Here is a 141042-nt window from a genome sequence, read left to right as displayed (position 1 = left end):
GCCCTCTAGTCCTGCTATCCTTTCTAAGCGGGAAGAATCTCTCTACCTCTACCCTATCTATCCCCTTCATTATCTTATAAGTCTCTATAAGATCCCCCCTCAGTCTTCTAAACTCCAACAAGTACAGACCCAGCCTATTCAATCTCTCTTCATAGGCCAACCCCCTCATGTCCGGTGTCAGCCTAGTACTACTTTATCACCCTTTCCTTACCTTTTCTCCCCCTTAGCTTCCCCTTTTCTACGTTTTACCTCTGTCCCAACCATTACCCCCTCCCCCAACATCTTAATTTGTCATAACTTACCCTCTGATTTCAGTTTCTCTACCGTTTGGCCATTCACACCCTTTATTCTCTCTGTGGACAGCCATTAGAAATCTTTTCCACTGATTTCTGTGGCTATGACTCATCTTTCATTCCCTCACCCTGCAGTGTAAATATCTCCCATTTTCTATGCCATTAAGCTTTGACAAGGGGTCATCTGGACTCGAAATGTCAGCTGCTCTTCCCTCCTTTACAGGTACTGCCAGACTTGGTGAGATTTTCCAGCATTTTCTCTTTTGGTTTGCCCTGGCTGCTGCTCTGGTCACACGTTCACATCCTGCCAGAGCATTTGGTTTGATTTATTTATTGTCACGTGTTTGTCAACGGTGAAAAGTATTGTTTCTTGCGCTATACAGACAAAGCATATTGTTCATAGAGTACATAGGGAAGAAGGAAAGGAAGGGGTGCAGAATATAATGTTACTGTCATAGCTAAGGTGCAGAGAATGTGTGATAGGACCATGCAAAGTCTGATGGCAGCAGGGAAGAAGCTATTCTTGAGTCGATTGGTACGTGATATCAGACTTTTGCAGGTGAAAGAAAATATATCCCATGGGGTCCTTGCTTATGCTGGCTGTTTTCCTGAGGCAGCAGGAAGTATAGAGTCAGTGGAAGAGAGTCTGGTTAGCATGATTGACAAACCATGGCTATGTTGACAAACCTTCATAGTTTAATGTGGCCTTGGGCAGAGCAGAAGTCATGCCAAGCTATGATACAACCAGAGAGGATGCTTTCTTTGGCGCATCTGTAAAAATTGGTGAGAGGCATAGAGGACACTCCGAATTTTCTTAGCCTCTTGAGAAAGTAGAGGTGTTAGTGGGCTTTCTTAACCAGAGCATCAGTGTTGCGGGTCCAGGATAGATTTATGGTGGTCTGAACACCTAGAAATCTATGGTTGTCAACCATCTACACTTCGTCATTGTTGATGTTGACAGGGACGTGTCCTCCACTATGCTTCCTGAAGTTGATAACTATCTCCTTCGTTTTACTGACATTGAGGGACAGATTATTGTTATTGCACCAATTCTCTATCTCATTCCTGTACTCTGTCTCATTATTATTTGAGATCGACCCACTACAGTGCTGTCGTCAGCAAACTTGAAAATGGAGTTGCAGCAGAATTTGGCCACACAGTCAAAGGTGTGTTAGGAATATAGTAGGGGGCTGATGACACAGCTTTGCAGGGCATCGGTGTTGAGGATAATTCTGGAGCAAGGGTTGTTGCCTATCCTTACTGTCAATGGGTTAGGAAGTCTAGGATTCAGTCGCATAGGAAGGAGCTGAGAGCCAGGTCATAGTGTTCAAGGTTCAGCAGCTGGTGAAATTTAAATTCAATTAAGATTATAGCACCCGACAGTGCGGAAGGAGGCCATTCGACCTATTGAGACTGCACTGAGTGTCTGACAGAGTATCTTAACCAGGCCCTCTCCCAGACCTATTCCCGGAACCCCCCACACTTAACATGGCTAATCTATTCGTTTGAACAATAAAATAAAATGTATTAAACATGGTACATTTGGATTATAACACAATACTCCTTTACTGACCCCTTAGCCAATTACACACAGATTTTAAGGTTAACTTGGATGGCAAAGTATAATCTTAACCAACAACAGTTCTCAGTAACACAGTGTCCCTATAAATAAGAACATAAGAAATAGGAGCAGGAGTAGGCCATCTGGCCCTGCAAGCCTGCCCCGCCATTCAATAAGATCATGGCTGATCTGTCGTGGCTCAGTTCCACATTCCCGTCCTCTCCCCATAACCCTTAATCCCCTCTCTTATCAAAAACCCATCAACCCGCATCTTAAATATATTTAGCAAGGTAGCCTCCACCACTTCAACGGGCAGAGAATTCCAGAGATTCACCACCCTTTGAGTGAAGAAGTTCTTCCTCAACTCCGTTCTAAACCACCCCCCCTTTATCTTGAGGCTGTGCCCCCTAGTCCTACTGTCCTTTCTGAGCGGGAAGAGTCTCTCCACCTCTATCCTATCCATCCCATTCATCATCTTATACGTCTCAATGAGATCTCCCCTCATTCTTCTAAACTCTAACGAGTACAAGCCTAGTTTATTCAGCCTCTCCTCATAGCTCAACCCCCTCAACTCCGGTATCAGCCTAGTAAACCTTCTCTGCACTCCCTCCAAGGCCAAAATATCCTTGCGTAAGTACGGCGCCCAAAACTGCACACAGTACTCCAGCTGCGGCCTCACCAATGCCCTATACAGCCGCAGCAAGACCTCCCTACTTTTATATTCAATCCCCCTCGCTATGAAGGCCAGCATCCCATTCGCCTTCCTGACCACCTGCTGCACCTGCAAGCTGGGTTTTTGCGATTCATGCACAAGGACCCCGAGGTCCCTCTGCACCGTCGCCTGCTGCAGTTTTTCTCCACGTAAGTAATAATCCTTCTTACCATTATTCCTACCAAAGTGGACCACCTCGCACTTGCCAACATTAAATTCCATTTGCCAGTTCCTGGCCCATTCGCCCAGCCTATCTAGATCCTTCTGCAGACTCTCCACACCCTCCGCGCAATTTGCCGTTCCACCAATCTTGGTGTCATCAGCAAATTTCGACACCATACACTCGTTTCCCTCCTCCAGATCAACACAGCAAGAAGTCTCACAGCACCAGATTAAAGTCCAGCAGGTTTATTTGGTATCACGAGCTTTCTCAGCGCTGCCCCTCATTGTGTAAATGCAAGATTTGGTTCACAAATAGGGGCATGTACAGCCACAAACTCAGTTACAAGACAATGGAATGAGAGTCTTAACAGGTAATCAAGTCTTTCACGGCACAGACCATGTGAGTGAAGAGAGGGTTAAGCACAGGTTACAGAGGTGTGAATTGCCTTAAGCCGGGATAGTTAGTGAGATTTTGCAAGCCCAGGCAAGTCATAGAGGTTACAGATAGTGTGACATGAACACAGTATCCTGGATGAGGCTGTCCTTTGTGTGTGTGTGGAACTTGGCTAAGTTTGTGAGTTTAATTGAGTTTGTGTCTGTACATGCCCTGTTTGTGAACCAAATCCTGCACTCAGCTGATGAGGGGCAGTGCTCCAAAACCTCGTGCTACCAAATAAACCTGTTGGATTTAACCTGGTGTTGTCAGACTTCTTAGTGTGCCCACCCCTGTCCAACGCTGGTGTCTCCACATCATGCCTATAAACACACAAGATGGCTGTGGTCTCTGTTCTGAAGTGGACATCTGGATATCTCCTCAGAATTCCCCCTGCCCCCGGATGGTTGTCCAATAAGAGTGGCCAAACTCCACTCCCAAAACCCATGCTTTACAATCTGACCATTATAGTTTCCATCAGTGGTTTGCATTCTGAAGTTCAGACCAGATTTTCCAAATGACTCTCTGAAACATATCCTCATAGTTTATAGGATTATGGATGTGATCTCTTTCTTGGAAATCTTTCTTCACAGTTCCTTGAACCCACTTTCTGTGTTGGTCCTAGCCTGTCCTATGTCTCAAGCAGTCGTAACCATACACAGTGATATTTTTTCACTTAACAGAGAAGACAGAGCAGAGAGAGGAAGTCTTTTTCAAAGTTATTGTTCCAGAAAAGCTTGGGCTTGTCTGCCCAGCATTTGTACACAGCGGCCAAGAGTGTTGGCTGTCGACACATTTTCATCTGATTTGAGCCAAACACTGGTAGTGGTCTTATTGATGAGAGAGGAAACTTTGTGCATCAATTAACTTCCTGGTTGAGCTATGAGGAGAGGCTGAATAAACTAGGCTTGTACTCGTTAGAGTTTAGAAGAATGAGGGGAGATCTCATTGAGACGTATAAGATGATGAATGGGATGGATAGGATAGAGGTGGAGAGACTCTTCCCGCTCAGAAAGGACAGTAGGACTAGGGGGCACAGCCTCAAGATAAAGGGGGGGCGGTTTAGAACGGAGTTGAGGAGGAACTTCTTCACTCAAAGGGTGGTGAACCTCTGGAATTCTCTGCCTGTTGAAGTGGTGGAGGCTACCTCGCTAAATATATTTAAGACGCGGGTTGATAGGTTTTTGATAAGCGAGGGGATTAAGGGTTATGGGGAGAGGGCGGGAATGTGGAACTGACGACAGATCAGCCATGATCTTATTGAATGGCGGGGCAGGCTCGAAGGGCTGGATGGCCTACTCCTGTTCCTATTTCTTATGTTCTGATGAATGTTCCTCTCCTATCTTCTAGTTTCACACAGTCTTGTTTCTTATGTGCGGAATTCAATATTTTGTGCCAGTGTTTGGTCTGGTTTTAAACTTGCATGACATGCTCAATTATCATGCATGGGAGTGAAGTTGTCCTGGCAATAGGAGAGGAGGATGAAAAGGGGTTCCCCCCTACTCCCTTCCTTGTAATATGAAATAAAATGAAAAAGTTCTGGAAACTCTGGGCAAATCAGTTCTTCTTATCATTTAATGAAATGGAGAATTGGAATAAATGAATGCTTCAGCACATTCTTCAACTGCTGCCTGAACTTAGTCTGAGTGATGGCATAAATCGCAGTGTTGGTGCAGCAACTCAGAAGCTGCAGCATGAATGCCAGTTCCTTCACAAAGCCATCAAGAAATACCACCTTGTATTCCAAATTTAACATACATTTCCATGTCAAATAAGACATTAACACTGACCATAACAGGATGAAATTGGCTGAGATAACAAAGAATAAAATGATGGATTTCCTTCAACTTTACATCTCTGCATCTTTGGAGCTCTCCCCACTGCTGTGAATCCAGAGTCTCCTGCAGGCTCAGCTCATCACTAAAATGTGTCTGATGGTGAGAACATTGAGCAGCAAAATCAGAACAAATGGGAACACAGGGTTAGAATATTGTGGACAAACTTGATTTTACCCCAGCTGGGGACACCAGAACAGCGACTAATATTTCACAAAACAAGGGGTCATTCAAGAGCACATACCCACCTAGTAACATAAAATATCAGGAAATATTCTTCAAACAGCTCAGTGCACTCAGTGTTCCCAGAACAACATTCAATGCTTTCTCGCTGCAATATTTATTTTGTAGCTTCTGGCAACAAATGGCCACAAATCGATCAAAGTTGAAAGTGACGGTGAATCAAACAGAACAGTGAGTGGCTGTATAGAGCAAGATGGTATGGATATTACACACGAGGGCATACCACAGAAAATTAAACTTCAGAAACAATCAGAATGTGTCTCATTATCAAGTTGAGGATAATAACCAGTAGGTCCACCATTGACATGGCCACCAGGTAATGAGTGACGCAGCTAGAGAGACCACAGTTTTTGCGGAAGAGGATCAGAATGGTGAGTAAGTTCACTGCAAGGAAGGGAAATAAACAATGAAATCAGACATCAGGCTGTGAACAAAGTAAGTTTGAATGAGGAGGTGTTGTGATTTTCTAATGTGTCAATGCATCCTTGGATGAATTGAACTCAGTGGATCTGGAACAACCAATGGGATGGCCTGTGAGATATAGGAAGGAGCCAATTAATTTGAATCAAAACAAGCTTTTCAATTTTAGCCAATCAGTTTCAACTAGGCATTTTGCTACCAGCAGCCTATCAGATTAGAATATGACATTTTGGTAAACTGAGAACCAAGCCTATTGTGGGGATGTTGGTTTTTTCAAATTCGTTCGTGCTGAAGAAACAAATCTGTGTGTTTCCCAATCAGAATCCACGGATGAACTGGGATGTCCACTGCTTGCTGAAGTCTAGTTCTGAGGTGTTCAAGTCAGGAGACCCTGACCTATACGAGAAAGCCAGATACAATCTGCAGAGAACCATCAAAGATGCCAAGAGACAGTACCAGATCAAGATAGAGTTTCTTTGGCACACAGTCTTCTATGCATTCCCTATAACTATTTGACTCCCTAAATACATGACCTTCTCTGTGTTAAAACCCATCTGTCACTTTACCACCCATTCCACCAACCCATTGATATTGTTTTGTAGATTATAGCTATCCTCTTCACTATCTATTACTCGGCCAATCTTTGTGTCGTCTGCAAATTTGCCAACCATGCCTCCCATGTCTAAGTCATTAATATATAACACAAACAGCAAGGGTCCCAACACCGAGCCCTGCAGAACTTAACCTAACCGAGTGAAAATGATTCATCTCCTTCCCTCACTGCTTCCTTGTCTTCTTCTGGAGTACACTTGCGGTGTCAGTGACCGCGCTGGAAGATCATTAGCTGGAATGGGGGTAGAGTGTGTCCAATCTCCGCTCCACTCCATCCAGCATCCTGGTGAGGGTCCCCACCAGCCACATTCAGCCCATCAATGTCTGCAAGACAGAACAGGCTGCAAGGTGAAGGTGTGTAGCATCACTGGCACCAATACACCCCTCCCCAATGAGCTCAATGTATTAGTTGTCCGCTTTGAGCAAGATGTCAGCAAGAGTTCGCCTTCCACTCCGGAAGCCTCAGCTGAACCGTTATCGGGGTCACCATCACAGACGTCAGATCAGCCTTCTCGAACGTCAACCCACGGAAAGCGACTGGCCCGGATGGGGGTACCCGGACGTGCACTCAAATCCTGCATGAACCAGATGGCTGGGGTATCCCGCAGACATCTTTAACCTCTCCTTACTCCGATCTGAGATCCCTATCTGCGTCAGGAAGAGGACCACGATCCCGGTACCGAAGAAAAACCAGGCAGCGTGTCTCAATGATGGTCAGAAAGTTGGAAAGACAAAGAGCAACTCTTCCTACTGTGCACCAAATTGCCAACTTTGCGCCAAGTTGCCCAAAGTCCTCCCTCACTCTGGCTGTGTCTCACTCCCAACTGCTGGAGCTCCCACTGACTCTCCATCCCAAATGGACCTTCCTGCATTTTACTGATGCTGAGGTTTGTGTGTGTTGGGCAGGGGGGAGGGTGTGTAGGTTTGGGAAGCTAAGCTAAACATTGTCAGAGTTTTTCTGGGACTGCTGAGAGCAACCTCTGCATTTCTAATCCACCAGACCAACTGCCCTCACGCTACCTCCCCCCCCTGCCCTTTAAATACTCGACCCACCCCCGGGGGCAGCCAATCACAGCATCACTTCCACCCCCGCCCTCGCGCTCCGCCCGTTGGAATTTAAATCCTCGCCTTCTCGGCCCGCCCCCCCCCCCCCCCAAATCGGCTCGCGCTGGCCGAGCAGCCAATCAGAACATCGCGTCTCGGCGCCCTCGTGCTTCGCGGCCGTTGGGGATTTGAAACTCTAGCTCCGCCCTCTCCCCTCGCGCTGAATGACTGCCTGATCCTCCAATCAGAGCCGGAGCTTCTTCTCCACGTGCTCCATCCCCTCCCCTCGCCCCGCCCGCTCGTGCTGACTGATCCTCCAATCCGAGCGGGAGTTTTTTTTTCCCGCGCTCCCTCTGGCGGCGGCTCGCGCTTTTGCCGTTGGGGTTTAAAAGGCTGAGCTCGCGAGGCCGCTCCTTCAGTCTCCTCCACTCAGTCTGCAGAGGGGGTCTCAGGGGGCTCATCCAGGCCGCTTCCCAAATCACTCATAAACCCTGAGGGGGGAAAGTGGGAGGCATGCAAACCCAGAGTGTGGAGGGGGGAATTAATGAAACCAATTTCAGCTTCATTTTATTTCAGGGAAACCAGCAGCAAAATAATTGTGGTTAGATTCATGCTGAACAAAGGTGTGTGTGGGGGGGGTTGGTTCAGTTATAACTGAGTTTCTGTTGTGCTGAGAGAGAGCGACGGCGTGAAGAGTAAATGAAGCGCCCAGCAGAGGTTTGCGGTGCTGCTGATCAAATGGAGCTCCTCTTCATCAGATTAAAAAAGCTTTTCAGTTTTAGTTTCGCCAATTTGAGAGCAGTTGGAGCCAGATCACCGAGGAGTGAACAGCTCTCAACTCTGCAACTGCAGGTGGAAGTAAGTGGGTCCTGTGTCGGTACATTCTTTATTAAATCCAAAGAAAATGTGTTTCGGTTAATTTAACATCTCAAGAATTTTCTTTCAGAGAGCTGAAGGATGGTGACGCAGAGGTTGACACTGCTGCCTGACAGTGCCGGGGTGCCTGGTTCGATTCCCGGCTCGGGGTCACTGTCTGTGTGGAGTCTGCACATTCTCCCCGTGTCTGCGTGGGTTTCCTCCGGGTGCACCGGTTTCCTCCCACAGTCTGAAAGACGTGCTGGTTAGGTGGATTGGCCGTGCTAAATTCTCCCTCGGTGTTACCCAAACAGGTGCTGGAGTGTGGTGACCAGGGGAATTTCACAGTGACTTCATTGCAGTGTTAATGTAAGCCTTACTTGTGACACTAATAAATAAACTTTACTGTAAAAAAAGACCATTTTCCAGCCTGTTGGGGGAGATCTTGCCGGTGGAAGATGTCTGCGTATTGAAATCCATCGCTGTCAAATAAAGCTCCCTTCACAAAGAAGGTTTGGTTCACCAGCATAGCTTCTCCCATCTTCTTCTCTGTCACCCTGACAGTGTTGTGAAGCCTTGAGCTTGAACCCCAGTGTTGGTTCCGGCCACTTGGGAATGTGGAGGCTTCACCAACAGAGCATTGTGTCTGAGCGAGCGTGAAGATCAACCATCAAAGGATAGTTCAGATGTCCTTGGGCCATCAGTTCGAAGTGGATGTGCCAGCATTGGACTGGGGTAAACACAGTAAAAAGTCATCTCACAAGCTTTCGAGGGGACTGCCTCTTCGTCAGGTGAATGGAGAGTTCTGGCCTTGGACAGAGCATATAAAGCACAGACAGTTTACATCAGTTCGAAGCCAGGAACTCAGTCCACACTTGGTCTTAGCCAAATTGTTGAGAAGCTGCCCTCCACTCCTCCATGGTTGTACTGAATGGAGGAGCAGGCTCCAGGGGCTGGATTGCCTACTCCTGCTTCTAGTTCTTACGTGCTCGTATCCACCCAGGGTCAGTACTCCACAGCACTGCTCAAAAGGGAGTTCCACACATTTGATCCAGCAACAGTGAAGGAGCAGAGACACAATTCCCAGTCAAAACAGTGTGTCACTTGCAGGTGGTGGTGTCACCCACTCTGTGCCTGCTGCCATGAAGGGTCATCTAGTTAGAACAAAGAACAACCCAGCATGGGAAACAGGCCCTTCGGCCCAACGAGCCCGTGCCGCCGCATCACCCTACACCTATTCTACCCTGCATGTCTATGAATGGAACCTTTAACTTAGCCAGATTCAGGGGAGAATAGTGTCAATAGTCTCGAAACATTGGCTCTATTCTCTCCCATCAGATGCTGTCAAACCTGCTGAGATTTTGAAGCATTTCTTGTTTTTGTTTCAGGTTCCAGCACCCGCAGTATTTTGCTTTTATGTAGTGCTGCTCTTGCACTATGTGGGAGAGGATAGATAAGGAAGGTGCTGTAGCAGAAGTCTGAGTTGCTGCTCTCACTTTCACTCCTCCCACTTCTCCTCCAATGTCTTCCCTTCCCACCCACACTGCAGAGACAGAAGCTGGAGCTGGCAGGTTGCCTGTGCTTTGTACAGACAGACTGCTTTGCTCACTTCACCATAAAACCATAGGACCATAAGACACAGGAACAGAATTAGGCCACTCAGCCCATCGAGTCTCCTCCACCATTCAATCGTGGCTGTTTTTTTTCACTCATCGCCATTCTCCTGCCTTTTCCCCACAATCCCTGATCCCTTTATTGATCAAGGACCTATCTATCTCTGTTTTAAAGACACTCAATGACCTGGCCTCCATAGCCTTCTGTGGCAAAGAGGTCCACACATCCCCCACTCCCTGGCTAAAGAAATTCCTCCTCATCTCTGTTTTAAAGGATCGTCCCTTTAGCCTGAGCTTGTGCCCTCTGGTTTTAGCTTTTCCTATTGCTGGAAACATCCTCTCCACACCCACTCTATCCAGGCCTCGCAGTATCCTGTAAGTTTCAATTAGATCCCCCCCCCTCATCCTTCTAAACTCCAACGAGTACAGACCCAGAGTCCTCAACTGTTCCTCATACAACAAGCTCTTCATTCCAAGGATCATTCTTGTGAACCTCTTCCGGACCCTTTCCAAGGCCATCACATCTTTCTGCAGATATGGAGCCCAAAACAGCTCACAGTACTCCAAATGGGGTCTGACCAGATTGCCCAGGCTGGCAGAACAAAACTGGGAGCGGAGGGCCAGGCTGTTTCCCGTGAGCGATGGAGTGTGCAAGATGAACATTTATTCTTCACATCTACTGAAATTGGAGATGGGTGAATTGTGGGATGTGGGGGTGGGGGTGGGGGGGGGCGGTGGTGGGGGAGGTTTCTGTCGCTCAGTAAGATACCCTGTTGCATGGGGATCAATGATATAGCTGCCTATCTCACACACACTGTTATAATAGATGGAAAGTGTATTATAGAGTGGGAGAAAGAGTGGAGGAGGGAGAAAAGAGGGGAGGACAAAGTTCTTGGAATAGGAGAGAGACAGGAATTAGAGAACACGAGATTAAATGGAGTGGATGTGGGCAGGAATAGAGGAGAGGAGAGTTTATGGAATGGGGGAAAGAGGATAGAAAGAGTTATAAAGTGGAAAAGAAAGGAGGAATTAATGGGGTGACGTATTATCAAGTGGAAGAGAGGTGGAGTCAGAGGAATTGGGGAGAAGGACAAGTATGGAGAGAGAGAAGGTGGGCAGGGCATCCCATGTATTTTAACTGCCACCGCCCACCAAAGACATAAGATGGGAGGGGGGGGGAACACTATAAAATCCAGACCACAATATACTCTGGTGGGACTTCAGTAGCTTGGTAGCAACAACACTGACTGGCATTCTTGTGTATGCTGATGAGTCCATGATGACAAACTTAAGCAACGTGTTTCCCTTTTCAGCAACCCCCACATATCCGGTACAAGGCGCACCCTGCTGATTTGAAAATAGAAAATGCTGGAAAAACTCAGCAGGTCTGGCAGAAAATGTGGACAGAGAGAGAAAAGAGTGAATGTTTCCAGACCAAATGAGTTGAAGAGAGGTATGTGAAATTGTATTGTGATGTGGAGATGCCGGTACTGGACTTGGGTGGGCACAGTAAGAAACCTCACAACACCAGGTAAAAGTCCAGCAGGTTTACTTGGAATCACGAGCTTTTGGGACACCGCTCCTTCCTCAGGTGACTCATATGCTGATGGAGCAGCTGCTGTGAAAGCTTGTTATTCCCAATAAATCTGTTGGACTTTAACCTGGTGTTGTGAGACTTCTTAAATTGTATTGTGACAGTGTATTCTCTCGCTCTCTGATCCTGGGGGTATTTTACCCTATATCTGCTCCGAGGGTATATCTTACACTGTTTGAAATTGGAGATTCCCAAAGGGTTTTCTGCACTTCCATTCTCTCCAGTATCTGGTTTTGGGATGTATTCCTGCAATGATTGAACTGGAAGGGATCCCTTCAAATATGGGACTAGAACACCACCAATATTTGTCATCCATTTCAGCACTTTTTGTATTGTGTTCTCATCCCCTCACAGCTGGGACTGGAGATTTCTTCCAATATCCGTTCCAATATTAGTGGAGAGAATTCCCCCGATATATAGTCCTGGACTGTATTCTCCTGATATCTCATCCTGGAATGTCTTACCACAGTACCTGATCCCGGGGTGCATTCTTACACTTTGATTTGGAGAATTCCCAAGGGGTTGGGTACCCTCCCAACTTCTCCATTCAAATGCAATAAGATCTAGACAATATCCAGGCTTGGGCTGACAAGTGGCAAGTAATATTCACGCCACACAAACACCAGGCAATGACCATCACCAATAAGAGACACTCTAATCATTACCCTTTGACATTCAATGGTGTAACCATCACTGAATCCCCCACTGTCAACATCCTGGGGGTAACCATTGACCAGAAACTCAACTGGACTCACCACATAAACACAGTGGCTACAAGAGCAGGTCAAAGGCTAGGAATACAACGATGAGTAACTCACCTCCTGACTCTGCTAAGTCTGTCCACCATCTACAAGGCACAAATCAAGAGTGATAGAATATTCCCCACTTGCGCCTCCAATAACACTCAAGAAGCTTGACACCATCCAGGACGAAGCAGCCCCGTTTGATTGGCACCACATTCATAAATGTCCACTTCCTCTACCACCAATGCTCAGTAGTAGCAGCAGTATGTGCCATTTACAAGATGCACTGCTGCAATTCACCAAAAACCTTAGACAGAATCTTCCAAACCCATGACCACTTCCATCTAGAAGGACAAACTCATACATGGGGAACACCATCACCTGCAAGTTCACCTCCAAGCCACTCACCTTCCTGACTTAGAAATATATCGGCCGTTCCTTCACAGTCACTGGGTCAAAATCCTGGAATTCCCACCCTAACGGCATTGTGGATCAACCCACAGCACGTGGACTGCAGCGATTCAACGAGGTAGCTCACCACCACCTTCTCAAGGGCAACTAGGGATGGGCAATAAATGCTGGCCAGCCAGCGATGCTCATGTCTCATGAATGAATGAAAATAACCTGGTTTTGTGATGTATTCCTGCAATGACTAAACTGGAAGGGATTCCTTCAAACATGGGACCGGAACACAGTCCAGTATCTTTTTTCTGTTATGTATTTACTGGATGTGAGTGTTGCCTGCTAGACCAATGTTTATCTCTAGTCACCCTCGAGAAGGTGGTGGTGAGCTGCCTTCTTGCCTGCTGCAGCTCCTATTGTGTAGGTACACCCACAGTGCTGTTAGGGAGAGCGTTCTGAGATGTGGCGTTCTGGGACTTTCACCCAGTGGCAGTGAAGGAATGGCGATATATTTCCCCACACTTTCTTCTGGGGTCTTCCCATCACAGGTGGGACTAGAAATTCCTTCCAAAATCTGTTCCAGCATTACTGAGGAGCATTCCTCCAGCATCTTTTCTTGGGGTATATTCCCTAAATAACCAACACCTGATACCACATTACTCTGCTTCCAGATTCCATGGCACTGTGCCTGGATACCCACAGATGGGTGCCCCATCCTCTGCTGCTGGAAGTCAAAGCAAAACTTGTCCGCATGCTGCACAGAGGTGTCACATCATCTGCCATGGAACCAACCCAGTGGTTCTTCAGGCTGGTAACAGACTCCAACTCAAACGGTCAACTCAGGCTGTACGCTAACCTCACACAATGAAGCTAAGCAGTCCGGTCTGAAGGCCACCCAGTAGCATCTGTGGACAACAATTTGGCAAAGCTCCTCACCAGCGCCCTCTTCTCAAACTAATGCTAATGGGAGGTTTTGATAGATACACCTCGACTAGGGCGCCCAGGTTACTAACAACCTTTATCACACCGTTTGGACTCCTTTGTTTTAATTGCCTTGTCCTCAGAGGGGAGAGGTACAGAGGGGCAATTTTTTCACTCAGACTAGTGAGTATCTGGAACAAGCTGCCACAGGCAATAGTAGAGGCGGGTACAATTTTGTCTTTCATAAAGCGTTTTGACCATTGCATGGGTAAGAAGGGTATGGAGGGATATGAGTTAAATACGGGCATTTGGGACTAGCTCAGTGATGAACACTGGGCGGCATGGACAATCTGGGCCAAAAGACCTGTTTCTGTGTGGTAAACCTCTATGACTGTCTAAGACCATGAGACATTGGAGCAGAATTAGGCCACTCGGGCCATCAAGTTTGCTCTGCCATTCAATCATGGCTGATATTTTTCTCATCCTCATTCTCCTGCCTTTTCCCCATAACCCCTGATCCCCTTATTAATCAAGAACCTATCTATCTCTGTCTTAAAGACACTCAATGACCTGGCCCTCCACAGCCTTCTGCGGCAAAGAGTTCCACAGATTCACCCACTCTCTGGCTGAAGAAATTCCTCCCCATCTCTGTTTTAAAGAATCGTCCCTTTAGCCTGAGGTTTGCCCTCTGGTTCTCGTTTTTCCTACTAGTGGAAACATCCTCTCCACGTCCACTCTATCTGGGCCTCTCAGTATCCTTTAAGTTTCAATAAGATCCCTTCCCTCATCCTTCTAAACTCCAACGAGTACAGACCCAGAGTCCTCAACTGTTCCTCATACAATAAGCCCATCATTCCAGGGTTCATTCTTGTGAACCTCCTCTGGAGCCTTTCCAAGGCCAGCACATCCTTCCTTAAATACGGGGACCAAAACTGCTCACAATACTCCAAATGGGGTCTGACCAGAGCCTTATACAGCCTCAGAAGTACATCCCTGCTCTTGTATTCTAGCCCTCTCGAAAGGAATGCCAACATTACATTTGCCTTCCTAACTGCTCACTGAACCTGCACGTTAACTTAACAGAATCTTGAACAATGACTCCCAAACCTCTTTGTATTTCTGATTTCCTCTGCATTTTCCCATTCAGAAAATAGTCAATGCCTCCATTCCTCCTTCCAAACTGATAACCTCACACTTTTCCACAATGTCTTCCATGACTCTCTGACTCTATCTCATTTGCTCTTGAGATGTCTGGTGCCCAGAACTTCACACTTAATAGAATCCCTACAGAGCAGAAGGAGGCCATTCAGCCCATTGAGTCTGCACCAAACACAAACCCACCCAGGTCCTATTCCCATAACCCATGCACTTACCCTAGCTAGTCCCCGTGACACTGAAGGGCAGTTTAGCATGGCCAATCCGCCTCACTTGCATATCTTTGGACACTAAGGGGCAATTTAGCATGGCCAATCCACCTAACCTGCACATCTTTGGACTGTGCGAGGAAAGCAGAGCACCCAGACGAAACCCATGCAGACACCACGGGGAGAGCGTGCAACCTCCACACAAAGTGACCCAACGCGGGGATCGAACCTGGGTCCTGGCGCTGTGAAGCAGCAGTGCTAACCCACTGTGCCACCATGCCGCCCTTGTCTCTGAAATGGAAACATGCTGTTCAGTCATAATGACCATCTTGCTCAAATCTGCCAGAACGATGAGATTTCCAAAGAGCATGAAAAGAGAACATGGAACGTCCCCAACTCTGAGAACTCTACGAGGAAGGTTCATGTCAGTATAGTTCTATGGAGCAGATACACCCATAAAAGAGCATGAACAGCACAGACACCGAATAATAGGGAATGGCATCTTGCATTGTGATCACTGTCTGGCCATTCCGAAGTTCCTGCAGGAAGAGATCGTCCATTTGCTCCATGGAGGCCACAGGGGACAATGTGAAGAGCATGTGCACTGCAGTCTTTGTGGTGGCCAGGCTTTACACGGGCTGTCCGAGATTGGGATCTCTCCACCCTACTTTCAAAATTAACAGCCGGACAACCACAGAGCCCCTGGTAGTAACCGGCTTCCCAGACACAACTCGGCAGAAACTGCATCTCAACCTCTTTGATCGTCGAGCTCAGACATGCCTCATAGCTGTCGATTACTACTCTTGGTGGGGTGGCACGGTGACACAGTGGTTAGCACTGCTGCCTCACAGCACCAGCGACCCAGGTTTGATTCCCAGCTTGAGTCACTGTCTGCACAGACTCTGCACATTCTCCTCGTGTCTGCATGGGTTGCGTCCGGGTGCTCCGGTTTCCTCCCACAGTCCAAAAGACGTGCTGAATAGGTACATTGGTCATGCCAAATTCACTGGGCAGCAAAGTGGTTAGTGCTGCTACCTCACAGCACCTGGGACATGGCTTCGATACCCGTCTTGGGTAACTGTCTCTGCAGAGTCTGCACGTTCTCCCCGTGTCTGCGTGGATTGCCTCTGGGTGCTCTGGTTTCCTCCCACAGTCTGATAGACGTGCTGGTTAGATGCATTGACCTGAACAGGCGCTGGAATGTGGCAACTAGGGGAATTTCACAGTAACTTCATTGCAGTGTTAATGTAAGCCTTACTTGTGACTAATAAATTGACTTTAAAACTTTCAAAATTCTCCCTCAGTGTACCCGAACCATGTGGTGACCAGGGAATTTTCACAATAACGTCATTGCAGTGTTAATGTAAGCCTGCTTGTGAGACTAATAAATAAACTTTTTTAAACTGGTGATTGGAATTGGTCAGACTCCACACCACTACCGCTGAGTTTCTGGTGTAAGAGGTGATCCCTGATTTCAGTGCTGTCTTCAAGACCACAGGCTGCCTGGTACCATTGATCAGAAACTGAACTGGACTAGCCAGAAAACACAGTGGCTCCCAGAGCGGGTCAGAGACTCCTGCAGTGAGTAACTTCTCACAACTCCCCAAAGCCTGTCCGCCATCCACGAAACAAAGTCGGGAGTGTGATGGAACATCCTCCACTTGCCTGGATTAGTGAAATGCCAACACAACTCAAGAAACTCAACACCATCCTAAAAATAGAGGGCATAGGTTTTAAGGTGAGAGGGGAGAGATACAGAAGGATCCGGAGGGGCAATTTTTTCTCACGGACACTCATCATGGTGAGTGTCTGGAACAAGCTGCCAGAGGCAATAGTAAAGGCGGGTACAATTTTGTCCTTTAAAAAGCATTTAGACAGTTACATGTGTAAGCTGGTTGTAGAAGGATATGGGCCAAACGTGGGCACTTGGGATTAGGTTAGTGGGAAAAACTGGGTGGCCTGGACAGGTTGGGCCAAAGGCCCTGTAAACGTCTATGACTATCCAAACAAAGAAGCCCAGTTGGTCAACACCCCATTCAGTCCCTCCACCATCGACGCACAATGGCAGCAGTCTGCAGCTTTTGGAAGATCAAATTTAAGTATGAATTATCCTGTAAATGGCAGAACCCTGAGGGATATTGACATACAGAGGGATCTGGCTGTCCAGGTCCACAGTTCCCTAAAAGTGGCAACATAGGGGGCCAAGGAGATTAAGAAGGCATCTGGCATGCATATCTTCATCAGCAAGGACATTGAGTACAAGAGTTGGGAAATCATGTTGCAGCTACATAAAACTTTGCTCAGGCCGCATTTGGAGTATTGCGTACAGTTCTGGTCACCACACTACCAGAAGGAGGTGGAAGCTTTGGTGAGAGTGCAAAGAAATTGTCTGGTCTCGAGGGTGTCGGGTGTGAGGAGAGATTGGATAACCTAGGATTGTTTTCACTGGAAAGACGGAGGCTGAGGGGAGACCTGATAGAGGTCTACAAAATGATGAGAGGCAGAGACAGGGTGGATACTCGGAGCTTTTCCCAGGGTGGAAGTGTCAACTATAGACTCAAGGTAAAAGGGGAATGTGGTAGGGAGATGTGCGGGGCAAGTTTTTCACACAGAGAGAAGTGGGTGCCTAGATCACGCTGTCAGAGGAGGTGGTGGAAGTAGGGACATTAGCAGCATTTAAGAGGCACCTGCAAGGGTACATGAATAGGGAGGGAATAGAGGGATACAGAATGAGTAAGAGCAGAAGGGGTTTTTTAATTTAGTTAGGGCATCATGATCAACACAGGCTTGGAGGGCCGAAGAGCCTGTTCCTGTGCTGTATTTTACTTTGTTCTACAAGATGCACTGCAGGAACTCACAATGTCGGCTAAGGTAGTACCTTTCAAACCCTGGACCACTACCATCTCGATGGACAAGGGCCACGTGGGCACACCCTCACCTGCAAGTGCCCATCCAAACCACGCTTCATCCTGACTGGGAAATATTTTGCTGTTTCTTCACTGTTGCTGGGTCAAAATCCCGGAACTCTCTCCCTAACAGCACTGTGGGTGTACCTACACCTCATGGACTGTGTGTTATTTACTTTAAACATATTACACTGGACCTCTATTCACTGTGTTCATTTTATTAAAATATGGAGACAGAAAACTCCATGTTGCCATGCATTATGATTTTACATTATTTCACCTCATCTCTCTCTTACTGTCTCTCTCTCTCTCTCTCTCTCTGTCTCTCTCTTTCTCTTCCCCTTTCTCTCTGCCTCTTCATCTCTTTCCCTCCCTCCCTTTCTATCTCCCTCTCTCCCACTTTCTCTCCCTTTGCCCCTCCCCTGCTCTTTCTCCCTCCCTCTCTATCTCCATCTCCCTCCCTCTTTCTCTTCCTCTCTCCATCGCTTCCCCTTTCTCCCTCCCCCTCTATCTCCATCTCTCTCCCTCTGTCTTTCCCGCTCCCACTCTTAACTCCCTGTCTCGTGGTTAGCACTGCTGCCTCACAGCGCCAGGGACCTGGGTTCAATTCCGGCCTCAGGTCACTGTCTGTGTAGAGTTTGTACGTTCTCCCTGTGTCTGTGTGGGTTACCTCCAGGTGCTTCACTTTCCGCTCACAGTCCAAAGATGTGCGGGTTCGATGGATTGGCCATGTTAAATCGAGGCTTAGTGTCAGGGGAATTAACAGGGTAAAAATGTAGGGTTATGGGTATAGGGCCTGGGTGGGATTGTTGTCAGTGTAGGCTCGATGGGCTGAATGGCCTCCTTCTGCATTGTAGGGATGGTATGATTCTCTGAAATAAATTCTGTTAGCTTTGTTTCTGAACTTATTCCAATGAGGGACGGTAATTGAGATGAATGATACACAATAACCACACGTCAATGTTTGATTTTCTTTTAACGTACCACATTGTACCTTTATTGACCATTTCCAATTTATAATATGTATACAAAAAATTTATGTTACCATCCACTGTGGATTTTATATTATTTTATGTCCTCCCTCTCTCTCTCTCTCTCTCTCTGCCTCTGCCCCTCAATGTCTCTCCCGCCTCTCTCCCTTTCCCTGTCTCACTCTCTCTCCCTTTCCCACCCCACCTCCCCTTCCTGTGTCCTCTCTCCCCCCACCCAACACGGTACAGAGCCAGAAGCTAGGATTCCCGGTTTGGCTGCATTTTGTACAAACAGGCTGTCCCGGGGCAATTGGCTGAAATGAGAGAAGCAAAGATCACAAAACAGGAAGCAGGAGGCCAGGCTGTTTGTGGTGAGTGATGGAGTGTGTAAGGTCAACATTCATTCATCTCACAGACTGAATTTGGAGATGGAGGATGTGTGGGTCTGGGAGGGGCTTCTGCTGCTCAGTAACAGATTGATTCCCAGACAACACAATGCTGGAGCTGCCTGTCTCACACACATTGCTGCAACAGATGGAAATAAATTGTAATACAGTGGGAAAGAGAGAGAGAATGGAGAGGAGGGAAAAGAAGGATGTTCTTCTGGAGTGGGAGAGAGAGGCAGGAGTCAGAGGAAAGGAGATTAAATGGAATTGGGGAGAGAGTGAGGGAGGGTGAAATAGAGGGTAAGAGTGTGTTATAAATTGGGAAAGAGGAAGAGAAAGAGGAGGAGGAGAATTAGAGGGATGACAAAGTGATCGAGGATTTAGGGAGAAGAGTAAGTGTGGGGGAGAGAGAGAGAGCACAAAAGGAAGTTGACTGAATGATGATCTGGAGTTTAAGCGTGAGAGAGACAGCACGGTGGCACAGTGGGTTCGCACTGCTGCCTCACAGTACCAGGGACCTGGGTTCAATTCCAGCCTCGTGTCACTGTCTGTGTGGAGTTTGCACATTCTCCCTGTGTCTGCGTGGGTTCCCCCAGGTGCTCCGGTTTCCTCCTACAGTCCAAAGTTGTGCGGGTTATGTTGATTGGCCATACTAAATTGACCCTCGTGTTCAGGGGATTAGCAGGATAAACATGTGGGATTACGGGAATAGGGCCTGGGTGGGACTGTGGTCAGTGCAGACTTGATGGGCCGATTAGCCTCCTTCTGTTCTGTAGGGATGCTGTGAATTTATGAAATAAATTCAAATAGGATCTAATCTCTTGGAAAAGAACCTCACTGGATTATATTAGCATTGATCCACCAATAGATTGTATTATGATTTATTTATCATCCTGTGAATTGTGTTATTAATCATTTCCCAGTACTGTGTGTTGAAATGTTTTCAGGCCAGTTCCATTGAGACGCAGTCCCAATTTACATTCCTGAAGAGAAGTCGAATTTCGTAGATTCATAGAATCCTGCAGAGGGAGGCCATTCGGCCCATTGAGTCAGTACTGACTCACCAATGCTCAGATCCCATCTACAGTTATAAAAAATGTCATGATGAGAATGAAATGACTGGATTGTTATAAAAGCCCGTTTGATTCGCTAATGTCCTTCAGTTCTGATGATCATGTGCCCTCTGAAACACCACTCAGTTGGGTCAAACCATTCCAGAAAAGTCAAATGACAATACAATCCCGGGACAAGCCAATACTGACCAAGGCAGTGGACATTCCTGTGGCACAGCCTGCTGTCCAACCAGTAAAGTCTTCCTCACTCATACAAGTTAGGAGAGCGATCCCAAGTTGAATACTACTTGACACAAGCGGCAGGGTGGCCCAATGGTCAGCACGGCTGCCTCACAGTGCCAGCGATCCAGGTTCGATTCCCGGCTTGGGTAACTGTGCGGAGTTTACACGTTCTCCCCCCGTGTCTGTGTGGGTTTTCTCTGGGTGCTCCGGTTTCCTCCCACAGCCCAAAGATGTGTAGGTTAGGTGGATTGGCCATCCTAAATTGCCCCTTAGTGTCCAAAAATGTGCGGGTTAGGTGGATTGGCCAAGCTAATTGCCCCTTAATATCAGAGAGATTAGCGAGGGTAAATGTATGGGGATAGGGCCTGGGTGGAATTGTGGTCGATGCAGACTCAGTGGGCCAAATAACCTCCTTCTGCACTGTAGATTTGATGAGAAGTACCGAGAGTTGAAAGGAAACAGAGGGCTGGATTATGCAGGGTGGTGGGGGTGCAGACGGATTCCGACAGGGTTGACTTTTACAAACCCTGACTCACAATGACAACACTCTGGGCTGGGCTAAGGGTCAGACTTCAGCCTGTCAGTGGACAGGAAGTCCAATCCTCCAGAGGTACCAAAGGGGAACTGCAAGGAGGCACAGAAAGAAGATCATGGTGACCAGATACAGCTAATTTCCAGGTTTCCAGGGTGGGATTGAATCAAAGAGCCTTCGGAAGGTGGAGAGGGGGGTGGGAGGCTGCACCCAGAGGACGGTGATAGTCTGGAATGCGCTGCCTAGGAGGGTGGTGGAAGCGGGTTGCTCCCCATCCTTTAAAAAGTACCTGGATCAGCACTTGGCACATGATAACATTCAGGGCTGTGGGCCAAGTGCAGGCAGATGAGATTAGGTGAGAGTTGAGGTGTTTCTAATGTGTGGGCGCGTACTCGATGGGCTGAAGGGCCTCTTCAGCTCTGCGTGGTTCTATGATTCTATGATTCATCAACGCCCGACCCCTGCCACTACCACCCACTCTCTCCACCGCCTGAATATCTGGTCCTGGGGTATATTTTCCCAATGGATTTATTTCCATCAAATAAAATACTCTGAGGTTTACAGGGTGGATGCTGAGAAAATGTTTGCCCCGACTGGGAAATCTGGAACCAGAGTGCGGGGGAGGTGGGGGGCAGGGGGGTGGTTGCAGTCTCAGAATCAGAGGTCAGCTCATTAGGATTGAGATGAGGAGAAAGAAGTTTGGGAATGGTCTCTCCCAAAGAGCTGTGGATATCGATGTTCACTATATCCACAAACAGAGATCAATAAATTTTGGGATAGTGAGGGACGTGGTTGGATATTGGGGAAATAACAGGATATGAGGATTGTGCGGGACGGTAGAAGATCAGCCATGATCTTAATGAATGGCAGAGAAAGTCAAATGACGTACTCCAGCTCCTAGTTCTTATGTTCATTTGCTGGAAGGGATGGCACGGTGGCACTGCTGCCTCACAGCATCTCGGGGTCAGTCTTGGGTCACTGTTTCTATGGAGTTTGCGCGTTCTCCCCATGTCTACATGGGTTTCCTTTGGGTGCTCCAGTTTGCTCGCACAGTTCAAAGATATGCGGGTTAGATTGATTGGCTATGCTAAATTGACCATAATGTTGGGGGGTTTAGTAGGGTAGATATGTGCGGTTTTGATTTGATTTATTATTGTCACATCTATTAACACGCAGTTAAAAGTATTGTTTCTTGCGCGCTATAGACAGAGCATGCCATTCATAGAGAAGGAAAGGAGAGGGTGCAGAATGTAGTGTTACTGTCACAGCTAGGGTGTAGAGAAAGATCAATTTAAGTGAGGTAGGTCCATTCAAAAGTCTGACAGCAGCAGGGAAGAAGCTGTTCTTGAGTCGGTTGGTACGTGACCTCGGACTTTTGTATCTTTTTCCCGACAAAGAAGGTGGAAGAGAAAACGTTCGGGGTGTGTGGGGTCCTTAATTATGCTGGCTGCTTTTCCCCAAGGCAGCGGGAAGTGTAGACAGAGTCAATGAATGGGAGGTTGGTTTGCGTGATGGATTGGGCTACGTCCACGACCTTTTGTAGTTCCTTGCGGTCTTGGGCAGAGCAGGAGCCCACACCAAGCTGTGATACAACCAGAAAGAATGCTTTTTGTGGTGCATGTGTAAAAGTTGTGAGAGTCGTAGCAGACATGCCAAATTTCCTTCGTCTTCTGAGAAAGTAGAGGCATTGGTGGACATTCTTAACTATAGTGGCGGCATGGGGTGGGGGAACAGGACAGGTTGTTGTTGATCTGGACACCTAAAAACTTGAAGCCATCGACTCTTTCCATTTTGTCCCTGTTGATGTAGACAGGGGATAGGGCCCGGGTGGGATTGTGGTCAGTGCAGACTCGATGGGCCGAATGGCCTCTTTCTGCACTGGAGGGATTCTATGATTCTATTCTAATCTGGGAAGATTAGACATTAGGAAGAGGGAAACTCCAATATCCAGACCAATAACAATAAATTGCCATTATATAGCTGCTTTGGGGAATTAGAACATCCAACAGCGTCACAGGAGCTCAAACAATATTTGACACCAAGTCACAGAAGGAGATCTGAGGGCACATGGCCAAAAGCTTGACTAAAGTTGTAGATTTTGAGGAACATCTTCATGAGGAAAGTGACACAGAGAGGCAGAGAGGAGTAGAGAGTTCACTCCAACACTTAGAGCTGAAACCACAGCTACTGATAATGGAACAACTAAGATCAGCGATGGACAAGAGACCAGAATTGGAGGAGCACAGATATCTTGCATGTTTGCAGGGTTGGAGGAGGCCTCGGTGAAACTTGCTCACTGCGAAACTTGCTCACTGTGAAACTCGCTCACTGTGAAACTCTATCTGTCAAATTATCCCTGGGACACTCCCCAAACATGAAACTCCCTCCAAGCCATGTGAAAATCCTGAGACCTGCACGTTCCCCTCCAAGTCACACACCATCCTGATGTGGAACTGTATCGGCCGTTCCTTCACTGTCACTGGTCAAATCCTCTAATCCCTCCCAAACAGCACTGTGGGTGTCGCTTCACCACATGGACTGCAGCAGCTTAAGAAACCTGGGCACAACCAACTTATCAAGTGTATTTAGGGATGGGGGCAACAAATGCTGGTGTTGCCAGAGGCATTCACATCCCACGAAAGAATAAAGTAACAACTCCATTCTGAAGCTCCCACCCTATAAAACCCCTGCATGTATACATCCCAGTATCCAGTCGCCTTCTTCCCCCACTCCATCTCATATGGGGATGGAAATAGTTTATAAATAATTCCCCTCACTCTTTCCCACCCTCTTCCTCTCTCTACCTGGCCCTGTGCAGGAACAGAGCTGCATTGTGTACAAACAGACTACCTTTATCCCTCCCTCACCTCGCTTTCCCTCCTCCCTCCCATTCGTACCTGCTTACCTCCCTCCCCTTCCCTCCTTGCTTCCCTCTTCTATCCCTTCCCCCTCCCTCCCTTGCTTTCTCTCACTCCCTACCTCCCCCATCTGTCTCTTTATTTCTCTACCCCTTTCCCACTTTATCCTCTCTTTCTCCTCTCTCCCTCACTGTGTGTTCCCCTTATGGGCACGGTGGCACAGTGGGTCAGCATTGCAGCCTCATAGCGCCAGGGACCCAGATTTGGGTCGTTGCCTGTGTGGAGTTTGCACATTCTCCTTGCGTCTGTGTGGATTTTCTCCAGTTTCCTCCCACCGTCCAAAAATGTGCAGGTTGGGTGGACTAGTCATGCAGAATTGCCCCTTATTGCCCAAAGATGTGTAGGTTTGGTGGATTGGCCAAGCTAAGTTGTCCCTTAATATCCAAAGGTGTGCAGATTAGGGGGATTGGCCATGGTAAATTGGCCCTTAGTATCCAAAGGTGTGCAGGTTAGGTGGATTGGCCATGGTAAATTGTCCCTTCATGTCCAAAGATGTGTAGGTTAGATGGATTGGCCATGCTAAGTTGTCCCCTGGTGTCCAAAGATGAGCAGGTTAGAGGGATTCACGGGGTAAATATGTGGGATTGCAGGAAAAGGGTCCGGATGAGATAGTGTTCAGTACAGACTCGATGGGCCAAATGGTCTCTTTCTGCACAGTAGGGATTCTGTGATTCTTCCCTGCTGCCGCCTGCTTCTCTCTCCCCTCCCTCCCTATCTTTCCCTGGACAGAGGCAGAAGTTTGTACTCAGAGTTTAGTGTACTGTGTGCAAACTTACTGCCTGGCACTGACTGCTCGGAGAGAAGCAATAAACTCAAAACAGGAAGCAGAGGCCCAGTCCGTTATTGGAAGCTGTGGAGTGTGAAAATTATACTGAGGACAGAATGCCTTGGCATTCACTACCTGACAGACAGAGAGAGAGAAAGAGGTGGTCAGTATCGGGAGCTGAGCGAAGTTTCTGCAGGGGGAGCGGAGCCCAGGGATATGCTAAGGGAGCGGTTTATTCCTGTCTCAGACTGGATTTGTGGATGGGTGAATTGTGGGTGAAGAAGAGCAGGGCTTTGGCTGCTAACCTGGGAAACAATGCAGTAGCTGCCTGTCATACTGAGAGAGATGGAGGCCCTGTGATCGCAAAGGGGAGAAGAGAGAGGGAGAGAGAGAGAGGGGGGAGTGTTATAAAGCATGAGAGAGAAATTAGACAGAAGGAGTGTAATGTGGATTGGGAGAGGAAATGAACTGAATAATGATATTATAGAGCGGTAAAGAGAGAGGGAAACTGGAGGTATAAATCCTGTCTCACATTATAATTGATTGGCCAGTTTATTGCATTATAATTTATTCACCAGTATACTGAGTTGTGATTGATCAAGTACTATTCTGTACTGTGATTTATTTATTCACCAGCATTTTGTATTATTTTTCGCCGGGTGCTACGGTTTCCTCCCACAGTCCAAAGACTGTGGATTGGCCGCACTAAATTGCCCCTCAGTTTGTCTGGGTGTGAGTGTGAGGGCGGCTGTGCTTGATGTGGTGAAGTGCCCCCCAAACTATAAGCCCCCAGCGACCGACTAACGTCCTGTTCTGGGAATAATTAGCAACAGAATCAGACGGAAGTCTGACCGATGTACTGTGGGTTGTAGAAAGGTTGAGAGAGAGAGAGATCTTGTATTACGATCCATCCAGGTCTGTATTGTATTGAAATATCCATTGCCCTGTGACCCTGGAGGACGGGTTTATCGTAGAATCCATAAAATACCTACAGTGCAGAAGGAGGCCATTCAGCCCATCTGCACCAACCACAATTCCACCCAGGCCCTATTCCTGTAACCCCACTTATTTACAGTGAGAAGTCTCACAGCACCAGGTTAAAGTCCAACAGGTTTAGTTGGTAGCACGAGCTTTCGAAGCGCTGTCCCTTCTTCAGGTGAGCGGCACTCACTCAGTCACTCACTCCTGTTGGACTTTACCTGGTGCTGTGAGACTTCTTCTTGTGCTCACCCCAGTCCAACGCAGGCATCTCCACATCACTCCTACATATTTACCCTGCCAATCACCCTGACACTAGGGTCAATTTAGCACGGCCAATCAACCTCACCCACACGCATTTGGACTGTGGGAGGAAACCGGAGCACTGGGAGGAAGCACGTGGGGAGAACGTGCAAACTCCACACAGACAGTGACCTGAGGCTGGAATTGAACCCGGGTCCCTGGCACTGTGAGGCAGCAGTGTTAACCACTGTGCCAATGTGTCGCCATTAAATTTTGTTGATTTTTTTGATATAAAAGCAAAACATTGCAGATGTTGGATATCTGAAATAAAAGCAGAAAGTGCTGGAAAAACCCAGCAGACCATTCCAAAGAAGATCCGGATTGGACTTGGAACACTGGCCGGAATTTTACGGCCTTGTTCATCATGGAAGCGTAAAATCCCGCTCGAGGTCGACGGACCTTTCCAAGGTCCACTCCTCACCTGCTCCGATTCCTGTGGCGGGCAGGCCAGTAAAATTCCAGCCATTGGGCAGAGTTTTCCAAAAAAAGGCTGGAATTTTCCAGCTGTTCAGGCCCCGCCCCTTCTGCAAGTAAGGACGGAGAATTTGGCGCTCAGCCAAGTCTTCATTCACTGCAGCGGGACTGGAGAACCCTGCCGGCATGAAAGACTGGAAAATTCCAGCCTCGTCTCATAATGGCGGGAATACCGGAGCAATCCACGTTGGTCTGTCAGGCACGGTCCGGAACGCAATCGTCCCACACTCAGTCAGTTTTTGGGAGAGCAGTGATGTGCTCGCTGTCCTGAAGTGGGTGGGGGAGGTCCCTAAACACACTGGGGGGGGGGGCATAAACACACTGGGGGGGAACCCTAAACACACTGGGGGGGGGACCCTAAACACACTGGGGGGGGACCTTAAACACACTGGGGGGGCCCCTAAACACACTGGAGTGGGGTACCCTAAACATACTGGAGGGGGGGTACACTAAACATACTGGGGGGGGCCCTAAACACGCTGGGGGGCCCTAAATTTGGGTACATTAACAAAATAACTACACTCAGTCTTTCTCAGTTCCATCCATCTCTTCACATCATCATTTGTTTCATTTTTTTATTGATTTTGCTTCAAATCGAAACTTTTACGTCAGTGCAAACACTTTTTAAAAAGCTGCAGGCAGTAACCTGAACAACATTGGTTTTTACAATATTTTCCCCAAGACACAGAGAACCAGCCCTTCCCTCCTTCCCATACTCACACTCCCTCCTAACTCCCCCTCCCCCACTCCCTCTTCCCCCTCCCCCACTCCCTCTTCCCCCTCCCCCACTCCCTCTTCCCCCTCCCCCACTCCCTCTTCCCCCTCCCCCACTCCCTCTTCCCCCTCCCCCACTCCCTCTTCCCCCTCCCCCACTTCCCCCTCCCCCACTTCCCCCTCCCCCACTCCCTCCTCCCCCACTCCCTCCTCCCCCACTCCCTCCTCCCCCACTCCCTCCTCCCCCACTCCCTCCTCCCCCACTCCCTCCTCCCCCACTCCCGCCTCCCCCACTCCCGCCTCCCCCACTCCCGCCTCCCCCACTCCCGCCTCCCCCTCCCCACTCCCGCTTCCCCACTCCCGCCTCCCCCTCCCCCACTCCCGCCTCCCCCTCCCCCACTCCCGCCTCTGCCTCCCCCTCCCCCACTCCCACTCCCCTTCTCTTCCCAACTCTTTCCCCCTCCCATCCCAATCCCCCTTCCCAATCGTTCCCCAGTCCATTTGAAGTTTTATCTCCCGGAATGAGCTGTGGCAGTGCAGTAGCCGAGTATTTTCCAGTGTACAATGGAAAGTTCCATTCCCAAACATCGCAGGGACATTTCTGAGCAATTCACATCTTCTGTAAGTCTGAATGTGAGCTGTGAGCATCTGCTGGTCACTGCTGAACCTGTAATACAGACAGCAGAGTAAAAACCTTGGATTTGCCATACAGACAATACAGACATACAGAAGATAGGTTGAGGGAGCTAGGTCTCTTCTCCCTGGAGAGACGAAGGTTGAGAGGCGACCTGATAGAGGTTTATAAAATGTTGAGAGATATAGGTAGGGTGGATTCTCGGAGGCTATTTCCCAGGGCTGAAATGGTCGCTACGAGAGGACACAGGTTTAAGGTGCTGGGAAACAGGTACAGAGGAGATGTTAGGGGTAAGTTTTTCACTCAGAGGGTGGTGAGTGAGTGGAATTGTCTGCCGTCGGTGGTGGTAGAGGCGAACTCACTGGGGTCTTTTAAAAGACTTCTGGATGAGTATATGGGATCTAATGGGATTGGGAGTTGCAGATAGTTCTATGGCTTGGTAGGTATAGATGTGATCGGCGCAACTTGTGGGCTGAACGGCCTGTTTGTGCTGTAGTGTTCTATGTTCTATGTTCAAACAGTGCACCCAAAAAAGACAGCGAGACTGTCTGTCTACTCAAAAGTGAACAATAAAGGATTGGGGGGGCTGTCCTTATTCTAAGAGATGGACACTAAAGGACGGAGGTCTGTCCTTATTCTGGGAGATGAAACCTGCAGAATAGGTTTATGGTTGTGCTCAGAATGAGTGTGGATAACTCTGTTCTTCTGGTTCAGAGTTGTTGTCTTGTGTTTATTAAGACTACACAGAACCACAGAACAGATAAGCTGTCCTGTTTCTCAGAGGTGGGGACATAAAGAACAGAGAATCTGCCCTTCTCTTTTCCTCTTCATTTACAGGATATGGGTGCTACTGCCTGGGACATCCCTAGTTGCCCTTGAGAAGGTGGTGGTGAGCTGACTTCTTGAACCCACTGCAATCCCTGAGGTGTAGTTACATACATTGTGCTGTTAGGGAGGAACTGCCAGGATTTGGACCCAGCCACAGTGAAGGAATGGCCGGTACGCTTCCAAGTCAGAATGGTCAGTGACTTAGAGTGGAACTTGCATGTGGTGGTGTTTCCACATGTCTGCTGCCCTTGTCCTTCTAGATGGTAAGGGTCAAAGATTTGAAAGGCGCTGCCTAAGGAGCGTTTGTGAGTGTCCGCAGTGCATCTTGTAGATGGTACACACGACTGCCACTGTGCGTTGGTGGTGGTGGAGTGAATGTTGGTGGATGTTGGTACCATTCGTGGATGATGTCGAGCTTCTTGTGTGTGGTTGGAGCTGCACTCATCCAGACATGCGGAGAGTATACCACCATCTGACTTGTGTTTTGTAGATAGTGGACACACTTTGTAGGGGTCAGGAAGTGAATTCTCTCTGCAGGATTTGTAGCGTTTGATCTGCTCTTGTAGCTACAGAATTTATATGGCTGGGTCCAGTTCAGCTTCTGGTCAATGGTAACCCCCCCAGGATGTTAATAGTGGGGGATTCAGCGATGGACACTAAACAACAGGAAACTGGCATTTTGTGGGTGAGCTCGATATTAAAGGACAGGAACTTCAAGGATATGGACAGTAAAGGACAGGGAGTCTGACCACATTCTGGGAGATGGACACTACTGGTGGCACGGTGGCACAGTGGTTAGCACTGCTGCCTCATAAGCACCAGGGACCCGGGTTCGATTCCCAGCCCGGGTCATTGTCTGTGCAGAGTCTGCACGTTCTCCCCATGTCTGCGTGAGTTTTCTGGCTCAAGGAGCTAGATGGCCTACTCCTGCTCCTATTTCTTATCTTATGTTGTGTTCTGACACTAAAGGACTGGGAATCCGTCCTTATTCTGGGACATGGACTCTATCGTACAGGGAATCTGACCTCATCTTGGACATGCACACTAAAAGACAGGGAATCAGACCTCATTGTGGGACATGGATCCTAAAGGACAGGAATCTGACCTTATTCTAGGACATGGACCCTACAGGACAGGGAATCTGACCTTATTCTGGGACATGGATCCTAAAGAACAGGGAATCTGACCTTATTCTGGGACATGGATCCTAAAGGACAGGGAATCTGACCTTATTCTGGGACATGGACACTACAGGACAGGGAATCTGACCTTATTCTGGGACATGGACACTGAAGGACAGGGAATCTGACCTTATTCTGGGACATGGATCCTAAAGGACAGGGAATCTGACATTATTCTGGGATATGGACACTAAAGGACAGGGAATCTGACCTTATTCGGTGACATGGATCCTAAAGGACAGGGAATCTGACCTTATTCTGGGACATGGACACTACAGGACAGGGAATCTGACCTTATTCTGGGACATGGACACTGAAGGACAGGGAATCTGACATGAGTCAGGGAAGTGGACACTAAACAATCATAGCATCCTGACAGTGCAGAAGGAGGCCATTCAGCCCATCAAGCCTGCATCGACACCAATCCCACCCAAATCTGTCTTGTGTCCTCATGGATTTACACTGCTAATCCCCTTGACACTAAAGGGCAATTTATCATGGCCAATCAACCTATCCCACAGATCTTTCGTCTGCAGTAGCAAACCGGAGCATCCGGAGGAAATCCAGGCAGACACGGGGAGAACGTGCAAACTCCACACAGACATTTACCTGAGGCCAGACCTGAACCTGGGTCCCTGGTGCTATGAGGTAGTAGTGTTAACCACTGTGCCACCATGCTGCCCAGGAGTGGACGGTAATCTAACTTTATTCTGAAACATGGACCATAAAGCTCAGGGAATCTGACCTTTTGCTGGGAGTTCTATAGGGAAAGACATGAAAGAATGGGGAATCTGAGCTTATTCTGGGATATGGACACTCAAGGACTGGGAATCTGACCTTATCCTGAGACTTGGACACTAAATGACTCAGAATCTTTCCTTATTCTGGGACATGGACACTAAAGAACTGGGAATCTGACCTTATTCTGGGGCATGGATACTAAAGGACAGGGAATGAGATGTCCTTTTGGGACATGGACACTAAATGACAGAGAAAGTGACTTATTTCCTACTTCTGATGTTCCTATTCCAGACCCAGAACACTAAAGGACTGGGAATCTGACCTCATTCTGGACATGGACATTAAAGGACACAGAATCTTTCATTAGTCTGGGACATGGACACGAAAGGACTGGGAATCTGACCTTTCACTGGGAGTTCTACACTGAAAGACATGAAAGGATAGGGAACCTGAGCTTATTCTGGGACATGGACAAGAAAGGACAGGACATCCGACTTTATCCTGGAATATGGACTCTAATGAACAGGAAATCTGACCGTATTCCTGGATTTGGACACCAGAAGGTAGGAAATCTGATATTATTGTAGGAGATGGACACTAAATGACACAGAATCTGACCTTATTTTGGGATTTGAACACTAAAGGACAGAAAATCTGACCTTATTCTGTAATCGACAGCTTAATGACAGGGAATCTGACCTTCTCCTTCCTTATGGACACTAATAGACAGGGAAACTGGCCTGAATCTGGGACATACACACTAAAGGACAGAGAATCTGCCCTCATTCTGGGATATGGTCTGAAATACTGGAAAACCCACCTTATTCTGGGACATGGACAGTAAAGGACAGGAAACCTGACCTTATTCTGGGACACAGACACTGAAAGACAGGAAATCTGATTTTACTGTGGGACATGGATACAAAAGGACAGGGAATCTCACCTTTGCCAGGGAAATGGACACTAAACAATCATGGCATCCTGACAGTGCATAAGGAGGCCATTCAGCCCATCAAGTCTGCACTGACACCAATCCCACTAAAGCTGACCTTTACACCCACGGATTTCCACTGCTAATCGCCTTGACACTAAGGGGCAATTTGGCACAGGCAATCAACCTAACCCACACATCTTTGGACTGCAGTAGCAAACTGGAGCTCCCAGAGGAAATCCAGGTGGACACTGGGAGAATGTGCAAACTCCGCACGGACAGTTACGTGAGGCTGGACCTGAACACGGGCCACTTTTGCTGTGAGGCAGCAGTGCTAACCACTGTGCCACCATGCTGCCCCAGAGAGGATGGGAATCTGACTTTATTCTGAGACATGGATGCTCAAGAACAGGTAATCTGACCTTATTCTGGGAAATGGACACTAAAGGACCTGGGATCTGTCCTTAAATGGACACTAACGGTCAGGTAATCTGACCTTATTCTGGGAAACGGACAATGAAGGACAGGGAATCTGACCACTCAGGTGAATCAAAACCCCCGGATCAGGTGAAGTGAAAAGCTTAAAATAACAGCAGTTTGTTGCCATTCAACTGTTGGGTGTGTTTGTAACCTAATGGTTGGAATTAGAGAGTTGGATAATAAGATGTGGGAATCAATTGTAGATAAATCCTGTTATCATTGAATTGAAAATTAAATCTGGTCACCTTGACAACAGTAACAAAGGTGCTATAGAGGAAACTGAGAATAAACAGAATGATAAAGGCAGAAACTGTCAGCGCGTTGTCATCTCCCTCCAAGTCTCCCATTTCTTCCTTTCCTTCCTCTCCTGTCACATCTGGAGGTGTCTCTGAAACAAAGAGAAATCGGAGCTGTTAAAGTTCACATCAAGGTCCCCAACATCTCAATAGTTTGAAGATAACACAGCAAAGGAGGAGATGACAGTGGAGCAGTGGGGGCGAGGGAGGTGATGGCCTAGTGGTATTATCGCTCTACTATGAAACCAGAAACTCAGCTAATTGTCTGGGGACGCGAGTTCGAATCCCGCCACGGCAGATGGTGGAATTTCAATTTAATGAAAAAATCTGGAATTAGGAGTTGACCAAAGATCATGAAACCATTGTCGACTGTTGTAAAAAAAAACCATCGGGTTCACTGATATCCTTGAGGGAAGGAAATCTCTGGCCTACATGTGACTCCAGAGCCACAGCAATGTGGTTGACTCTCAACTGCCCTCAGGTAACTCGGGATGGGCAATAAATGCTGGCCAGCCAGCAATTCCCATGTCCCACAAATGAATAAAGAAAAAGCACTGGGAGCAGTGAATCATTACAAACTCTCTCCTTCTCAATCTGTCTCTCTCTCTCTGATTCTGTCACCCTCTTCCCTCTCACACCTTCTTCCCTCTATCCCCAGGAATTCTATTCTCTTGTTTCACTGTCACTCTCACTTTCTCTCTCTCTCTCTATCACTCTCTCTTTGTCTCCAGTAACACCCATTGACCTGCAGGAAGCACTCTGAGATTATCCCCACAACCAGGATGATATTTCTTTCTTTTCGATTTGCTGCCTCTATTTAATATTTCAGTTGATCCAATATTTTCTGAGGCAGCATTAGATGAGCCTGTGCAGTCACCAGATACGACACTGACCTTATCTGCTCAGTGACACAAATTGCTGTGAGAGCTGATGTGAGAGAGTGAGGGACCAAATGGATTCTGAAAGCCTGCAGTTCATGGATCGCTGTGATGGGGTTTTGTGGATAAAATTCCCACCTCTGGCTCAGAGAATTGTGGGTTTGAGTTTCACTCCAGAGACTAGAGTGCATCATTCAGGCAGGCACTCCGATGCAGGACTGAGGAAGTGCTGCAGTGTCGAAGGTGCCACCTTTCAAATCAGACGTTAAGCAATGGCCCTCAGGCTCATGTTAATGTGTAAATGAGCCACAGCACTACTGGAAGAAGAGCAGGAAGTTCCCTGTAGTGTTCTGAGCCGGACAACATTCATCTTTCAACCTAAACACCCAAAACCAGATGATCCAGTCATTCTCACAGTTCTCAATGTGGGAACTGACTGAGAGCAAATTGAATTGGGTAAGCCGAGAAAGACCAAAGCCAACCTGACATTAGTATGGTACAATGATGATGAAGTTGTTTTAAAGTTTATATATTAGTGTCACAAGTAGGCTTATATTATCGCTGCAATGAATTAATGTGAAAATCCCCTAGCTGCCACACTCCAGCATCTGTTCGGGTACACTGAGGGAGAATTCAGCATGGCCACTGCATCTCACTAGCACGCCTTTTGGACTGTGGGAGGAAACCCAAGCACCCTGAGGAAACCCACGCAGACACGGGGAGAACGTGCAGACTCCACACAGACAGTGATTCAAGCTGGTCCCCAGCGCTGTGAGGCAGCAGTGCTAACCACTGTGACGCCCTGTTGTGGGCCAATCATCACAAATCTGCTGGTCGCAAGCACATTGCACTCACCACATCTCATGTCCTCTCAGTTAGGGCAGCATGGTGGCACAGTGGTTAGCACTGGTACCTCACAGCGCCAGGGACCCAGGTTCGATTCCCAGCTTGGGTCACTGTCTGCACGTTCTCCCCGTGTCTGCGTGGGTTTCCTCCCATAGTCCAAAAAATATGCTGGTTAGGTGCATTGACCATGCTAAAGCGTACCCAAACAGGCACCAGAGTGTGGCAACCAGGGCATTTTTACAGTAACTTCATTGCAGTGTTAATGTAAGCCTACTTGTGACACGAATAAATAAACTTTAAGTTTGACTTATTTACTGTTTCTCAAACACACCAACTATGAAGAGTCAAAACTGAAACCTTTTCACATCATGTTTATTGAAACTGGATCAGGACACTTTGCCACGTACAATTAACCCAGAGCAGAAAAATATTGCAAAGGGAACTCAGGACTTTCAGACATTTGGAGAAAAGGACGTTCGGTGTCTGATTCAATCACCAAATAGTTTCTTTAACTCAATTATTGAGCAAAGCCGTTTTCTGTGACCTGTCACCAGAAGAGAGATGTTCTTGTGATCACAACAATCCTCTGGCTGCATTAACCATCCATTTACAAGGATTATATAAATGGCTGATTGAATGGCCAGATGTTATGAGCAGGATTTAAAACTCTCAGTCAGGACAAGTGACACATTGACCAGGGTGGGTTTGCTGTGAGATTTATTAATGCTCCTGAACAGGTCTGATGTGACTGCCTCATGTCCCACCACACAGGAGTAAGTGGTCCCGCTGTTCCACTCGTCCGCAGAGACTGTCAGCTTACTGCTGGACTTCCAGCCGCTGTGACCGTCCTCGCTCACCGGCTGGTTCACGAATCCCGATTTCAGGAGGGTGTGATTGGCCATCCAGGCCAGGTAGATGTCTGCGGGGGAGTATCCGGTCACCAGGCACACCAGGGTCGCAGTCTGGTCCTTCTCCATCTCCTCCGACGAAGGGGGAAGGAGGTAGACTTGAGGCTGAGTCTTAACCTCAACTGGAAACAGAGACAACATAGATTAGACTGAGTCTTTCTCTCTTGTATTTACCCACTGACACAAACCGGGTGAGGAAGACGGGGCGGCACGGTAACACAGTGGGTTTCCATGCTGTAAACCTCTATGACTGTTTGACTAGTTCCATCCACACGTACCTTGGGCTTTCCTGATTGACCTCTTCTCCGGCGTGGGCAAACTCTTGTCCTCCACCCAACACAAATACTCAACCCCGCTTTCCCACTCTGCGGCAGGGACCGTCAATCTGCTGAAGATCATGTCTCTGTCTCCATTCCTCTTGGGACTCTGAGTCTGTACTCCATCTTTTCTCTCAATTCCATCCACCTGCCAGGTCACCCTGGCTCCCTCCAAATCACCATGAAGTATCTCACAAAGAAGAGTGGCTGTCCTGTTCCTCCAGATCTCTTCAAAAGGAGGTTTCCTTAAGGTGACTGCGATCCCAGTGTCCAAACACTGATCTGGGTGAGAAATGACAATGATTATTTCATGATTCCCCAATGGGATGAGGACGTGGCTTTGCAAGGCTGGCGATTCAGGCCTGTCATCACAGATACAGCAGTGGCTCACAGGGCTCTTTCACGGGGTTTGTGCCTGGAGCCACATCTGAGGCAGACAGGGTCAGGACAGTCGGCACGGTGGCACAGTGGTTAACACTGCTTCCTCACAGCGTCAGGGACCCAGGTTCAAATCCAGCCTCAGGTCACTGTCTGTGTGGAGTCTGCATATTCTCCCTGTACCTGCGAGGGTTTCCTCCGGGTGCTCAGGTTTTCTCCCACAGTCCAAAGATGTGCAGGTTAGGTGGATTGGCTGTGCTAAATTGACCTTAGTGTTAGGAGAATCAGCTGGGTAAATAAGTGGGTTACAGGGATAGGGCCTGGGCGGGATTGTGGTTGGTATTGAGTTGATGGGCTGAATGGCCTCAAGGAACAAAAAACAAAGAAAATTACAGCATATGAACAGGCCCTTCAGCCCTTCAAGCCTGCACCGACCACGCTGCCCGACTTAACTAAACCGCCAACCTTTCCGGGGACCATATCCCTCCATTCCCATCCAATTCATCTGTTTGTCAAGATGCCCCTTCAAAGTCACGATGGTATCTGCTTCCACTACCTCCCCCGGCAGTGAGTTCCAGGCACCCACCACCCTCTGTAAAAAATGTGCCTCGTACATCTCCGTTAAACCTATGCCCCCGAGTAATTGACTCTTCTACCCTGGGAAAAAGCTTCTGACTACCCGCTCTGTCTGTGCCTCTCGTAGACTTCTATCAGGTCTTCCCTCAACCTCCGTTGTTCCAGTGAGAACAAACCAAGTTTCTCCAACCTCTCCTCATTGCTAATACCCTCCATACCAGGGCAATGTCCTGGTAAATCTTTTCTGTACCCTCTCCAAAGCCTCCACATCCTTCTGGTAATGTGGCAACCAGAATTGAACACTATATTGCAAGTGCCTCCTTCTGTGCTGTAGGGATTCTAACCGATAATCTTTCCTGAAACGAACATTTACAAACCAGTTGGGTTTTTAATGACAAGAGAACAGCTTCTGGTTCACTGATGCCAGCGTTTAATTTCCAATTTTTACTTTCTAAAACCAAATTCAAATTCTCAAGCTGTGCTGGATTTGAACTCAGTTCTCTGGATCATTAATTGGCCGTGTCAGCCTTGCCTCGTTCGCCGGGCTGCCTCCTCTCCATTGCTGCATGTTCAAGTCACACATCAGATACTTGAGTTCATGAGCAAGAATGGCCAACCAGTACTGAGGGAACTCTGCACTGTTTCCAGTGCCATCTTTCAGAAAGAGACCTGAAACCAAGGCCCCTTCTCAGGCTGAAGAAACAGATCCTATTGTCAGGGTTTTGAAGAAGAGGAAAGTCGTCAATATTTAGCAGATTATCTGAATCACCATATTGGCATGTCAGCTCCAAATCTCACCAACTTCTACAGATGCACCATTGAAAGCATTCTTTCTGGTTGTATCACAGCTTGGTATGGGCTCCTGCTCTGCCCAAGACCGCAAGGAACTACAAAAGGGTTCTGAATCTAGCCCAATCCATCACGCAAACCAGCTTCCCATCCATTGATTCTGTCTACACTTCCCCCTGCCTCGGCAAAGCAGCCAGCATAATTAAGGACCTCACGCACCCCGGACGTTCTCTCTTCCATCTTTATGAACGGTATGTTTTGTCTGTGTCATGTGCAAGGAACAATACTTTTCACTGTGTATCAAGGTATGTGAGAAGAATAAATCAAATCAAATTAGTTGACATTTTCCTTGCATTGAAGCTATGTCTACACCTGATGGAAAGTATTTTACTGGCTGTGAAACACATTGGAAAATCCTGAGGATGTGAAAGGTACAACATTAACGTGATTGTATCTTTCTGTGTTCAGGCCTCTGGATTACTGGCCCACTCAAACACCCACTGCATAAACACGCGGACATTGTCCGTGTTAAACTTCCTGACCCTCACAGAGTTTACAGCCTCAGGGATTAACAGTGTTAATTTTGGAGTTGAGGCCCCAGGGTCATACCTTGGATGTTCTTCACTGACTTGTTGCTGTTGAAGTGGGACGGTGGGTGAGACACAGCGCAGGTGAAGGCTGAGCCTTTCCTCCACTCCTCTGGACTCACAGTCAGGTAGTGCCTGACACTGAATGTCCCTGCCTGCTCCAGAGCGGTGAGCCCAGCACGAGTCTTGGAGGAGATCAGAACACCATCTTTCTCCCAGGTGACGTTCACGAAGTCCGGGTAGAATCCAGTGATCAAACACTCGAGTGTGGCTGTGTTCTTACTCGTCATCTCTTCTTCTGTTGGGGGCAGCAGTCTAACTGTGGGACTTTTTGGTTTCACTGGAAGAAATGGATAAACACGGGAAGTGTTTAAATTTTCCCCCTCAAGCTTACCAAAGTCAGGACATTAATTTCTGATTGTTTGCCCACCTTTTGCTCTGCTTATCCGTTTTGACACCGGTGCAGACGAGGCAGCACCATGCACGGAGCACACAAACTCCACCCCGCTGTCCCACTCTGCACTGGTTCGAAGTTGGCTGACGATAATGTGCAGGCTCCCTTCCCTTGTGGGCGGATGAGTCAAAACTCTGTCACTTCGACTCTTGTCGCTCACTTCCCAGAGGATTTGGATTGGGCTCGGATCAGAACAGACCACTGAGCACTCCAGGGTAGCCATCTTGTTCATCCAAACCTCTCTGATGGAAGGATTTTGGATCAAGACAGACATTTCTGGGAATGGGAAAGGGGAAAAGTTCAGAGAAATCGAAACAAAAACAGAAAATGTTGGAGAAACTCAGCAGGTCTGATAGCATCCGTGGAGAGATGGGGCTTCCGATTCCAAACACAAAGCGACTTGGGAGTCCTTGTTCAAGATTCTCTCGAGGTTAATGTGCAAGTTCAGTCGGCAGTTAGGAAGACAAATACAATGTTAGCATTCATGTCGAGAGGGCGAGAATACAAGGACAGGGATGTACTGTTGAGGGTATATAAGGCTCTGGTCAGACCCCATTCGGGGCATTGTGTGCATTTTGGGCCCCGTATCTCAGGAAGGATGTGCTGGCCTTGGAAAGGGTCCAGAGGAGGTTCACAAGAATGATCCCTGGAATGAAGAGCTTGTCGTATGAGGAACCTGGATCACCTCAGGCTTAGAATCCTCATCCTAATGTTCCATTGGCCTCACCTCTCCTGATCTCAGTAATCTTCTCCATTCCAACAGCCGTCCAGAAACTCTGTGTAACTCTAGTCTCTGGTATATCCTTCGCTCGCTTTCCACCCAGCATCAGTGGACGTGCCTTCAACCATCTGGGCCCCAATCTCTGCAACTCACTGCCCAAACCTCAGCGACTTGTCTCCTCTCTCCCCTCGTTTGAGACTCTCCTTAAAGCCTCTCTCTCATTCGGCCAAGCTCTCAGTATATCACAATATCTTCTCCTTCTGGCTCAGTGTCAGATCCCCTTTGGTTTTGTTCCTGTCAGACCGTTTGGAATGGTTTGCTGCATTGATGGCACTATATCAATGCACATTGCCATTGACGGTAATTCCTTGTGAAAGAAGATGGTTAGTTTGCATTGGGAGAACAACCCCCAGGAATCAGAGGAAGTAACACAAGTTCCCTCTTCCTGCAGGTTGGGATTATTTCTGCATAAAATGATCCTTCCCCAGTTCCATTCAGAGTCACTGGCCTGGGAAGATAACGCTTGAATTGTTCCCATTTTCTGTTTTATATTCATCTTTCAATTCATTTGTGGGACATGGGCGTTGCTGGCTGGCCAGCATTTATTGCCCATCCCTAGTTGCCCTTGTTCAGAGGGCAGTTGAGAGTCAACCACATTTCTGTGGCTCTGGAGACACGTGTAGGTCAGACCTGGTAAGGAAGGCAGATTTCCAATGGTTTTGTGGTCATTAGTAGATTCTTAATCCCAGATACTTCTTATTGAATTGAAATTCACCATCTGGAGTGGCAGGATTTGAACGCTGGGTCCCCAGAACGTGAGCTGAGTTTCTGGATTAATAGTCGAGCAGTAATACCATGAGACCATCGTCTCCTCTCAAGGACATTGGCATTTCAGATATCCAGCAGTTTACTGTGTGTGCTGTACAAAGAGCAGAACAGCACAGGAACAGGCCCTTTGGCCCTCCAAGCCTGCACCAATCATGATGCTTGCCTAAACTAAAACCATATGCACGTACAGAGTCCGTATCCTTCCATTCCCATCCTATTCATGTATTCGTCCAGTTGCCCGTTAAATACCACTATGGTACCTGCTCCCATTACCTCCCCGGTCAGCACATTCCAGACAGTCACCATCCTCTGTGTAAAAAAAATTTGTCTTGCAAGCTCCTCTAAACTTTTCCCCACACACCTTAAACCGATGTACCCTCGTACTTGACTTTTCTACCCTAAGGAAAGAACATCTGACTATCCACTCTGTCCATGCCACTCATAATCTTGTAAACCTCTATCAGGTCACCACCGCTCAACCTCCGCTGTTCCATTGAGAACAAACCGAGTTTCTCCAACCTCTCCAGAGCAGGCAACGTCCTGGTAAACCTCTTCCATACCCTCTCCAAAGCCTCCACATCCTACACTATATAAAAAACATTTCTTTTATGAATCACAAGTGCTGTGATTCACGCTGATCTCTCCTGATGTAATGTTAACGTTTGCGGAGAGACAAGATGATGATATCTGTGTCTGGATAAAAATCTCTCTTGTACACCAGCCATCACCCCTTGTGGCTGCAGTTTCAGCTCCTGTTCAGCACACAGTGTCTGTCTGACAGGACTGGGTCTTTTATTAGGTTGAGACGTTCCGTTTCTCTCTCTGTCTTTGAAACAAAACATTCACCAATTTCCTTCCATTTTGGGATTGCTGATTCTGTTCATCACTCAGTCGAAGTCCGTTTTCCGAGTTTGTCAGGAAACCTGACAGGGTTTGTGAAAAGTCCCCTTAACCTTGTAAAATAATTATATTATTAGAAACTGGGCATTTAATTCCATTTTCCCACTCTGAGGAAATTGAAACAAAGAGTCGAGAGAGCTAGAATACAAGAGTATAGTGAGCAGTCTTGGGTCCCCGTATCTAAGGAAGGATGTGCTGGCCTTGGAAAAGGTCCAGAGGAGATTCACAAGAATTATCCCTTGTCGGATGAGGAACGGGTTGAGGACTCTGGATCTGTAATCATTGGAGTTTAGAAGGATGAGGCGGGGGATCTCAATAAAACTTACATGACACTGCGAGGCCTGAATAGAATGAGCATGAAGAGAACGTTTCCACTCGTAGGAAAAACTAGAAGCAGAGGGAACAACCTCAGGCTAAAGGGACGGTCCATTAAAACAGAGATGAGGAGGAATTTCTTCAGCCAGAGAGTGGTGGATCTGTGGAAATCTTTGCCGCAGAAGGCTGTGGAGGCCAGGTCATTGAGTGTCTTTAAGACAGAGATAGACAGGTTCTTGGTCAATAAGGTGATCAGGGGTTATGGGGAAAAGGCAGGAGAATGGGGATGAGAAAAATATCAGCCATGATTGAGTGGCGGAGCAGACTCAATGGGCCGAGTGGCCTAATTCTGCTCCTATGGTCTTATGGTCTTCCCCAACTTGGATTCCTGTGAAGACTGAGTTCCTGTTATTGACTGATGTTAGTATCCAGGATTGCAGGAGTGAAGGGAACTGTTTCCATTTCTACAACCCAGAATTTAATCAAAAACTGTGCAGATTGTGCAGGGCACCAGGTAAATCCTAAATCACTGATTTGCCTCAGGGTTAACACCATTGGAGGAGCCAATCACACCATTCTGCTGGATCAACAAGGCCAAACCCACCAGCTCCCGACTCACCGTCTCTCTGAGTGACAAACATGCTTCTAATTCTTGACAGCCTTAGAGAAACAATGGTCAGGCGGTGGGGTCAGGTTCCTATTCAATCTGACCTGGAGCACTTCACAAGAAAATGACCATTTAGATTAGAAACATGGAAGATAGGAGCTGGAAGAGGCCATTCAGCCCTTCAAGCCTGCTCCACTATTCATCACCATCATGGCTGATTGTCCAACTCAATTCTGCTTTCTCCCCAGAACTTTGATCCCATTCACCCCAAGTGCTACATCCAGCTGCCTCTTGAATACATTCAATGTTTTGGCATCAACTGCTTCCTGTGGTAATGAATTCCAGAGGCTCATCACTCTTTGGGTGAAGAAATGTCTCCTCACCTCCGTCCTAAATGGTCTATCCCGAATCCTCAGACTGTGACCCCTGGTTCTGGACACTCCCACCATTGGGAACATCCTCCTTGCATCTACCCTGTCTGGTCCCGTTCAAATTTTATAAGTCTCCATGAGATCCCCTCCCACCCTCATTCATCTGAACTCCAGCGAAAACAATCCTAACCTCGTCACTCTCTCCTCATACATCAGTCCCACCATCCCGGGAATCAGCCTGGTAACCCTTCGCTGCACTCCCTTGAGAGCAAGAACATCCTTCCTCAGAAAAGGAGACCAAAAACTGCACACAATACTCTAGGCGTGGCCTCACCAAGGCCCTGTATAGTTACATAGAACATAGAACACGACAGCACAAACAGGCCCTTCGGCCCACAAGTAGGTATAGATCTGATCGGCACCGATCACATCTATACCTACCAAGCCATAGAACTATCTGTAACTTCCAATGCCATTAGATCCCATATATTCATCCAGAAGTCTTTTAAAAGACCCTAGCGAGTTCGCCTCTACCACCACCGACGGCAGCCGATTCCACTCACTCACCACCCTCTGAGCGAAAAACTTTCCCCTAACATCTCCTCTGTACTTGCTTCCCAGCACCTTAAACCTGTGTCCTCTCGTAGCGACTGTTTCAGCCCTGGGAAATAGCCTCTGAGAATCCACCCTATCTATATCTCTCAACATTTTATAAACCTCTATCAGGTCGCCTCTCAACCTTCGTCTCTCCAGGGAGAAGAGACCTAGCTCCCTCAACCTATCTTCATAAGGCATGCCTCCCAATTCAGGCAACATCCTTGTAAATCTCCTCTGCACCCTCTCAATAGCTTCCACATCCTTCCTGTCGTGAGGCGACCAGAACTGCGCACAGTACTCCAAGTGGGGTCTGACAAGGGTCCTATAAAGTTGCAGCATTACCTCCCGACTCCTAAATTCAATCCCTTGATTAATGAAGGCCAGTACACCATCCGCCTTCTTGACCACATCCTCCACCTGCGAGGCCGATTTAAGAGTCCTATGGACCCGGACCCCAAGATCCTTCTGCTCTTCAACCCAGCTAAGACTCCTACCCTTGATATTGTACTCCTGCATCCCGTTGGTCCTGCCAAAATGGACCACTACTTATTTATCCGTGTTGAAGTCCATCTGCCACTTCTCCGCCCAGTCTTGCATCCTATCTATGTCACGCTGCAACTTCTGACATCCCTTCAGACTGTCCACAACACCACCAACCTTCGAATCGTCGGCGAACTTACTAACCCATCTATCCACTTCCTCATTTAGGTCATTTATGAAAATGACAAACAGCAAGGGTCCTAGAACGGATCCCTGGAGCACTCCACTGGTGACCGACCCCCATGCAGAAAAAGACCCATCCACAACCACTCTCTGCCTTCTGCAGGCAAGCCAGTTCTGGATCCACAAGGCCAAAGCCCTTGGATCCCATGCCCTCTCACCTTCTCAAGGAGTCTTGCATGGGGGACCTTATCAAACTCCTTGCTGAAGTCCACGTAAACCACGTCCACCGCTCTTCCTTCGTCAATGTGTTCAGTCACATTTTCAAAGAACTCAACTGGGCTTGTAAGGCATGACCTGCCCTTGACAAAGCCGTGCTGACTATTCCTGATCATTCTAAACTTCTCTAAATGCTCATAAATCTTGTCCCTCAGAATCCTCTCCATCAACTCACCAACCACTGAGGTCAGACTCACCGGTCGGTAATTTCCCAGGCTATTCCTGTTCCGTTTCTTGAAAATAGGAACCACATCCGCAATCCTCCAATCCTCCAGAACCTCTCCCGTCTCCATTGACGATGCAAAGATCATCGCCAGGGGCTCTGCAATCACTTCCCTCACCTCCCACAATAACCTGGGGTACATCCCATCCGGTCCCAGCGAGATATCTATCTTGATAGAATTTAAAAGTTCCAACACATCCTCTCTCTTAATATCCACATACTCAATCTTTTCAGTCTGCCACAAACCCGCAGTGCAACCTCCCAGATCACTTTCCACCATGAATACCGAGGCAAAGTACTCTTTAAGCACCTCTGCCATGTCTTCTGGTTCCACACAGACTTTTCCCCCTTCACCTTTTATAGGTCCTATCCCTTCTTTTCTTATCCTTTTACTCTTCACATATTTGTAGAACGCCTTGGGATTCTCCTTAATTTTACCCGCCAAGGCCTTCTCATGTCCCCTTCTAGCTCTCCTAATTTCCTTTTTAAGCTGCTTTCTACAAGCCTTATACTCCTCTAGATCCTTAACATCTCTTAGCTCTCTGAACCTTTTATATACCTTTCTTTTCTTCCTGACCAGGTTCACCACAACCTTCATGCACCACGGCTCCCGCGACCTACCAAAACCTCCTTGTCTCATCGGAACGTTGCCGTGCAGAGCTCCAGTCAAACATTCCTTGAAAATCCGCCACCTTCCTTCAGTACTTTTCCCCAAGAAAACCTCCTTCCAGTTTATTCGTCCAATTGTCTGCCTGATGTCATCATATTTCCCCTTACTCCAGACAAACACCTTCCTAGCCTGCCTGATCCTATCTCTTTCCAATGCTCTCGTGAAGGAGATAGAATTATGAACTCCATCCCCGAGACGCAATAGCACATCCCTGTTCCTGTACTCGAAGTATCTTGCAATGAAGGCCAACATACCATTTGCCTTCTTTACCCCACTGCTGCACCTATATGCTCACCTTCAGAGACTGGTGCACAAGGACACCCAGGTCCCTCTGCACACTCCCCTCTCCCAATTTACAGCCATTCAGGTAGTAATCTGCCTTCTTGCTTTTGCTTCCAAAGTGAATAACCTCAGACTTGTCCAAATTACACTGCATCTGCCACTGATTAGCTCACTCACCCAACCTGTCCAGATCATGCTAAAGGATTTCTGCATCCTCCTCACAGTTCAGGAGTGGGTTGGGTGGGGAAGGGGAACCCAAACTATGGCAGTTGCTTGTTGCATTGTTGACACTTTCATTCTGACAGACAACACAGGCTGGATCTGAACCTCCTGGATGGTTCTTAATAACATCCAACAGCCAATTCCATTCACAGTCAATCACTTTATTGAACAAGTTTGAGGGTGACAGTTAAATTGGAGCTTGTCACCATTTTCCAGGGTCACATCGAGGTTATTCTTGTGGACAAACTTCGGCACACACCCAGCACAAGTGCAAGGAGGACAAGTGCCAGGAGGATTTCCACCTGGAATTGGAAGAGTTGCAGATTAAGCCTTACACATTCTCACTCCCGCTCCCTTGTGCCAGGAAATTGGGAGAAGCACACGGCCCCGGAACTCAGCTCAGTCCTGCCTTTTCAGAATCCGAAAGGGACCGGATCATGTTGATATTGAAAAGCCCACTTACCTTATCCAGAACGGTCAGAGGAAATTAACCTGAGCTTGGAGGAGGAGGGGTGCAGTCAGAGAGTCATACAGCGCAGAAAAGGCCTTTCAGCCCATCGAGTCTGCACCAATAATACCCACCAGTAAACACACGCTAATCCCATCTTCCAGCACTTGTTCCATATCCTTGAATGTTATGGAGGGGGGTTCTCCCATAGAAAATTACAGCTCAGAAACAGGCCCTTTGGCCCTTCTTGTCTGTGATGAACCATTTTTTGCCTCGTCTTACTGACCTGGACTTGGACCATATCCCTCCACACCCCTCTCATCCATGAACCTGTCCAAGTTTTTCTTAAAAGTGACCCCGCATTTACCACTTTATCCGGCAGCTCGTTCCACACTCCCACCACTCCCTGCGTGAAGAATCCCCCCCTAATATTTCCTTTAAACTTTTCACCTTTCACCCTTAACCCACGCCCTCTGGTTTTTCTCTCCCCTAGCCTCAGTGGAAAAAGCCTGCTTGCATTCACTCTATCTATACCCGTCAAAATCTTATACACCTCTATCAAATCTCCCCTCATTCTTCTACGCTCCAGGGAATAAAGTCCTAACCTATTCAATCTCTCTCTGTAACTCAGCTTCTCAAGTCCCGGCAACATCCTTGTGAACCTTCTCTGCACTCTTTCAACCTGATTTACATCCTTCCTGTAACCAGGTGACCAAAACTATATACAATATTCTAAATTCGGCCTCACCAATGCCTTATACAACCTTACCATAACGCTCCAACTTTTATACTCGATACTCCGATTTATAAAGGCCAATGTACCAAAAGCACTCATTACAACCCTATCCACCTGTGACGTCACTTTTAGGGAATTCTGTACCTGTATTCCCAGATCCCCCTGTTCAACTGCACTCTTCAGAGTCCGACCATTTACCCTGTACGTTCTACTTTGGTTTGTCCTTCCAAAGTACAATACTTGTACTTACACTTGTCTGCGTTAAATTCCATTTGCCATTTTTCAGCCCATTTTTCTCGTTGGTCCAAATTCCTCTGCAAGCTTTGAAAACCTTCCTCACTGTCCACTACACCTCCAATCTTTCTATCATCAGCAAATTTGCTGATCCAATTTACCACGTTATCATCCAGATCATTGGCATAGATGACAAACAACAGTGGACCCAACACCGATCCCTGCAGCACACCACTCGTCACAGGCCTTCACTCAGAGGAGCAATCCTCCACAACCACTCTCTGGCTTCTTCCATTCAGCCAGTGTCTAATCCAATTTACTACCTCCCCATGTATACCTAGCGACTGAACCTTCCTAACTAACCTCCCATGAGGGACCTTGTCAAAGGCCTTGCTGAAGTCCTTGTAGACAACATCCACCGCCTTCCCTTCATCCACTTTCCTGGTGACCTCCTCAAAAACTCGAATAGATTAGTCAAACATGACCTACCACGCACAAAGCCATGTTGACTCTCCCTAATAAGTCCCTGTCTATCCAAATATTTGGAGATCCTATCCCTTATCACACCTTCCAATAACTTGCCCACCACAGACGTCACACTTACTGGCCTACAATTTCCAAGATTTCTTTTGGAACCTGTTTTAAACAACGGAACAACATGAGCCACCCTCCAATCATCCGCCACCTCCCCGGTGAATACTGACATTTTAAATATGTCTGCCAGGGCCCCTGCAAGTTGAAAACAAGCCTCCCTCAAGGTCCGTGGGAATACCCTGTCCAGTCCTGGGGATTCATCCACTCTGATTTGCCTCAGGACAGCCAGCACCTCCTCCCCTGTGATCTGTAGAGGTTCCAGGACCTCCCGGCCTGTTTGCCCTATTTCCGTAGACTCCATGTCCATTTCCACAGTAAATACGGATGTAAAAAACCCATTTAGTCTCTCCCCCATCTCTTTTGGTTCCATACACAGTCTACCACTCTGGTCTTCCCTCACTATCTTTTTCTCCTTACATACCTATAGAAGCTCTTTGGATTTTCCTTCACTCTGTCTGCCAAAGCAACCTCATATTTTCTTTTAGCTTTCCTGATTTCCCTCTTAAGTGGCTTCTTGCACTTTTTATACTCCTTGAGCATCTGATTTGTACATAACATACAACTGTCTGTTCCTCTTAATCAGTGTTACAATCTCCCTCGAGAACCAAGGTTCCTGATTCCTATTTACTTTGCCTTTAATCCTGACAGGAACATACAAACTCTGCACTCTCAAAATGTCTCCTTTGAAGGCCCCCCACTTTCCATTTACATCCTTCCCAGAGAACAGCCTGTGCCAATCCACACTTCCCAGATCCCTTCTCATTTCATCAAATTTGGCCTTTTTCCAGTTCAGGACTTCAACCCGAGGACCAGATCTATCCTTGTCCCCTTGTGCCCGCCACGGGAATCCTGGTGAGCAGGGGTTGGGGAGGAAGGGGTGGAACACGCGAAGGTCTATTGACTCACGGGGTGGAGGGGAGGGGTGTTCTCTGGTTTTGAGGCAAGCGTGGCTGGCAAATCCCACCCATGATGTTTCAAGTGCCCATCCAAATATTTTTGAAAGGTTGTAAGGTTTCCAGCCTCCACTACCTTCCCAGGCAGTGAATTCCAGATTCCCACCACCTCCTGTGTGATTTTCTTTTCTCAAATCCCTCTGAATCTCCTAACCTTTACTCTAAAACTCTGCTCCTTCCTGATTGAGGGATGAGGGGTTTGCCGTACGAAGAGAGATTGAACAGTTTAGGCCTCTACTCTCTGGAATTTAGAAGGATGAGGGAAGATTAAATTGAGGTGTACAAGATGAGAAAAGGTATGAATAAAGTAGACGTGGAGAGGATGCTTCCTCTTGTGGGACATTCTGGGACGAGAGGTCAGAGTCTTAGGAGCAGGGGTAGCAAATTTAAAACAGAGTTGAGGAGAAACTGCTTCTCCCAAAGGGTTGTGAATTTGTGGAATTCGCTACCCCAAAGTGTGGTGGATACTGGAACACTGAGTCAATTTAAGGAGGGGTTAGACTGATTTTTAATTGGTGTTGTCTTGAAGGGTTACAGGGAGAATATGGGAATGATTGACTCCTCAACCCACTCAAACACCCACTTCATAAGCACGTGAACATTGTCCGTGTTAAACTTCCTAATCCTCACAGAGTTTACAGCGTCAGGGATTAACAATGTGAATTTTGGAGTTGAGGCTCCAGGGTCATACCTTGGATGTTCTTCACTGTCTTGCTGCTGTTGAAGTGGGACGGTGGGTGAGACACAGTGCAGGTGAAGGCTGAGCCTTTCCTCCACTCCCCTGTACTCACAGTCAGGTAGTGCCTGACACTGAATGTCCCTGCCTGCTCCAGAGCGGTGAGCCCAGCACGAGTCTTGGAGGAGATCAGAACACCATCTTTCTCCCAGGTGACATTCACGAAGTCCGGGTAGAATCCAGTGATCAAACACTCGAGTGTGGCTGTGTTCTTACTCTTCATCTCTTCTTCTGTTGGGGGCAGCAGTCTAACTGTGGGACTTTTTGGCTTCACTGGAACAAATGGGTAGACAAAGGAAGTGTTAAACATTTCCCCTTCAAGCTTACCAAAGTCAGGAGATTAATTTCTGATTGTTTGCCCACCTTTTTCTCTGCTTATCCGTTTCGACACCGGTGCAGACGAGGCAGCACCATGCACGGAGCACACAAACTCCACCCCGCTTTCCCACTCCTCTGCACTGGTTCGAAGTTGGCTGACGATAACATGCAGGCTCCCTTCTCTTGTGGGCGGATGAGTCAAAACTCCGTCACTTCTACTCTTGTCGCTCACTTCCCAGAGGATTTGGATTGGGCTCGGATCAGAACAGACCACTGAGCACTCCAGGGTAGCCGTCTTGTTCATCCAAACCTCTCTGATGGAAGGATTTCGGATCAAGACAGTCATTTCTGGGAATGGGAAAGGGGAAAAGTTCAGAGAAATCGAAACAAAAACAGAAAATGTTGGAGAAACTCAACAAGTCTGATAGCATCCGTGGAGAGATGGGGCTTCCGATTCCAAACACAAAGAGACTCGAGAGTCCTTGTTCAAGATTCTCTCGAGGTTAATGTGCAAGTTCAGTCGGCAGTTAGGAAGTCAAATGCAATGTTAGCATTCGTGTCGAGAGGGCAAGAATACAAGGGCAGGGATGTACTGTTGAGGGTGTGTAAGGCTCTGGTCAGATCCCATTTGGAATATTGTGTGCATTTTGGGCCCCGTATCTCAGGAAGGATGTGCTGGCCTTGGAAAGGGTCCAGAGGAGATTCACAAGAATGATCCCTGGAATGAAGAGCTTGTCGTATGAGGAACCTGGATCACCTCAGGCTTAGAATCCTCATCCTAATGTTCCATTGGCCTCACCTCTCCTGATCTCAGTAATCTTCTCCATTCCTACAGCCATCCAGAAACTCTGTATAACTCTAGTCTCTGGTACATCCTTCGCTCACTTTCCACCCAGCATCGGTGGATGTGCCTTCAACCATCTGGGCCCCAATCTCTCCCACTTATCTCCAGAGTTGAGGAGAAACTACTTCTCCCAAAGGGTTGTGAATCTGGAATTCGCTACCCCAAAGTGTGGTGGATACTGGAACAGTGAGTCAATTTAAGGAGGGGTTAGACTGATTTTTAACTGGTAATGAGTTGAAGGGTTACGGGGAGAATACAGGAATGATTAACTCTCAACCCAGGAGAACAGCTGCTCCCTACTCACCCTACCTAAACCCCTCATAATCTGATACACCTCAATCCCCCTCAGCCTTCTCTGGTCTAAAGAAAGTGATCCAAGCTTATCCAGTCTCTCCTTATGGCTCAAATACTCCACTCCCAGGCAGCACCCTGGTGAACCTCCTCTGCACCCTCTCCAGTGCGATCACATCCTTCCTATAGTGAGGTGGCCAGAACGGCACCCAGTACTCCAGCTGTGGCCTCACCAACGCTCTGTACAGCTCCAACATGACCTCCTTGCTCTTCTACTGTTTACCATGTCTGATAAAAGCAAGTGATGGAGGGTGGGGGAGTTCTATCGAAAAGGAAAATGTGGGGAATGAGTTGATGAGCAGTCAGTTGGGTGATTTCTGGAGCAGGCTCAGGAAACAGTGAGGCCAATCCCGGCCATTCCTTCAAACGCAAAACTGGAAAGATTTCCTGGATAAAGCAGTGTTTGGGAGGCAGTAGAAAAGGAAACATTGGGAGCTGATTTGAACTGTGGATGGGATTCGATGTGTTGGGTATCAGATGGGACGTATCAGCTGGACCACTTCACACCCAGCCCCATCTTCATTTGGAGTCACGGAGAGTCCCATTGGATAAGGGTGGGAAACAGACAGTGACCCAATTCCAGCAGTTTCCCTCTGCTTCCTGCATTCCATTCAAATTACTCCCCTTAAGTGTCAAAACACCAAACACTGAACATTTTACCCCCTCACTGCAGGCTTGTTATTGGGGACAATGATTCTGAACTGAGGGAGAGTCTTTGCCCATGAAGTGAACACGAGTCTGAATTACTGACAGGATATTCCTTTCCTCTCTCAGACACCACTTACTTTCTCGGTATCTGAAGTTGATCACCTGATTGAAGTTCGAAGGTGCGTGGGTCACTTGACAAACGTAGCCATCTCCGTTCTTCCAATCCGCCACAGTGACTGTCAGGTAAGAGACTGTTTCGAATGTATTGTCAGGTCTCTGTTTGGAAGGGAGAAGAACACCTGTTTGTTCCAACTGGCCTTTCTTCCAGGAAACCTGGATGCTGTTGGGAGTAAATCCAGATATCACACAGCCCAGGACAGCAGTGGTTTGATTGTAGATAATCTGCGCAGTTGGGATAAGGGGGATGACGTTCGGACCTGTAACACATTTCAGCATCTTTCAGATTACGCAATAGTTTTGCTCCAGTAAAGACGACAAAGAACAAAGAACAACACGGCACAGGAAACAGGCCCTTCGGCCCAACAAGCCACGCCACCATTTTAACATTCAGTGAATGCCTCATCTACCTTCTTCTACCTGTGACTTTTCTCTATGCCAGATTTGGGGAGGTCTAACTTAGGGATAATTTAGGGACGAGACATATTCTATCCTGTAACATCCAGAGTAACCATCACCATGCCAAGCTCTCATTCGTCCATTTGACTGGGTTCTCCTGAAATATTCACTTAATCTTTCAGTTCTCGATTCTGACAAACAGCCAGAATCCTTCAGTGTTTTAGCTCCTGAGTGACTTGCTGTACAAGGTGAGCTTTCTCCTGCTGGTGTCTGATAACCTCACAGTGCCAAGAATCAGTCTGAGATTGTCATAGAGGCATAGAGATTTAACGCATAGAAACAGGCCCTTCGGCCCAACTTGCTCATGCCACCCTTTTTTTTTAACCCCTAAGCTAGTCCCAATTGTCTGTATTTGGCCCATTTCCCTCTGTACACATCTTACCCATGTAACTGTCCAAACGCTTTTTAAAAGACAAAATTGTACCCCCCTCTGCTACTACCTATGGCAGCTCGTTCCAGACACTCACCACCCTCTGTGTGAAAAAATTGCCCCTCTGGACCCTTTTGTATCTCTCCAGTCTCACCTTAAACCTCTGCCCTCTAGTTTCAGACTCCGCTACCTTTGGGAAAAGATATTGACTATCTAGCTTATCTGTGCCTTCATTATTTCATAGACCTCTATAAGATTACCCCTCAGCCTCCTACGCTCCAGAGAAAAAAGTCCCAGTCTATCCAGCCTCTCCTTATAACTCAATCCATCAAGTCCCGGTAGCATCCTCGTAAATCTTTTTTGCACTTTCTCTAGTTTAATAATATCCTTTTTATAGTCGGGTGGCCAGAACTGTGCTGGATAGCACTCCATGAAGTTGTTGCTGAGATTTTGGCCATTTTAGATAGAATTTACAATTCTCCACTTGGGACAAGTTTAGCCACAACTCTGCAGTCTGCCTCCCCCCAATAACATATAACTCCCTTGTTAGTCAGAATCTATCTGTCTCTCTGCCTTAATAATAGTGACTGACCCAGTCTCCACTGCTGTTGCGTTTCAAGGATTCACAGCCCTCTTAAGGGTATTGATAGGCAGAGGGATCTGGGTGTACAGGTATACAGGTCACTGGAAGTGGCAACGTAGGTAGAGAAGGTTGTCAAGTAGGCATACGGCATGCTTGCCTTCATCAGCCGGAGCACTGAGTTTAAAAATTGGCAAGTCATTTTGCAGCTTTATAGAACCTTAATTGGGCCGCCCTTGGAATATGGTGTTCAATTCTGGTCACCACACTACCAGAAGGATGTGGAGGCTTTGGAGAGGGTACAGAAAAGATTTACCAGGATGTTGCCTGGTATGGAGGGCATTAGCTATGAGGAGAGGTTGGAGAAACTTGGTTTGTTCTCACTGGAACGACGGAGGTTGAGGGGGGGCATAGACAGAGTGGATAGTCAGAAGCTTTTTCCCAGGGTGGAAGAGTCAATTACTCGGGGGTACAGGTTTAAGGTGTGAGGGGCAAGGTTTAAATGAGATCTATGGGCAAATTCTTTACACAGAGGGTGGTGGGTGCCTGGAACTCATTGCAGAGGAGGTGGTGGAAACAGAAATGATAGTGAGTTTTACGGGGCATCTGGACAAATACATGAATATGATGGGAATGAAGGGATATGGTCCCCGGAAGGGAAGGGGGTTTTAGTTCAGTCAGGCAGCATTGGCGGTGCAGGCTTGGAGGGCTGAAGGACCTGTTCCTGTGCTGTAATTTTCTTTGTTCTTTGGTCTTTGTTCTCTGTGAGAAAAGATTTCTTCTCAACCCCATCTTAAGAAGCACAGCGCCACAGTGGGTTCGCACTGCTGCCTCACAGACTCTAGGTCTGCACTCGTTGGAGTTTAGAAGGATTGGGGGGGATGTTTTCACTAGCTGGAAAAGCTAGAACCAGAGAGCATAACCTCAGGCTAAAGGGACGATCCTTTAAAACAGAGATGAGGAGGGATTTCTTCAGCCAGAGACTGGTGAATCTTTGGAACTCTTTGCCTCAGAAGGCTGTGGAGGCCAGGTCATTGAGTGTCTTTAAGACAGAGATGGATAGGTTCATGATTAATAAGGGGATCAAGGATTATGCAGAAAAGGCAGGAGAATAGGGATGAGAAAAATATCAGCCATGATTGAATGACTGAGGAGACTTGATGGGCTGAGTGGCCGAAATCTGCTCCGACGTCTTATGGTTTATGGGGTAAAATATTTGGTATTGTGCAACAACCTCTTACATTGGCTGCTGAAGCTTTCTTGTCCAATTTCACCTCTTCCACATCAACAAAGGGCTCGAGTACAACAGCTGGGATGTACTTCTGAAGCTGTAAAAGGCTCTGGTCAGACCCCATTTGGAGTATTGTGAGCAGTTTTGGGCCCCATGGCTAAGAAAGGATATGCTGGCCTTGGAAAGGTTCACAAGAATGATCCCTGGAATGAAGAGCTTGTCGTATGAGGAACGATTGAGGACTCTGGGTCTGAACGCTTTGGGGTTGAGAAAGATGAGGGGGGATCTTCTTGAAACTTACAAGATACTGCGAGGCCTGGATAGAGTGGACGTGGAGAGGATGTTTCCACTGGTAGGAAAAACTGGAAGCAGAGGACACAACCTCAGGGTAAAGGGACGATCCTTTAAAACACAGATGAGGAGGAATTTCTTCAGCCAGAGAGTGGGGAATCTGTGGAACTCTTTGTCGCAGAGGAGGCCGGGTCATTGAGTGTCTTTAAGACAGAGATAGATAGGTTCCTGATTAACAAGGGGATCAGGGATTATGGGGAAAAGGCAGGAGAATGGGGATGAGAAAAATATCAGCCATGATTGAATGGCGGAGCAGACTCGATGGGCCGAGTGGCCTAATTCTGCTTCTATGTCGTATGGTCTAACAATGCAGTTTTAGATGGAAAATAACATCTTGTACTAACTTTTAGGTCTTTTGTATTGCCGTTCCACCATTGCGTTGGAATCGTGGCCCGCCTTGCAGTGGTAGACACTATCGGTATTCCAATCTGACGCAGAGACTTTGAGAACACTGCTCATCGTGTATTTCATGTCTTTTCCCTGGACTGGTGGAAACTTCTTGATTCCAGTCGTAATGACCTGATTGTTCCTGGACCATGTCTGAGTGATGTCCTTGGGTTGAAAGTCCTTGACCAGGCAGACGAGGCTGATCTCATCTTGGTTTGAGTTCACGCCACAGGAAGGGTTGGGAATGTAGACCGATGGTGCAGCCTGGGTAACTGAAATATAAATAATTGCACACGGATAAGCTCAGTAAATAAATATATACAAACATGCAGCAGGAGTCAGCTGTTCAGTCAGCTTCCAGCTTGCTCTGCCATTTGATGGCAGCTTATCTGATTGTGGCCGCACTCTACTTTCCCGTCTATCCCTGTAGCATAGAAGATAGCAGCAGAGGAGGCCCTTCGAACCTGCTCCGCCATTCATCACCATCTTGGCTGATTATCCAGTTCAATAGCCTAATCCTGCTTTCTCCCCATAACCTTCAATCCCTTTTACCCCAAGTGCTGTATCCAGCTGCTTCTTGAATACATTCAATGTTTTGGCATCAACTACTTGCTGTGGGAATGAATTCCAGAGGGTGAAGAAATATCTCCTCATCTCCGTCCTAAATGGTCTATCCCGAATCCTCAGACTGTGACCCCTAGTTCAGGACTCCCCCATCATCAGGAACATCCTCCCTGCATCTATCCTTTCAAAACCTGTTGGAATTTTATAAGTTTCTATAAGATCCCCTCTCATTCATCTGAACTCCAGCGAAAACTTTCTCAGAAGACTAAAGAAATTTGGTATGTCAGCTATGATTTTCACCAACTTCTACAGATGCACCATTGAAAGCATTCTTTCTGGTTGTATCACAGCTTAGTATGGGCTCCTGCTCTGGGCAAGACCGCAAGGAAGTACAAAGGTCATGACTGTAGCCCAATCCATCACGCAAACCAGCCTCCCATCCATTGACTCTGTCTACACTTCCCGCTGCCTCGCATTAAGTTGATCTTTCTCTATACCCTAGATATGACTGTAACACTACATTCTGCACCCTCTCCTTTCCTTCTCTATGAACGGTATGCTTTGTATAGTGCACAAGAAACAATGCTTTTCACTCTATGTGAATAAATGTGACAATAATAAATCAAAATCTAGCTGTGACTGGAACACTACATTCTGCACTTTCTCGTTTCCTTCTTTATGAACGGTATGCTTTGTATTGCATGCAAGAAATAATATTTTTCATTGCATGTTAATACATGTGACAATAATAAATCAAATCAATCAGGTGAAAAACAATCCTAACCTAGTCAATCTCTCCTCCTACATCAGTCCCACCATCCCCAGAATCAGCCTCTCAACCTTTGACTCCCTTATTGACCAAGAATCTATCTAAATCATCCTGGAAAATATTCAATGACCGTGCCCCACTGCAGTCCTGGGAAGTGAATTCCACATATCCGACCCACTGAGAGAAAGAATTTGCCCCCAACCTTCAGGTTATTTTTAAATGTGTCCTCTGGTCCTAGTCTCTCCAACAAGAGGTACAGGCTGACACTCCAATGTAGTGCTGAGGTTGCGATGTACTGTGTGAAGTGCCGTACTGCACACGAGAGGTTAAATCGAGGCACCTCCCCCGCATGGCCACTTTCACAGGAGAGCAAGGATCTTCTCCCCAGCGCCATGGCCAAAGTTCATCTCAAATCCAATATCACTAAATCTGATTGTCTGGATCAATATTACATTGTTGTTTGTGGAATCTTGCTGTGCACAGTTTGGCTGCTGTGTTTCCCTGCAACTGTCTCCAATTCAGAAACATCCTGATCTTACTGAATGGCAGAGCAGGCTCACGGGGCCAGATGGCCTACTCCTGGTCCGAGGTCTTCTGTTCTTCTGTTCGTATTTTCGTATTATTGTGTAAATTAAAGTCTCTTTACGAAACAACAGCAAAACATAGAATTGCAGTATCACCACCGAAAGGTGTAATGGTAATGTCAATGCAACAATAATTCAGAGCTCGGGCTAATGTTCTGGGGACATGGGTTCAAATTCCAGCGTGATCAGTGGTTAAATTTAAATTCAATTTCCAAATCTGGATGAGAAAGTTAGTCACAGTAATTGCAACCATGAAACTGTCATTGACATCTGGTTCACTAATGTCCCTGAGGGAAGGAAATCTGTCTTCCTTACCTGGTCTGGCCTACATGTGACTCCAGAGTCACAGCAATGTGGCTGGCTTTACTTATTCATTTGTGGGACATAGGCGTTAGTGTCTGGCCAGCATTTACTGCCCCTCTATTAGCCCGACGGCAGTTGAGAGTCAACCACATTGCTGTGGCTCTGGAGTCACATGTCGGCCAGACTGTACAAGGACCCAGATTTCCTTCCTTAAAGGACATTATTGAACGAGATGGGTTTTTCTGACAATCGACAGTGGTTTCATGGTCATCAGTAAATTCTTAATTCCAGATATTTCATTGAATTCAAATTCCACCATCTGCCGTGGTGGGGTTCGAACTCAGGTCCCCAGAACATTAGCTGGGTTTCTAGATTAACGATAGCAATAAGATCACTGGACATCACATTCCCGACTCTTACCTGTCCTCTGAAATGGCCAAGCAAGACACTGAGTTCAAGGACAACTAAGGATGGACAACAAATGCTGTCTTTCCCAGTGATGCCTACACCCCATGAAATACAGCTAAGCCCGTAGGCCTACTCCTGCTCCTAGTTCTTATGTTCTTATTTCAAACCCACTCACCCCCCTTGTTAGAACATAGAACATTACAGCGCAGTACAGGCCCTTCGGCCCTCAATGTTGCGCCAACCAGTGGAACCAATCTAATGACCCTCTAACCTAAACTATTCCAATGGTATCCATATGTCTATTCAATGACCATTTGAATGCTCTTAAAGTTGGCAAGTCCACAACTGCTGCAGGCAGGGCATTCCACGCCCTTACTACCCTCTGAGTAAAGAACCTACCTCTGACGTCTGTCCTCTATCTCTCACCCCTCAATTTAAAGCTATGTCCCCACGTGTTAGCCATCACCGTCCGAGGAAAAAGACTCTCTCTGTCCACCCTATCTAATTCTCTGATCATCTTGTATGCCTCAATTAAGTCACCTCTTAACCGTCTTCTCTCTAATAATAACAACCTCAAGTCCCTCAGCCTTTCCTCATGAGACCTTCCCACCATACTAGGCAATATCCTGGTAAATCTCCTCTGCACAAATCTCCTCTGCACCCCTTTCCAATGCTTCCACATCTTTCTTATAATGCGGCGACCAGAACTGTACGCAACACTCCAAGTGCGGCCACACCAGAGTTTTGTACAGTTGTAACATGTTGTATGAACTAATATTGATGGTCATGAATTACAAGTGGTTGTGAAAGAAACTCTTCATTTAACACGTTTCATGTCCTCACAATGTCCCCGAGCATTTTGCAGCACTTTGGTAGGTTAGGAGAGTGGGCAAAGAAGTGGCAGATGGAATACAATGTGGAAAAGTGTGAGGTTATGCACTTTCGAAGGAGGATTGGAGGCATAGACTATTTTCTAAATGGGAAAATGTTTAGGAAATCAGAAACACAAAGGCACTTGGGAGTCCTTGTTCAAGATTCTTTCAAAGTTAACATGCAAGATCAGCCGGCAGTTAGGAAGGCAAATACAATGTTAGCATTCCTGTCAAGAGGGCAAGAATATAAAAGCAGGGACGAAATTCTGAGGCTGTATAACGCTCCAGTCAGACCCCATATGGAGTATTGTGAGCAGTTTTAGGCCCCGTACCTAAGGAAGGATGTACTGACCTTGGAAAGGGTCTGGAGGAAGTTCACAAGAATGATCCCTGGAATGAACAGCTTTTCGTATGAGGAACGGTTGAGGACCCTGGGTCTGTACTCGTTGGAGTTTAGAAGGATGAAGGGGGGAATCTAATTGAAACATACAGGATACTGCAAGGCCTGGATAGAGTGGACACTGGGAGAATGTCTTCACGAGGGAACAACCTCAGGTTAAAGGGACAATCCTTTAAAACGGAGATGAGGAGAAATTTCTTCAGCCAGAGAGTGGTGAATTTGTGGAACTCTTTGCCACAGAAGGCTGTGGAGGCCAGGTCATTGAGTGTCTTTAAGACAGAGATAGATAGGTTCTTGATTAATAAGGGGAGCAGGAGTTATGGGGACAAGGCAAGAGAATGGGAATGAGAAAAATATCAGCCATGAATGAATGGGGAGCAGACTTGATGGGCCGAGTGGCCTAATTCTGCTCCTATGTCTTCTGGTCTTCTAAGATATGGGGTAGGAAAGTGTTAAATTAAAAGCGAAGGAATTTAGACTGGCTAAGAGGAGTGGGCGAGAAGAGGATTGGGAGAGGTTTAAATGTCAACAAAGATTGACAAAGAAGTTGATAAAGGAGGGTAGGAGAAACTATGAAGCTGGGCTAGCACTTAATATAAAAAAGGATAGCAAGAGTTTTTATAAATATATAAAAAGGAAGAGGCTGGCTAGGGTGAACGTTGGTCCTTTAGAGGATGAGAAAGGGGACCTAGTGGTAGGAGATGGGGATATGGCTAAGGTATTGAATAACTTTTTTGTTTCTGTCTTCACGGAGGAGGACGTGAATAATTTGCCGGCTGTTAGCGATGGAAAGGTGGTAGGACTGGAGGGTCTTAATGACATTACTGTTACTAGAGAGGTGGTGCTCGACAGACTGGAGGGGCTGCTTGTGGACAAGTCCCCAGGACCGGATGGAATGCATCCGAGGGCCCTGAAAGAAATGGCGGAGGTGATAGTGGATGCCTTGGTGGTTATTTTCCAGACGTCGCTGGATTCCGGGGAAGTGCCGGAAGATTGGAAAACGGCTAATGTTACACCATTGTTTAAGAAGGGTGCCAGGCAAAAGGCGGGGAATTATAGGCCGGTTAGTTTAACGTCTGTGGTAGGTAAAATGTTAGAATCCGTCATTAAGGAGGAAATTGCGAGGCATCTTGAAGGGAATTGCTTGATAGAGCAGACGCAGCACGGTTTCATTAAAGGGAAGTCGTGTCTGACAAATTTATTGGAGTTCTATGAGGATGTGTCTAGGGCGGTGGATAGAGGAGAGCCGGTGGATGTGGTCTTTCTGGATTTTCAGAAGGCGTTTGACAAAGTACCTCATAAGAGGTTATTGCAGAAGGTCAGGGTACTTGGAGTTGGGGGTAGGGTGTTAGCGTGGATAGAGGATTGGTTGTCAAATAGGAGGCAGAGAGTGGGGGTCAACGGGTGCTATTCGGATTGGCGGATGGTGACGAGTGGAGTGCCCCAGGGGTCGGTGCTAGGGCCTCAGCTTTTTACCATTTATATAGATGATCTGGAGGAGGGAACCGAGTGTAGGGTGTCGAAATTTGCGGATGACACCAAGATTGGGGGAACGGCAAATTGTGCGGAGGGTGTGGAGAGTCTGCAGAAGGATCTAGATAGGCTGGGCGAATGGGCCAGGAAATGGCAAATGGAATTTAATGTTGGCAAGTGTGAGGTGGTCCACTTTGGTAGGAATAATGGTAGGAAGGACTATTACTTACGTGGCGAAAAACTGCAGCAGGCGACGGTGCAGAGGGACCTCGGGGTCCTTGTGCATGAGTCGCAAAAACCCAGCTTGCAGGTGCAGCAGGTGGTCAGGAAGGCGAATGGGATGCTGGCCTTCATAGCGAGGGGGATTGAATATAAAAGTAGGGAGGTCTTGCTGCAGCTGTATAGGGCATTGGTGAGGCCGCAGCTGGAGTACTGTGTGTAGTTTTGGGCGCCGCACCTGCGCAAAGATATTTTGGCCTTGGAAGGAGTGCAGAGGAGGTTTACTAGGCTGATACCGGAGTTGAGGAGGTTGAGCTATGAGGAGAGGCTAAATAAACTAGGCTTGTACTCGTTGGAGTTGAGAAGAATGAGGGGAGATCTCATTGAGACGTATAAGATTATGAATGGGATGGATAGGATAGAGGTGGAGAGACTCTTCCCACTCAAAAAAGACAGCAGGACTAGGGGGCACAGCCTCAAGATAAAGGGGAGGCGTTTTAGAACGGAGTTGAGGAGGAACTTCTTCACTCAAAGGGTGGTGAATCTCTGGAATTCTCTACCCGTTGAAGTGGTGGAGGTTGCCTCGCTAAATATTTTCAAGAAGCGGGTTGATGGGTTTTTGATAAGAGAGGGGATTAAGGGTTATGGGGAGAGGGCCGGAAAGTGGAACTGAGCCAGGACAGATCAGCCATGATCTTATTGAATGGCAGGGCAGGCTCGAAGGGCCAGATGGCCTACTCCTGCTCCTATTTCTTATGTTCTTATTATGTTCTTATGTGGACAAGTCCCCAGGACCGGATGGAATGCATCCAAGGGTTCTGAAAGAAATGGCAGAGGTGATAGTGGATGCCTTGGTTATTATTTTCCAAACCTCGCTGGATTCCGGGGAAGTGCCGGAAGATTGGAAAACGGCTAATGTTACGCCATTGTTTAAGAAGGGTGGCAGGCAAAAGGCAGGGAATTATAGGCCGGTTAGTTTAACATCTGTTGTAGGTAAAATGTTCGAATCCGTGATCAAGGAGAAAATAGCGAGGCATCTTGAGGAGAATTGTTTGATAGAGCAGACGCAACATGGTTTCGTTAAGGGGAAGTCATGTCTGACAAATTTATTGGAGTTCTATGAGGATGTGTCTAGGGCAGTGGATAGAGGAGAGCCGGTGGATGTGGTGTTTCTTGATTTTCAGAAGGCGTTTGACAAGGTGCCTCACAAGAGTGCAGAGGAGGTTTACTAGGCTGATGCCGGAGTTGAGGAGGTTGAGCTATGAGGAGAGACTGAATAAACTAGGCTTGTACTCGTTAGAGTTTAGAAGAATGAGGGGAGATCTCATTGAGACGTATAAGATGATGAATGGGATGGATAGGATAGAGGTGGAGAGACTCTTCCCGCTCAGAAAGGATAGTAGGACTAGGGGGCACAGCCTCAAGATAAAGGGGGGGCGGTTTAGAACGGAGTTGAGGAGGAACTTCTTCACTCAAAGGGTGGTGAATCTCTGGAATTCTCTGCCCGTTGAAGTGGTGGAGGCTACCTCGCTAAATATTTTTAAGACGCGGGTTACATAAGAACATAAGAAATAGGAGCAGGAGTAGGCCAACTAGCCCCTCGAGCCTGCCCCGCCATTCAATAAGATCATGGCTGATCTGTCGTGGCTCAGTTCCACATTCCCGCCCTCTCCCCATAACCCTTAATCCCTTCTCTTATCAAAAACCCATCAACCCGCGTCTTAAAAATATTTAGCGAGGTAGCCTCCACCACTTCAACGGGCAGAGCATTCCAGAGATTCACCACCCTTTGAGTGAAGAAGTGCCTCCTCAACTCTGTTCTAAACCGCTCCCCCTTTATCTTGAGGCTGTGCCCCCTCGTCCTACTATCCTTTCTGAGTGGGAAGAGTCTCTCCACCTCTATCCTATCCATCCCATTCATCATCTTATACGTCTCAATGAGATCTCCCCTCATTCTTCTCAACTCTAACGAGTACAAGCCTAATTTATTCAGCCTCTCCTCATAGCTCAACTCCCTCAACTCTGGCATCAGCCTAGTAAACCTCCTCTGCACTCCCTCCAAGGCCAAAATATTCTTGCGTAAGTACGGCGCCCAAAACTGCACACAGTACTCCAGCTGCGGCCTCACCAATGCCCTATACAGTCGCAGCAAGACCTCCCTACTTTTATATTCTATCCCCCTCGCGATGAAGGCCAGCATCCCATTCGCCTTCCTGACCACCTGCTGCACCTGCAAGCTGGGTTTTTGCGACTCATGCACAAGGACCCCGAGGTCCCTCTGCACCGTCGCCTGCTGCAGTTTTTCTCCACGAAAGTGACAATCCTTCCTACCATTATTCCTACCAAAGTGGACCACCTCGCACTTGCCAACATTAAATTCCATTTGCCATTTCCTGGCCCCTTCGCCCAGCCTATCTAGATCCTTCTGTAGACTCTCCCCACCCTCCGCACAATTTGCCTTTCCACCAATTTTGGTGTCATCAGCAAATTTCGACACCCTCCACTCGGTTCCCTCCTCCAGATCATCTATATAAATGGTAAATAGCTGAGGCCCCAGCACCGACCCCTGGGGCACTCCACTCGTCACCGTCTGCTAATCCGAACAGCACCCATTGACCCCCACTCTCTGCCTCCTATTTGACAACCAATCCTCTATCCACGCTAACACCCTACCCCCAACTCCATGTCCCCTGACCTCCTGCAATAACCTCTTGTGAGGTACCTTGTCAAACGCCTTCTGAAAATCCAGAAAGACCACATCCACCGGCTCTCCTCTATCCACCGCCCTAGACACATCCTCATAGAACTCCAGTAAATTTGTCAGACACGACTTCCCTTTAACAAAACCATGCTGCGTCTGCTCTATCAAGCAGTTCCCCTCAAGATGCCTCGCTATTTCCTCCTTGATGATGGATTCCAACATTTTACCTGCAACAGACGTTAAACTAACAGGCCTATAATTCCCCGCCTTTTGCCTGGCACCCTTCTTAAACAACGGCGTAACATTAGCCGTTTTCCAATCGTCCGGCACTTCCCCGGAATCCAGCGACGTCTGGAAAATAACCACCAAGGCATCCACTATCACCTCCGCCATTTCTTTCAGGACCCTCGGATGCATTCCATCCAGTCCTCGGGACTTGTCCACAATCAGCCCCTCCAGTCTGTCGAGCACTACCTCTCTAGTAACAGTAATGTCATCGAGACCCTCCAGTCCTACCACCTTTCCATCTCTAACATCCGGCAAATTATTCACGTCCTCCTCCGTGAAGACCGAAACAAAAAAGTTATTCAAGACCTCAGCCATATCCCCATCCCCTACCACTAAGTCCCCCTTCTCATCCTCTAAGGGACCAACGTTCACCCTAGCCAGCCTCTTCCTTTTTATATATTTATAAAAACTCTTGCTGTCCTTTTTTATATTAAGATGGGTTTTTGATAAGAGAGGGGATTAAGGGTTATGGGGAGAGGGCGGGAATGTGGAACTGAGCCACGACAGATCAGCCATGATCTTATTGAATGGCGGGGCAGGCTCGAAGGGCTAGTTGGCCTACTCCTGCTCCTATTTCTTATGTTCTTATGTTCTTAAGAGGTTATTACAGAAGGTCGGGGGCATGGAGTTGGGGGTAGGGTGTTAGCGTGGATAGAGGATTGGCTGTCAAATAGGAGGCAGAGAGTGGGGGTCAATGGATGCTATTCGGATTGGCGGTTGGTGACGAGTGGAGTGCCCCAGGGGTCGGTGCTGGGGCCTCAGCTATTTACCAATTATATAGATGATCTGGAGGAGGGGGCTGAGTGTATGGTGTCGAAATTTGCTGATGACACCAAGATTGGTGGAACGGCAAATTGTGCGGAGGGTGTGGAGAGTCTGCAGAAAGATCTAGATAGGCTGGGCGAATGGGCCAGGAACTGGCAAATGGAATTTAATGTTGGCAAATGTGAGGTTGTCCACTTTGGTAGGAATAATGGTAGGAAGGACTATTACTTACATGGCGAAAAACTGCAGCAGGCGGCGGTGCAGAGGGACTTCGGGGTCCTTGTGCATGAGTCGCAAAAACCCAGCCTGCAGGTGCAGCAGGTGGTCAGGAAGGCTAATGGGATGCTGGCCTTCATAGCGAGGGGGATTGAATATAAAAGTAGGGAGGCCTTGCTGCAGATGTACAGGGCACTGGTGAGGCCGCACCTGGAGTACTGTGTACAGTTTTGGTCGCCGCACTTACGCAAGGATATTTTGGCTTTAGAGGGAGTGCAGAGGAGGTTTACTAGGCTGATTCTGGAGTTGAGGGGGTTGAACTATGAGGAGAGGCTGAATAAACTAGGCTTGCACTCGTTAGAGTTTAGAAGAATGAGGGGAGATCTCATTGAGACGTATAAGATGTTGAATGGGATGGATAGGATAGAGGTGGAGAGGCTCTTCCTGCTCAGAAAGGACAGTAGGACTGTACATAGAGTGAGGTAACCGTACATAAACACAGTTACAGTGTGGGACTGTGCACAGTGTGAGGGAACTGTACAGAAACACACTTACAGTGTGGGACTGTACACAGAGTGAGGGAACTGTACACAAACACAGAGAGAGTGTGGGACTGTACACAGAGTGAGGGAACTGTACACAAACACAGAGAGAGTGTGGCACTGTACACAGAGTGAGGGAACTGTACACAAACACAGTGACAGTGTGGGACTGTACACAGAGTGAGGGAACTGTACACAAACACAGTTATAGTGTGGGACTGTACACAGAGTGAGGGACCTGTACACAAACACAGTGACAGAGTGAGGGAACTGTCCACAAACACACTTACAGTGTGGGGCTGTACACAGAGTGAGGGAACTGTACACAAACACAGTTACAGTGTGGGACTGTACACCGAGTGAGAGACCTGTACACAAACACATTGAGAGTGTGAGACTGTACACAGAGTGAGGGAACTGTACACAAACACTGTGACAGAGTGAGGGAAGTGTACACACACACAGTTACAGTGTGGGGCTGTATACAGACTGAGGGAACTGTACACAAACACAGTGACAGTGTGGGACTGTACACAGAGTGAGGGAGCTGTACACAAACACAGTTACAGTGTGGGGCTGTACACAGAGTGAGGGAACTGTACACAAACACACTTACAATGTGGGGCTGTACACAGAGGAGGGAACTGTACAGAAACACAGTTACAGTGTGGAACTGTGCACAGAGTGTGGGAACTGTACAGAAACACAGTTACAGTGTGGGACTGTACATAGAGTGAGGGAAGTGTATACAAACAGACTGACAGGGTGGGACTGTGCACAGAGTGAGGGAAGTGTACGCAAACACAGTGACAGAATGAGGGAACTGTACACAAACCCAGTTACAGTGTGGGGCTGTACACAGAGTGAGGGAACTGTCCTGAAACACAGTTACAGTGTGGGACTGTACACAGAGTGAGGGAACTGTACACAAACACAGTTACAGTGTGGGACTGTACACAGTGAGGGAACTGTACACACAGTTACAGTGTGGGACTGTACACAGAGTGAGAACTGTACACAAACACAGTCACAGTGTGGAACTGTACAAAGAGAGTGAGGGAACTGTACAGAAATACAGTTACAGTGAGGGAACTGTACACAAACACAGTTACAGTGTGGGACTGTACACAGAGTGAGGGAACTGTACACAAACACAGTGACAGTGTGGGACTGTACACAGAATGAGGGAACTGTACACAAACACAATTGCAGTGTGGGACTGTGCACAGAGTGAGGGAACTGTACAGAAACACAGTTACAGTGTGGGACTGCACGCAGAGTGAGGGAACTGTACTGAAACACAGTTCGAGCGTGGGACTGTACACAGAGTGAGGGAAGTGTACACAAACACAGTTACAGTGTGGGACTGTACACAGAGTGAGGGAACTGTGCACAAACACAGTTACAGTGTGGGACTGTACACAGAGTGAGGGAACTGTGCACAAACACAGTGACAATGTGGGGCTGTACACAAAGTGAGCAAGTGAGGGAACTGTACACAAACACAGTTACAGTGTGGGAGTACACAGAGTGAGAGAACTGTACACAAACACAGTGACAGTGTGGAACTGTCCGCAGAGTGAGGGAACTGTACACAAACACAGTGACAGTGCGGGACTGTACACAGAGTGAGGTATCTGTACATAAACACAGTTACAATGTAGGGCTGTACACAGAGCGAGGGAACTGTACAGAAACACAGTTACAGTGTGGGACTGTACACAGAGTGAGGGAACTGTACATAAACACAGTGACAGTGTGGGACAGTACACTGAGTGAGGGAACTGTACACAAATTCAGTTACAGTGTGGGACTGTACACAGAGTGAGGGAACTGTACTTAAACACAGTTACAGTGTTGGACTGTACACAGAGTGAGGGAACTGTACACAAACACAGTTACAGTGTGGGGCTGTACACAGAGTGAGATAACTGTACACAAACACAGTTACACTGTCGGGCTGTACACAGAGTGTGGGAATTGTACACAAACACCGTTACGGTGTGGGACTGTACACAGAGAGTGAGGGAACTGTACACAAACAGTTTCAGTGTGGAACTGTACACAAAGTGAGGGAACAGTACAGAAACAGAGTTACAGTGTGGGACTGTACATAGAGTGAGGGAACTGTACACAAACACAGTTATGGTGTGGGACTGTACACAGAGTGAGGGAACTGTACTTAAACACAGTTACAGAGTGTGGGACTGTACACAGAGTGAGGGAACTGTACAGAAACACAGTTACAGTGTGGGGCTGTACACAGAGTGAGGGAACTGTACACAAATACAGTTACAGTGTGGGGCTGTACACAGAGTGAGGGAACTGTACACAAACACAGTTACAGTATGGGGCTGTACACAGAGTGAGGGAACTGTACACAAACACAGTGAGATTGTGGGACTGTACACAGAGTGAGGGAACTGTACAGAAATGGTTGAAATGTCTGACTCTACACAGGGTGAAGGAGCACGGTTAGTACGTGACAGTGTTGAGACAGGGCTGATAGTAAATCCAGAGCTGCCCAAAGAGAAGATTGAAATAGCTGCCAAAACAATTATTTCAATTTGTATATTATGGGGCAGCTTCCTGAAATCAGGATCTGATTTCCCATTAATTGTGAAGATTTTATATTTAACTAAACATTGATTAAAGCAGAAACAAAATTACACTTAAACACAACAGTAGATTCACACAGTTAGCACTGCTTTTTACTAGTTCCAGAAAGATCTTGGGTGTATCGAGACACAAAGATAACCTTCCATTTTCTGATGGTAACAGTCCTTTTGGATATTTCAATCTGTGGAATTCCAGTCAGTTCACCACACAATGCCCTGTGGTTCTTGATGTTTACTCTGACTGTTACAGCAAACTGTTTTCCCAGGTCTGATCCTGTCTGCACAATGTCTTTGAGCTATTACCGTCTACCACACCATCTGCTTGGGGATATTATCCCACACTGTCTTCTTGGAGATCTAAGTAACTAACACCCTTACACAGCCTTCAGTATTTTCTTCAATGTGATCCTTCCCTTTGGTCTCCCTATTCTGTATTTTTTCATGCAGTCTCTCAGAAGTTTCCCTTTGCCCAGGACTGACTCATTTCCATAAGTCTGTAGTTCATACATTTTAAACAGTAAACTTACCCTACCTTTGTCTCACTTTCTTAAAATTTTACAACCTTGATTTGATTTGATTTATTATTGTCACATGTTGGGATGCAGTGAAAAGTATTGTTTCTTGTGCGCTATACAGACAAAGCATACTGTTCATAGAGAAGGAAAGGAGAGAGTGCACAATGTCGTGTTATAGTCAAAGCTAGGGTGCAGAGAAAGATCAACTTAATGTGAAGTAGGTCCATTCAAAAGTCTGACAGCAGCAGGGAAGAAGCTGTTCTTGAATCGGTCGGTACGTGACCTCAGAGTTTTTATCTTTTTCCCAGTGGAAGAGAGAATGCCCAGGGTGTGTGGGGGTCCTTAATTATGCTGGTTGCTTTTCCCCAAGGCAGCGGGAAGTGTAGACAGAGTCAATGGATGGGAGGCTGGTTTGTGTGATGGATTGGGCTACATTCACTACCCTTTTGTAGTTCTTTGCGGTCTTGGGCAGAGCAGGAGCCCATACCAAGCTGTGATACAACCAGAAAGAATGCTTTCTATGGTGCATCTGTAAAAGTTGGTGAGAGTCGTAGCAGACATGACAAATTTCCTTAGTCTTCTGAGAAAGTAGAGGCATTGGTGGGGCTTTCTTAACGATAGTGTTGGCATGGGGGGGACCAGGGCAGGTTGTTGTATCTGTTCCAAACTATTTATTCTGTTGCCTGATATTCATTAACATATCAACAGCATTTCTTACTGATGTTTAGATCCTTACAGTCTCTCTTAATGCAATTACACCAATCACACCCCACTAACCTGTTTTCCAATCTGTGAGAAATACGACAGTGTTATTACCAAAAGAAAAATATTATAACTCCTCATTTTCCTGACAGCAGTTCCAATGTGCATCTGTTTTCAGGTTGTGTAAATGAACCTTTATTTGTCTTCTTGAGTGGCAGGCAGTAGTTCGGGTGCAACGACTGAAGAGGATTTATTAAATAATAATAGCAGTATTATAGCAGGACGAAGTAGAAAGGATCGAGAGCTTCATGTTTTTAAGTGTCCAGATCACCAACAACCTGCCCTGGTCCCCCCCAACGCCGACACTATAGTTAAGAAAGCCCTACCAACACCTCTACTTTCTCAGAAAACTAAGGAAATTTGGTATGTCAGCTACGACTCTCACCAACTTTTACAGATGCCCCATAGAAAGCATTCTTTCTGGTTGTATCACAGCTTGGTCTGGGTTCCTGCTCTGCCCAAGATCGAAAAAAATTACAAAAGGGTCGTGAATGTAGCCCAATCCATCACGTAAACCAGCCTCCCAGCCATTGACTCTGTCTACACTTCCCACTGCCTCAGGGAAAAGCAGCTGGCACAATTCAGGACCCCACGCACCCCGGACACTCTCTCTTCCACCTTCTTCCGTCGGGAAAAAGATACAAAAGTCTGAGCTCACATATCAATAACAGCTTCTTCCCTGGTGCTGTCGGACTTTTAAATAGACCTACCTCGCATTAAGTTGAGCTTCCTCTGCACCCTAGCTATGACTGTAACACTACATTCTGCACTCTCTCCTTTCCTTCTGTATGAACGGTATGCTTCGTCTGCATAGCACACGAGAAACAATACTTTTCACTGTATGTTAAGACATGACAGTAATAAATCAAATCAAAGTTATCGCCTGAATTTTAATAAATTAAATTAATTAATTTTACCAAACTTAAGCTCTTACATTTTAAAAAGGAAATTTACCCTATTTTTACCTCATGTGCTGACAATTTTACAACTGGGATATGTTCCTGTTTGAACTGAAGCAACCCAGTTCCAAACTATTTATTCTATTGCCTGATGTAAATTCTAATGAAATTCCCCTGGTACACTCTGTTCATTAACACATCAATGCTGTTTCTTACTCATGGTTAGACGCTTACAGTCTCTCTTAATTCAATTACACCAATCACACACTCACTAGCCTATTTTCCAATCTGTGAGAAATACGACAGTGTTATTACCAAAAGAAAAATATTAGAATTCTTCATTTTCCTGACAAGTGTATGCATTTTGGAAGGAGAAATGGAGACATAGACTATTTCTAAATGAGGAAATGCTTTGGAAATCAGAAACACAAAGGGACTTGGAATCCTTGTTCAAGATTCTCTTAAGGTTAACGTGCAGGTTCAGTTGGCAGTGAGAATGACAAATGTAACGTTTGCATTCATGTCGAGAGGGCTAGAATACAAGAGCATGGATGGACTTCTGAGGCTGTAGAAGGCTCTGGTCAGACCCCATTTGGAGTATTGTGAGCAGTTTTGGGCCCCATATCTAAGGAAGGATGTGCTGGCCTTGGAAAAGGTCCAGAGGAGGCTCACAAGAATGATCCCTAGAATGAAGAGCTTTTTGTATGAGGAACGGGTTGAGGACTCTGGGTCTGTACTCGGTGGAGTTTAGAAGGATGAGGGGAGGGGGGATCTTATTGAATCTTACAGCAAGGCCCTGGATAGAGTGGACGTGGAGAGGATGTTTCCACTAGTAGGAAAAACTCGAACCAGAGGGCACAACCTCAAGGTAAAGGGATGATCCTTTAAAACAGAGATGAGGGATTTCTTCAGCCAGAGAGTGGGGAATGTGTGGAACTCTTTGCTGCAGAAGGCTGTGGGGGGCCGGGTCATTGAGTGTCTTTAAGACAGAGATGGATGGGTTCTTGATTAATAAGGGGATCAGGGATTATGGGGAAAAGGCAGGAGAATGGGGATGAGTAAAATATCAGCCATGATTGAATGGTGGAGCAGACTCGATGGGCCGAGTGGCCTAATTCTGCTCCTATGTCTTATGGATAACGGTTACAATGTGGCTCTGTTTTAAGTTTGTGTAAATGAACCTTCATTTGGCGTTTGAGTGGCAGACAGTAGTTTGTGTGCAACGACTGAAGGGATTTATGAAGTAATCATAGCAGTACTCAATAAACAGGCATTAGTTCAGGAGTCACACACAGCCTTTCCTTTCCAGAGTAACTCAGACACAGATCAAAGCTCATACTCGTCTGGCCTGACCTCTCTCCGCTGTTTTCCTCCTCCTCCTCGCTTCCACCATGCATGTTCACATGTTATTACACACGTAACAAATTACAGTTCTACACAGATGCTGTCAGACTTGCTGAGTTTTTTCCAGCATTGTCTGTTCTATTACAAGTTACAACAGCACACTTACACCAGTGCAGTATCTGTATTCAATACATGTGCACGGTGGCACAGAGGTTAGCACTGCTGCCTGACAGTGCGAGGGACCCTGGTTCAATTCCAGACTCAGTTCACTGCCTGTGCTAGGATGCTACCGGGACTTGGTGGTTTATATTAATGACTTGGATGAGAGCATAGGAGGCATGGTTAGTAAGTTTGCAGATGACACCAAGATTGATGGCACAGTGGACAGTGAAGAAAGTTATCTCCAATTGCAACGGGGTCCTGATCAGTTGACCCAGTGGGCTGACGAATGGCAGATGGAGTTTAATTTACATGAATGTGAGGTGATGTATTTTGGTCGATTGAACCAGGGCAGGACTTACTCAGTTAATGGTTGGGGAGAGTTACAGAACAAAGAGAACTCGAGGGACAGGTTCATAGCTCCTTGAAAGTGGAGTCACAGGTGGACAGAGTGGTGAAGAAGGCATTCAACATGCTTGGTTTCATCGGTCAGAACATTGAATACAGGAGTTGGGGACGTCTTGTTGAAGTTGTACAAGACATTGGTAAGGCCACACTTGGAATACTGTGTACAGCTCTGGTCACCCTATTTTAGAAAGGATATTATTAAACTAGAAAGAGTGCAGAAAAGATTTACTAGGATGTTATCGGGGACTTGATGGATTGAGTTATAAGGAGAGGCTGGATAGAGTGGGACTTTTTTCTCTGGAGCGTAGGAGGCTGAGGGGTGACGTTATAGAGATCTATAACATAATAAGGGGCATAGATATAGTAGATAATCAATATCTTTTTGAATGTCTGGAATGAGCTGCCAGAGGTAGTAGTAGAGGCGGGTACAATTTTGTCTTTAAAAAATGTTTAGACAGTCACATGGATAAGATGGCTATAGAGGGATATGGGTCAAACACAGGCAATTGGGACTAACTTAGGGGTTTAAAAAAGGGACAGCATGGACAAGTTGGGCCGAAGGGCCTGTTTCCATGCTGTAAAATTCTATGACTCTACGAGTCTGCACATTCTCCCTGCCGTGTCTGTGTGGGTTTCCTCTGCTGCTCCAGTTTCCTCCCACACTCTAAAGCTGTGCAGGTTTGGCGGATTAGCCGTGCTAAATTGCCCCTTGGTGTGTCAGGGGGTCTAGCTCAGGTAAATGCATGGGGTTATGTGTGGGATTGCAGTCAGTGCAGACTCAATGGGCCAAATGGCCTCCTTCTGGATAGCAATGCCTTGGGGAGTGGCCAGTTAGCAACTGTGTTCTTAGACTTGGATACAAATTCGACCCAGACCCTATCCCAGTAACGCCATGTATTTACCCTTCTGGAGAACATGCCCCTGTCTACATCAACAGGGATAAAGTAGAAAGAATCGAGAACTTCAAGTTTTTAGGTGTCCGGATCATCAACAAACTGTCCTCGTCCCCCCGATGCTGACACTATAGTTAAGAAAGCCCCACCAACACCTCTACTTCCTCAGAAGACTAAGGAAATTTGGCATGTCCGCTACGACTCTCACCAACTTTTACAGATGCCCCATAAAAAGACCATAAGAGATATGAGCAGAATTAGGCCACTCGGCCCGTTGAAGGGCGGAGCAGACTCAATCATGGCTGATTTTTTCTCATCCCCATTCTCCTGCCTTTTCCCCATAACCCCTGATCCCCTTATTAATCAAGAGCCTACCTATCTCTGTCTTAAAGACACTCAATGACCCAACCTCCACAGATGGCCCATAGAAAGCATTCTTTCTGGTTGGATCACAGCTCGGTCTGGGCTCCTGCTCTGCCCAAGACCGCAAGGAACTACAAAAGGGTGGTGAATGTAGCCCCGATCCATCACACAAACCAGCCTCCCATCCATTGACTCCGTCTACACTTCCCGCTGCCTCGGGGAAAAGCAGCCGGCATAATTAAGGACCCCCCCCCCCAACACACCCTGGACATTCTCTCTTCCACCTTCTTCCGTCGGGGAAAAAGATACAAAAGTCTGAGGTCCCGTACCGACCGACTCAAGAACAGCTTCTTCCCTGCTGCTGTCAGACTTTTGAATGGACCTACCTCGCATTAAGCTGATCTTTCTCTGCACCCTCGCTGTGACTGTAACACTACATTCTGCACTCTCTCCTTCTCTATGAAAGGTATGCTTTGCCTTTATAGTGCACAAGAAACAATACTTTTCACTGGAGCGAAAGATCAGGTTAACGCAAGATACGTCCATTCAAAAGGAGGGAGAGAGATAGAGGAGAAAGGGAGGGAGGGCAGTGTAGGGGAGGGGGAGGGCGGTGTAGGGGAGAGGGAGCACAGTGTAGGGGAGGGGGAGGGGGGGAGGTGTTGGAGAGGGGGATGTTGAGGTGAGGCCGGGTCCACTGGGTGTGAATGAATTTTTTCTCTGAGGTGTGAAGTGATACAACACTGCTCTCTGCTGGTGGACAGTCGCTCCTACAGCACAGTCCATGGATCCCCATCCACAGGACCTGCAGCTTGTAGTGGACACAGTAAAAAGTCTGACAACACCAGGTTTTAGTCCAACCTATTTATTTGGGTTCATGTCGCACATGTAGTGGAGCCCATCAACCAGAGGGTAGCATTGTGTGTAATTCATCAAACCCACTCCTGATAGAACAACACGTATTGTAGCAACAGCACAGAGAGAGACACACAGACAGACAGACAGACACACACACACACACACACACACACGCACACACACAGACAGACACACACACAACCAGAGGGTAGCATTGTGTGTAATTCATCAAACCCACCCCTGATAGAACAACACGTATTGTAGCAACAGCACAGAGAGAGACACACAGACAGATAGGCACACACACACACAACCAGAGGGTAGCATTGTGTGTAATTCATGAAACCCACCCCTGATAGAACAGCACGTATTGTAGCAACAGCACAGAGAGAGAGGGACACACAGACAGACAGACACACACACACACACACACAGACACACACACAGACAAAAACATACACAAAGACAAGCCTGCACACACAGACAGATAGACACACACACACAGATATACACATATACACACACAGGTGTGCACACATACAAACAGATACACAAAAGACACACACATATCGATACAAAGATGCAAGACACACACACTGACACTTCGGCAGGTACACAGACAAACACACGGATGCATACACATCTTTTATCGCTGATCAAAGAGACATGCTGAAGCTTCTCATTTTGCAATCATCAGGGCAGCTTGCAGGATAATCCAGCAGATACAGAGAGGCAGGAGAAACAGAGAGAGTGACAGAGAAACAGGGAAAGTGAGAGACAGAAAGAGTTAGGAACAGCTAAGAGAGAGCAGAAATGAGACCGTTAGGTATTTATAATATTCCTTTACGTCCTCTGTATGTAAACAAGCTTTTCACAGTCAGTGAGTTTCTGTGTTTAACACATCCCTTGCCCTTTCCCTCTCTCTGGGTTTAGATTCTGTTGAAGAGTTTCCAGGCTCTCAAACCTGTCCGTCTCTCTTTGTAAATTCACCAACACCCACTGCAGCTCCTCTCTGTCTGATGGTCTTACACTGCCATCCTGTGGCAGCAGCTAATTATTACAGAGAGCCAGTGCTTGTGGTCTGGCTGCTGCCAGAGCCAGTGATTAAACACAGAGGGTTCTCACTGACTTGGCTGAAGTAGTGGGAGCACAGTCCCCTCCAAAGGGGGAACTACCCGTACAAACAACAGCTGCAGTGTGGACAATCCACAATAGGCACTGCAGCAACAACTCACCAAGGTTAGTTGGACAAGACCTTCCAAAACCACCCAAGACTACAAGAATCATCAAGGTTTCCAGCGCAGAAACAGGCCATTCGGCCCAACTTATCCATGCTGCTCTTTGTTTAAACCCCTAAGCTAATCCCAATTGCCCGCATTTGACCCACATCCTTCTATACCCATTTTACCCATGTAACTGTCTAAACCCTTTTTAAAAAGACAAAATTGTACCTGCCTCTACTACTGCCTCTGGCAGCTCATTCCAAACACTCACCCCCATCGTTGTGAAAAAATCGCCCCTCTGGACACTTTTGTATCTCTCCCCTCTCACCTTAAACCTATGTCCTCGAGTTTTAGAGTCCCCTACCTTTGGGAAAAGATATTGACTATCTAGCTGATCTGTACCCCTCATTATTAACAAGCTGCCAGAGATTGTAGTAGAGGCGGGTACAATTTTGTCTTTTAAAAAGCGTTTAGACAGTTACATGGGTAAGATGGGTATCGCGGGACATGGGCCAAATGTGGACAATTGGGACTAGCTTCGGTGTTTTAAAAAAAGGGCAGTGTGAACAAGTTGGACTGAAGGGCCTTTTTTTTACTGTAAACCTCTATGACTTAATGACTCTATGACTCTCTCTGACATAAAAGACAAAGATGGCTAAGGATGTGAATACTGAGAATGTAAATTCAGTGACTGAATTCAACCTTTATGGATTACACAAAGCCCTGAGAGCAAGACAATGGAATGGTGTTCCCTTTTTTTCAACCAGGGACACATCAAAGGAAGAAGAAATACGAACTGAACTGTCATCTCCTGTGGAGATAATATCAGCAGGGATCATATCCTGTTAGTTATGTCCCAGACCTGTTTGTAGGTTCTCTCCTTCCAGGAGTACACAGGACTATCATTCACCTACTCATTTAATTTCTTTTAAGCATTCCAGTTTAATGTGACAACAAGGACAGGAGTCAACTCCTAATTCTGTCAACAATTAACCTTTATTTAACACTTTAGCTTCCAACTCAAACTTAAAACAGTTATACAGTCATAGGGGTTTAACCATGGAAACAGGCCAACTTGTCCATGCCGCCCTTTTTTTTAAACCACTAAGCTAGTCCCAATTGCCTGTGTTTGGCCCATATCCCTCTATACCCATTGTACCCATGGAACTGTCTAAACGCTTTTTAACAGACAAAATTGTACCTGTCTCTACCTCTGGCAACTCATTGGAAACCATGATTGAACAGGGATATCTACTGCTTGCTGAAGTCCAGGTCTCAGGTGTTCAAGTCAGGCGACACTGACCTATACAAGAAAGCCAGATACAATCTAAGGAGATCCATCAAAATATGCCAAAAGACAGTCCCGGACCAAGCTGGAGTCCCAGGCTAGCCACACCGAACCATGAAGGAAATTGTCATTGACTTCAGGAAGCATAAAGAAGAGTATGCCCCTGTCTACATCAATGGGGACGAAGTAGAAAGGATTGAGACATTCAGGTTTTCAGGTGTCCAGATCACAAACGACCTGTTCTGGTCCCCCCATGCTGACACTATAGTTAAGAAAGCCCCGCTAACGCCTCTACTTTCTCAGAAGACTAAGGAAATTTGGCATGTCCGCTACGACTCTCAGCAACCTTTACAGATGCCCCATAGAAAGCATTCTTTCTGGTTGGATCACAGCTTAGTCTGGGCTCCTGCTCTGCCCAAGACCGCAAGAAACTACAAAAGGGTGGTGAATGTTGCTCAATCCATGATGCAAACCAGTCTCCCACCCATTGACTTTGCCTACACTTCCTGCTGCCTCAAAAAGCAGCCAGCATAATTAAGGACCCCCCACGCACCCCGGACATTCTCTCTTCCACCTTCTTTCGTTGGGAAAAAGATACAAAGTTCTGAGGTCACGCACCAGCCCACTCAAACAGTCTCTTCCCTGCTGCCATCAGACTTTTGAATGGACTTACCTCGCATTAAGTTGATCTTTCTCTACACCCTACAACTGTAACACTACATTCTGCACCCTCTCCTCTATGAAAGATATGCTTGTCTATATAGCACGCAAGAAACGATACTTTTCACTGTATGTTAATATATGTGACAATAATAAATCAAATCAAATCTTTTCTGCACTCTTTCCAGTTTAACAATATCCTTTCTATAATAGGGTGACCAGAACTTTACACAGTATTCCAAGTGTGGCCTTACCAATGTCTTGTACAACTTCAACAAGACGTCTCAACTCCTGTATTCAATGTTCTGACCGATGAAACCAAGCATGCTGAACGCCTTCTTGCATAGAACATAGAACATTTCAGCCCTTGATGTTGCGCCGACAACGACCCTGTCCATCTCTTAGCCCACTATCAAGGAGCTATGAACCTGTATTCCGCAATTTCTTTGTTCTGTAACTTTTCCCAACACCCTATCATTAACTAAGCCCTGCCCTTGTTTGATCTACCAAAATGCATCACCTCACATTTATCTAAACTCCATCTGCCATTCATCAGCTCACTGGCCCAAGTGTTCAAGATCCGATTGCAATCCTAGATAACCTCCTTCACTGTCACTATGCCACCAATCTTGGTGTCATCTGCTAACTTATTAGCCATGCCTCCTATATTTTCATCCAAATCATTAATATAAATGACAAATAACAGTGGATCCAGCACCGATCCCTGAGACACATCGCTGGTCACAGGCCTCTACAACCACCCTGTGTATTCTGCCACCAAGCCAATTTTGTATCCATTTGGTTACCTCACTCTGGATCAGGTGAGATTTAATCTGATGAACAACCTGCCATGTGGACTCAATGGTGAATCTGCGAAAGTGACAAATTCCCTCCCAGTGCGAAGCTGGGCACTCACGTGGGGAAGACCACGTGGCCCACTGCCCACGTCGCGCTCTGTTTCCTTCATGGGTTGGGCGTGCCGCTGATGACACGTGAGACCAGCGGGTCGTGCCTGCGTGCTGGCTGCTGGCCACCCTTCGGTCTCCCGCTATACGCATGCGCGGCATCTTCGCCACTTCGCGGAGGCATCTGGGTAAGGAGTCACCAAATCCCCAAAACACCAGAAAAATTGAAATCCCGGCTGGATTATTGTGAGATTTTGGGCAGCAATATCTATATCTGAAATATCCGGCATTTTAATGTGGTGTGGTCGGTAAAGATACCTCTGAAACTAATTGTGAGTCAAAGTACAGCAGTTTATTCAAAAGCTTTTGGGAGATACACCTGGCACCTAACAGCGGTTCCCCAGGCGTCTCCCCGAACACAAGTTAAGAGCGTATATTTATACCCGCCCCCCCCCCCCGCTCTCATTCTCAGCAGGTTCCCAGGCTGTGGGTTGTCCTCCATCATGGGAACATGGCTGACTCGGCATTTCTTCATGGTTATCTCAAGGTCGTGATTGACGTGTGTGATTAGCCCTTAGCTAACATACAGGCCGACAAGACAAGTTAAACTTAACGGGCCGGTATAACTATGCTCACAAGTTGTATAATATGTGTATATGTGTAGTATGTTGGGACATGACACATAAGCAGTATATAACGAATATATATATATGAATATATTTAGGACATGCAAGCTTCACTATGTTAGGCGGAAGTCCACAAAATTAAAGACACAACTTAACTACAAGCTGGGTCAGCTACATTTCTGAGTGGGCTTATCATAAACTTGTGTACAAGAGCAAGAGCAGCTGCACCCTCCCTGTCTGGGTCACCTGAAACTTGTGTACAACAGCAAGGGCAGCTACAGTCTGGGCACACGAAAACAAAGTTACATTTGTCTGAGATATACGAAAACAGGCTGCATATAGACTACTGGATTTTTTTTTCCATTCTCCCAAGTATTACAAAGTTCATTAACTCATTCCCTACTGCATCCCCCCCCGTTGGTCACGGGCCATTCAGACGTGGCCCCAAAACCAATTCAGAACCAATTGTTCCTGGCATAAGGGCCTAACTCCTTTGTCAGGAGGTCCAGTCCCTCAGCTCATACACTTGCACCCGGTGATGAGAATGAAACGACTGGATTGTTATAAAAACCCATCTGATTTGCTAATGTCCTTCAATTCTGATGATCATGTGCCCTCTGAAAAACCACTCAGTTGGGTCAAACCATTCCAGAGAAGTCAAATGAGAATACAGTCCCCAGACAAGCCAATACTGACCGAGGCACTGGACACTGCTGAGGCACAGCCTGCTGTCTAACCAGTAAAGTCTTCCTCACTCACACAAGTTGGGAGAGCGATCCCAAGTTGAATACTACTTGACAGAAGCGGTAGAGTGGCCCAGTGGTCAGCACGGCTGCCTCACAGTGCCAGCGATCCGGGTTTGATTCCTGGCTTGGGTAACTGTGGAGTTTACACGTTCTCCCCCCGTGTCTGCGTGGGTTTTCTCTGGGTGCTCCGGTTTCCTCCCACAGCCCAAAGATGTGTAGGTTAGGTGGATTGGCCATCCTAAATTGCCCCTTAGTGTCCAAAAATGTGCCGGTTAGGTGGATTGGCCAAGCTAATTGCCCCTGAATATCAGAGAGATTAGCAAGGGTAAATGTATGGGGATAGGCCTGGGTGGAATTGTGGTCGATGCAGACTCAGTGAGCCAAATGACCTCCTTCTGCACTGTAGATTTGATGAGAAGTACCGAGAGTTGAAAGGAAACAGAGGGCTGGATTATGCAGGGTGGTGGGGGTGCAGACTGATTCCGACAGGATTGACTTTTACAAACCCTGACTCACAATGACAACACTCTGGGCTGGGCTGAGGGTCAGACTTCAGCCTCTCAGTGGACAGGAAGTCCAATTCTCCAGAGCTACCAATGGGGAACTGCAAGGAGGCACAGAAAGAAGATCAAGGTGACCAGATACAGCTAATTTCCAGGTTTCCAGGGTGGGAATGAACCAAATTGCCCCTTAATATCCAAAGGTGTGCAGATTAGGTGGATTGGCCATGGTAAATTGTCCCTTAGTGTCCAAAGATGTGCAGGTTAGGTTAGGTGTCCCTTAGTATCCAAAGATGTGCAGGTTAGGTGGATCGGCCATGCTAAATTGTCCCTTAATATCCAAAGGTGTGCAGGTTAGGTGGATTGGCCATGGTAAATTGTCCCTTACTATCCAAAGATGTGCAGATCAGGTGGATTGGCCATGGTAAATTGTCCCTTCATGTCCAAAGATGTGTAGGTTAGATGGATTGGCCATGCTAAGTTGTCCCCTGGTGTCCAAAGATGAGCAGGTTAGCCGGATTCACGGGGTAAATATGTGGGATTGCGGGAAAAGAGTCGACAGCTTCAAGTTTTTAGGTGTCCAGATCACCAACAACCTGTCCTGGTCCCCCACATGCCAACACTATAGTTAAGAAAGTCCACCAACGCCTCTACTTTCTCAGAAGACGAAGGAAATTTGACATGTCAGCTGTGACTCTCAACAAGTTTTACAAATACAAGAGAAAACATTCTTTCTGGTTGTATCACAGCTTGGTATGGGCTCCTGCTCTGCCCAAGACCACAAAGAACTACAAAAGGGTCGTGAATGTAGCCCAATCCATCATGCTGAATTGTCCCTTAATATCCAAAGGTGTGCAGGTTAGGTGGATTGGCCATGCTAAATTGTCCCTTAATATCCAAAGATGTGCAGGTTAGGTGGATTGGCCATGGTAAATTGTCCCTTCATGTCCAAAGATGTGTAGGTTAGATGGATTGGCCATGCTAAGTTGTCCCCTGGTGTCCAAAGATGAGCAGGTTAGAGGGATTCACGGGGTAAATATGTGGGATTGCAGGAAAAGGGTCCGGATGAGATAGTGTTCAGTACAGACTCGATGGGCCAAATGGTCTCTTTCTGCACAGTAGGGATTCTGTGATTCTTCCCTGCTGCCGCCTGCTTCTCTCTCCCCTCCCTCCCTATCTTTCCCTGGACAGAGGCAGAAGTTTGTACTCAGAGTTTAGTGCACTGTTTACAAACTGACTGCCTGGCACTGACTGCTCGGAGAGAAGCAATAAACTCAAAACAGGAAGCAGAGGCCCAGTCCGTTATTGGAAGCTGTGGAGTGTGAAAATTATACTGAGGACAGAATGCCTTGGCATTCACTACCTGACAGACAGAGAGAGAGAAAGAGGTGGTCAGTATCGGGAGCTGAGCGAAGTTTCTGCAGGGGAAGCGGAGCCCAGGGACATGGTAAGGGAGTGGTTTATTCCTGTCTCAGACTGGATTTGTGGATGGGTGAATTGTGGGTGAGGAAAGGCAGGGCTTTGGCTGCTAACCTGGGAAACAGTGCAGTAGCTGCCTGTCACACTGAGAGAGATGGAGGCCCTGTGATCGCAAAGGGGAGAAGAGAGAGAGAGAGAGAGGGGGGAGTGTTATAAAGCATGAGAGAGAAATTAGACAGAAGGAGTGTAATGTGGATTGGGAGAGGAAATGAACTGAATAATGATATTATAGAGCGGTAAAGAGAGAGGGAAACTGGAGGTATAAATCCTGTCTCACATTATAATTGATTGGCCAGTTTATTGCATTATAATTTATTCACCAGTATATTGAGTTGTGATTGATCAAGTACTATTCTGTACTGTGATTTATTTATTCACCAGCATTTTGTATTATTTTTCGCCGGGTGCTACGGTTTCCTCCCACAATCCAAAGACTGTGGATTGGCTGCACTAAATTGCCCCTCAGTTTGTCTGGGTGTGAGTGTGAGGGTGGCTGTGCTTGATGTGGTGAGGTGCCCCCCAAACTATAAGCCCCCGGCGACCGACTAACGTCCTGTTCTGGGAATAATTAGCAACAGAATCAGACGGAAGTCTGACCGATGTACTGTCGATTGCAGAAAGGTTGAGAGAGAGAGAGAGATCTTGTATTACGATCCATCCAGGTCTATATTGTATTGAAATTTATCCAGGTAAATTCCATTGCCCTGTGACCCTGGAGGACGGGTTAATCATAGAATCCATAAAATACCTACAGTGCAGATGGAGGCCATTCAGCCCATCTGCACCAACCACAATTCCACCCAGGCCCTATTCCTGTAACCCCACTTATTTACAGTAAGAAGTCTCACAGCACCAGGTTAAAGTCCAACAGGTTTAGTTGGTAGCACGAGCTTTCGAAGCGCTGTTCCTTCTTCAGGTGAGCGACACTCACTCAGTCACTCACTCCTGTTGGACTTTAACCTGGTGCTGTGAGACTTCTTCTTGTGCTCACCCCAGTCCAACGCAGGCATCTCCACATCACTCCTACATATTTACCCTGCCAATCACCCTGACACTAGGGTCAATTTAGCACGGCCAATCAACCTAACCCACACGCGTTTGGACTGTGGGAGGAAACTGGAGCACCGCGAGGAAACACGTGGGGAGAACGTGCAAACTCCACACAGACAGCGACCCGAGGCTGGAATTGAACCCGGGTCCCTGGCACTGTGAGGCAGCAGTGTTAACCACTGTGCCAATGTGTCGCCATTAGATTTTGTTGATTTTTTTGATATAAAAGCAAAACGTTGCAGATGTTGTATATCTGAAATAAAAGCAGAAAGTGCTGGAAAAACCCAGCAGACCATTCCAAAGAAGATCCAGATTGGACTTGGAACACTGGCCAGGATTTTACGGCCTTGTTCATCATGGAAGCGTAAAATCCCGCTCGAGGTCAACGGACCTTTCCATGGTCCACGCCTCACCTGCTCCGATTCCTGTGGCGGGCAGGCCAGTAAAATTCCAGCCATTGGGCAGAGTTTTCCAACAAAAAAGGCTGGAATTTTCCAGCTGTTCAGGTCCCAACCTTTCTGCAAGTGAGGACAGAGAATTTGGCGCTCAGCCAAGACTTCAATCACTGCAGCGGGACTGGAGAACCCTGCCAGCATGAAAGGCTGGAAAATTCCAGCCTTGTCTCATAATGGAGGGAATACCGGAGCAATCCACGTTGGTCTGTCAGGCACGGTCCGGAACGCAATCGTCCCATACTCAGTCAGTTTTTGGGAGAGCAGTGATGTGCTCGCTGTCCTGACGTGGGTGGGGGAGGTCCCTAAACACACTGGGGGGGGGGGGCATAAACACACTGCGGGGGGACCCTAAACACACTGGGGAGACCCTAAACACACTGTGGGGGGGGACCCTAAACACACTGGGGGGGACCCTAAACACACTGGGGGGGACCCTAAACACACTGGGGAGACCCTAAACACACTTGGGGGGGGACCCTAAACACACTGGGGGGGACCCTAAACACACTGGGAGGGACCCTAAACACACTTGGGGGGGGGGACCCTAAACACACTGGGGGGGGACACACTAAACATGCTGAGTCTCCCTAAACACACTGGGGGGGTGACCGTAAACACACTGGGGGGGGCCCTAAACACACTGAGGGGGGCCCTAAACACACTGAGCGGGGGGATCCTAAACACACTGGGGGGGCCCTAAACACACTGGGGGGGGGGGCCCTAAACACACTGGGGGGGACCCTAAACACACTGAGGGGGGACCCTAAACACACTGGGGGGGGACCCTAAACACACTGGGGGGGGCCGTAAACATGGGTATATTAACCCAATAACGACACTCAATCTTTCTCAGTTCCATCCATCACTTCACATCATCATTTATTTCATTTTTTTATTGATTTTGCTTCAAATCGAAACTTTTACATCAGTGCAAACACTTTTTAAAAAGCTGCAGGCAGTAATCTGAACAACATTGGTTTTTACAATATTTTCCCCAAGACACAGAGAACCAGCCCTTCCCTCCTTCCCATACTCACACTCCCTCCTAACTCCCCCTCCCCCACTCCCTCTTCCCCCTCCCCCACTCCCTCTTCCCCCTCCCCCACTCCCTCTTCCCCCTCCCCCACTCCCTCTTCACCCTCCCCCACTCCCTCTTCCCCCTCCCCCACTCCCTCTTCCCCCTCCCCCACTCCCTCTTCCCCTTCCCCCACTCCCTCTTCCCCCTCCCCTTCTCTTCCCAACTCTTTCCCCCTCCCATCCCAATCCCCCTTCCCAATCGTTCCCCAGTCCATTTGAAGTTTTATCTCCCGGAATGAGCTGTGGCAGTGCAGTAGCTGAGTATTTTCCAGTGTACAATGGAAAGTTCCATTCCCAAACATCGCAGGGACATTTCTGAGCAATTCACATCTTCTGTAAGTCTGAATGTGAGCTGTGAGCATCTGCTGGTCACTGCTGAACCTGTAATACAGACAGCAGAGTAAAAACCTTGGATTTGCCATACAGACAATACAGACATACAGAAGATAGGTTGAGGGAGCTAGGTCTCTTCTCCTTGGAGAGACGAAGGTTGAGAGGTGACCTGATAGAGGTTTATAAAATGTTGAGAGATATAGATAGGGTGGATTCTCGGAGGCTATTTCCCAGGGCTGAAATGGTCGCTACGAGAGGACACAGGTTTAAGGTGCTGGGAAGCAGGTACAGAGGAGATGTTAGGGGTAAGTTTTTCACTCAGAGGGTGGTGAGTGAGTGGAATTGGCTGCTGTCGGTGGTGGTAGAGGCGAACTCGCTGGGGTCTTTTAAAAGACTTCTGGATGAGTATATGGGATCTAATGGGATTGGGAGTTACAGATAGTTCTATGGCTTAGTAGGTATAGATGTGATCGGCACAACTTGTGGGCTGAACGGCCTGTTTGTGCTGTAGTGTTCTATGTTCTATGTTCAGACAGTGCACCCAAAAAAGACAGCGAGACTGTCTGTCTACTCAAAAGTGAACAATAAAGGATAAGTGGGGGCTGTCCTTATTCTGAGAGATGGACACTAAAGGACGGAGGTCTGTCCTTATTATGGGAGATGAAACCTGTAGAATAGGTTTATGGTTGTGCTCAGAATGAGTGTGGATAACTCTGTTCTTCTGGTTCAGAGTTGTTGTCTTGTGTTTATTAAGACTACACAGAACCAACAGAACAGGTAAGCTGTCCTGTTTCTCAGAGATGGGGACATAAAGAACAGAGAATCTGTCCTTCTCTTTTCCTCTTCATTTACAGGATATGGGTGTTACTGCCTGGGACATCCCTAGTTGCCCTTGAGAAGGTGGTGGTGAGCTGACTTCTTGAACCCACTACAATCCCTGAGGTATAGTTACATACATTGTGCTGTTAGGGAGGAACTGCCAGGATTTGGACCCAGCCACAGTGAAGGAATGGCCAATACACTTCCAAGTCAGAATGGTCAGTGACTTAGAGTGGAACTTGCATGTGGTGGTGTTTCCACATGTCTGCTGCCCTTGTCTTCCTAGATGGTAGGAGTCAAAGGTTTGGAAGTTGCTGCCTAAGGAGCCTTTGTGAGTGTCCGCAGTGCATCTTGTAGATGGTACACATGACTGCCACTGTGCGTTGGTGGTGGTGGAGTGAATGTTGGTGGATGTTGGTACCATTCGTGGATGGTGTCGAGCTTCTTGAGTGTGGTTGGAGCTGCACTCATCCAGACATGCGGAGAGTATACCACCATCTGACTTGTGTTTTGTAGATGGTGGACACACTTTGTAGGGGTCAGGAAGTGAATTCTCTCTGCAGGATTCCTAGCGTTTGATCTGCTCTTGTAGCTACAGAATTTATATGGCTGGGTCCAGTTCAGCTTCTGGTCAATGGTAACCCCCCCAGGATGTTAATAGTGGGGGATTCAGCGATGGACACTAAACAACAGGAAACTGACCTTTTGTGGGTGAGCTCGATATTAAAGGACAGGAACTTCAAGGGTATGGACAATAAAGGACAGGGAGTCTGACCACATTCTGGCAGATGGACACTACTGGGTGGCACGGCGGCACAGTGGTTAGCACTGCTGCCTCACAAGCACCAGGGACCCGGGTTCGATTCCCAGCCCGGGTCATTGTCTGTGCAGAGTCTACACATTCTCCCCATGTCTGCGTGGGTTTTCTGGCTCAAGGGGCTAGATGGCCTTCTCCTGCTCCTATTTCTTATGTTGTGTTCTGACACTAAAGTACTTGGAATCTGTCCTTATTTCTAGGACATGGACACGAAAGGACAAGGAATTTGACATTATTTCTGGGATATGGATACTAAAGGACTGGGAATCTGTCCTTATTCTGGGACATGGACACTAAGGGACTGGGAATCCATCCTTACTCTGGGACATGGACACTAAAGGACTGGGAATCCGTCCTTATTCTGGGACATGGACTCTATCGTACAGGGAATCTGACCTCATCTCGGACATGGACACTAAAAGACAGGGAATCAGACCTCATTGTGGGACATGGATCCTAAAGGACAGGAATCTGACCTTATTCTGGGACATGGACCCTACAGGACAGGGAATCTGACCTTATTCTGGGACATGGACACTAAAGGACAGGGAATCTGACCTTATTCTGGGACATGGACACTGAAGGACAGGGAATCTGACCTTATTCTGGGAAATGGACACTACAGGACAGGGAATCTGACCTTATTCTGGGACATGGATCCTAAAGGACAGGGAATCTGACATTATTCTGGGATATGGACACTAAAGGACATGGAATCTGACCTTATTCGGTGACATGGATCCTAAAGGACAGAGAATCTGACCTTATTCTGGGACATGGACACTACAGGACAGGGAATCTGACCTTATTCTGGGACATGGACACTGAAGGACAGGGAATCTGACCTTATTCTGGGACATGGATCCTAAAGGACAGGGAATCTGACATTATTCTGGGATATGGACACTAAAGGACAGGGAATCTGACCTTATTCGGTGACATGGATCCTAAAGGACAGGGAATCTGACCTTATTCTGGGACATGGACACTACAGGACAGGGAATCTGACCTTATTCTGGGACATGGACACTACAGGACAGGGAATCTGACATGAGTCAGGTGTAGACAGCGGGCAGCGTCTGAGCGGGCAGCGGAGTGAGAGGGAAGCAGAGTGAGCTACTAGGGCTTAATATCAAAAAGGGCTGGAAAGAAAAAAGGCCAGGTGAGTTCGTTTGAAAAACAAAAAAAAACAAAAAAAACAAAAAAAAAAAAAATTTTTTCAAAACTACTACAGTAAATAATGGAGGGGCATGTGATGTGTGGTTTCTGTATGATGTGGGAATTGGTGGACCCTAGGGTTCATCCCAGTGACCATGTCTGCAGTAAGTGCAGGTTGCTGGAGGAGCTCCAGCTCAGGGTAAATGAGCTGGCCTCTGAGCTACAGACACTGAGGCTCATCAGGGGGAGAGAGGGTGCCATTGTCAATGGGGTGCAAGTGACATCCACCCCCCCTAGACTGGCTAACTCTAAGGGTCAGGGACAAGAGGGGGCTACTGGGAAGAGGAAGGGGGGTGAGGAGCGGAGGCCTCAGCCTCTTAATCTGCATAACAGGTTTGAGGTTCTTGCTTCCAAGTTGGACGAGAACGAGGCAGGTGAGGTTGGTGAGCAAGCTGCACACGGTACAGTGCTGCAGCAGGACATAGGCAAAGAGAAAAGGAAAAGGAACGTAGTAGTTATTGGGGATAGTGGGGTGAAGGGTATTGACACTGTCCTTTGTCACAATGACAAAGTGCACAGAAGGGTGTGTTGTCTGCCTGGTGCTCGGGTACGGGATGTCGCAGCTGGGCTGCAGAGGAACCTGGAGTGGGAGGGTGAGAATCCGGTCGTTGTGGTACATGTGGGTGCCGGCGACGTAAGCAAAATGCAGACTGAGGATCTGGGGAGGGAGTATGAAAAGCTTGGAATGGAATTAAAAAGTAGAACCGACAAGGTGGTTATCTCTGGGCTACTGCCTGAACCGTGTGCAGATGGGCGTAGGGTTGACAGGATTAAGGAAGTGAATGGGTGGCTCAGGGATTGGTGTGGGAGGAATGGGTTTGAATTTATGGGGCATTGGCACCAGTATTGGGGTAGGTGGGACCTGTTCGGGAGGGATGGGGTTGGTCTGAACCGTGCTGGGACCAGAGTGCTGGCGAATCGAGTAAAGAGGACTGTAGACAGGGCTTTAAACTAATTAGGGGGGGGGAGGGTGCGAGGGTAGGTGACCTTACGAGGTCTAAAGTTAAGGAGAGTGTACATGGAAGGGAAGAGGCCGAGGATGTCCCAATAATAGAGGGAGTAGGGGGCGTGAGTATAGTTGGTGGCGTTGCGGCAAATAGGGTCCAGGTGAAGGCTGGGATGAAAGCACTTTATCTGAATGCACTATGAATGCACGAAGCATTCGGAATAAAGTGGATGAGCTGATGGCGCAGATCGACACAAATGGATACGATCTGGTGGCCACTACAGAGACGTGGCTGCAGGGTGACAGGGACTGGGAGCTGAATGTACAGGGCTATCAAGTGTTTAGGAAGGATAGGCAGGAGGGAAAAGGGGGGGGCGTAGCTCTGCTGATTAAGGATAGCATCACGGTGGTAGCAAGGGATGATATTGGAGCCAAGGAGCAGAGGGTGGAATCGTTGTGGGTGGAGATTAGGAACAGCAAAGGGAGGAAGACGCTGGTGGGTGTCGTCTATAGGCCCCCAAATAATGATCTGGAGATGGGGCGGGCTGTTAACGCGCAAATAAGTGCGGCGTGCAAGAATGGGACGGCCGTAGTTATGGGGGATTTCAATCTGCATATTGATTGGTCGACCCATGTTGGACGTGGGGGGCTCGAGGAAGAGTTCTTGGAATGCTGCCGGGATAGTTTCCTCGAACAGTGTGTGTTGGAGCCGACGAGGGAGCGAGCTATCTTGGATCTGGTGCTATGTAATGAGGCGGGTAGAATTAGGGACCTTGTGGTGAAGGATCCTCTTGGGGAGAGTGATCATTGTATGGTGGAGTTTCTGGTGCAGATGGAGGAGGAGAAAGTGGGTTCCCGGACACGCGTCCTTTGTTTGAATAGAGGGAAATACGGTAGGATGAGAGAAGAATTGGCGAATGTGGACTGGGAGAGCGCGTTGGAGGGAGGGTCTGTTAAGGAGCAGTGGAGGATCTTTAAGGAGATCTTTCTTGGTGCTCAACGGAAATTTATTCCGATGGTCAAAAAGGATAGTAGGAGGAGAGGTAATAAGCCGTGGATAACAAAGGAGGTGAAGGAAAGTGTTAAACTAAAAGCGGAGGAATTTAGAGTAGCTAAGAGTAGTGGGCGAGAAGAGGATTGGGAGAGGTTTAAATGTCAACAAAGATTGACAAAGAAGTTGATAAGGAAGGGTAGGAGAAACTATGAAGCTGGGCTAGCGCTTAATATAAAAAAGGATAGCAAGAGTTTTTATAAATATATAAAAAGGAAGAGGCTGGCTAGGGTGAATGTTGGTCCTTTAGAGGATGAGAAAGGGGACCTAGTGGTAGGGGATGGGGATATGGCTAAGGTCTTGAATAACTTTTTTGTTTCTGTCTTCACGGAGGAGGACGTGAATAATTTGCCGGGTGTTAGCGATAGAAAGGTGGTAGGACTGGAGGGTCTTAATGACATTACTGTTACTAGAAAGGCGGTGCTCGACAGACTGGAGGGGCTGATTGTGGACAAGTCCCCAGGACCGGATGGAATGCATCCGAGGGTTCTGAAAGAAATGGCGGAGGTGATAGTGGATGCCTTGGTGGTTATTTTCCAAACGTCGCTGGATTCCGGGGAAGTGCCGGATGATTGGAAAACGGCTAATGTTACGCCGTTGTTTAAGAAGGGTGCCAGGCAAAAGGCGGGGAATTATAGGCCGGTTAGTTTAACATCTGTGGTAGGTAAAATGTTAGAATCTGTCATTAAGGAGGAAATTGCGAGGCATCTTGAAGGGAATTGCTTGATAGAGCAGACGCAGCACGGTTTCATTAAAGGGAAGTCGTGTCTGACAAATTTACTGGAGTTCTATGAGGATGTGTCTAGGGCGGTGGATAGAGGAGAGCCGGTGGATGTGGTCTTTCTAGATTTTCAGAAAGCGTTTGACAAAGTGCCTCACAAGAGGTTATTGCAGAAGGTTGAGGGACATGGAGTTGGGGGTAGGGTGTTAGCGTGGATAGAAGATTGGTTGTCAAATAGGAGGCAGAGAGTGGGGGTCAACGGGTGCTATTCGGATTGGCGGATGGTGACTAGTGGAGTGCCCCAGGGGTCGGTGCTGGGGCCTCAGCTTTTTACCATTTATATAGATGATCTGGAGGAGGGAACCGAGTGTAGAGTGTCGAAATTTGCTGATGACACCAAGATTGGTGGAACGGTAAATTGTGCGGAGGGTGTGGAGAGTCTGCAGAAGGATCTAGATAGGCTGGGCGAATGGGCCAGGAAATGGCAAATGGAATTTAATGTTGGCAAGTGTGAGGTGGTCCACTTTGGTAGGAAAAATGGTAGGAAGGACTATTACTTATGAGGCGAAAAACTGCAGCAGGCGACGGTGCAGAGGGACCTCGGGGTCCTTGTGCATGAGTCGCAAAAACCCAGCTTGCAGGTGCAGCAGGTGGTCAGGAAGGCGAATGGGATGCTGGCCTTCATAGCGAAGGGGATTGAATATAAAAGTAGGGAGGTCTTGCTGCAGCTGTATAGGGCATTGGTGAGGCCGCAACTGGAGTACTGTGTGCATTTTTGGGCGCCGCACCTGCGCAAAGATATTTTGGCCTTGGAGGGAGTGCAGAGGAGGTTTACTCGGCTGATACCGGAGTTGAGGGGGTTGAGCTATGAGGAGAGGCTGAATAAACTGGGCTTGTACTCGTTAGAGTTTAGAAGAATGAGAGGAGATCTCATTGAGACGTATAAGATGACGAATGGGATGGATAGGATAGAGGTGGAAAGACTCTTCCCGCTTAAAAAAGACAATAGGACTAGGGGGCACAGCCTCAAGATAAAAGGGGGGCGGTTTAGAACGGAGTTGAGGAGGAACTTCTTCACTCAAAGGGTGGTGAATCTCTGGAATTCTCTGCCTGTTGAAGTGGTGGAGGCTGCCTCGCTAAATATTTTTAAGACGCGGGTTGATGGGTTTTTGATAGGAGAGGGGATTAAGGGTTATGGGGAGAGGGCGGGAAAGTGGAACTGAGCAGCGACAGATCAGCCATGATCTTATTGAATGGCGGGGCAGGCTCGAAGGGCTGGATGGCCTACTCCTGCTCCTATTTCTTATGTTCTTATGTTCTTAAGTGGACACTAAACAATCATAGCATCCTGACAGTGCAGAAGGAGGCCATTCAGCCCATCAAGCCTGCATCGACACCAATCCCACCCAAGTCTATCTTGTGTACTCATGGATTTACACTGCTAATCCCCTTGACACTAAAGGGCAATTTATCATGGCCAATCAACCTATCCCACAGATCTTTGGGCTGCAGTAGCAAACCGGAGCACCCGGAGGAAATCCAGGCAGACACAGGGAGAATGTGCAAACTCCACACAGACATTTACCTGAGGCCAGACCTGAACCTGGGTCCCTGGTGCTATGAGGTAGTAGTGTTAACCACTGTGCCACCATGCTGCCCAGGAGTGGACGGTAATCTAACTTTATTCTGAAACATGGACCATAAAGCTCAGGGAATCTGACCTTTTGCTGGGAGTTCTATACGGAAAGACATGAAAGGATAGGGAATCTGAGCTTATTCTGGGATATGGACACTCAAGGACAGGGAATCTGACCTTATCCTGAGACTTGGACACTAAATGACTCAGAATCTTTCCTTATTCTGGGACATGGACACTAAAGAACTGGGAATCTGACCTTATTCTGGGGCATGGATACTAAAGGACAGGGAAACTTTCATTAGTCTGGGACATGGACACTAAAGGACTGGGAATCTGACCTTATTCTGGACATGGATACTAAAGGACAGGGAAACTTTCATTAGTCTGGGACATGGACACTAAAGGACTGGGAATCTGACCTTTCACTGGGAGTTCTACACTGAAAGACATGAAAGGATAGGGAACCTGAGCTTATTCTGGGACATGGACAAGAAAGGACAGGACATCCGACTTTGTCCTGGAATATGGACTCTAATGAACAGGAAATCTGACCGTATTCCTGGATTTGGACGCCAGAAGGTAGGAAATCTGATATTAATGTAGGAGATGGACACTAAATGACACAGAATCTGACCTTATTTTGGGATTTGGGCACTAAAGGACAGAAAATCTGACCTTATTCTGGAATAGACAGCTTAATGACAGGGATCTGACCTTCTCCTTCCTTATGGACACTAATAGACAGGGAAACTGGCCTGAATCTGGGACATACACAGTAAAGGACAGAGAATCTGCCCTCATTCTGGGATATGGTCTGAAATACTGGAAAACCCACCTTATTCTGGGACATGGACAGTAAAGGACAGGAAACCTGACCTTATTCTGGGACACAGACACTGAAAGACAGGAAATCTGATTTTACTGTGGGATATGGATACAAAAGGACAGGGAATCTCACCTTTGCCAGGGAAATGGACACTAAACAATCATAGCATCCTGACAGTGCATAAGGAGGCCATTCAGCCCATCAAGTCTGCACTGACACCAATCCCACTAAAGCCGACCTTACCCACGGATTTCCACTGCTAATCACCTTGACACTCAGGAGCAATTTGGCACAGGCAATCAACCTAACCCACACATCTTTGGACTGCAGTAGCAAACCGGAGCTCCCAGAGGAAATCCAGGTGGACACTGGGAGAATGTGCAAACTCCACACGGACAGTTACGTGAGGCTGGACCTGAACACTGGCCACTTTTGCTGTGAGGCGGCAGCGCTAACCACTGTGCCACCATGCTGCCCCAGAGAGGATGGGAATCTGACTTTATTCTGGGACATGGATGCTCGAGAACAGGTAATCTGACCTTATTCTGGGAAATGGACACTAAATGACCTGGGATCTGTCCTTAAATGGACACTAACGGTCAGGTAATCTGACCTTATTCTGGGAAACGGACAATGAAGGACAGGGAATCTGACCACTTGGGTGAATCAAAACCCCCAGATTAGGTGAAGTGAAAAGCTTAAAATAACAGTAGTTTGTTGCCATTCAACTGTGGGTGTGTTTGTAACCTAATGGTTGGAATTAGAGAGTTGGATAATAAGATGTGGGAATCAATTGTAGATAAATCCTGTTATCATTGAATTGAAAATTAAATCTGGTCACCTTGACGACAGTAACAAAGGTGCTGTAGAGGAAACTGAGAATAAACAGAATGATAAAGGCAGAAACTGTCAGCGCGTTGTCATCTCCCTCCAAGTCTCCCATTTCTTCCTTTCCTTCCTCTCCTGTCACATCTGGAGGTGTCTCTGAAACAAAGAGAAATCGGAGCTGTTAAAGTTCACATCAAGGTCCCCAACATCTCAATAGTTTGAAGATAACACAGCAAAGGAGGAGATGACAGTGGAGCAGTGGGGGCGAGGGAGGTGATGGCCTAGTGGTATTATCGCAAGACGATGAAACCAGAAACTCAGCTAATTGTCTGGGGACGCAGGTTCGAATCCCGCTACGGCAGATGGTGGAATTTCAATTCAATAAAAAAATCTGGAATTAGGAGTCGACCAAAGATCATGAAACCATTGTCGATTGTTGTAAAAAAAAATCGGGTTCACTGATGTCCTTGAGGGAAGGAAATCTCTGGCCTACATGTGACTCCAGAGCCACAGCAATGTGGTTGACTCTCAACTGACCCTCAGTAACTAGGGATGGGCAATAAATGCTGGCCAGCCAGCAATTCCCATGTCCCACAAATGAATAAAGAAAAAGCACTGGGAGCAGTGAATCATTACAAACTCTCTCCTTCTCAACATGTCTCTCTCTCTCTGATTCTGTCACCCTCTTCCCTCTCACACATTCTTCCCTCTATCCCCAGGAATTCTATTCTCTTGTTTCATTGTCACTCTCACTTTCTCTCTGTCTGTCACACTCTCTTTGTCTCCAATAACACCCATTGACCTGCAGGAAGCACTCTGAGATTATCCCCACAACCAGGATGATATTTCTTTCTTTTTGATTTGCTGCTTCTATTTAATATTTCAGTTGACCCAATATTTTCTGAGGCAGCATTAGATGAGCCTGTGCAGTCACCAGATACGACACTGACCTTATCTGCTCAGTAACACAAATTGCTGTGAGTGGTGATGTGAGAGAGTGAGGGACCAAATGGATTCTGAAAGCCTGCAGTTCATGGATCGCTGTGATGGGGTTTTGTGGATAAAATTCCCACCTCTGGCTCAGAGAATTGTGGGTATGAGTTTCACTCCAGAGACTAGAGTGCATCATTCAGGCAGGCACTCCGATGCAGGACTGAGGAAGTGCTGCAGTGTCGAAGGTGCCGCCTTTCAAATCAGACGTTAAGCGATGGCCCTCAGGCTGATGTTAATGTGTAAATGAGCCACAACACTACTGGAAGAAGAGCAGGAAGTTCCCTGCAGTGTTCTGAGCCGGACAACATCCATCCTTCAATCTAAACACCCAAAACCAGATGATCCAGTCATTCTCACAGTTCTCAATGTGGGAACTGACTGAGAGCAAATTGAATTGGGTAAACCGAGAAAGACCAAAGCCAACCTGACATTAGTATGGTACAATGATGATGGAGTTGTTTTAAAGTTTATATATTAGTGTCACAAGTAGGCTTATATTAACGCTGCGATGAAGTTACTGTGAAAATCCCCTAGCTGCCACACTCCAGCATCTGTTCGGGTACACTGAGGGAGAATTCAGCATGGCCAGTGCATGTCACCAGCACGCCTTTTGGACTGTGGGAGGAAACCAGAGCATCCGGAAGAAACCCACGCAGACACGGGGAGAACGTGCAGACTCCGCACAGGCAGTGATCCAAGCTGGGGGTTGAACCCCTTTCCCAGCGCTGCGAGGCAGCAGTGCTAATCACTGTGATGCCCTGTTGTGGGCCAATCATTGCAACTCTGCTGGTTGCAAGCGCATTACACTCATCACATCTCATGTCCTCTAAGTTAGGGTGGCATGGTGGCACAGTGGTTAGCACTGCCAACTCACAGCGCCAGGGACCCAGGTTCGAATCCCAGCTTGGGTCACTGTCTGCACGTTCTCCCCGTGTCTGCATGGGTTTCCTCCCATAGTCCAAAAAATATGCTGGTTAGGTGCATTGACCACGCTAATTTCTCCCCCAGCGTTCCCAAACAGGCACCAGAGTGTGGCAACAAGGGATTTTCACAGTAACTTCATTGCAGTGTTAATGTATGCCTACTTGTGACACGAATAAATAAACTTTAAGTTTGACTCATTTACTGTTTCTCAAACACACCAACAATGAAGAGTCGAAACTGAAACCTTTTCACATCATGTTTATTGAAACTGGATCAGGACGCTTTGCCACGTACAATTAACCCTTTGTGGGATCTCACACAGCTTTCACACTCATCAAATGGAGCAGAAAAATATTGCAAAGGGAACTCAGGACTTTCAGACATTTGGAGAAAAGGACGTTCGGTGTCTGATTCAATCACCAAATAGTTCTTTAACTCAATTATTGAGCAAAGCCGTTTTCTGTGACCTGTCACCAGAAGAGAGATGTTCTTGTGATCACAACAATCCTCTGGCTGCATTAACCATCCATTTACAAGGATTATATAAATGGCTGATTGAATGGCCAGATGTTATGAGCAGGATTTAAAACTCTCAGTCAGGACAAGTGACACATTGACCAGGGTGGGTTTGCTGTGAGATTTATTAATGCTCCTGAACAGGTTTGATGTGACTGACTCATGTCCCACCACACAGGAGTAAGTGGTCCCGCTGTTCCACTCGTCCGCAGAGACTGTCAGCTGACTGCTCGACTTCCAGCCGCTGTGACCGTCCTCGCTCACCGGCTGGTTCACGAATCCCAATTTGAGGAGAGTGTCGTTGGCCATCCAGGCCAGATAGATGTCTGCGGGGGAGAATCCGGTCACCAGGCACACCAGGGTCGCAGTCTGGTCCCTCTCCATCTCATCCGACGAAGGGGGAAGGAGGTAGACTTGAGGCTGAGTCTTAACCTCAACTGGAAACAGAGACAACATAGATTAGACTGAGTCTTTCTCTCTTGTATTTACCCACTGACACAAACCGGGTGAGGAAGACGGGGCAGCACGGTAACACAGCGGGTTTCCATGCTGTAAACCTCTATGACTCTTTGACTAGTTCCATCCACACGTACCTTGGGCTTTCCTGATTGACCTCTTCTCCGGCGTGGGCAAACTCTTGTCCTCCACCCAACACAAATACTCAACCCCGCTTTCCCACTCTGCGGCAGGGACCGTCAGTCTGCTGAAGATCATGTCTCTGTCTCCATTCCTCTTGGGACTCTGAGTCTTCACTCCATCTTTTCTCTCAATTCCATCCACCTGCCAGGTCACCCTGGCTCCCTCCAAATCACCATGAAGTATCTCACAAAGAAGAGTGGCTGTCCTGTTCCTCCAGATCTCTTCAAAAGGAGGTTTCCTTAAGGTGACTGAGATCCCAGTGTCCAAACACTGATCTGGGTGAGAAATGACAATGATTATTTCATGATTCCCCAATGGGATGAGGACGTGGCTTTGCAAGGCTGGCGATTCAGGCCCGTTGTCACAGATACAGCAGTGGCTCACAGGGCTCTTTCACAGGGTTTGTGCCTGGAGCCACATCTGAGGCAGACAGGGTCAGGACAGTCGGCACGGTGGCACAGTGGTTAACACTGCTTCCTCACAGCGTCAGGGACCCAGGTTCAAATCCAGCCTCGGGTCACTGTCTGTGTGGAGTCTGCATGTTCTCCCTGTACCTGCGAGGGTTTCCTCCGGGTGCTCAGGTTTTCTCCCACAGTCCAAAGATGTGCAGGTTAGGTGGATTGGCCGTGCTAAATTGACCTGAGTGTTAGTAGGATCAGCTGGGTAAATAATTGGGTTACAGGGATAGGGCCTGGGCGGGATTGTGGTTGGTATAGAGTCGATGGGCTGAATGGCCTCAAGGAACAAAAAACAAAGAAAATTACAGCACAGGAACAGACCCTTCGGCCCTTCAGCACTTTATGCCTGCACTGACCATGCTGTCCGACTTAACTAAATCTCCAACCTTTCCGGGGACCATATCCCTCCATTCCCATCCTATTCATCTGTTTGTCAAGATGCCCCTTCAAAGTCACGATGGTATCTGCTTCCACTACCTCCCCCGGCAGTGAGTTCCAGGCACCCACCACCCTCTGTGTAAAAAATGTGCCTCGTACATCTCCGTTAAACCTATGCCCCCGAGTAATTGACTCTTCTACCCTGGGAAAAAGCTTCTGACTATCCGCTCTGTCTATGCCTCTTATAATCTTGTAGACTTCTATCAGGTCTTCCCTCAACCTCTGTTGTTCCAGTGAGAACAAACCAAGTTTCTCCAACCTCTCCTCATAGCTAATACCCTCCTTACCAGGGCAACGGCGTGGCAAATCTTTTCTGTACCCTCTCCAAAGCCTCCACATCCTTCTGGTAATGTGGCGACCAGAATTGAACACTATATTGCAAGTGCCTCCTTCTGTGTTGTAGGGATTCTAACCTATAATCTTTCCTGAAAGGAACATTAACAAACCAGCTGGGTTTTTAATGACAAGAGAACAGCTTCTGGTTCACTGATACCAGCGTTTAATTTCCAATTTTTACTTTCTAAAACCAAATTCAAATTCTCAAGCTGTGTTGGATTTGAACTCAGTTCTCTGGATCATTAATTGGCCGTGTCAGCCTTGCCTCGTTAGCCGGGCTGCCTCCTCTCCATTGCTGCATCTTCAAGTCACACATCAGATACTTGAGTTCATGAGCAAGAATGACCAACCAGTACTGAGGGAACTCTGCACTGTTTCCAGTGCTGTCTTTCAGAAAGAGACCTGAAACCAAGGTCCCTTCTCAGGCTGAAGAAACAGATCCTATTGTCAAGGTTTTGAAGAAGAGGAAAGTAGTCAATATTTAGCAGATTATCTGAATCACCATATTGGCATGTCAGCTCTAACTCTCACCAACTTCTACAGATGCCCCATATTTTTTTTGTTTGCATTCTTTCTGGTTGTATCACAGCTTGGTACGGGCTCCTGCTCTGCCCAAGACCGCAAGGAACTACAAAAGGGTTCTGAATCTCGCCCAATCCATCACGCAAACCAGCCTCCCATCCATTGATTCTGTCTACACTTCCCCCTGCCTCGGCAAAGCAGCCAGCGTAATTAAGGACCCCCCCTCGCACCCCGGACGTTCTCTCTTCCATCTTTATGAACGGTATGTTTTGTCTGTGTCGTGTGCAAGGAACAATACTTTTCACTGTGTATCAAGGTATGTGAGAATAATAAATCAAATTAGTTGACATTTTCCTTGCATTGAAGCTGTGTCTACACCTGATGGAAAGTATTTTACTGGCTGTGAAACACATTGGAAAATCCTGAGGATGTGAAAGGTACAATATTAATGTGATTGTATCTTTCTGTGTTCAGGCCTCTGGATTACTGACCCACTCAAACACCCACTGCATAAACACGCGGACATTGTCCGTGTTAAACTTCCTGACCCTCACAGAGTTTACAGCCTCAGGGATTAACAGTGTTAATTTTGGAGTTGGGGCCCCAGGGTCATACCTCGGATGTTCTTCACTGTCTTGCTGCTGTTGAAGTGGGAGGGTGGGTGAGACACAGCGCAGGTGAAGGCTGAGCCTTGCGTCCACTCCTGTGGACTCACAGTCAGGTAGTGCCTGACACTGAGTGTCCCTGCCTGCTCCAGAGCGGTGAGCCCAGCATGAGTCTTGGAGGAGATCAGAACACCATCTTTCTCCCAGGTGACATTCACGAAGTCCGGGTAGAATCCAGTGATCAAACACTCGAGTGTGGTTGTGTTCTTACTCTTCATCTCTTCTTCTGCTGGGGGCAGCAGTCTAACTGTGGGACTTTTTGGGTTCACTGGAACAAATGGGTAAACACGGGAAGCGTTAAAATTTTCCCCCTCAAGCTTACCAAAGTCAAGAGATTAATTTCTGATTGTTTGCCCACCTTTTGCTCTGCTTATCCGTTTTGACACCGGTGCAGACGAGGCAGCACCATGCACGGAGCACACAAACTCCACCCCGCTCTCCCATTCCTCTGCACTGGTTCGAAGTTGGCTGACGATAATGTGCAGGCTCCCTTCCCTTGTGGGCGGATAAGTCAAAACTCCGTCACTTCTCCTCTTGTTGCTCACTTCCCAGAGGATTTGGATTGGGCTCGGATCAGAACAGACCACTGAGCACTCCAGGGTAGCCGTCTTGTTCATCCAAACCTCTCTGATGGAAGGATTTCGGATCAAGACAGTCATTTCTGGGAATGGGAAAGGGGAAAAGTACAGAGAAATCAAAACAAAAACAGAAAATGCTGGAGAAACTCAGCAGGTCTGATAGTGTCCGTGGAGAGATGGGCTTCCGATTCCAAACACAAAGAGACTTGGGAGTCCTTGTTCAAGATTCTCTCGAGGTTAATGTGCAAGTTCAGTCGGCTGTTAGGAAGACAAATGCAATGTTAGCATTCATGTCGAGAGGGTGAGAATATAAGGACAGGGATTTACTGTTGAGGGTGTGTAAGGCTCTGGTCAGATCCCATTCGGAGCATTGTGAGCATTTTGGGTCCTGTATCTCAGGAAGGATGTGCTGGCCTGGAAAGGGTCCAGAGGAGATTCACAAGAATGATCCCCGGAATGAAGAGCTTGTCGTATGAGGAACCTGGATCACCTCAGGCTTAGAATCCTCATCCTATGTTCCATTGGTTTCACCTCTCCTGATCTCAGTAATCTTCTCCATTCCTACAGCCATCCAGAAACTTTGTGTAACTCTAGTCTCTGGTACATCCTTCACTCGCTTTCCACCCAGCATCAGTGGACGTGCCTTCAACCATCTGGGCCCCAATCTCTGCAACTCACTGCCCAAACCTCAGCGACTTGTCACCTCTCTCCCCTCGTTTGAGACTCTCCTTAAAGCCTCTCTCTCTTCGGCCAAGCTTTCAGTATATCACAATATCTTCTCCTTCTGGCTCAGTGTCAGCTCCCCTTTGGTTTTGTTCCTGTCAGGCCCTTTGGAATGGTTTGCTGCATTGACGGCACTATATCAATGCACATTGCCATTGACGGTAATTCCTTGTGAAAAAAGATGGTTAGTTTGCATTGGGAGGACAACCCCCAGAAATCAGAGGAAGTAACACAGGTTACCTCTTCCTGGAGGTTGGGATTATTTCTGCATAACATGTACTTTCCCCAGTTTCATTCAGAGTTACAGGCCTGGGAAGATAACGCTTGAATTGTTCCCATTTTCTGTTTTGTATTCATTTTTCAATTCATTTGTGGGACATGGGCGTTGTTGGCTGGCCAGCATTTATTGCCCATCCCTAGTTGCCCTTGTTCAGAGGGCAGTTGAGAGTCAACCACATTTCTGTGGCTCTGGAGACACGTGTAGGTCAGACCTGGTAAGGAAGGCAGATTTCCTTCCCTAAAGAACATCAGTGAGCCAGATCGGTTTTTCCGACAATTGACAATGGATTTGTGGTCATTAGTAGATTCTTAATTCCAGATACTTCTTATTGAATTGAAATTCACCATCTGGAGTGGCAGGATTTGAACGCTGGGTCCCCAGAACATGAGCTGAGTTTCTGGATTAATAGTCGAGCAGTAATACCATGAGACCATCGTCTCCTCTCAAGGACATTGGCATTTCAGATATCCAGCAGTTTACTGTGTGTGCTGTACAAAGAGCAGAACAGCACAGGAACAGGCCCTTCGGCCCTCCAAGCCTGCACCAATCATGATGCTTGCCTAAACTAAAACCGTATGCACGTACAGAGTCCGTATCCTTCCATTCCCATCCTATTCATGTATTCGTCCAGTTGCCCGTTAAATGCCACCATTGTACCTGCTCCCATTACCTCCCCGGTCAGCACATTCCAGACATTCACCATCCTCTGTGTAAAAAAAAATTTGTCTTGCAAGCTCCTCTAAACTTTTCCCCACACACCTTAAACCGATGTACCCTCGTACTTGACTTTTCTACCCTAAGGAAAGAACATCTGACTATCCACTCTGTCCATGCCACTCATAATCTTGTAAACCTCTATCAGGTCGCCACCCCTCAACCTCCGCTGTTCCATTGAGAACAAACCGAGTTTCTCCAACCTCTCCAGAGCAGGCAACGTCCTGGTAAACCTCTTCCATACCCTCTCCAAAGCCTCCACATCCTACACTATTAAAAATACATTTATTTCATGAATCACAAGTGCTGTGATCCACGCTGATCTCTCCTGATGTAATATTAACGTTTGCGGAGAGACAGGATGATGATATCTGTGTCTGGATAAAAATCTCTCTTGTACACCAGCCATCACCCCTTGCGGCTGCAGTTTCAGCTCCTGTTCAGCACACAGTGTCTGTCTGACAGGACTGGGTCTTATATTTGGTTGAGACGTTCCGTTTCTCTCTCTTGTCTTTGAAACAAAACATTCACCAATTTCCTTCCACTTTGGGATCGCTGATTCTGTTCATCACTCAGTCGAAGTCCATTTTCCGAGTTTGTCAGGAAACCTGACAGGGTTTGTGAAAAGTCCCCTTAACCTTGTAAAATAATTATATTATTAGACACTGGGCATTTAATTCCATTTTCCCACTCTGAGGAAATTGAAACAAAGAGTCGAGAGAGCTAGAATACAAGAGTATAGTGAGCAGTCTTGGGTCCCTGTATCTAAGGAAGGATGTGCTGGCCTTGGAAAAGGTCCAGAGGAGATTCACAAGAATGATCCCTTGACGTATGAGGAACGGGTTGAGGACTCTGGATCTGTAATCATTGGAGTTTAGAAGGATGAGTGGGGGGGATCTTAATAAAACTTACAGGACACTGCGAGGCCTGAATAGAATGGACACAAAGAGAATGTTTCCACTCGTAGGAAAAACTAGAAGCAGAGGGAACAACCTCAGGCTAAAGGGACGGTCCTTTAAAACAGAGATGAGGAGGAATTTCTTCAGCCAGAGAGTGGTGAATCTGTGGAAATCTTTGCTGCAGAAGGCTGTGGAGGCTAGGTCATTGAGTGTCTTTAAGACAGAGATAGACAGGTTCTTGGTCAATAAGGTGATCAGGGGTTATGGGGAAAAGGCAGGAGAATGGGGATGAGAAAAATATCAGCCATGATTGAATGGCAGAGCAGACTCAATGGGCCAAGTGGCCTAATTCTGCTCCTATGGTCTTCTGGTCTTCCCCAACTTGGATTCCTGTGAAGATTGAGTTCCTGTCATTGACTGATATCAGTGTCCAGGATTGCAGGAGTGAAGGGAACTGTTCCCATTTCTACAACCCAGAATTTAATCAAAAACTGTACAGATTGTGCAGGGCACCAGGTAAATCCTAAATCACTGATTTGCCTCAGGGTCAACACCATTGGAGGAGCCAATCACACCATTCTGCTGGATCAACAAGGCCCAACCCACCAGCCCCCGACCTTTCCATCTCTCTGGGTAACAAACATGCTTCTAATTCTCGACAGCCTTAGAGAGACAATGGTCAGGCGGTGGGGTCAGTTTCCTATTCAATCTGACCTGGAGCATTTCACAAGAAAATGACCATTTAGATTAGAAACATGGAAGATAGGAGCTGGAAGAGGCCATTCAACCCTTCAAGCCTGCTCCACTATTCATCACCTTCATGGCTGATTGTCCAACTCAATTCTGCTTTCTCCCCAGAACCTTTGATCCCGTTCACCCCAAGTGCTACATCCAGCTGCCTCTTGAATACATTCGATGTTTTGGCATCAACTGCTTCCTGTGGTAATGAATTCCAGAGGCTCATCACTCTTTGGGTGAAGAAATGTCTTCTCACCTCCATCCTAAATGGTTTATCCCGAATCCTCAGACTGTGACCCCTGGTTCTGGACACTCCCACCATCGGGAATATCCTCCCTGCATCGACCCTGCCTGGTCCTACTCGAATTTTATAAGTCTCCATGAGGTCCCCTCCCGCCCTCATTCATCTGAACTCCAGCGAAAACAATCCTAACCGAGTCACTCTCTCCTCATACAGTAGTCCCACCATCCCGGGAATCAGCCTGGGAACCCTTCGCTGCACTTCCTCGAGAGCAAGAACATCCCTCCTCAGAAAAGGAGACCAAAAACTGCACACAATACTCTCGGTGTGGCCTCACCAAGACCCCTGTATAGTTGCAATAGCACATCCATGTTCCTGTACTCGAAACCTCTTGCAATGACGGCCAACATACCATTTGCCTTCTTTACCCCACTGCTGTACCTGTACGCTCACCTTCAGAGACTGGTTCACAAGGACACCCAGGTCCCTCTGCACACTCCCCTCTCCCAATTTATAGCCATTCAGGTCGTGATCTGCCTTCTTGCTTTTGCTTCCAAAGTGAATAACCTCACACTTATCCAAATTACACTGCATCTGCCACTGATTCACCCACTCACCCAACCTGTCCAGATCATGCTGAAGGATTTCTGCATCCTCCTCACAGTTCAGGAGTGGGTTGGGTGGGGAAGGGGAACCCAAACTATGGCAGTTGCTTGTTGCATTGTTGACACTTTCATTCTGACAGACACCACAGGCTGGATCTGAACCTCCTGGATGGTTCTTAATAACATCCAACAGCCAATTCCATTCACAGTCAATCACTTTATTGAACAAGTTTGAGGGCGACAGTTAAATTGGAGCTTGTCACCATTTTCCAGGGTCACATCGAGGTTATTCTTGTGGACAATCTTCGGCACACACCCAGCACAAGTGCAAGGAGGACAAGTGCCAGGAGGACCTGGAACTGGAAGAGTTGCAGATTAAGCCTTACACATTTTCACTCCCCCTCCCGTGTGCCAGGAAATTGGAAGAAGCACACGGCCCCGGAACTCAGCTCAGTCCTGCCTTTTCAGGATCCGAAAGGGACCGGATCATGTTGATATTGAAAAGCCCACTTACCTTATCCAGAACGGTCAGAGGAAATTAACCTGAGCTTGGAGGAGGAGGGGTGCAGTCAGAGAGTCATACAGCGCAGAAAAGGCCTTTCAGCCCATCGAGTCTGCACCAATAATACCCACCAGTAAACACACGCTAATCCCATCTTCCAGCACTTGTTCCATATCCTTGAATGTTATGGAGGGGGATTCTCCCATAGAAAATTACAGCTCAGAAACAGGCCCTTTGGCCCTTCTTGTCTGTGATGAACCATTTTTTGCCTAGTCCCACTGACCTGGACTTGGACCATATCCCTCCACACCCCTCTCATCCATTAACCCGTCCAAGTTTTTCTTAAAAGTGACCCTGCATTTACCACTTTATCCGGCAGCTCATTCCACACTCCCACCACTCTCTGCGTGAAGAATCCCCCCCAAATATTCCCTTTAAACTTTTCACCTTTTACCCTTAACCCATGCCCTCTGGTTTTTTTTCTCCCCTAGCCTCAGTGGAAAAAGCCTGCTTGCATTCACTCTATCTATACCCGTCAAAATCTTATACACCTCTATCAAATCTCCCCTCATTCTTCTACGCTCCAGGGAATAAAGTCCTAACCTATTCAATCTCTCTCTGTAACTCAGCTTCTCAAGTCCCGGCAACATCCTTGTGAACCTTCTCTGCACTCTTTCAACCTGATTTACATCCTTCCTGTAACCAGGTGACCAAAACTATCTACAATATTCTAAATTCGGCCTCACCAATGCCTTATACAACCTTACCATAACGCTCCAACTTTTATGTTCGATACTCCGATTTATAAAGGCCAATGTGCCAAAAGCACTCATTACAACCCTATCCACCTGTGACGTCACTTTTAGGGAATTCTGTACCTGTATTCCCAGATCCCCCTGTTCAACTGCACTCTTCAGAGTCCGACCATTTACCCTGTACGTTCTACTTTGGTTTGTTCTTCCAAAGTACAATACCCCACACTCGTCTGCGTTAAATTCCATTTGCCATTTTTCAGCCCATTTTTCTCGTTGGTCCAAATCCCTCCGCAAGCTTTGAAAACCTTCCTCACTGTCCACTACACCTCCAATCTTTCTATCATCAGCAAATTTGCTGATCCAATTTACCACGTTATCATCCAGATCATTGATATAGATGACAAACAACAGTGGACCCAACACCAATCCCTGCGGCACACCACTCGTCACAGGCCTTCACTCAGAGGAGCAATCCTCCACAACCACTCTCTGGCTTCTTCCATTCAGCCAGTGTCTAAACCAATTTACTACCTCCCCATGTAGACCTAGCGACTGAACCTTCCTAACTAACCTCCCATGAGGGACCTTGTCAAAGGCCTTGCTGAAGTCCTTGTAGGCAACATCCACCGCCTTCCCTCCATCCACTTTCCTGGTGACCTCCTCAAAAACTCGAATAGATTGGTCAAACATGACCTACCACGCACAAAACCATGTTGACTCTCCCTAATAAGTCCCTGTCTATCCAAATATTTGGAGGTCCTATCCCTTATCACACCTTCTAATAACTTGCCCACCACCGACGTCAAACTTACTGGCCTCTAATTTCTCAGATTTATTTTAGAGCGTGTTTTAAAGAACGGAACAACAAGAGCCACCCTCCAATCATCCGCCACCTCCCCCGTGAATTCTGACATTTTAAATATGTCTGCCAGGACCCCTGCAAGTTCAAAACTAGCCTCCCTCAAGGTCCGTGGGAATACCCTGTCCAGTCCTGGGGATTCATCCACTCTGATTTGCCTCAGGACAGCCAGCACCTCCTCCCCTGTGATCTGTAGCGGTTCCATGACCTCCCGGCCTGTTTGCCCTATTTCCGTAGACTCCATGTCCGTTTCCACAGTGAATACAGATGTAAAAAACCCATTTAGTCTCTCCCCCATCTCTTTTGGTTCCATACATAGTCTACCACTCTGGTCTTCCCTCACTATCTTTTTCTCCTTACATACCTACAGAAGCTCTTTGGATTTTCCCTCACTCTGTCTGCCAAAGCAACCTCATATTTTCTTTTAGCCCTCCTGATTTCCCTCTTAAGTAGCTTCTTGCACTTTTTATAGTCCTTGAGCATCTGATTTGTACATAACATACAATTGTCTCTTCCTCTTAATCAGTGTTACAATCTGCCTCGAGAACCACAGTTCCTGATTCCTATTTACTTTGCCTTTAACCCTGACAGGAACATACAAACTTTGCACTCTAAAAATGTCTCCTTTGAAGGCCTCCCACTTTCTATTTTTTTACTGTATTTACATCCTTCCCAGAGAACAGCCTGTGCCAATCCACACTTCCCAGATCCCTTCTCATTTCATCAAATTTGGCCTTTTTCCAGTTCAGGACTTCAACCCTAGGACCAGATCTATCCTTGTCCCCTCCTGCCCGCCACGGGAATCCTGGTGAGCAGGGGTTGGGGAGGAAGGGGTGGAACATGCGAAGGTCTATTGACTCAGGGGGTGGAGGGGAGGGGTGAAGGGTTATGGGGAGAATGCCATAATGATTGACTCCTCAACCCACTCAAACACCCACTGCGTAAACACACGGACATTGTCCGTGTTAAACTTCCTGATCCTCACAGAGTTTACAGCCTCAGGGATTAACAGTGTTAATTTTGGAGTTGGGGCTCCAGGGTCATACCTTGGATGTTCTTCACTGTCTTGCGACTCTTGAAGTGGGACGGTGGGTGAGACACAGCGCAGGTGAAGGCTGAGCCATTCCTCCACTCCTCTGGACTCACAGTCAGGTAGTGCCTGACACTGAATGTCCCTGCCTGCTCCAGAGCGGTGAGCCCAGCACGAGTCTTGGAGGAGATCAGAACACCATCTTTCTCCCAGGTGACATTCACGAAGTCCGGGTAGAATCCAGTGATCAAACACTCGAGTGTGGCTGTGTTCTTACTCTTCATCTCTTCTTCTGTTGGGGGCAGCAGTCTAACTGTGGGACTTTTTGGGTTCACTGGAACAAATGGGTAAACACGGGAAGCGTTAAAATTTTCCCCCTCAAGCTTACCAAAGTCAGGAGATTAATTTCTGATTGTTTGCCCACCTTTTGCTCTGCTTATCCGTTTTGACACCGGTGCAGACGAGGCAGCACCATGCACGAAGCACACAAACTCCACCCCGCTCTCCCACTCCTCTGCACTGGTTCGAAGTTGGCTGACGATAATGTGCAGGCTCCCTTCCCTTGTGGGCGGATGAGTCAAAACTCCGTCACTTCTACTCTTGTCGCTCACTTCCCAGAAGATTTGGATTGGGCTTGGATCAGAACAGACCACTGAGCACTCCAGGGTAGCCGTCTTGTTCATCCAAACCTCTCTGATGGAAGGATTTCGGATCAAGACAGTCATTTCTGGGAATGGGAAAGGGGAAAAGTTCAGAGAAATCAAAAGAAAAACAGAAAATGCTGGAGAAACTCAACAGGTCTGATAGCATCCATGAAGAGATGGGGCTTCCCATTCCAAACACAAAGAGACTTGGGAGTCCTTGTTCAAGATTCTCTCGAGGTTAATGTGCAAGTTCAGTCGGCAGTTAGGAAGACAAATGCAATGTTAGCATTCATGTCAAGACGGCGAGAATACAAGGGCAGGGATGTACTGTTGAGGGTGTATAAGGCTCTGGTCAGACCCCATTCGGAATATTGTGAGCATTTTGGGTCCTGTATCTGAGGAAGGATGTGCTGACCTTGGAAAGGGTCCAGAGGGGATTCACAAGGATGATCCCTGGAATGAAGAGCTTGTCGTATGAGGAACCTGGATCACCTCAGGCTTAGAATCCTCTTCCTAATGTTCCATTGGCTTCACCTCTCCTGATCTCTGTAATCTTCACATTCCTACAGCCGTCCAGAAACTCTGTATAACTCTAGTCCCTGGTACATCCTTCGCTCGCTTTCCACCCAGCATCGGTGGATGTTCCTTCAACCATCTGGGCCCCAATCTCTGCAACTTACCTCCTAAACCTCAGCGACTTGTCTCCTCTCTCCCCTCGTTTGAGACTCTCCTTAAAGCCTCTCTCTCATTCAGCCAAGCTTTCAGTATATCACAATATCTTCTCCTTCTGGCTCAGTGTCAGCTCCCCTTTGGTTTTGTTCCTGTCAGGCCCTTTGGAATGGTTTGCTGCATTGACGGCGCTAAATCAATGCACATTGCCATTGACGGTAATTCCTTGTGAAAGAAGGTGGTTGGTTTGCATTGGGAGAACAACCCCCCAGGAATCAGAGGAAGTAACACAAGTTCCCTCTTCCTGGAGGTTGGGATTATTTCTGCATAACATGTACTTTCCCCAGTTTCATTCAGAGTTACTGGCCTGGGAAGATAACGCTTGAATTGTTCCCATTTTCTGTTTTGTATTCATTTTTCAATTCATTCGTGGGACATGGGCGTTGCTGGCTGGCCAGTATTTATTGCCCATCCCTAGTTGCCCTTGTTCAGAGGGCAGTTGAGAGTCAACCACGTTGCTGTGGCTCTGAACTCATATAGGTCAGACCAGGTAAGGAAGGCAGATTGCCTTCCCTAAAGGACATCAGTGAACCAGATGAGATCGGAAACCAAGGCTCCTTCTCAGGCTGAAGAAACAGATCCGACTGTCAGGGTTTTGAAGAAGGGGAAAGTGGTCAATATTTCGCCAATTATCTGATCACCATGTTGTGATGTTGGCATGTCCGCTACAACTCTCACCAACATTGACAGATGCATCATAGAAAGCATCCTTTCTGCTTGTAATCACAGCTTGGTATGGGATCCTCCTCTGCCCAAAACCACAAGGAATTACAGGGATTGTGAATCTAACCCAATCCATCACACAAACCAGCCTCCCATTCATTGACTCTGTCTACACTTCCCACTGCCTCTGCAAAGCAGCCAGAATAATTAAGGACCCCCCACGTACCCCGGACATTCTCTCTTCCACCTTCATCCGTTGGGAAGAAGATATAGAAGTCTGAGGTCACGTACCGACCGATTCAAGAACAGCTTCTTCCCTGCTGCTGTCAGACTTTTGAATGGACCTACCTCGCATTAAGTTGATCTTTCTCTACACCCTCGCTGTGACTGTAACACTACATTCTGTACTGTCTCCTTTCCTTCTCTATGAATGGTATGCTTTGTCTGTATAGTGTGCAAGGAAGAATACTTTTCACTATATCCCATGATATGTGACAATAATAAATCAAATCAAACCAAACTGTCTGTGCGGAGTCTGCACATTCTCCTCGTGTCTGCGTGGGTTTCCTCTGGGTGCTCCGGTTTCCTCCCACAGTCCAAAGATGTGCGGGTAAGGTTAATTGGCCATGCTAAAAAATTGCCCCTTCGTATCCTGGGATATGTAGGTTAGAGGGATTAGCGGGTAAATGCGTAGGGATATGGGGATAGGGCCTGGGTGGGATTGTGGTCGGGGCAGACTCGATGGGCCAAAGGGCCTCTTTCTGCACTGTAGGGTTCTATGTTCTATGTTCTAAATTAGTTGACATTTTCCTTGCATTGACCCTGTGTCTACACCTGATGGAAAGTACTTCACAAGTTGCATTTCCACCTGGAACTGGAAGAGTTGCAGATTAAGCCATACACATTTTCACTCCCCCTCCCGTGTTCCGGGAAATTGGGAGAAGCACACAGCCCGAGAAATCAGCTCAGTCCTGCCTTTTCAGGATCCGAAAGGGACCGGATCATGTTGATGTTGACAAGCTGACTCACCTTGTCCAGAATGGTCACAGGAAATTGACCTGAGTTGCGAGGGGGTGGGTGCGGTCTGAGAGTCATACAGCACAGAAAAGGCCTTTCAGCCCATCGAGTCTGCACCAACAATACTCACCAGTAAACACACGCTAATCCCATTTTCCAGCACTTGTCCCATATCCTTGAATGTTATGGAGGGGGATTCTCCCCTCCCGCCCCCACGGGAATCATAGCGAGCAGTGTGGGGGGGGGGGGGCGTGGACCACGCAAAGGTCTATTGACTCGGGGTGGCGGGGGGGGGAGGTGGTCTCTGGATTTGGAGTGAGTGTAGCTGGAAAATCCCACTCATGATGGTTCAAGTGCCATCCAAATATTTTTGAAAGGTTGTAAGGTTTCCAGCCTCCACTACCTTCCCAGGCAGTGAATTCCAAATTCCCATCACCTCCTGTGTGATTTTCTTGTCTCAAATCCCCTCTGAATCTCCTAACCCTCACTCAAAAACTCTGCTCCCTCCTGATTGAGGGATGAGGGGTTTGTCGTACGAAGAGAGATTGAACACTTTAGGCCTCAACTCTCTGGAATTTAGAAGGATGAGGGAAGATCAAATTGAGGTGTACAAGATGATAAAAGGTATGGATAAAGTAGACGTGGAGAGGATGCTTCCTCTTGTGGGACATTCTGGGACGAGAGGTCAGAGTCCAAGGAGAAGGGGTAGCAAATTTAAAACAAGAGTTGAACAAAGAACAAAACAGCCCGGGAAACAGGCCCTTCAGCCCAACGGGCCCGCGCGCCATTTTAACACTACCAGTCCCCCCCTCCATCCATGACCCTTATCTATTGTTTTTTAAGAACATAAGAAATAAGAGCAGGAGTAGGCCAACTAGCCCTTCGAGCCTGCCCCTCCATTCAATAAGATCATGGCTGATCTGTCGTGGCTCAGTTCCACATTCCCGCCCTCTCCCCATAACCCTTAATCCCCTTGCCTATCAAAAACCTATCAACCCGCATCTTAAATATATTTAGCAAGGCAGCCTCCACCACTCCAAGGGGCAGAGAATTCCAGAAATCCACCACCCTTTGAGTGAAGAAGTTCCTCCTCAACTCTGTTGTAAACCGCACCCCCCTTTATCTTGAGGCTGTGCCCCCTAGTCCTACTGTCCTTTCTGAGCGGGAATAGCCTCTCCACCTTTATCCTATCCATCCCATTCATCATCTTATATGTCTCAATGAGATCTCCCCTCATTCTTCTAAACTCTAACGAGTATAAGCCTCGTTTCTTCAGCCTCTCCTCATAGTTCAACCCCCTCAACTCCGGTATCAGCCTAGTAAACCTCCTCTGCGCTCCCTCCAAGGCCAAAATATCCTTGCGTAAGTGCGGCGACCAAAACTGCACACAGCTGCGGTCTCACCAATGCCCTATACAGCTGCAGCAAGACCTCCCTACTTTTATATTCAATCCCCCTCGCTATGAAGGCCAGCATCCCATTCGCCTTCCTGACCACCTGCTGCACCTACAGGCTGGGTTTTTGCGACTCATGCACAAGGACCCCGAGGTCCCTCTGCACCATCGCATGCTGCAGTTTTTCGCCATGTAAGTAATAGTCCTTCCTACCATTATTCCTACCAAAGTGGACCACCTCACACTTGCCAACATTAAATTCCATTTGCCAGTTCCTGGCCCCTTCGCCCAGCCTATCTAGATCCTTCTGCAGACTTTCCATGCCCTCCGCACAATTTGCCGCTCCACCAATCTTGGTGTTCCACCAACCTTGGTGTCATCAGCATTATGGCCATCCACATTGAGGGAATCTTATTACTGCCAATCAGCCTAATCGCACATCTTTGGGGTGTGGGAGGAAACTGGAGCACCCGGAGAAAACCCACGCAAGCTCGGGGAGAATGCGCAAACTCCCACAGACACTGCCCCAAATCCATGTGCCTGCACAGCAATCAGTGATCGTCACTGAGCTGTCGTCTTGCCCAGTATCTGGTCCAGTTTAAGCACAGTTTAAGTTGAGGAGAAACTACTTCTCCCAAAGGGTTGTGAATCTGGAATTCGCTACCCCAAAGTGTGGTGGATACTGGGACAGTGAGTCAATTTAAGGAGGGGTTAGACTGATTTTTAACTGGTAATGAGTTGAAGGGTTACGGGGAGAATACAGGAATGATTAACTCCTCAACCCAGGAGAACAGCTGCTCCCTACTCACCCTATCTAAACTCCTCATAATCTGATACACCTCAATCCCCCTCAGCCTTCTCTGGCCTAAAGAAAGTGATCCAAGCTTATCCAGTCTCTCCTTCTGGCTCAAATACTCCACTCCCAGGCAGCACCCTGGTGAACCTCCTCTGCACCCTCTCCAGTGCGATCACATCCTTCCTATAGTGAGGTGGCCAGAACTACTCCTATTACTCCAGCTGTGGCCTCACCAACGCTCTGTACGGCTCCAACATGACCTCCTTGCTCTTCTACTGTTTACCATGCCTGATAAAAGCAAGTGATGGAGGGTGGGGGAGTTCTATCAAAAAGGAAAATATGGGGAATGAATTGATGAGCAGTCAGTTGGGTGATTTCTGGAGCAGGCTCAGGAAACAGTGAGGCCAATCCCGGCCATTCCTTCAAACGCAAAACTGGAAAGATTTCCTGGATAAAGCAGCGTTTGGGAGGCAGTAGAAAAGGAAACATTGGGAGCTGATTTGAACTGTGGATGGGATTCGATGTGTTGGGTATCAGATGGGACGTATCAGCTGGACCACTTCACACCCAGCCCCATCTTCATTTGGAGTCACGGAGAGTCCCATTGGATAAGGGTGGGAAACAGACAGTGACCCAATTCCAGCAGTTTCCCTCTGCTTCCTGCATTCCATTCAAATTACTCCCCTTAAGTGTCAAAACACCAAACACTGAACATTTTACCCCCTCACTGCAGGCTTGTTACTGGGGACAATGATTCTGAACTGAGGGAGACTCTTTGCCCATGAAGTGAACACGAGTCTGAATTACTGACAGGATATTCCTTTCCTCTCTCAGACACCACTTACCTTCTCGGTATCTGAAGCTGATCACCTGATTGAAGTTCGAAGGTGCGTGGGTCACTTGACAAACGTAGCCATCTCCATTCTTCCAATCTGCCACAGTGACTGTCAGGTAAGAGACTGTTTCGAATGTATTGTCAGGTCTCTGTTCGGAAGGGAGAAGAACACCTGTTTGTTCCAACTGGCCTTTCTTCCAGGAAACCTGGATGCTGTCGGGAGCAAATCCAGATATCACACAGCCCAGGACAGCAGTGGTTTGATTGTAGATAATCTGCGCGGTTGGGATAAGGGGGATGACATTCGGACCTGTAACACATTTCAGCATCTTTCAGATTACGCAATAGTTTTGCTACAGTAAAGACGACAAAGAACAACACAGCACAGGAAACAGGCCCTTCGGCCCAACAAGCCGCGCCACCATTTTAACATTCAGTGAATGCCTCATCTACCTTCTTCTACCTGTGACTTTTCTCTATGCCAGATTTGGGGAGGTCTAATTTAGGGACAATTTAGGGACGAGACGTATTCTATCCTTTAACATCCAGAGTTACCGTCACCATGCCAAGCTCTCATTCGTCCATTTGACTGGGTTCTCCTGAAATATTCGCTTAATCTTTCAGTTCTAGATTCTGACAAAGAGCGAGAATCCTTCAGTGTTTTAGCTCCTGAGTGACTTGCTGTACATGGTTAGCTTTCTCCTGCTGGTGTCTGATAACCTCACAGTGCCAAGAATCAGTCTGAGATTGTCATCGAGGCATAGAGATTTAACGCATAGAAACAGGCCCTTCGGCCCAACTTGCCCATGCCACCCTTTTTTTAACCCCTGAGCAAGTCCCAATTGTCTGTATTTGGCCCATATCCCTCTATACCCATCTCACCCATGTAACTGTCCAAACGCTTTTTAAAAGACAAAATTGTACCCACCTCTACCAGTACCTCTGGCAGCTCGTTCCAGACACTCACCACCCTCTGTGTCAAAGAATTGCCCCTCTGGACCCTTTTGTATCTCTCCAGTCTCACCTTAAACCTCTGCCCTCTAGTTTTAGACTCCCCTACCTTTGGGAAAAGATATTGACTATCGAGCTGATCTGTGCCCCTCATTATTTCATAGACCTCTATAAGATTACCCCTCAGCTTCCTACGCTCCAGAGAAAAAAGTCCCAGTCTATCCAGCCTCTCCTTATAACTCAATCCATCAAGTCCCGGTAGCATCCTAGTAAATCTTTTTTGCACTTTGTTGAGTTTAATCGTATCCTTTTTACAGTCGGGTGGCCAGAACTGTGTTGGATACCACTTCATGAAGTTGTTGCTGAGATTTTGGCCATTTTAGATAGAATTTACAATTCTCCACTTGGGGACAAGTTTAGCCACAAGTCTGCACTCTGCCTCCCCCCGATAATCTATAACTCTCTTGTTAGTAAGAATCTATCCGTCTCGCTGCCTTAATAATATTGACCCAGTTTCTACTGCTGTCGCGTTTCAAGGATTCACCACCTTCTTAAGAATATTAATAGGCAGAGGAATCTGGTGCACAGGTATACAGATCACTGAAAGTGACAATGTAGGTGGAGAAGGTTGTCAAGAAGGCATACGGCATGCTTGCCTTCATCAGCCGGGGCACTGAGTTTAAAAATTGGCAAGTCATTTTGCAGCTTTATAGAACCTTAATTGGGCCGCCCTTGGAATATAGTGTTCAATTCTGGTCGCCACACTACCAGAGGGATGTGGAGGCTTTGGAGAGGGTACAGATAAGATTTACCAGGATGTTGCCTGGTATGGAGGGCATTAGCTATGAGGAGAGGTTGGAGAAACTTGGTTTGTTCTCACTGGAATGACGGAGGTTGAGGGGGGGCATAGACAAAGTGGATAGTCAGAAGCTTTTTCCCAGGGTGGAAGAGTCAATTGCTAGGGGGTACAGGTTTAAGGTGTGAGGGGCAAGGTTTAAATGAGATCTATGGGCAAATTCTTTACACAGAGGGTGGTGGGTGCCTGGAACTCATTGCGAAGGAGGTGGTGGAAACAAATATGATAGTGAGTTTTACGGGGCGTCTGGACAAATACATGAATATGATGGGAATGAAGGGATATGGTCCCCGGAAGGGTAGGGGGTTTTAGTTCAGTCAGGCAGCATGGTCGGTGCAGGCTTGGAGGACTGAAGGACCTGTTCCTGTGCTGTAATTTTCTTTGTTCTTTGGTCTTGTTCTCTGTGAGAAAAGATTTCTTCTCATCCCCATCTGAAGAAGCGCGGCGCCACAGTGGGTTAGCACTGCTGCCTCACAGACTCTAGGTCTGCACTCGTTGGAGTTTAGAAGGATTGGGGGGAATGTTTTCACTAGTTGGAAAAGCTAGAACCAGAAGGCATAACCTCAGGCTAAAGGGACGATCCTTTAAAACAGAGATGAGGAGGAATTTCTTCAGCCAGAGAGTGGGGAATCTGTGGAACTCTTTGCCTCAGAAGGCTATGGAGGGCCAAGTCATTGAGTGTCTTTAAGACAGAGATAGATAGGTTCATGATTAATAAGGGGATCAGCGATTATGGGGAAAAGGCAGGAGAATGGGGATGAGAAAAATATCAGCCATGATTGAATGATCGAGGAGACTTGATGGGCTGAGTGGCCGAAATCTGCTCCGACGTCTTATGGTTTATGGGGTAAAATATTTGGTATTGTGCAACACCCTCTTACATTGGCTGCTGAAGCTTTCTTGTCCAATTTCACCTCTTCCACATCAACAGAGGGCTCGAGTACAACAGCTGGGATGGACTTCTGAAGCTGTATAGACCTCATTTGGAATATTGTGAGCAGTTTTGGGCCCCATAGCTAAGGAAGGATGTGCTGGCCTTGGAAAGGGTCCAGAGGAGGTTCACAAGAATGATCCCTGGAATAAAGAGCTTGTCGTATGAGGAACGATTGAGGCCTCTGGGTCTGTACTCGTTGGAGTTTAGAAAGATGAGGGGGGATCTTATTGAAACTTACAGGATACTGCGAGGCCTGGATAGAGTGGACGTGGAGAGGATGTTTCCACTGATAGGAAAAACTAGAACCAAAGGGCACAACCTCAGGCTAAAGGGACAATGCTTTAAAACAGAGATGAGGAGGAATTTCTTCAGCCAGAGAGTGGGGAATCTGTGGAACTCTTTGTCGCAGAGGAGGCCGGGTCATTGAGTGTCTTTAAGACAGAGATCGATAGATTCTTGATTAACAAGGGGATCAGGGATTATGGGGAAAAGGCAGGAGAATGGGAATGAGAAAAATATCAGCCATGATTGAATGGTGGATCAGACCCGATGGGCCGAGTGGCCTAATTCTGCTTCTATGTCGTATGGTCTAACAATGCAGTTTTAAATGGAAAATAATATCTTGTACTAACTTCTGGGTGTTTTGTATTGCCGTTCCACCATTGCGTTGGAATCGTGGCCCGCCTTGCAGTGGTAGACACTATCGGTATTCCAATCTGACGCAGAGATTTTGAGAACACTGCTCATCGTGTATTTCATGTCTTTTCCCTGGACTGGTGGAAACTTCTTGATTCCAGTCGTAATGACCCGATTGTTCCTGGACCATGTCTGAGTGATGGCCTTGGGTTGAAAGTCCTTGATCAGGCAGACGAGGCTGATCTCATCTTGGTTTGAGTTCACGTCACAGGAAGGGTTGGGAATGTAGACCGATGGTGCAGCCTGGGTAACTGAAATATAAATAATTGCACACGGATAAGCTCAGTAAATAAATATATACAAACATGCAGCAGGAGTCAGCTATTCAGTCAGCTTCCAGCTTGCTCTGCCATTTGATGGCAGCTTATCTGATTGTGGCCGCACTCTACTTTCCCATCTATCCCTGTAGCATAGAAGATAGCAGCAGAGGAGGCCCTTCAAACCTGCTCCGCCATTCATCACCATCTTGGCTGATTATCCAGTTCAATAGCCTAATCCTGCTTTTTCCCCATAACCTTCGATCTCTTTCGCCCCAAGTGCTGTATCCAGCTGCTTCTTGAATACATTCAATGTTTTGGCATCAACTACTTGCTGTGGGAATGAATTCCAGAGGGTGAAGAAATGTCTCCTCATCTCCATCCTAAATGGTCTATCCCGAATCCTCAGACTGTGACCCCTGGTTCAGGACTCCCCCATCATCAGGAACATCCTCCCTGCATCTATCCTTTCAAAACCTGTTGGAATTTTATAAGTTTCTATAAGATCCCCTCTCATTCATCTGAACTCCAGCGAAAACTTTCTCAGAAGACTAAAGAAGTTTGGTATGTCAGCTATGATTTTCACCAACTTCTCCAGGTGCACTATTGAAAGCATTCTTTCTGGTTGTATCACAGCTTAGTATGGGCTCCTGCTCTGGGCAAGACCACAAAGAACTACAAAAGGGTGGTGAATGTAGCCCAATCCATCACGCAAACCAGCCTCCCATCCATTGACTCTGTCTACACTTCCCGCTGTCTCAGCAAAGCAGTCGGCATAATTAAGGACCCCACACACCTCAGATATTCTCTCTTCCACCTTCTTCCCATTGGGGAAAAAGATACAAAAGTCTGAGTTCACGTACCGACCGACTCAAGAACAGCTTCTTCCCTGCTGCTGTCAGACTTCTGAATGGACCTACCTCGCATTAAGTTGATCTTTCTCTGCACCCTCGCTATGACTGTAACACTGCATTCTGCACCCTCTCCTTTCCTTCTCTATGAACGGTATGCTTTGTATAGTGCACAAGAAACAATACTTTTCACTCTATGTGAATAAATGTGACAATAATAAATCAAAATCTAGCTGTGACTGTAACACTACATTCTGCACTTTCTCGTTTCCTTCTTTACGAATGGTATGCTTTGTATCGCATGCAAGAAATAATATTTTTCATTGCATGTTAATACATGTGACAATAATAAACCAAATCAATCAGATCAAAAACAATCCTAACCTAGTCAATCTCTCCTCCTACATCAGTCCCACCATCCCCAGAATCAGCCTCTCAACCTTTGACTCCCTTGTTAACCAAGAACTTATCTAAATCATCCTGGAAAATATTCAATGACCGTGCCCCTCTGCAGTCCTGGGAAGTGAATTCCACATATCCGACCCACTGAGAGAAAGAATTTGCCCCCAACCTTCAGGTTATTTTTAAATGTGTCCTCTGGTCCTAGTCTCTCCAACAAGGGGTACAGGCTGACACTCCAATGTAGTGCTGAGGTTGCGATGTACTGTGTGAAGTGCCGTATTGCACACGAGAGGTTAAATCGAGGCACCTCCCCCGCATGGCCACTTTCACAGGAGAGCAAGGATCTTCTCCCCAGTGCCATGGCCAATGTTCATCTCAAATCCAATATCACTAAATCTGATTGTCTGGATCAATATTACATTGTTGTTTGCGGAATCTTGCTGTGCAGTTTGGCTGCTGTGTTTCCCTGCAACTGTCTCCAATTCAGAAACATCCTGACCTTACTGAATGGCAGAGCAGGCTCACGGGGCCAGATGGCCTACTCCTGGTCCGAGGTCTTATGTTCTTATGTTTGTATTTTCGTATTATTGTGGAAATTAAAGTCTCTTTATGAAACAACAGCAAAACATAGAATTGCAGTATCATCACCAAAAGGTGTAATGGTAATGTCAATGCAACAATAATTCAGAGCTCGGGCTAATGTTCTGGGGACATGGGTTCCAATTCCGGCGTGATCAGTGGTTAAATTTAAATTCAATTTCCAAATCTGGACGAGAAAGTTAGTCTCAGTGATCAGAACCATGAAACTGTCATTGATATCTGGTTCACTAATGTCCCTGAGGGAAGGAAATCTGTCTTCCTTACCTGGTCTGGCCTACATGTGACTCCAGAGTCACAGCAATGTGGTTGGCTTTACTTATTCATTTGTGGGACATAGGCGTTAGTGTCTGGCCAGCATTTACTGCCCCTCTATTAGCCCGACGGCAGTTGAGAGTCAACCACATTGCTGTGGCTCTGGAGTCACATGTAGGCCAGACTGTACAAGGACCCAGATTTCCTTCCTTAAAGGACATTATTGAACGAGATGGGTTTTTCTGACAATCGACAGTGGTTTCAAGGTCATCAGTAAATTCTTAATTCCAGATATTTCATTGAATTCAAATTCCACCATCTGCCGTGGTGGGATTCGAACTCAGGTCCCCAGAACATTAGCTGGGTTTCTAGATTAATGATAGCAATAAGATCACTGGACATCACATCCCTGACTCTTACCTGTCCTCTGAAATGGCCAAGCAAGGCACTCAGTTCAAGGGCAACTAGGGATGGACAACAAATGCTGTCTTTCCCAGTGATGCCTATACCCCATGAAATTCAGCTAAGCCCATAAGCCTACTCCTGCTCCTAGTTCTTATGTTCTTATTTCAAACCCACCTCACCCCCCTTATTAGAACATAGAGCATTACAGCGCAGTACAGGCCCTTCGGCCCTCAATGTTGCGCCAACCAGTGGAACCAATCTAATGACCCTCTAACCTAAACTTTTCCATTGTTATCCATATGTCTATTCAATGACCATTTGAATGCCCTTGAAGTTGGCGAATCCACTACTGCTGCAGGCATGGCATTCCACGCCCTTACTACCCTCTGAGTAAAGAACCTACCTCTGACGTCTGTCCTCTATCTCTCACCCCTCAATTTAAAGCTATGTCCCCTCGTGTTAGCCATCACTGTCCGAGGAAAAAGACTCTCTCTGTCCACCCTATCTAATTCTCTGACCATCTTGTATGCCTCAACTAAGTCACCTCTTAACCTTCTTCTCTCTAATAAAAACAACCTCAAGTCTCTCGGCCTTTCCTCACAAGACCTTCCCACCATACTAGGCAATATCCTGGTAAATCTCTTCTGCACAAATCTCCTCTGCACCCCTTTCCAATGCTTCCACATCTTTCTTATAATGCAGCGACCAGAACTGTACGCAATACTCCAAGTGCGGCCACACCAGAGTTTTGTACAGTTGTAACATGTTGTATGAACTAATATTGATGGTCATGAATTACAAGTGGTTGTGAAAGAAACTCTTCATTTAACACGTTTCATGTCCTCACAATGTCCCCGAGCATTTTGCAGCACTTTGGTAGGTTAGGAGAGTGGGCAAAGAAGTGGCAGATGGAATACAATGTGGAAAAGTGTGAGGTTATGCACTTTCGAAGGAGGATTGGAGGAATAGACTATTTTCTAAATGGGAAAATGTTTAGGAAATCAGAAACACAAAGGCACTTGGGAGTCCTTGTTCAAGATTCTCTTAAGGTTAACATGCAAGATCAATCAGCAGTTAGCATTCCTGTCAAGGGGTCAAGAATATAAAAGCAGGGATGTACTTCTGAGGCTGTACAAGGCTCCAGTCAGACCCCATTTGGAGTATAGTGAGCAGTTTTGGGCCCCGTATCAAAGGAAGGATATGCTGACCTTGGAAAGGGTCTGGAGGAAGTTCACAAGAATGATCCCTGGAATGAACAGCTTGTCGTATGAGGAATAGTTGAGGACTCTGGGTCTGTACTCGTTGGAGTTTAGAAGGATGAAGAGGGGATCTAATTGAAACTTACAGGATACTGTAAGGCCTGGATAGAGTGGAAACTGGGAGAATGTTTCCACGAGGGAACAACCTCAGGTTAAAGGGACAATCCTTTAAAACAGAGATAAGGAGGAATTTCTTCAGTCAGAGAGTGGTGAATTTGTGGAACTCTTTGCCACAGAAGGCTGAGGAGGCCAGGTCATTGAGTGTCTTTAAGACAGAGATAGATAGGTTCTTGATTAAATGGGGAGCAGAAGTTATGGGGACAAGGCAAGAGAATAGGAATGAAAAAAATACCAGCCATGGATGAATGGCAGAGCAGACTCGATGGGCCGAGTGGCTTAATTCTGCTCCTGTGTCTTCTGGTCTGCTAAGATATGGGATACTTGTCTTTATTTGCTGAGGTGTAGAATATAATTAAGGACCCCACGCACCTCGGACATTCTCTCTTCCACCTTCTTCCGTCAAGAAAAAGTACAAAAATCTGAGGTCACGTACTGACCGACTCCAGAACAGCTTCTTCCCTGCTGCTGGCAGACTTCTGCATGGACCTACCTCACATTAAGCTGATCTTCCTCTACACCCTAGCTGTGACTGTAACACTACATTCTGCACCCTCTCCTTTCCTTCTCTATGAATGGTATGCTTTGTACAGCTTGCAAGAAACAATATTTTTCACTGTATGTAAATATATGTGACAATAATAAATCAAATCAAATCACTACATGCATACATACACATTCAATTGATCTTTCTCTAAACCCTAGCTATGACTGTAACACTACATTCTGCAGACTCTCCTTTCCTGCTCAATGTAGGGTAATGCTGTGTCTATATAGTGCACAAGAAACAATGCTTTTCACTGTATCCCAATGTAGGTGACAATCATAACTCAAATCAAATCAAACAGGATTTAGCACAGCATCCTTCCCATTTCCACCTTATCAATACCATTCAGAATCTTATAGACTTCATTCAAGTCACCCCTCACTCTTCTAAACTCCAGTGGAAACAAACCCAGCCTGTCCAATCTTTCCTCATAAGACAACAGCTCAGTCCAGGTATCAGTCTAGTAAATCACCTCTGTACTGCCTCCAACACATTTATGTCTTGCTTAAATAAGGAGACCAAAATCACCGTATTTGAGATACAGTCTCACCAATGCCCTGAATAACAGAAGCGTAACCCTGCCCTCCCACTCCGTTTTATGTTCAGTTCCTGTCGTAATACCAACTAGCATTCCATTAGCCTTCCTAATGACTCGCTATACCTGCCTATTGATTGTTTGTGATTCATGCACTAGAGCACCCAGATCCCTCTGCACCTTGGATTTCTGCAGGCATTCTCCATTTAAGTAATTCTCTGTTTTTTTATTCTTCCTGCCAAGTGAATAGCTTCACATTTCCCCACAGTATACTGCATCTTTGCCCACTCACTCAGCCTATCTACATGATGATCCCACCACACAGCATATATGAGAATAAAACAAAAAGGATATTATTAAACTAGAAAGAGTGCAGAAAAGATTTACTAGGATGCTACCAGGACTTGATGGATTGAGTTATAAGGAGAGACTGGATGGACTGAGACTTCTTTCTCTGGAGCATAGGAGACTTAGGGATGATCTTACGGAGGTCTACAAAATAATGAGGAGCATAGATCAGTTCAGAGAATCAACAGAATCCCTACAGTGCAGAAGGGGACCACGTGGCCCATTGAGTCTGTACCAACCACAATCCCACCCAGGCCCTATTTCCATAACCCCACGCATTTACCCTAGTTAATCCTCCTGACACTAGGGTCAATCTACCATGGCCTATCCACCTAACCCACACATCTTTGGAGTGTGGGAGGAAACTGGAGTACCTGGAGGAAACCCACGCAGACATGGGGAGAATGTGCAACCTCCACACAGACAGTGACCCAAACCGGGAATCGAACCCTGGTCCCTGGTGTTGTGAAGAAGCAGTGCTAACCCACTGTGCCACCGTGCTGCCTGAACCACCGAGTGGTGCACAAGGCAGACTTTCACAGCAAGTTTTTTTCCTGGAATAAGTCACTCGCCTGTTGCCAGAAGTTTATAGCTTGAAGAACGCCACTCTGCATCAAGCGTCACTGATCACGATTCTCTCCCGCTCTGAAACCTGCTATTGGTGTGCGCTGGGAGGATGCTCAACCTGTTGGTCGTGTTATGAATGCAGCTTCCTTGGTCATCAGGCCCTGGGGCAGAAACTCAAACGTGGAGCCTCTCTCTCAGAGCAGGGATACGAACCACTTCACCACAGGATATCCAGACTTACACATGGCAACATTTAATTATTGAGTTACTGTTTTTATTACTCAGTTAATGGGAGGGCATTGGGGAAGAGTTACAGAAAAAAGAGATCTAGGGGTACAGGTTCATAGCTCCTTGAAAGTGGAGTCCCAGGTGGACAGAGTGGTGAAGAAGGCATTCGGCATGCTTGGTTTCATCGGTCAGAACATTGAATACAGGAGTTGGACGTCTTGTTGAAGTTGTACAAGACATTGGTAAGGCCACACTTGGAATACTGTGTACAGTTCTGGTCACCCTATTATAGAAAGGATATTATTAAACTGGAAGGAGTGCAGAAAAGATTTATTAGGTTGCTACTGGGACTTGATGGTTTGAATTATAAGGAGAGGCTGGATTGACTGGGACTTTTCTCACCAACAACCTGTCCTGATTGTTGTCCATGCCGTCACTATAGTTAAGAAAGCCCCACCAATGCCTCTACTTTCTCGGGAGACGAAGGAAATTTGGCATGTCAGCTACGACTCTCACCAACTTTTACAGATGCATCATAGAAAGCATTCTTTCTGGTTGTATCACAGCTTGGTATGGGCTCCTGCTCTGACCAAGACCACAAGGTACTACAAAAGGTCATGAATGTAGCCCAATCCATCATGCAAACCAATCTCCCATCCATTGACTCTGTCCACACTTCCCACTGCCTCGGCAAAGCAGCCAGCATAATTAAGGACCCCCCCACGGACCCCGGACATTCTCTCTTCCACCTTCTTCCATTGGGAAAAAAATACAAAAGTCTGAGGTCACGTACTGACCAACTCAAGAACAGCTTCTTCCCTGCTGCTGTCAGACTTTTGAATGGACCTACCTCGCATTAAGTTGATCTTTCTCTACACCCTCCCTGTGACTGTAACACTACATTCTGCACTCTCTCCTTTCCTTCTCTATGAACAGTATGCTTTGTCTGTGCAGCGCGCAAGAAACAATCTTTTCACTGTATGTTAATATATGTGACAATAATAAATCAAATTAAATCTAATCCAATAATTGTAAATATTAGAAAACTGATGATAAAGAACAGATCCAATGAATTAACAATTAACAGCCCCATTACTGTGTGTGCCCAGGAACAGTTTCTCCCACACAAAAAAACCCTCTCCAGTTCTCGATGTAGGTTCACTCTCAGGGGCAAAAGATGACTTAAACTCTCGATTGGGTGTTTGTAAGTCACAGATAGTTTAACAGTTATTGTCAAAGCACAAATCACATCCTGATTCAATAAGAATTCCACACGCAGTCTGATTCCTGTCTGTCTGGGCAGCTCACTGCTTCATGCTCAGCTTGTTGGAATGAGATATTTTTTATAAACACAAGTCCCTGTTTCTCAATCTGTCTGAACCATTTCCCCTCCACAATCACTAAATTATCAACTGGAACATAGAACTTATTCTTTATACACCGAAAAACTGTTCTAGCAATGTTTAAACTGCAATAAATAACATTTTAAACCACCCTGAAACCAACAATTAAATCATGAGACAATTGTATGAAATATTTGAACTCAGATTAGAACAAAATCCGAACCCATCTGCAAATATCCTAAAATCCAAAATCACCAAACCTGCTCCAACATAATGTCCTGAAAACTATAATCTGAATCAAACAGAACACACTAAACAGATCCGGGAATCGGTATTCCATTCTGAGAATCGATTCTGTGGAGTTAAATCTTAACCCTTGAGAGTAAATCCAGTTATCAGATTTCAGCTCCAATTACTGGGTATGTTCTTGTCTCTACAGAAATCCATCTCTCTCAGAGAGAATCATTTAATTATTCCAAATATCTCACTGATTTCAGATAAATCACACATTACAGCTGAACGATCAAATTCACCAATAACACAAATTAAAGAAAATAAATATTAGACAAGGAAGGAATTGAGAAGTTTGTCTTACCTGAAGTCACTTCCACGAAGGTTCCACTCCCCCAATAATCAAGATAGTCACTGTGCTCTGTCTGCTCATTCACCCAATACAATAACTGAACTTGTCCACAATATGTAATAATCTCAGGGTAATGTAAACTTAAACCATGTTTTAACCCAGAGCAGCAGTTTGCTGGATTTGGCTCTGAAACTCCATCCTAATCCTGTTCCAAATATATAAATAAATGAAATATTTTTGCAGTTTTGCTGTCTGCGAACACCAGCTCCTGCGTTTTACCGAGAAACAGAATCACCTCATTTTTGTCTTTTATTTTCCCAGAAATCCACATTTTCCTTCAACAATCTAAGTCAGTGCAGAGATATTTCACTCTGGGAAACAGGAATGTGGAATCCATGGACACAGACTCTGATACACGCGGTCATTTGTACAGGGGGGGAGTTTGTGTCAAGCTCTCTATCACTGTGAGCGTATCACAGTGCTTCACCCCAGGTCATAAACCACAGGTATAAGATCCAGCCCAAAATAAAATATCCCAGACAGGCAGCCAGAAGATTTATTAACTCTTCAGTCTGTATCCGTGTGTCCCCCACACACCGGGTGTCAAACTCAGGGTCTTTCAGGACTTTACAGGAAGATGAGATGATCTACAAGGAGTTTTCATTGTTCTGCATCCTCTCGCTGTTACTCATTGTTCTTTTTCAATAATATCCTAAAAGAAGTTGTTCACATTCCCAGATTGTTGAATCAGGATGTGATTTATATCCACGGGCCATGAGATAAAGGTCGGTAATATCACCCGAAAACTCCAGTTTAAATAACTTTCCTATGGCAGGTTTTTGAATGGAGGATTCCCCCATCTCTCTCACTGTGCCACCCAGTATAGACACTGTGATACACAGCCGTACATTAACCTCCACTCCTTTCACTGTCACTGAATCCAGTCCCTTCACATTGAATCCACACCCCACACTGTGACAAGTGAGCAATCCTGTTCTCTGATTTACACTGACACTGGTTTGAGCTGTGATGTCTCAGTGGTTCTGTCCCTGGATCAGTGGGTCTAATAATCTGGGGAATGTGCTGATGTTCAACCTCTCCATGGGAGTTTGGGAATTTCTGGGAGACCTGGGAGAAAAGCTGGGATGGGTAAAAGTGACTGTGAGGCTGTCGGATTGTCACACAAAACCCAACTGGTTCAGACCTGGAATTTAGGGAGGAAATCCGCTCTGGTCTCTGGGTGACTCCAGTCCCACACTTAATGAGGGTGACTCTTACCTGCCCTCTGAAGGGGTCAGTGAGGCTCTCATTTACCATCACCTTCTCAGGGTAAAAAGGGACAGGGAATAAGTGTGAGAACTGACAGTGACTCCTTCATCCTGCTGCTGTCACTCACTGAGGTTTCCTCCTTTCCAATAATATCCTCAAAGAAAGTTGTTCACATTCCCAGATTATTGAATCAGGATGTGATTTATATCCACGGGCCATGAGATAAAGGTCGGTAATATCATCCGAAAACTCCAGTTTAAATAAATTTCCTGTGGCAGGTTTTTGAATGGAGGATTCCCCCATCTCTCTCACTGTGCTACCCTGTATAGACACTGTGATACACAGCCATACATTAACCTCCACTCCTTTCACTGTCACTGAATCCAGTCCCTTCACATTGAATCCACACCCCACACTGCGACAAGTGAGCAATCCTGTTCTCTGATTTACACTGACACTGGTTTGAGCTGTGATGTCTCAGTTATGAGAGAGATTTTTTAGATGTGCCCCAAGTTGCTGTGGCTCTCAGGTTTCCCAGCACATCAGCAGCCCAGGAATTCCCAGATAATAGTCATGGAATTCTAGAATCCTGACAGTGCAGGAGGCCATTTGGCCCATCGAGCCTGCACCAACCACAATCCCACCCAGGTCCTATCCCCACAGGTCCACATATTTACCCTGCTAATCTCCCAACAGGGCAAATTAGAACAGCCAATCCACTAACCTGCACATCTTCGGATGTGGAAGGAAACCGGAGCACCTGGAGGAAACCCATGCAGACACGGGGAGAATGTGCAGACTCTGCACAGACAGTGACCAAAGCCAGGAATCAAACCCAGGAATCAAACCCAGGTCTCTGGCGCTGTGAAGCAACAGTGCGAACCCACCATGCCATCCACATCTCCCATTTCCAGGGCCGGCAGATCCCAGCACAATGAGGATGGGAATAAATCTGTGCTGATAATTGAGGGTGAGCGATCATTCCTCCTCTTTCACTCCTTCCACTGACTGCAGATTGTGTAGTTTTTGTACCAGTCCAGCCCTGCTTCCTCTCGCTGTGTTTCTGGCACAGTAATAGATGGCGGTGTCATCCGCTCTCAGACTGGTGATTTCTATGTAAGCGGTGTTGCTGACAGCAGAAGGGGTAAATCGACCTTCAATTCCAGGCGCGAACCGTCCAGGGCTAGAATCATGGTACAGTAACCACTCCAGCCCTTTCCCAGGGACCTGCTTCACCCAGCTTATGTAGGTGCTGTCGATATCGAACCCACTGACTGCACAGGAGAGTCTGACTGTCTCCCCCGGCTTTTTCACAACAGACTCGGGCTGGGTCAGCACGATATCAGACCGGACACCTGTTAATAAAAGAGAGAAAGGAGAGAGTTAACTTTAATAAACCCCGCTGGATAAACAGATGATCAAAGAATCCCTGAATAATCAGACTGTGTGGGGATAAAGCCCCGACACCTCTCACCTGTCACACACAACAGAAGGACACAGAGATAAGGAGCAGTCCCCATCGTCCTGTGTATTCAGACACACACAGACACTCCAGAAACCGGCTGCCTCACAGTCACTTTGTTTGGAGCTGGAGTCAGCGCTGTTTAAATAGGGAAGTGGAGTGAGTGAGGGTCCCACAGCACAAACTACAGCTCCACCCACTGAAACCAGAAGCTTCCTGTCCCCGCCTCCAGCAGAGATTTCAATCCTCAACAAGTTATTTACTGATCCAACAGGCAGCAAATCAGCAGCAATAATAAGATTCAAGATCCAGTCACACTTTCTACTATTTATTTCAAAGTTAAACAGTTTGAGGAGATCAGATAACCTGTGAGGCTGCAGTTATATATCTCTACCTGAGATAGGGACTGAGAGACAGTCAGTGTGCAGATATCTCCCTGAGAGAGAGAGAGGGGACTGAGAGATACCAGTCAGTGTACAGATATCTCCCTGAGAGAGAGAGAGAGGGGACTGAGAGACACCAGTCAGTATTCAGATATCTCCCTGACAGAGAGAGAGGGGACTGAGAGACACCAGTCAGTGTACAGATACCTCCCTGAGAGAGAGAGAGGGGACTGAGAGATACCAGTCAGTGTACAGATATCTCCCTGAGAGAGAGAGAGGGGACTGAGAGACACCAGTCAGTATTCAGATATCTCCCTGACAGAGAGAGAGGGGACTGAGAGACACCAGTCAGTGTACAGATACCTCCCTGAGAGAGAGAGAGGGGACTGAGAGATACCAGTCAGTGTACAGATATCTCCCTGAGAGAGAGAGAGGGGACTGAGAGACACCAGTCAGTGCACAGATACCTCCCTGAGAGAAAGAGAGAGGGGACTGAGAGACACCAGTCAGTGTACAGATATCTCCCTGAGAGAGAGAGGGGACTGAGAGACACCAGTCAGTGTACAGATATCTCCCTGAGAGAGAGAGGGGACTGAGAGACACCAGTCAGTTTACAGATATCTCCCTGAATAAAGGTCTTACATTGGCAGTTTTCCAATCCTCTTGGACCTTTCCAAATTTACGGATTCTTGGAAGACCCCAACCAGTACATCCATTATCTCTGTCGCACTTTCATAGAGTCATAGAGGTTTACAGGATGGACACAGGCCCTTCGGCCCAACTTGTCCATGCTGCCCTTTTTGTTGACTCCCTAAACTGGTCCCAGTGAACCACATTTGCCCCATATCCCTCTATACCCATCGTACCCATGTAACTGTCTAACTGTTTTTTAAAAGACAAAATTGTACCCACCTCTACTACTACCTCTGGGAGCTTGTTGCAGACACTCACCACCCTGTGTGTGAAAAAATTGCCCCTCTGGACACTTTTATATGTCGTCCCTCTCACCTTAAACCTCTGCCCTCTAGTTTTAGACTCCGCTACCTTTGGGAAAAGAGATTGACTATCCAACAGATCTGTGCCCCTCATTATTTTATAGACCTCTATAAGATCACCCCTCAGCCTCCTACGCTCCAGAGAAAAAAGTCCCAGTCTATCCAGCCTCTCCTTATAACTCAATCCATCAAGTCCCGGTAGCATCCTAACAAATCTTTTCTGCACTCTTTTGAGTTTAACAATATCCTTTCTATAATAGGGTGACCAGAATTTCCTTTAATATCCTGCGATGCAACCCATCAGGTCCAGGAAACTTATCAGCCTTGAGCACCATTAGTTTCCTCAGTACTTCGTATCTAGTGATGGTTATTGTAATAATTTCCTGTCCTGTTTTTCCCCTTGAGTATTTAGTATTTTTGAGCTGTGAAGACTGATTGATTTAAAACATTTATTTAACTCCTCTGCCGTTTTCTAGTTCCCCATTATTATTTCCCCAGTTTATTTTTAAAAGACCGATGCTCACTTTGGCCTCTTTCTTCCTTTTTATATATTTAAAGACATTCCGACTGTCCATTTTTATATTATTTGCTAGTTTATTCTGATAGTTTACCTTCTCCCTCTTCATTGTTTTTGGTCATCTTTTGTTGGTTTTTAAAACTTTCCCAATCCTCTGGTTACCGCTAATCTTTGCCACGTTGTGTATTTTTTTAACTTAGGTTTCATACTATCATTAACTTCCTTGGTTAGCAGTGGTTGACTTGTCCCCTCCCTGGAATCCTTCTTCCTCACTGGGATCTGGAAGGCAGTGTGCTCAGGCTGTGAGATTCTGGACAGGTAGGAAGGATTTGATGGGAGTGGCCCTTCTCACCACCAGCCAATAAATACAATCAATGCTGTCTTTACCAGCACCATCCACACCCTGAGAATGAATGAAAAAACAGAGATGGCTGGATGGAAGGTGGATTAGGTACTTTCTTTCCCTGGATCTAGACAATAAACATGACATTTGTCTGGGTATTGGGAAAGATTCCTTTCACCATCGCGTTCAGTCTGAGAGAGGCAGGTCTTTTACGCAGAGTTTTCAGGAACAGAACACAGAAACCAAGAGAGGATTTGGGAAACAGAAGCTCCTCAGAGAGATGGGCAGCCAACTGATGCCAGAAAGACAATCCTGTGCACCACACTTCAGGGAAGATGTGAATACCTTGGGTGGCACGATGGCACTGTGGTTAGCACTGCTGCTTCACAGCGCCAGCGACCCGGGTTCAATTCCCAGCTTGGGTCACTGTCCGTGTGGAGTTTGCACATTCCTCCAAGTCTGCATGGGTTTCCTCCGGGTACTCCGGTTTCCTCCCACAGTTTGAAAGACATGTTGGTTAGGCGCATTGACCCAAACAGGCATCAGACTGCGGCGACTAAGGGTATTTCACAGTAACTTCATTGCAGTGTTAATGTAAGCCTTACTTGTGACTAATAAATAACTAAATTTTACTTCTTAACTTTACCTCAGAAAGGAGACAGAGGGGGATTTTAACAGGATGTTATCAGGGATGACGTGCTTCAGTTATGAGGAGAAGCCTGAAATGTTCGGACTGTTCCTTTTGGAAACACCGGAATTCCCTCCTTGAACCTCTCCACCTCTCTCCCTCCTTTAAGATTCTCTTCTCTTTGACCGAGCATTTGACCATCAGCCCGAATATCTCCTCATGTGGCTTGTGTTAAATTTTGTTTTATCATGCTCCAGTGAAGCATGTGGGATGTTTTACTGTGTTAAAGATGCTCTATAGATACAGGTTGTTGTTGTTGGAACAGAGAAGATTAAGAGGTAACAGAATGGACAGTGTGTGGTTTTGATAGGATAGATAGAGACAAATTATTCCTCTGGTGAGTTGGTCAATAACTTGATTTAAAATCATTGACAAAGGATGGGAAAGGGGGAATGAGGAGAATTGTTTTCACTCAGAGAGTTGTTGGACTCTGGAATGGACTTGTGACAAGATGGAGGAAGCTGATCCGATTTTAAAAAGGAGTTAGACAGATTTCTGAGGAGGAAGAAGTTACAGGATTACAGACAAAAAGCAGGAGTGTGGAACGAAACATGACTGCTCTGTCAAAGAACCAGTACAGACACAGGGGGCTGAATGGCCTTCTTGTGTGCTAGAAGGTTCTAGGATTCTAACTTGAACCAAAGTTCATCTGTGCTCACACTAACCTGTATCAACAGAGTTCATTTCACAAACTCAGTACTTCCCAGAGCACTTTACAGCCTTGAAGTGACTATTGTAATGTAACCAAGAGAGGAGACAATGGCACACAGGAATGTTCCAAAAACAGCAATGTCCCAAACAGGAATGTCCCAAAACAGCAATGTCCCAAAACATCAATGTCCCAAAAACAGCAATGTCCCAAAACAGCAAAATCCCAAAACAGCAACGTCCCAAATAGCAATGTCCCAAAAACAGCAATGTCTCAAAAACAGCAATGTCCCAAAACAGCAAAATCCCAAAACAGCAACGTCCCAAATAGCAATGTCCCAAAAACAGCAATGTCTCAAAAACATCAATGTCCCAAAAACAGCAATGTCCCAAAAACAGCAAAATCCCAAAACAGCAATGTCCCAAAAACAGCAAAATCCCAAAACAGCAACGTCCCAAATAGCAATGTCCCAAAACAGCAATATCTCAAAAACAGCAATGTCCCAAAAACAGCAATGTCCCAAAAACAGCAATGTCCCAAATAGCAATGTCCCAAAAACAGCAATGTCCCAAAAACAGCAATGTCCCAAAAACAGCAATGTCCCAAATAGCAATGTCCCAAAAACAGCAATGTCCCAAAAACAGCAATGTCTCAAAAACAGCAATGTCCCAAAAACAGCAATGTCCCAAAACAGCAATGTCCCAAAAACAGCAAAATCCCAAAACAGCAAAATCCCAAAACAGCAATGTCCCAAAAACAAAGAACCAGTACGAACACACTATCCCCTGCTAACACCCACTCTATTCCCCCCACCAGCATCCACCCTATTTCCCCCACCAATAACACCCACCCTACACCTGGCCCCAACACCCACCCAGCACAGGTCAGTGGGTTGTTACAGAACCGATCCCCTGTCACACTCGAGAGAAGACGGCAGAAAGGCCTTTTTAGACCGAGCCTTTATCAGCGACAAGCAGAACACACACCCAGAACCAAACTCAGCCCCATCAGTAATGATTAATGGAAACTGCACTGGAAATGTTTCACTGTCTGGGCTGCCTCCACACTCAGCAAATTGTTTCTGAGCTGGCAATGTCATCCAGCCTTGAATATCGCCCTCCTGTGTTTGCCCTCCTGTTGCCTCCTTCACTGTTTCCCCCTCAAACCTCACTCAGCCAGGCCGTGTTGTGAAGCCTGGTCCAGGACTCACTGAGTCCACCCTGAGCTCGGCTAATCCGTCACTGATGGGGTTTAAGGAGTGATTTGATTTATTATTGCCACATGTATTGGGATACAGTGAAAAGTATTGTTTCTTGTGCGCTATACAGACAAACCATACTGTTCACAGAGAAGGAAAGGAGAGAGTGCAGAATGTAGTGTTACAGTCACAGCTAGGGTGAAGAGAAAGATCAACTTAATGCAAAAGTCTGACAGCAGCAGGGAAGAAGCTGTTCTTCAGTCGGTCGGTACGTGACCTCAGACTTTTGTATCTTTTACCCTATGGAAGAAGGCGGAAGGGAGAATGTCCAGGGTGTGTGGGGTCCTTAATTATGTTGGCTGCTTTTCCCCAAGGCAGCGGGAAGCGTAGACAGAGTCAATGGATGGGAGGCTGGTTTGTGTGATGGACTGGGCTACATTCACCACCTTTTGTCATTTCTTGCGGTCTTGGGCAGAGCAGGAGCCCAGACCGAGCTGTGATATAACCAGAAAGAATGCTTTCTATGGTGCATCTGTAAAAGTTGGTGAGAGTTGTAGCGGATATGCCAAATTTCCTTAAAGAGGAAAGAGGATCCAGACAGATTCCTAATGGCGATGTGAGGATTAATGAATATACAGGAGAGTTTCTCCAAGTGTATTTTGCAGACAGAGGGCTTTTCTCCACAGATTTTTTCAGGAGCTGAAGTGTACTTAGAGTTCTATTGATAGAGAAGAGTTTACAGAGTATCAGACAAGAGATTAAATGGGTGATAATCCCAGGACAGTGTAGATTGTACATGGGCTGTGGAAGGAGATTAAATGGGTGATAATCCCAGGACAGTGTAGATTGTACATGGGCTGTGGATGGAGATTAAATGGGTGATAATCCCAGGACAGTGTAGATTGTAGATGGGCTGTGGAAGGAGATTAAATGGGTGATAATCCCAGGACAGAGTAGATTGTACATGGGCTGTGGATGGAGATTAAATGGGTGATAATCCCAGGACAGTGTAGATTGTACACGGGCTGTGGAAGGAGATTAAATGGGTGATAATCCCAGGACAGTGTAGATTGTACATGGGCTGTGGATGGAGATTAAATGGGTGATAATCCCAGGACAGTGTAGATTGTACACGGGCTGTGGATGGAGATTAAATGGGTGATAATCCCAGGACAGTGTAGATTGTACATGGGCTGTGGATGGAGATTAAATGGGTGATAATCCCAGGGCAGTGTAGATTGTACATGTGGAAGGAGCCAGATTCATGGGTTGAAATTAAATGGGTGATGATCCCAGGACAGGATAATCCCAGAACTGGCATTTCCAGTTCAATGTTTCTGGGTCACAGGGTGAATTCCCTGTGTTGTTAACCAGTTAATCAGCACCTTCAATCTGAGGTCATCTCAATTTTCCTGATGATCCAAACCAATGTCTTTCTTTAAATACTGACCAAGTTCCTCAAGATTTCAGCTGAAGAATCTCCAGTTTAGAGACAGTTTAATGCTGTTCCTGTCCAAGGGACAGATTGTTCTCCACTCGAGCAGGGAGATTGGGTTTTGAGTCTCTTTTACCTGCACACATTTGGTCCTGTTGGCCTGGTCTCTTTTCGGTAAATTTAAGAATTGTTTATTGGTGTGGGTGACGAAATCAGAACTGTATTTCCATATGTAAAACACTGTGCTTATTCTTTTTAGTAACACTGCTCCCTCTGGGAGGCCCCCTGTTCAGTTTAAGTGGTGCCGCTAACCCCTACAGGAAGGGTAAGGAGAAGGAAGTAGACCTGACGTTGTTGCCAAGTTTCACACGTCTGAAAACCAAGAGTGAAAATATCAAACCTGTTTCTCATAACTCAACAGCTACACATTGAGAGATTCTGCTCAAAGACATTGGAGAATCAGAATGGGAGTAGACCATTCGGCCACTCGATGCTGTTCTGTCATTCAGATCGACCATGGCTGATTGAAATATAGAAACTAGAAGCAGGAGGAGGCCCTTCAGCCCTTCGAGCCTGCTTTACCATTCATTATGATCATTACTGATCATCAAATTCAATATCCTGATCCCCACTTCCTCCCATATCCCTTGATCCCTTTAGTCCCAAGAATTATATCTCATTCCTTCTTGAAATCACACACCGTTTTGGTCGTGAATTCTACACATTCGCCACCCTCTGGGTGAAGATATTTCTCCTCACATCAGTTCTAAAAGCTTTACCCCTTATTCTCAAACTATGAACCCTAGTTCTGGGCACCCCCCCACCACAGGGAACATTCTTTCTGAATCTACCCTGTCTAATCCGGTTAGAAGTTTATAAGTTTCTGTGAGATCCCCTCTCACTCTTCTAAACTCCAGTGAATATAATTCTAACTGTTTTCGTCTCTCCTCATATGACAGACCTGCCATCCCAGGAATCAGCCTGGTAAACTTTCGCTGCACTCCCTCTATAGCAAGGACATCCTTCCTCAATAAGGACACCAAAACTACACACAGTACTCCAGCTGTGGCCTCACCGATGCCCTATACAATTATATCTGTACCTTGACTCCATTTAACTGCCTTGTTTATGGATCCTTCAATTCTTGTACTTTAACCAAATCCTGTCAGTCACAATATTGAATTTTTCAGTTGACCTTCCAGCCTCAATATCATTTCAGGTTTGAGATTTCCAGATGTTCACTGTGCTTTGTGTGAAGAAATACTTCCTGAAATCACCTCTCAACCACCTGGCTCAGAGTTTTGGGTTCTGTCCACTTATTCTCGACAGCCCCCAGCAAGGAGATAGTTTCTTTCGATATAGCCCAGCAAATCTTTTTAATGAAGAACAGCTCCTTCCCTGCTGCTGTCAGACTTTTGAATGGACCTACCTCGCATTAAGTTGATCTTTCTCTACACCCTCGCTGTGACTGTAACACTACATTCTGCACCCTCTCCTTTCCTTCTCTATGAACGGTATGCTTTGTCTGCAGAGCGCGCTAGATTCAATACTTTTCACTGTTAATACATGTGACAACAATAAATCAAATCAAATCAAATTAAAAAAATGTGAGGTTATCTGTTTTGGTAGGAAAAATACAAAGGCAGGTTGTTATCGAATTGGAGAGAGGCTGCGTAGTATCTCGTTTCAGGGGGATCTGGGTGTCCTTGTGCACGAATCGCAGAAAAGTAGTGTGGAGGTACAGCAGATAATGAGGTTTCTGGAAGCTTAAAGGAGAACATGGCCCTGTCTACGTCAACGGGATGAAGTAGAAAGGGTCGGGAGCTTCAAGCTTTTAGGTACAAGCTTTACTCTGTATCTAACCCCGTGATGTACCTGTCCTGGGATGGGGGACAGTGTAGAGGGAGCTTTACTCTGTATCTAACCCCGTGCTGTACCTGTCCTGGGAGTGTTTGATGGGGGGACAGAGTAGAGGGAGCTTTACTCTGTATCTAACCCCATGCTGTACCTGTCCTGGGAGTGTTTGATGGGGGGACAGTGCAGAGGGAGCTTTACTCTGTATCTAACCCTGTGCTGTACCTGTCCTCGGAGTGTTTGATGGGAGGGACAGTGTAGAGGGAGCTTTACTCTGTATCTAACCCTGTGCTGTACCTGTCCTGGGAGTGTTTGCTGGGAGAGACAGTGTAGAGGGAGCTTTACCCTATATCTAACCCCGTGCTGTCCCTGTCCTGGGAGTGTTTGATGGGGGGACAGTGTAGAGGGAGCTTTACTCTGTATCTAACCCCATGCTGTACCTGTCCTGGGATGGGGGATAGTGTAGAGGGAGCTTTACTCTGTATCTAACCCCATGCTGTACCTGTCCTGGGAGTGTTTGATGGGGGGACAGTGTAGAGGGAGCTTTACTCTGTATCTAACCATGTGCTGTACCTGTCCTGGGAGTGTTTGCTGGGAGGGACAGTGTACAGGGAGCTTTACTCTGTATCTAACCCCATGCTGTACCTGTCCTAGGAGTGTTTGATGGTGGACAGTGTTGAGGGAGCTTTACTCTGTGTCTAACCCCGTGCTGTACCTGTCCTGGGAGTGTTTGATGAGGGACAGCATAGAGGGAGCTTTACTCTGTATCTAACCCCGTGCTGTACCTGTCCTGGGAGTGTTTGATGGGGGACAGTGTAGAGGGAGCTTTACTCTGTATCTAACCCCGTGCTGTTCCTGTCCTGGGAGTGTTTGAAGGGGACAGTGTGGAGGGAGCTTTACTCTGTATCTAACCCCGTGCTGTACCTGTCCTGGGAGTGTTTGATGGGGAACAGTGTAGAGGGAGCTTTACTCTGTATCTAACCCCGTGCTGTACCTGTCCTGGGAGTGTTTGAAAGGGACAGTGTGGAGGGAGCTTTACTCTGTATCTAACCCCGTGCTGTACCTGTCCTGTGAGTGTTTGATGGGGGACAGTGCAGAGGGAGCTTTACTCTGTATCTAACCCCGTGCAGTACCTGTTCTGGGAGTGTTTGATGGGGGACAGTGTAGAGGGAGCTTTACTCTGTATCTAACCCTGTGCTGTACCTGTCCTGGGAGTGTGTGATGGGGACAGTGTAGAGGGAGCTTTACTCTGTATCTAACCCTGTGCTGTACGTGTCCTGTGAGTGTGTGATGGGGACAGTGTGGAGGGATTGCAGAAAACTTAAACTGTTTGCCTTAAATAAAATGGAAGTTTGGGAGATTGCGATATTTGAATTAAGTTTGAATTATTGCTTCTTAAATCACTAAAGGAGCTGTCCTCGTTTTCTAGAAGCACAGTGACTATTTGTCTTTAACACTTGACAGATGTCCGAAACTCAGCAATATCATCAAGACAAGTTCCTTCTCCTTCCACTTCCCCTCAGAGAACAGAGTCAGATTTAATCTGAGCAGGGGGAACTCCCAGAGAGACTTTGTTACTAAAAAGAATAAACACACCACTTTAAATATGGAAATACCATTCTGATATTGTACTTTGTTCCAATAAACAGGTTTATATTTACCCAAAGATGACAGACTGGCAGAACTGAAACTCATGGTCAAAAGATGGACAGCATCGAGACTTTATTTTCACCTCTGAACAACCTCCAAGATGCAACAGATATTCAGATTCTTCCATTAAACATGTTTTGAGGAAGGTATGGATAAGAAATTGGATGACTGAGTGGGGAATTTTATTATCTCCAATTGAAGTTGTTTGGACAACTTATCAGAAGTAGAGTGTGGGAAATTCACAGAAACACAGTGAGAGTGTGGGAGTGTACACAGAGTGAGGGAACTGTACACAAACACAGTTACAGTGTGGGACTGTACACAGAGTGAGGGAACTGTACACAAACACAGTTACACTGTGGGACTGTACACAGAGTGAGGGAACTGTACAGAAACACAGTTACAGTGTGGGACTGTACACAGTGAGGGAACTGTACAGAAACACAGTTACAGTGTGGGACTGTACACAGAGTGAGGGAAGTGTACACAAACACAGTGACAGTGTGGGACTGTACACAGAGAGTGAGGGAACTGTACAGAAATACAGTTACAGTGAGGGCACTGTACAGAAACACAGTTATAGCGTGGGACTGTACACAGAGTAAGGGAACTGTACACAAACACAGTTACAGCGTGGGACTGTACACAGAGTGAGGGAACTATACAGAAACACAGTTACACTGTGGGACTGTACACAGAGTGAGGGAACTGTACAGAAACAGTTACAGTGTGGGACTGTACACAGAGTGAGGGAACTGTACAGAAACATGGTTATAGCGTGGGACTGTACACAGAGTGAGGGAACTGTACAGAAACATGGTTACAGTGTGGGACTGTACACAGAGTGAGGGAACTGTACAGAAACATGGTTACAGTGTGGGACTGTACACAGAGTGAGGGAACTGTACAGAAACATGGTTACAGTGTGGGACTGTACACAGAGTGAGGGAACTGTACTTAAACACAGTTACAGTGTAGGGACTGTACACAGAGTGAGGGAACTGTACACAAATACAGTTACAGTGTGGGACTGTACACAGAGTGAGGGAACTGTACAGAAACACAGTTATAGTGTGGGGCTGTACACAGAGTGAGGGAACTGTACAGAAACACAGTTACAGTGTGAGACTGTACACAGAGTGAGGGAACTGTACTTAAACACAGTTATTAGTGTGGGGCTGTACACAGAATGAGGGAACTGTACAGAAACACAGTTACAGTGTGGGACTGTACACAGAGTGAGGGAACTGTACAGAAATGGTTGAAATGTGTGACTGTACACAGGGTGAAGGAGCACGGTTAGTACGTGACAGTGTTAAGACAAGGCTGCTAGTAAATCCAGAGCAGCCCAAAGAGAAGATTGAAATAGCTGCCAAAACAATTATTCAATTTGTATATTATGGGGCAGCTTCCTGAAATCAGGATCTGATTTCCCATTAATTGTGAAGATTTTATATTCAACTAAACGTTGATTAAAACAGAAACAAAATTACCCTTAAACACAACAGTAGATTCACACAGTTAGCACTGATTTTTAATAGTTCCAGAAAGATCTTGGGTGTATCGAGACACAAAGATAACCTTCCATTTTCTGATGGTAACAGTCCTTTTGGATATTTAAATCTGTGGAATTCCAGTCAGTTCAAGAACAAACAAAGAACAAAGAACAACCCAGCACGGGAAACAGGCCCTTCGGCCCAACAAGCCCGCGCCGCCGCATCACCCTACACCTATTCTACCCTGCGTGTCTATGAATGGAACCCCTAACTTAGCCAGATTCAGGGGAGAATAGTGTCAATTTGGTAAACCAATCAGCCTAAGAGCACAACTTTGGGGTGTGGGAGGAAACCGGAGCGCCCGGAGGAAACCCACGCAGACACGGGGAGAATGCACAAACTCCCACAGACACAGGCCCAAATCCATGTATCTGCACAGCCAGCAGTGCTAGTCACCGAGCTGTTGTGGCGCCCGTCTACCGGTGCAGGATCAAGCACACACACCGACACGAAGTACTAGGCCACTCCCGGAACCTCCAAGAGCAGCCCACGCACGACCCACCGTGTGCATGCCCCTCATTTGACAACGAGGTGGACCTCCACCTGCGGAATAAAAAGTCAAAAACGTTAACTTACAAGCCTGCATTTCCGTGTCTCCCGAGGTTCTGACCTCATTTAATAGCCCCTACTATAACCGTCCATCCTCGTTTCACTCATGTGTCTGTCTAACTGAACCTTAAATGAGTCCAACATTCCTGCCTCCACCACCCTACTCGGTAGCGCATTCCATACTCCCACAACTCTCTGCGTAAAGAACCTTCCTCTCACATCCAAGTTATACCTCTCCCCCCTCACCCTTAAATCATGACCTCTTGTATTTGTACCCAGTCTAGGGAGCAGTCTCTCACTATTGACTCTATCTATTCCCTTCAGTATCTTATATACCTCTATCATGTCCCCCCTCAACCTCCGTCTTTCCAAGGAGAAAAGTCCCAGTTTCTCCAACCTTTCCTTGTAACCCAGCCCCTCCATACCAGGCAACATCCTGGTAAACCTCCTCTGAACCCTCTCCAGAGCCTCCACGTCCTTCCGGTAGTAAGGTGACCAGAACTGGACGCAGTACTCCAAATGCGGTCTAACCAACGTTCTATACAACTGAAGCATTAGACGGCAGCTTTTATACTCTATACCCCTTCCTATAAAGGCTAGCATTCCATAAGCCTCCCTAACAACCTTCTCCACTTGTGTCGCAACCTTCATGGATTTGTGAACCTGCACTCCCAGGTCCCTCTGTATCTCTATACTCCTAATCGGTCTACCTTTTATCACATAGCTCCTCTCTGCATTATTCCTTCCAAAATGCATCACCTCGCATTTGTCAGGATTAAATTCCATCTGCCACCTATCTGCCCAATGCACCAACCTATCTATATCCTGTTGTATCACCTGACATTCCACTTCAGTACCCGCCAACCCTGCCATCTAATCAGATCGCAACGCTCCAAATGCTCATACATCCTACCCCTAAGTATTTTTTCCATTAATTTCCCTACCACCGATGTCAAACTCACCGGTCTATAATTTCCAGGGTTGTCCCTACTACCTTTTTTAAACAGCGGTACCACATTTGCTACCCTCCAGTCTTCCGGGACCTCACCTGTGTCCAAAGAAGAGACAAAGATTTGCGCCAGAGGCCCAGCAATTTCATCTTTCACCTCCCTAAGCAGCCTGGGATAAATACCATCAGGCCCTGGAGCTTTATCCGTCCTTACGCTACCTAAAAGCCCTAGCACTTCCTCCCTCGTAATAGCTATTTCCTGCAACTGATCCTCAGCACCCTCCAAGAGACCGCACGATTCCGACCCCCTCTCCCTCGTGAATACCGACGCAAAGTATTCATTCAGGAGCTCCCCCATTCCCTCCGACTCAATACATAACTCCCCACTTTTGTCCCTAAGAGGACCAATTTTCCCTCTAACTACTCTCTTGCTCCTAATATAGGAATAAAATGCCTTTGGATTTTCCTTAATCCTACCAGCCAAAGCCATTTCATGCCCTCTCTTCGCCCTTCTAATTCCCCTTTTTAGCTCCCTCCTACTCTCTCTATATTCCTCCAGCGCACTCTCCATACCCAGTTGTTTCGACCTAACATACGCCTCCCTCTTCTTCCTGACCAAGTCTCCAATACCCCCTGTAATCCACGGCTCTCTAATCCTACCTTTCCCATCCTCCCGGTTAACCGGAACATACCTCCCCTGCAACCATTTCATTTTGCCCTTAAAAGCCTCCCAATTGCCAACCGTGGACTTTCCAGCTAACAGTCCCTCCCAATCAGTGTCCTGCAGCTCCCTCCTAATCCTGCTATAGCTCGCCTTTCCCCAGTTCAGCACACTCCTGTTCGGCCGGCACTCATCCCTTTCCACTTTTATCCTAAAGTAGACGGACTTGCGGTCACTGTTAGCCACATGTTCGCCTACCTCTACCTCAACCACCTGCCCTGGCTCATTACCCAACACTAAATCCAGTATAGCCCCTCCCCTAGTTGGGCTAGTTACATACTGCTCTAGAGACCCTTCCAAAACACATTTCATAAACTCCTCTCCCTCCGTACCCCCAGCTCTAGGCCCCCTCCAATTCACTCCAGGTAGATTAAAGTCACCCACTACAACCACCCTATTCTTCCCGCACCTATCCAAAATGCCCCTGCAAATGCCTTCCTCCACTGACCTCGGGCTGTTGGGTGGCCTATAGTACACCCCTAGCAACGTAATCTCTCCCTTTTTATTCCTCAACTCCACCCACAGTGACTCAATCCCTATCTCTTCCATATTGTCCTCCCTCTGCACTACTGTGATGTTCTCATTTACTAACAGTGCCACCCCTCCACCTCTCTTCAACCCTCCTCTGTCACACCTGAAACACTTGTACCCAGGAACATTCAGCTGCCAGTCCTGCCCTTTCCATAACCACGTCTCCATTACAGCCACCACATCTAACTTCCTGACAAACATCAAGGCCCTAAGCTCATCCGTTTTCCGTCACACTCCTAGCATTGAAACAGACACAGTTCAACACACGAGTGTCCCTCGGAACCTCCTTCTCCCTGACAATTTTCCTTTCACCTGACTCTCTCCCAGCCACATCCCCACCCCCCGCTCCCTATTAGTTTAAACCATTCCTAAACACCCCAGCTAACCTCCCCGCTAAGACACTAGTTCCCCTCCCATTCAAATTCTCCCCACCCCTCCTGTACAGTTGCCCTTCTCTCCTAAACACCTCCCAGTGATCCACAAAAGTAAAGCCCTCTACCCTACACCAATCCCTCAACCATGCATTCAGCTGCATGATCTCGTCATTCTTTGCCCTGCTGGTACTTGGCAGCAACCCAATGCCCTGTGGTTCTTGGTGTTTTCTCTGACTGTTACAGCAAACTGTTTTTCCAGGTCTGATCCTGTCTGCACAATGTCTTTGAGCTATTACCGTCCACCACACCATCTGCTCGGGGATATTATCCCACACTGTCTTCTTGGAGATCTAAGTAACTAACACCCTTACACAGCCTTCAGTATTGTCTTCAATGTGATCCTTCCCTTTGGTCTCCCTATTCTGAATTTTTTCATGCAGTCTCTCAGAAGTTTCCCTTTGTCCAGAACTGACTCATTTCCATAAGTCTGTAGTTCATACATTTTAAACAGTAAACTTACCCTACCTTTGTCTCACTTTCTTACAATTTTACAACCTTGATTTGATTTGATTTATTATTGTCACATGTATTGGGATACAGTGA

General features: G+C 46.9%; 2 protein-coding genes across 2 annotated transcripts; both read right to left on the bottom strand.

Moving 5' to 3' along the window:
- Positions 1-34288: 34288 nt before the first annotated feature.
- Positions 34289-77124, bottom strand: LOC145338657 (uncharacterized). The gene is made up of 9 exons (XM_080183049.1): positions 76974-77124; positions 53924-54238; positions 50549-50848; positions 48614-48916; positions 48206-48523; positions 37851-38150; positions 37443-37760; positions 35052-35372; positions 34289-34895 (listed from the first exon to the last, which is right to left on the bottom strand). The coding sequence occupies exons 1-9, from the start codon at positions 77122-77124 to the stop codon at positions 34513-34515; spliced, it is 2709 nt and encodes a 902-aa protein (XP_080039175.1). The 3' UTR covers positions 34289-34512.
- Positions 77125-94353: 17229 nt separating this feature from the next.
- Positions 94354-126105, bottom strand: LOC145338651 (immunoglobulin mu heavy chain-like). Its single transcript, XM_080183042.1, has 11 exons — positions 126060-126105; positions 125649-125940; positions 123329-123375; positions 114959-115273; positions 111596-111895; positions 105933-106235; positions 105525-105842; positions 97943-98245; positions 97535-97852; positions 95120-95440; positions 94354-94963 (listed from the first exon to the last, which is right to left on the bottom strand). Exons 1-11 carry the CDS (start codon positions 126103-126105, stop codon positions 94581-94583), a joined length of 2946 nt encoding a protein of 981 aa, XP_080039168.1. The 3' UTR covers positions 94354-94580.
- Between the last annotated feature and the right edge of the window lie 14937 nt (positions 126106-141042).

This window comes from Carcharhinus amblyrhynchos, unplaced genomic scaffold (assembly GCF_965287045.1).
Source record: "Carcharhinus amblyrhynchos unplaced genomic scaffold, sCarAmb.v2.hapA chromosome_131, whole genome shotgun sequence".
In the NCBI taxonomy this organism is placed as follows: domain Eukaryota; kingdom Metazoa; phylum Chordata; class Chondrichthyes; order Carcharhiniformes; family Carcharhinidae; genus Carcharhinus; species Carcharhinus amblyrhynchos.
The sequence above is the reverse complement of the archived record's forward strand: the minus strand, read 5'-3'. Positions and strand labels throughout refer to the sequence as shown.

Bases quoted from the DNA above. Each gene is read 5' to 3' on its own strand.
- LOC145338657 (XM_080183049.1), bottom strand. From the start codon at position 77,124: ATGCCGCGCATGCGTATAGCGGGAGACCGAAGGGTGGCCAGCAGCCAG. The intron at 54,239-76,973 runs GTGAGTGCCCAG...TTTATATTTCAG, and splicing joins GGCCACGTGGTCTTCCCCAC to TTACCCAGGCTGCACCATCG. The intron at 38,151-48,205 runs GTATGACCCTGG...TCCCATTCCCAG, and splicing joins GACAGTGAAGAACATCCAAG to AAATGTCTGTCTTGATCCAA.
- LOC145338651 (XM_080183042.1), bottom strand. From the start codon at position 126,105: ATGGGGACTGCTCCTTATCTCTGTGTCCTTCTGTTGTGTGTGACAG. The intron at 125,941-126,059 runs GTGAGAGGTGTC...TTTTATTAACAG, and splicing joins CCTTCTGTTGTGTGTGACAG to GTGTCCGGTCTGATATCGTG. The intron at 111,896-114,958 runs GTTAGTACAAGA...AATGTGTTACAG, and splicing joins GCAATACAAAACACCCAGAA to GTCCGAATGTCATCCCCCTT.